General features: G+C 41.8%; 5 protein-coding genes and 5 non-coding genes across 13 annotated transcripts in view; 3 read left to right on the forward strand and 7 right to left on the reverse strand.

Annotated features, from left to right (window-relative positions):
• Window positions 1–19682: 19682 nt before the first annotated feature.
• LOC103359868 (protein FAM19A4) lies at window positions 19683–58099 on the reverse strand. Its single transcript, XM_074465724.1, is given in 7 exon segments — window positions 19683–20725; window positions 22938–23062; window positions 35454–35609; window positions 43435–43550; window positions 44442–44455; window positions 44458–44586; window positions 58035–58099. Coding segments are annotated over 6 exon segments (489 nt in total). The 5' UTR covers window positions 44524–44586; window positions 58035–58099; the 3' UTR covers window positions 19683–20713.
• A 4150-nt stretch (window positions 58100–62249) lies between these two features.
• On the reverse strand, window positions 62250–82402 carry eogt (EGF domain-specific O-linked N-acetylglucosamine (GlcNAc) transferase). 2 transcript variants are annotated; one of them, XM_008285421.1, is made up of 16 exons: window positions 82334–82402; window positions 80741–80996; window positions 79872–79972; window positions 79492–79600; window positions 79180–79274; window positions 78992–79096; window positions 76684–76790; window positions 76214–76317; window positions 75543–75635; window positions 75007–75078; window positions 73728–73814; window positions 66579–66647; window positions 66162–66223; window positions 65871–65990; window positions 65397–65499; window positions 62250–63720 (listed from the first exon to the last, which is right to left on the reverse strand). In XM_008285421.1, the coding sequence occupies exons 2-16, from the start codon at window positions 80945–80947 to the stop codon at window positions 63574–63576; spliced, it is 1581 nt and encodes a 526-aa protein (XP_008283643.1). In that variant the 5' UTR covers window positions 80948–80996; window positions 82334–82402; the 3' UTR covers window positions 62250–63573. The 2 variants fall into 2 exon arrangements, with proteins under 2 accessions (XP_008283643.1, XP_008283642.1); XM_008285420.1 differs by lacking the exon at window positions 82334–82402 and having other exon boundaries at window positions 80741–81063.
• trnae-cuc (transfer RNA glutamic acid (anticodon CUC)) lies at window positions 68959–69030 on the reverse strand. Its single transcript has one exon. It is a non-coding gene; the product is annotated as a tRNA-Glu (tRNA).
• trnar-acg (transfer RNA arginine (anticodon ACG)) lies at window positions 77524–77596 on the reverse strand. Its single transcript has one exon. It is a non-coding gene; the product is annotated as a tRNA-Arg (tRNA).
• Window positions 78539–78610, forward strand: trnae-cuc (transfer RNA glutamic acid (anticodon CUC)). The gene has a single exon. It is a non-coding gene; the product is annotated as a tRNA-Glu (tRNA).
• trnae-cuc (transfer RNA glutamic acid (anticodon CUC)) lies at window positions 78855–78926 on the forward strand. Its single transcript has one exon. It is a non-coding gene; the product is annotated as a tRNA-Glu (tRNA).
• A 1191-nt stretch (window positions 82403–83593) lies between the features above and the next one.
• tmf1 (TATA element modulatory factor 1) lies at window positions 83594–94237 on the reverse strand. The gene is made up of 17 exons (XM_008285424.1): window positions 93644–94237; window positions 92172–93538; window positions 91463–91566; window positions 90997–91123; window positions 90769–90874; window positions 89701–89843; window positions 88572–88738; window positions 87687–87843; window positions 87247–87339; window positions 86965–87121; window positions 86669–86861; window positions 85533–85602; window positions 85356–85448; window positions 85138–85260; window positions 84838–84996; window positions 84601–84726; window positions 83594–84454 (listed from the first exon to the last, which is right to left on the reverse strand). The coding sequence occupies exons 1-17, from the start codon at window positions 93777–93779 to the stop codon at window positions 84314–84316; spliced, it is 3462 nt and encodes a 1153-aa protein (XP_008283646.1). The 5' UTR covers window positions 93780–94237; the 3' UTR covers window positions 83594–84313.
• On the reverse strand, window positions 85877–85949 carry trnar-acg (transfer RNA arginine (anticodon ACG)). The gene has a single exon. It is a non-coding gene; the product is annotated as a tRNA-Arg (tRNA).
• Window positions 94238–94952: 715 nt separating the features above from the next.
• uba3 (ubiquitin-like modifier activating enzyme 3) lies at window positions 94953–100022 on the reverse strand. 2 transcript variants are annotated; one of them, XM_008285422.1, is made up of 18 exons: window positions 99981–100014; window positions 99833–99871; window positions 99065–99185; window positions 98880–98960; window positions 98703–98785; window positions 98506–98586; window positions 98262–98305; window positions 97785–97849; window positions 97446–97601; window positions 97230–97332; window positions 96944–97057; window positions 96561–96614; window positions 96361–96397; window positions 96175–96256; window positions 95983–96083; window positions 95773–95836; window positions 95597–95651; window positions 94953–95480 (listed from the first exon to the last, which is right to left on the reverse strand). In XM_008285422.1, the coding sequence occupies exons 1-18, from the start codon at window positions 99998–100000 to the stop codon at window positions 95392–95394; spliced, it is 1389 nt and encodes a 462-aa protein (XP_008283644.1). In that variant the 5' UTR covers window positions 100001–100014; the 3' UTR covers window positions 94953–95391. The 2 variants fall into 2 exon arrangements, with proteins under 2 accessions (XP_008283644.1, XP_008283645.1); XM_008285423.1 differs by lacking the exon at window positions 99833–99871 and having other exon boundaries at window positions 99981–100022.
• Window positions 100023–124946: 24924 nt separating this feature from the next.
• The window catches only part of fgd5a (FYVE, RhoGEF and PH domain containing 5a), a 41385-nt gene continuing 22152 nt past the window's right edge, over window positions 124947–144179 (forward strand). For both annotated transcript variants that reach the window (XM_008285425.1, XM_008285426.1), the window contains exons 1-7: window positions 124947–125239; window positions 127153–129958; window positions 137587–137704; window positions 139495–139553; window positions 139933–139963; window positions 142624–142775; window positions 143784–143940. In XM_008285425.1, coding sequence (XP_008283647.1) covers window positions 125230–125239; window positions 127153–129958; window positions 137587–137704; window positions 139495–139553; window positions 139933–139963; window positions 142624–142775; window positions 143784–143940 — 3333 coding nt within the window. In that variant the 5' untranslated portion in view covers window positions 124947–125229. The remainder of the gene's footprint in view (window positions 125240–127152; window positions 129959–137586; window positions 137705–139494; window positions 139554–139932; window positions 139964–142623; window positions 142776–143783; window positions 143941–144179) is intronic.

The raw sequence follows: 144179 nt of genomic DNA on the forward strand, positions 1-144179 counted from the left end.
ATGTGAAGTCATGATAGAGAGATGGACAGGGTAGGGAGACTCTACATCATTTAAAAACAGGGATAAATGTATACATTTTAAGCTGATCTCTCCATTGACAATATTGCGCCACAAATATTGTACAGTTGGCCGCACCACACACGTCTTGAGTTAAGTGTGAATGTCAGTGTTAGAGACGATGGGCAACACCGACATCCCTATTTGACGTCAGCAAGGCAATCCATTCATCCAGCGTGCAGTTCGGACACCATAAATCCTTTTGAAAAGAAGGGCCTGCCCTGTCTATTGCTATGCTGCCATGATAATATGATACAGTTCACCTCCTGCTCTCTCAATCTGATGCTGGAGATGAGCGAACAGAATGAAATTCATTTCTCAAGTGAAATCTAATTGATCGATACTATATTTGGAGGACCAGGTAGGGGGAGTGAATGTGTATTTATTGTTTGTTATTGCGTCTATCCCTGCAGAAAGTAGAAGTAATAACAGGAACATCTGTATAATACGATTCAGCCCCACAACTTTGCATTAAATTCAAATTTGAGGAAAAACAATGATTTTTTAAAATTTTAACCCCCTCTACCTCAGCGATACTGAATCGATGTCCTTATCACCATGGAGGTGCTGAGGTGGAAAGTGCCAGGGTAATGTTTGAGGCCATAGCTTAGAACTTTGGTGGTGTTTTGGATTGCATTGTGCAGTACGTATTCTACAGTTATTGTGTCGGCTGCCTGCACGCGCTCACAGAAATGAATGCAGGGTCATTTACATTTACAAGCGATGAATTATAGCATGCACCCAATATGCATCTAGCTGCATACAGGCACACACAACCACAAGGCGTGGCTGCAGTCTCCAGGGTACCGCTGTCGTTGCCAAACCCTTAGTCTCCCCCTATGTTTAATCTCACAGGTGTGTAGGCTTGACAGGGTCGGGACCTGACCTGGGAAGTGTAGAAATCACCCTCTGCAGTTGAGAGCAGCTGCGGAATAAGAAATACTCAACAGCCCTTAGAACCAAGTCCCAGTGGACTCTGACAGCTTAGGGAGTTTGTCATACATACTTAACTGCTGTAATTGAGTGCAGATGCTACTGATTAACATGTCATAAACAGGAAGCATTATGCACATGAGCACCAACTTCTCAGCCTTTTCACATATAGGATGTCATGTGCGTGCCGAGACATGCAGACAGCGTGTTGTTGTTGCATATTCATAGGTATTTATAGAAAGGACAAAGCCTTTGCTGGTGTAAAATGTATATGGTAATGATGGTGTGTACACAAATAAATAAATAAATACATATAGATGAATAAAGTGGCTGTATTTTAATCAGTTTTTGCTTCAAGATAGAAATTAATTTTCTTCCCCTTAAAAGTTTCACATTAGCTTTTTCAATATATTTCATCATCTTCCCATAAATTGTTGCTGATATGAATACATTTGGTGGCTCTATTGTAGCTGAACATGCATGTTAAGCAATGCAGACACTGGATAATATAATTCTTGCTTAACTCGAATACACTTACTCTCTTTTAAGGAGTAGAGAAATTAATTACATGCTCTTGAATTGTGCTTTTGTGTTATAATTTCTATCACCTACAGAAACATTCTACACTTGGATGTCACGACACACCGTTTCACAGAAGAATGCACAATGCGTTTGTGTAGCTTCTCAGTCACACAGGTCATGGTAATCTTCAGCGCCTCAGTAGAAAGCAACTGGACTGTTTTTTTTGTTTTGTTTCTTTTTCAGTTCTTGAAGATGTTTCACCTCTTTTTTCTGAAGCACTAACAGATGAGTTTCATACACTGGTGAGATTTATGATCTCCCTATCCACTCACTTGTAAATCTGTGTCTACAAGCGTCTTTGCATATTTCAGCGGTTAAGCTGATAAGGAAATGTTATCGTGAGCATGAATGTTGTGGCTTCACAAAGCCAGATTTTTATCTTGTGGGTTCAGTCTCCCCCACAAGGTTTCAAGTCTTCGGCACTCAAAAACTGACTGAGAAACTGCCCATGTCCTTTCCCTGCTTATTCATAAATGATGTTTGATGGACACTAGAAGTAATTTGACAATGAGAGCAGAGATACAGGGAATTTCCAGTTTGAACATCGGATACAAGAATTCATTAAAGTCTATTCATCAAACACATGTAGGAAGTGTTCGAGGTGACGCCTTTGTGAAAGTAGAAAGTGTCATTTACCTGTTATACAAATCATCTGAAATTCTATTCATCTCAAGGTAATTTATCAGTGGCCTTGCAGCATGTGGGCTGGCATTGACAGGCTAGGAATAACGGCAGAACGATGAAAAATAAGGGTGAGGTTTAAAAAAAAAAAAAAGAGATGGACATGGTTAACTGTATTGACTAGACATGATGATACATACTATAAGTCTGTTCACATATTCAACACAAGAAATTGTGAAACTGGAGGTGGAATAGGCCAAGCTGTCAGAAATACAGCATGCACAAGGTGAGTAGGTGTAAATAGCAGTCAGGCTATCCGGCTGAGTTGTGTCGTGCCCTGCCAGTTGTAATAGAGGTGTGAATGTCCTGCTGACAGCCAGCACCTACCTAGCCTGTCTTTCTCATGGGGGGACTATTTACTTTAGTTAGAGGCAGATCTACAGCATCAGTCAAGCATAGTCATAGCTCTAACATTTACCCTGAGCAAACGGAGAGATATGTCTTATGAATGAAAGTCAATATACCTGTCTGTTAGACAGACGGACTGGCAGACACACAGTCCGATCAAGTCATGACTCAGTCCACTGCCTCCAACAGCTTCCCGCAGCGATGCACAAGATGTGCCAGGAGACACTAAAAGGTCGACATAAGTAATGACGTCTACTCGTTTTAGTGCCGTGAAGAGCTCTGATGCTTCAAATAAGGCTGTGGTGGTTTGAATTATGGCCCTTCATGATTTGAGGGGCCATAATTCAAAAGGAAATCACCAGTTTGAACCCGGTTGACAGCAAGCATCTTCCGTGCTGCGATATCTCTACATTCACCGACTGTGTGCAGTCACTGTGCACAAGGCTGTATGTGACAATGCTTCTTCAGTCTATGTTTTTTCCGTCTCCCAGATGTCAGACGCCAGGGCTGCTGCTTGGGAGTGCATGCAGATGTTGTCATTGACTCTACGGTCACTGTTGCTAGCTGAGACTCTTCACCAACACAGCTGCAGATGTTGCCCTCACTGATGTGTACAGAAGTCCTCATCTTCTGCCAGACTGCGCATCATTTCGGTGTTATTCAGGATAATGTCGTCTTACTATTTAAATGTTCTCATCTGCTACACTGTCATCTTATATCTCCTTTGCTATTTTGTTCCATTCTTCACCCAGCACACATTTTTCTGAAGTGTAACTGTCTCCTCTATTTAGTTCTCATACATAAGTGTTTTCAAAAATCATTCTGACTTGTTTTTCTTCGCTTTAGTAAGAGGATTGCAATTTTGTTTCCATGTCCAATGCTCACCAGCGAAAACCTTTGAGTCGGTAACTGTGATTGAAATGAACTTGACGATGTAAGTGTCCTTGATTGAAATATTCAGTATTCACACTTCACTGTGTAGACTGGAAAAAATTCCATCACTATTCAGAGGTTACCCACAGGAGGATTCTGCTGAGACAGGCATCCTACCAAAATGGAATGATCCCTATTAAAAAAAAAGCATTATCAGGAATCATATTAGATCCCCCAAAACAATCGTGCCACTGGGGTCTGTTATTCTGAACCGACACAACAGGCACATTTCATATTCTCTTGAATGGAACCAAGTCCTTCTAATGTAGCTCAGAAAACAGCCTGGTTGCATTCACACAAACTAGTTCAAGATAAATATTCCAAACTATAATGCAATTAATTATGCAAAGCAAGAAATTTTTGCAATTTTACTTGAATGCTAGTGCGTCATTGTCATGCAAGAAAAAGCTCAATAATACTGATTAGTGTCAGATGAACATATGGTACGTCCAATACTAATAGCATACTCTAAGATATATGAGTGATGAGAGACAAAAGAAAGAAAAATCTACATAAAGTGTCTTAGCATGGTGGTTGGCCACCGCATGAGGCCAGGACAACTTTAATACACCTTGGCCCTGACTCTCCAAGTCTCCCGAACTCTACTGAAGAAATGAATCACCGTTTTTTCAAAAGATGTTCCTACATTTGCTGGTTTGATGATAGTGGAGAGTGCTGTCAAACTCAGTGGTCCAAAATCTTCCATACTGTAGGTGTTAAACTGAGTTGTCATGTGATGAGTGCGAAGGCAACTGACATCATCTTCATACTAATCAGACCATTCAGTTACCATTCATTCCTATGGACGGAGGCATCCTGGAAGAGACCCCTCCCATCAGGATAGAAATGGTTCATCATATAAAGATAGTCACTCAATGCAACTTTGAATTGATTTGTAATGACCTGTCCCTCAAACAAACCCACCCAAGCCAGCAAAATGCCCCCCACAGCAGAACAGAGCCACTGGATCCCAGATATGAAGTATATTGTAAGTCCCCCTAATTGTTAGCAAAGCCCTTCTCATCTGAGACATGGACAAGCCAAAATACCTTCGATAAAAATGGCAGCAAAATCCAGAAGAATTAAAAACTAAATGTGCCTGGCTTATGAGAAGCACCGACATGTTTTAATTTCCCTTGCATGCTAGTGTGATACTCTAAGAATGGGCAAGATACTCCTGGTCACACATGCTTTCATGCAAACTAGGCCTACTCTCCTTTAACTTGTACGATTTGATGTCCAGTGAATAGGGGCCTGAGAGTGTTGTTGCAGCCCAACAGCAAACCCAGGAAATCTTGGTTTCTATCCTGCCATGAAGATCGAAGACTTATTGGCAACCGGCCAGCACAAGACCTGCTGTGCAATGTGAATGTTTTGTCTTTAATCAGGTTATCGTGGTGCAAATTGTGTCAGATTCATTTACTGTATCTAAACATAGACAAACTTTCCATGACTCCTACTCCAAAATCGTGGCTTAAAGAACACTGAACCGATGTAGGCCAGCAAAAATCCCTGAACCACAAACTATGACAGTACCACCGCATCAATCAAAGTGGCCACACCCTTGATTATGTGTAATTTTAAGAGTTAATACAACTTAAATGGGTAAGTTGTATAAATATGTACCCCCTTACACTTTTCATGAACTGTTATGTCAGGTATAGAGGCCAAACAGCCTGTAAATATGTTTATTTCTGCTGTAAAGCTGGGCAGTTTAACATGGGGGTCTATGAGGAATGACTCACTTTTGGAGCCAGCCTCAAGTGGTCATTTAAGGAACTGCAATTGTTGGCACCTCTACATATAGCGGCTTCATTCTCTTTTCAGAGATTGTCGCTTGGTCAGATTACCTGTCTAAGAAACACCATGGAGGGAGCGTGGTAATAGTCTGACCAATGATCAGATTGTAATTCCTGTTCAATGTGCCTGGATGAATACAAAGAGGATGCAACCGCTGCAAATGAGTCAATTATTGTCAAGCGCGCTGCAAACGGTTGGTGTCAATCAACCAGTACAAGTGTTACTTGAACAGCTATAATTCATTGTCATGCAGAGTTGTTTTCTGTCAAACTGTCAAAGAACTCTTTGAGTATCTTGTATTGCAACTCTCGGTTGCTCTCTGTAAACCATTGCATGTCAGATTAATGTCTTTTCCAGCCATTCTTTCCTTACAATAAGCTGCTATGTATTGTTCTCAATAAAACTGTAAAATATGTTTCAAGATATGACAAGAATGCTGTTTGGCATTTCTTTAAAAACCTCCTTTTGTATATATATATTTTATTTATTTATTTATTTATTTTTACCTTGTTAACAAGTCCATATAGTGTTTTGTTTAAGCTGAAAGACACGTCCACGATATAAGTATTCAACGCCATGGCTGAATGGTTAGACCTTTAAGGTGCAGAGTATGGTTGACAATCTGAGATACACAGATTCAGACTTCCGAGGGCTTTCTGTATTATTTTTCTTTGGAATCAGCTTCCAGGCTGAATTACTCCAATATTAGAACTTGCCATGGTGGAACAGAGTAATTTTCCAGTGTTTGAGTAATGCTGCAGGTGAGCTGGTATGCTCAAGCAGCAGCAGCGAGTGTAGAGCAGTTTATAGAGCGACAGATAAGCACATGCTGAAGGAGGTTAAACATCTAAACCTTTTTAGGCAATTTTTATTTTCATGAAAGAAAAATTTACATACGGAATTTTGATACAGAAAGATAAAGTTTTCAGGGTTAAACCAATGACAGGAGAGGGTCTTTAAGTGGATACGTAGTAACATTTGTTTATGGGGGTGTTATTGTAGCCAAACTATTACGCATATGTACATTGAGAAATCTTTGTACACATTTACAAATTTCACTACAGATTGGGATACAGACACACAACTCTCCACATACATTTACAGGTAGTTTTGCTACAATAATACCCCCATATTTGTTTATTTTAAATATATATTTATACTTTACCGAACATTTTTGTAGTTCTATATTGCATAAAACAAAGCTATGCCAGTCCCTGTGGGCTTATAACATAATATGGATTCATAGTAGCCAGGACCAAAGTACTGTGTACACATTATTGAATCTTTTAACAGCTTTGCTACATAAACAGTCTAACATACAGGCCTGTAGAAATACCCTGTTTGTCCTATACTCAAATGATGTAAACAAATACGTCTGTGCAGCTGACCTCATCTCTGGTGAGAGTACAAATTAGCTTCTGCTGTTTATGCTGCTAATATAAATTACTGTATTAATACTGTTCCACAATCAATCTAACCTAACAATACTGACATACACATTAAAACTCTAACCTCTGTCATTTACATACATATTTTTTTCATTGTTTCTTCTTCTTAAAAAAAAGCTTTATTCTTCATCTTAGACATTGATGCTCTTTACTCTTGAATGTTCAAAACTGCACTGGAATGTGTGATCACAAGCAAACATGACAAGTTTTTTAAATAAAGCCTCGAACTCTCTCAAGGACTCTACATTTCCTGCGGTTTACATCATATAGACACGTCACCCATCCCGCTTGAGGTTTACCCAAGGACAATTGTTCACATGTTGACATCTGTCAAGGCAGCTGAGAACAGGGCAGACAGTCAGATCTCGTGGGCTTTTCCTGCACTTATTCTGCTGTGGATGACACCATTTCACACAAGCAAAGGTGTGCAAGTGTAATAATGAGGATGGTTTATGACTTTCCCTGTGGACATCTTATGCCATAACACTATTTAATGAGCAGTTATCGTTCCATTGATCATAACCCAGGCTTTTCCGTGTGATACCTGCCAAACATACAACAATAAATTAAAAAGAACCCTCCCCTCGTGGCTTTAAATTACCCACAAGATGGTCACTGCATTGTGCGATAGGAATCATGAAGATATGGCAAAAATTGTAAAAGTGTTCGTGGTGTCTGTTCTGACGTTGATGTAGCACATAAAGACACAGACACTGTATGTGATATTATAATCCTTTACATATGAAATCAATAAAAAAAATTTACTAAAGGGCCATTCAGAATGCAAGTGTTAGATACATACTGCATGTATAGTATTGTTATACAGGCTCTAAATGTTCATGGTGACCCATTCAAAACCTTGTTTTTCGTGGTTATTTAATTTTACCTTATTTACACATTTAAGCTGTAAATGTAAAAACATACTATAAGCAGAACCATTGAACTCTGAGCTCTTTTTACCACAGACTTTAGGACTGCTGCTCACTCCACTGCAATTTCCCTGCTCTCATTTTGTTAATCAGAGCAACCCCATGAAAACCCCACACACGACTGCTGCATAAACATCTGGGGTCCATGTTTTTCAGCTGAAAGAGCAGCATCTAAGATCACTTACCTGCAGTCAAGGATGACCTTGTCTCCCGTCCATGGCCTTGAATGACGTGCTCAGAATCTGATTTCACCAGTCAGGTCCCTCTGAGGTCTATTGATGAACATTTCTCCAGGCTGGTAGGGACGTCACTGACATATTTTCTAAGTTGGATGTATGTATATTCAGCTCAGGTGAGCTGTGTTCAGAGACCTGTCTGCTGCAGTTGTGTGTTGGATGACAGCGGTGGGTAAACCTTATAAATTCCATCCGTTATGCAAAACTGTTTTGCTATAGTTTGGTGCAAAATTGAATCACTACAGCACGGAGCTGATAACTCTAGCAAATTGAAGGTAAGAGAGCACTGTTTCTTTTGTGTTCATCAAAAATTCAATCCACACCTTTTATGTAAAATACAAACTAATCTCACGTAAGTATGCCAGTCATCGCTTGTATGAAAAGCTTGAATTTATTAGTATTCTCACTGACAGGGCTGCGTTTCAGACTCTTTCAGACTCTCGAGAATACATTCTGATATTAACGACAGGCCCTAGCGTTCTTCGTGTTCTGCTTTTTCCTGCTCTGTCGTCTCTCATTACAGAATGGCTGATTGTATCAACTCAGTAATAAGCTATTAGCTGATGATTGTGTTCTCAACGCTCCTTTTGTTACAGTAAGTGTATTAATTATTGCAGATGTAATTATCAGCCCATTGTTCCTCTGTAATTAGTCTGTCACTAATGAATTTTAAGAACTTTGCCCCATCCGAACCTAATTGATTCCGTTGACTCTCACTAACCTCTTTAGCTGAAAACTCTGCAATTGCCACAGCCACAAACACTCTCTGTGCTCCATCTGTTCTGCAACTGCAGCCTCCATTTTGTTATGAGCTCAGCTCTCACATTCAGTGACCCAGAAATTTTGCCAGGCAGCAACAGCATGACAGGGAGTTTTGTTAAAACCAGCCTTGCAGCTCACCATCATCACCTAAGAGGTTAATGAGGCATGTTCGTACTCACTGGAAACACACATAAGCAGCATCGTCTGGAACAACTGATGTTATGAAGCATTCTTTAAAGTAACTACCATTGGTTGTCACTTACCTGCGGTGTGATTTCCCATTTGGATTCTATGACTTCACACATGGAGGTGAGCTGTGATGCAGACTTTACAGTTCTACATCTTTAACTGGCGCTTTGCATATTTCTGTGAGAACTCCAGCTTCTGTGGAGCCTCTCTGGATGAGCATAGTTCTCGTTAATGAGTCTGGCTACGGCCAGTTAGGGAAATGAAGCAGATGCTTAATTTTCTGTTTCTCCTCTCCTCAGTGGATTGGCTGACTTTGGGATATTACACCCAAATTAGAGCTGTAAGTGACAGCTTTTTTTTCTCTCTTTAGCCCAGTGTCAAGTGTGAATCAAAGCCTCTTCAAAATCCGCTCTCATCTAGAAACGCCCTTCTACACAGACGCAAAAATCAACAGTCATTTGACCTTTGGTTGGAAGTGGGATTCAATCTGGAGTCGCTTTTTGCACATTCCTATTACCAAGCGAGCCTCTGTGTGTATACCGAGTGCGCAGCACCAGCAGTCCTAAAGGGCCATGGCTCAGATATCCTTGTCATGTAACACCTAAAGACAGTCAAAGGTCAGGTGGTGAAGGAACAGAAGGGCCACAGATGGAGCTGCACCGAGTGGCCCTGCTCTGCCCCAGTGCTGTCATATCACCCCACACCTAGCCCCAACCGTCTCACCCCCTGGGGGGCCGGGGCAAGTGTATTCACACATAAACACACAAGGACACACAGGACTGTGCACTCCAGGCTACACACATGTAAATGCACACAATGCTGCTGGCACACACACATGCTGAGTGGATTAATAAGAAGGAAAGTGCATTAGAGTCAGATTCCAAGGAGTGTGAATGGAGGTCTGCTGAGGGCGTCCACGGTGACCCCCAGGCAGGACGGCGAGTGAGGAGCGAGAGCAGGTGGTTAGGGGTCTTGGTAGCGTGGCATCTCCCTCTTCCACGATGTCAAGCCCCTGGCCTTCTGCCAGTGTTCAATGCATAGTCCATTTCTCCACCTGTCTGCAGGACATTTCTGAGAGAATAATTAAATGTATGATTTAAAGAGCTTTTGCATCAACCGAGCAGGTACAGTGTACACAGCAAAACCATTTTAACTATAACAAACAGCAAAACAACAACAGCTGTGCAACACATTTGTTATAGCCATATCATTTAGAAAAGATTAATCGCTAAGGTTTGAGGGTTTTCTGCAATATAATTCCAGCATGATTAGTCAGCTGTCGCAACTGTGGCCGATCCAAGCGTCTCTGCGGACATAGGCCTGTGTGCACGGGGTCCAGGACGTAAATGAATGATGCATTACTGATGGCTGACTAACTGACATGGAGCACGCCCCACACCCTCTTTTTGAAGTGTAGTCTGGGCTACATACGTCAAGTACATTTATCATTAGCAAAGGGCTTAAGCTGTAAACAGGCCACATCATTACCAAGTCTAATTACATCTGGGTCCAAGGTCTCAGTGCAGACAGACACAGGCACTCACATACAAGGACACACTAACAAACACAAAGCTGTCCAGTGCAGCTGAAACAGCCTTGACTGCACTAAAACAATAGTTAAAACAGTCTGGTGTTGCTGCAAATATAATCTTTCACTTTGAGATCTGATTCTAATCTTGCATTAAGCTATCAGGGATTGAGAGTGGAGTGCAGCAATATGAAGTCAGTCAGTGTAACTGCTGAACACTTCAGCGTGACGCTCACACATCCCAGTGGCAGCGCCGACTCTTCTGGCAGCAGCTATGATCTACAGTTCAAGCAGGTGACGCCAACAGAACCGGCGGTGGGTTTTGACAGGACGGCACTATATTACACCTCGGACTTGATCAGAGCGGAAGGTCTCGATAATGATCTGATGCACAATGATCCGGAGCTCGGTGCCCTGATTAGTACTGACAGCCTGATGACAAGATTGCTGTGACAGCAAAAGCTGTTGAGAGACGTGTGAAAGAAAGACAGGAGGGAGAGTGTATAGACGCACAGCGAGAGTGATGACAAAGGGAGCAGTGGAAAAATGTCTGTAACAAGTTGCGAGGATATGGTCCCATAACAAAGTCTTACACGGGAGCATCTTAATCAATGGGGAAAAAAAAAGTGAGAGAAAGGATGATTGGGAGGGATGTTTATGTGGCAAATACAAACATCCATTACAGGGGAAAACATAATCAATGTGGCCTTTCATAGAGCCAGCAAGCAAACAGTGAGGCATTCCCTGGTGTTTGATAATGCCACCAAAATTATTTTCCCCCTCCATCTCCTTCATTTTTTTTCAGCCCCTCTCCTCCTTTCCCCATCTCGTACACCCCTCGCTACGACAATATGTCATGCAATGGATATAATTGCAATAATGCAATTTGGTTTGGAGGCGGATTGAGAGAATAATTGGACTCAACCCCAACGAAGTGACAGGCTAATGATTTAGCATGGCCACTGGCTATTGTGAGAAGCGAGCGCTTTCAACGCTACTGAGCTAATTTCCTCTGATGATGGTCTTAGCGCGTTGTCTTTGTGTCGGCACAGAGGAGCGCATGGCCATGAGGCGGACAGCTAGATGATGTAACCCACCCACCCAATGCCAAACAAACACATGTCTCTTGTCTGGGAGAAGCCACCCACTGTTCTGACTTACTTCATGCAAGAAAAGGCCTTATTTGAAGTAAAGATAAAGCAAATCCTGGAGCAAGGCAAAGTCCAAAAAAAAAAGGCTACGTTTCTATTCACTTGCCCCAGACACATGAGCTCTGTGGGAAACCAAAGATAGTTGCCAAGAGCAGGGGAAGCATTAGCATAGCCATCGTAGCTAATTGTAAGGAATTACAGTGCAGCAACACCAGGACTTTAAATTATGGCAGCAATTGCAGTCGAAGCCTGTGAAGAAAAATAATGTGAATGTGTTGCTCTTTGAAGTAGAAATTATTCTGATGTTGTAGCGTACGATATTCAAGTGCAATGTTTGTGATGTATTCTGATAAAAAAAACAGGCAATATACAGTCAAAGCACCTGATAGTACAGCTGTGTGACTTTGTTCAAAGGGGAATTTGCATTTGAATAGAGCGAGTGCCCATCACTTGCACAACAATAACAAGGCAGAAGCGCTTTTACCAGTGACCAGTGTTGTGAAAATGCCACATCTTGATACCTATTCTGTTTGATGAGACAAGAATAAGACTTCAAGACATTTTCTCCTACTTCTGCAAAGTACAGACCGAGTGAAACAACCACAGATAAGCTTGTTTCTCAGTCTGCGGACATGATGTGAATGTGAATTGTGCAAAGTCAAAAGAGGCTGTGAAACAGTGTGAGCTGTGTGTCTGCGTTTGTGTGCTTGTGTGTGTGTGTATCTGCGCATTTGTGTCGTGCACATGCCTCTGTGTGTGTGTGGTGTGTGTGTGCTGGAAGACTAAGAGCACGGCTCGAAACCAAACTGGTGAATTTATTTATATCAGCTCATTTTATGAGCCCTGCAGCCCATGAGATGAAAGGGTTACCACGGCATGTAGTGCATGTATGTATGTTTTGGTACGCATGAGAGCGAATTATTAATGACTTTCATCCAGGTGAAATGGGGAAATCTCACACACTTATAGCAGCTTTTTCTGGCGTTTTGCGCTCGAGGCAGACAGAATGAAATATTTTGCAATGGCAGTGTTGCTCGTTCTCCCCTTCTACTGACATTATCACTTTTGCTCCCCTCTCATCTCTCTATCCTCTTCCTGTTTGTCTACGTTGTTTTCCCTCTTCTTTTTCTTTTGTAATTTATCCTGCATCTCTCTCTTATTCTGTCATTTCTTTCTTTTCTCTCTTTGTTTCTCTCTCTTTGCTCCCTGCAGCCATCTGCTCTTTTGTTTCTTGCTGGCTATGGTTGTTGTCAGGCATTGGCACGATGGCTCACCAACCATTTCCTATAGAAAAGCTTCACAAAAAAAGAAAGAGGCAGACAGTAAAAACTATACCTGGCAAGCATGTAATCACCGAGGCTGGGCAAGGTAAGGGCTAAGGGAAAGAGAGAAGCATTTATAAAGGTTGGCACCAGGAAAGCCTTTCACTTTCTCCCCTGCTCACTCCCTCTCAGCCACAATCAATGCTCCAAAATCCCCCAAAGCCAGATCCTCTTACATCCTATCAATTATTCAACCTGCCTCTTTTGTACAACCACTCCTGTTTACAAGGACTGCCTGGCCAATTGTAAATGTTTGCGTGCCCGCTGAGCCCCCATCACCTCCCAACCACACACGTTGATTACACAGTGTAGTTAGTTCTATTCTGCCATCCCCCACCACTTCCACGCCGCTCGCATCGGCGCTGACGGGGCATCTGTCAGGCTGGCACAGAGGCAGCCGCAGAGGCAAAAAAAAAAAAGAAAACCCTGAGCTTTGAGGGTGAACAGGGGTAGAGCAGCAATGAGAGATGCCAGTCACCGCCTGTGGAGCTTGTCGTCTGGGCTGAGGTCTGGCTGAGGGCACAGCATCTGGCTGCCAGTCCCAGCAGATGTGCAGCCACGCTCAAAGGGCTCTGAAAATATGTGTCTGAATAACAGCGTGCTCTACAGTAGCGTGTGCACTGGGGGAGCTGGTGGACAGAACGCACCAGCGCCACTTCTCAATTCATGCATTTATTTTATGACGATGTTCCATCCCGTCGACCAGCAGCTCCTACAGCTCCTATATGTCAGGGATTTTTCAAATAGAGGAGTTTTTTCAAAAGTCTTTCTAAAACAAGACAGCTATTGGATTAAATGATTGCTTCAGCTGGTGATATGCAAAACAATTAAGTTTATCCAAATTAAGCTAACAAGCAATATCAGTGCCACTGGTTTAAATTAGATTTACTTAAAAAAAAATGTATCCTTTGGGCATTTCAGGGTTTTTAATTTAATTGTGCTTCCAGCGGCTTTTATTTTAGCTGATTTATTTGTTTTTAAAACTTAAATGCACAAACTGATGTTTTTATTTCTAATAATTTTAATATTTTTATTCTTATCTGAGCTTATTAGTGTGATGATATTTTTTTTTTATTATTCTCTTACTCGGCTACACTGTAAATGAGCCGTGAAAAAAATGTATTCTGAGTTTAAATAAAGGTTGAATGAAGGAATTAATGAAATAATTTGAGTCCTCTCAAATGAACAGTGCGCTGCTACATTCTAATTTTGAACAAAGCCAACTTCAAGTTTCTAATATTTTTAACGTAAGTTTAACCCAAAAGTAAAATAGAAACATAAATTTGTCATTAGACTTGCTGTTCTTCTCTTTCCTTTTTTCTGTTTTCCTAGTGGAAGAAAATTGTAGTTGTAGCAGTCGTCCGTCATGACGGAGCAGTAAACTTAATTTTATAGAATAACGGCTTAAAGGGACAAAGTGTAATTTGATAAATCCAGAAAGGCAAACTGCCATCACCAAAGCAGGAAGAGATTCATTCAAAACACTACTTTACTGTAACAGCTCAAATGCACCTTTTTACAATGATTTTTTTTTTTTTGCCACATATCTCAATTTTATACTAAAGTGATGCAGATTCTGAGGCAAACTTGCAGTTAATGAAATCACTAAAACCCTGACCAACAGTGAACTTCTGCCTGTTGGAGCTCCTGAAGGTCTGGAGTGGCTCAATTTGCTTTAATCCAGCCATAACCCTGTCTGTCCTCACAGCTACTCACTCGACCAGCCGCAGCCTGTTTGTTAAAGGCCACAAGCACAAATATTACATTAGCATTTTTATTACATAGTTTTCTTATTTATTCATTTTGTAAATCTGCCACGACTGTCTGAGCAAATTAAATAAAAATCATGACATCATGTTTCACAATTTGTTCCAGCAATGGATTTTTAAATTAATCAGCCTTTTTTAAATATATATGATTATTATTATGTTGTTCATTGTATTACTGTTGTTATTTTGAAGCATCAAGTCTGTCCTTCCACATATCTCCAACTGCGATGTTTCTGCTCAGATTAGGTTGGAGACAGCACAACATCGGCTTTACGTTGACTCCGAAAATGGAGCTGTGGTTGTTGGAAGCTGACAATAACTACAAGAGAAACATGAGCAAACTGTTGGTTTAAGCGTAATCACAAAATGAGAAAGTTACTCGACTATCCGGCGCAGTGGAAAACACCAGTCGAGATAAATTTGGGCAGAGAACCGCAGTAACAAATTGTAGCTTCTTCGGCATAAAGATGAATGAAGGCAAAACTCAGTTAGTCACAAAAGCGAGTGGAACTGAGGCAAGCGAGCAGATGGTGCAGGCGTTTGACTTTGTATCATAATACAAGTACCGGAGCATGGTAGAACTTGTGAGGTCTCCGCATGAAATGATTTTAAAGTTGTAAAAAATCAGCAGAGGACCACAGAACCAGCGGAACTAATGGATTCTGTGTGTTTGATCCTCCCTTGTTCTGTCTCATCACTCTCTCCATACCTCACCTGCCAGGGAAATTTATGAGGATGCTGTTTTTCCTCCCAACGTACAAGACGGGAGACATTTCTCAGGAAAACAAACCATTAATTTGGCAAATAAGGAAGGAGTAGCACATTTGGATAATTAATTATGAATAATGCATGCATATTTTTGCTTTTGTTGTCATCGTTATGAACACAGTTACACTTACTAGTAGGGTGCTTCTTTACACGGGGGGCTGTTTATCTAACAGTTAATTTCATATTTATGTGTCATCTTAGTGTGGACTTGCTGTTGCTGAATAGTTACGCATCAAGCTGACAGTCATATAAAGTGACAGTAGAGTAAATGCAGTTTCTACAAATTAGAAACGGGCTTTAAATAGCATTGTTGCCCATATTCGTCTGCTAAGTGCCACAGGCCACACACTACACTATAGCCGCCGTAGTTATACACTCTGCCGAGACAGCAAACAATGCCCTTTTTTTTCCTCCCCCTGCAAGCACAGCAACTCATCGTATTGTCATGTGCATGTGTGTGTAATCTTAGAGTGTCAGTAGGCAAAATTAAATCTGTCACTTCTGTTGCATGTGCGTGCCTCGTAGCACATTATACAATGGAGATATTGTGTATCAGAACGTATATTGCTGGAGCAGCCGTGTACATTATCAGTGATATTGTGCATTCAGCCCCTTGCATTTTTTTGCTTGTTATAGCATAAAGTCGGGCAAAATCAAATTTAGTCGCAGATATGAATTGCTTCGTTTGACTGCGGTTATTCAAACCCTCCTTGTGCAAACAGCTCACACACGCACACATCCAGTGACATACGCACATGCATAAAGAGCACATAGGTGTTCGGTGCAAGAGGCACAGCAGTAGTGGCCACTTAATATGATAATGTGTATGTCGCTCCTGAAGCCTCCCAAACACACATGCACACATGCAAGTGCACACCACGGGGCCCCCCTCTTTATCTGTGCCGCTCACATTGGCAACGACACATGCATTGCCAAGACTGCCAGGCTACGGCCATGCTAATGTAACCCGTTAGTCTAACAAAGGCTCAGGTCAATGGAGCCTCCAGTGGCTAATTGCTTCAGAGAGATAAGTGAGTTTGACGACGCAGCAAGCGGCGGCTCAGCAAGAGGAAGCAGTGAGGGAGGAGATGTTAATGAATCCCCCGTTCACTCCACCGTCAATATCTGCCTGTCGCAGGCCTGCCGCAAAATGAATATTAAAGACAATTTTGATTGTTTGTCTTTTTTTTTTGCTTGGTTTCATTGAATTTTAATGGATTGTGTAAGGGTGTTTTTGTCACATATTCTATGCTGGGTAAGAGACTGGAGCTAATGCAATTAATCCCCACACCATCACCTGACGGCTAACCAGCTGTGGTAGCCAGTAAAAGCGTGCGAACGTGCTGCACTGTTCCAACGTGCTGCACCCTAATACTAAATGAAGGGCACTTACTGCATTGTCCTCTCCGGTGAGCTAAGTGATGATAAAAGGCCCCAATACAATTAGATACGGTATGAATAATATATTTTGAAGAGCTTTATGACAACACATCTGAGCACGTTTGAGTAATTATATGTCACAGTTTTTGGGAGCCTACAATGATTTCATCTCTTGAAGGAAACGTTTTGGCTTGAGTTGATTATTTCCCTCTGAAGTGACAGTGACAAGACCGGCGACTGTCATCCAGCACCGATAGTAGTGATCAGATCTTCTTCATCAGCTAATCTGCCTCTGACTTACATTAAATCAGCGTCAGTCTCAAGACAGCAGGAACCGGAGCCTGTTTCCGCTACAATGGCAAACCTCTCTTTTACTAGAGCTGACTCAAGTTGTCACACATCTCTGTGCCTCTGACAGACTCACTTCATCTGAAGATTACCATTCTCACTGAACATGAATCCTGAACCCATATTTCCTGGATATGGCTGGAGGCTAATACAAATTGGACTTGACAAAAGATGATGCATAAGCCAAGACAACAGTGTTTCATCCCCTTTATTTCTCCCTCTCTAGGTACTGATTGTGTGAATTGCCAACGAGTGTGATGATGGACTATTGGAGGCGTTTGGTTTGACGATGCAAGTGTCCTCTTGGGAGCCACCCAGGCTTAGTGCATAAACAAAGACATACTTAAAATACTCCTCACACACTCCCCCTCTCTCAAGCACTATAGCTATAGCTCTTTATCTCAGTTTTTTCTTCTAGGTACCTCATCGTTCTTCTGTTCTCCATTCTCGCTCAAACTGCCTGTTCTCTCATTAGTATGAAATTCTGCAGTCATTTCCTCCATGCTGCTTGTTTGCGTCTGTAGATGCTGCCCTCTGGGTTGCACCAGTTGCTAACCCGTGGAGATGAAAGCACCCTGTCTCGATGGGGTGTTTGAGGTTAGACCCCCACTGACACACTACAGACACATCCCCTCCCAGTTAAAAATACGATTATTTTTCACACCAGATAATGTGGTCTGTAAGCACAGTTCACACAATGAATAGGTCTCTTTCACCATTTTTGAAGCTAGTTGATAACAAGGTAGAAGTTTTTTCTCACCCAAAGAATGCACAATGTACAGACTCTTGGATAGGCACTGATGTCTGCTAAATTTGCATGCTATGTAACATCTCATTAAGGGTGAATATGGTAATTTAAATTCCTCCAAGATACCTTGAGGCCTCTTTGCAAGTTCAGTCGATTTCCTTCTTATAAATTGGCAAAGGGAGAGAAGTGTGCGTCTGCCCTGCTGCAGGGCCGGCTGGCCTGCACAGCAGTACTAAATGTATGTACTGTGCACTCTGCAGATTTTCTTGTTAAATACTGGTGACCAGAGACCAAAGTGTGAATCTTCTCTACCTTCTCTAAAAAAAAATGGTTGAAACTGAGGGGCGGAGCTGCAGCGTCAAACCCCAGCCACCAGGGAGCAGCGCGGCGCAAATAGTCCTCAAATATTGATTCTGCTGCAGAGAGCCATGTAGGACAGAGGGAGCAAGGCGCCAGGCTCATCTACAGAACATGAAATCTCTGGGGGTGAGGCAAAGGGGGGAGTGGAGAGGAGTGGAGGAAAAGGAAATAGATCCTTCAAATGGGTTGATGTTGCACACTTCTGGAGACGTTTTTTGCCTTATGTTTGTTGTAATTACGGCCTGTCTGCTGATTCCTCTTCTTGCACATCAGTGTTGTATGTGGGTGTGAAAGAGTGGGAAGCTGGTGAAAGTTTGAAAAGGCGAGTTTATGTAGGGTGTGTTTTTTTTTTCCACTTGTGCGTGAATGCGGCTGCAGAATGTCATTGTATTCCCACTCTAAATGGACTATTGTTCCTGCTCGTGGAAAGAGAGCAGCGTGGTGTGACTGGCCTAACTGCAGTGCTGCACCGTAAGCCTAAAAATATTCCATGTCAGTGGTCCCGAGAGGAGCCCAGTGCTATCCAGGCCTCTCAGTAATGAGAGAGTGAAGCTGCCTGCCACTGGTAGCCCTGCTGTCCCCAAGCTCCCTCTGGCTCAGAGCTCAGCGTTGGAGCCGCAGAGTTAGTGGCTGAGCTCCCACAGATTTATCATAGCTCACAAGGCAGCATGTCTGAAAGCAGAGGCTCTCATTCACAGAGGAGCAGCCCCCAGCAGGCTAACCCCTGGGCACACTGACCCGACACATTCACATATCAGAGAGGCAGACTGATAGAGTTTGAGAAAGACTTGCATTTGGATGTGTGTCCATAAGAGTGGAGGGAGAAAAAAATGGATTTGGAAAGCATGAAAGCACAAAAAAAAAAGAAAGAAAGCTGCATACTAGTTCAAACAGCTGAGAAATTAAGATACAGTGTGTGGGACAGATTGCGCGAAAACTATTTTAACTGTGCCATCTTTGGTATGATAAGCAATATGGCTGGAAAAAAGAGAGATAGAGGCACAAGAGGGGGACAGAAAGATTCAAAGGAAAAAGGGAGTGTGAGAGGGAGAACGGACAGAGATAATGGAGAGATGTATGTCGGTGGTTCGTGGCGCTATTCTATTGTACTCAGTGCAGTAATGATCATGGCCTGTAGGAAAAAAAAAACATGTTTGCAAAGGGTTGAACTGCCATTATCTGTGGCAATTATTTCAGTATATCTCACTGAAGCAGCGATGTGGAGGGGATTTCTGTAGACAATCAATGGGCAATGGGCGAATAGAAAAACATACATCTTCTGAAAAGAAACCTATTCATTTGTTTGTTTTGTATTTACAGTGCTTTTAAAGATTAGGAACCTGAAAATTTAGCAAACAAAGGAAGAAAAGATTTCCAATAAAGGGAAAGAACACCATAAAGACAACTTCATCCTCCTTGTTTGAACATTTATGGGCCTCCTTTTAACAGTTAACATAAGAGATGTCACAGACTGAATATAATAGATCAACGATATATAACTTTGAAGGCTGAGCTTGGAAATGTCTCTGGGCAAAAAATAAAAATAAAAAAAGAGACGAATGATGAATCACACTTTGCTAGTTCATATTGTTCCAAGCTGTATGTAAGCGAAAGCTCAATAGTCTGAGTCATTTTTAACCAATAACTACTCAGAATTACTGGATTGTGATATACATATTTATCTACTTCAAGTGTCAGACATTTTACAAAATGCTCACCTTCAATTTCATGTGACATCCACAGCAAAACATGGGAGATATCTAGAAAAACAAAACATTCCCAAATGGTTTCGACTAGTGCAAATATCTTACATGAATTTTTAATATGTTGTTATGATCCTACTGCAATTCCTAATTAGAACTGCAAAATGACTCCCGCAAAACAGTCTTCATGGTAGTGACTTGACCCACAAGAGCTATTTGATGCTAATTTGCTATTTGCTAGTTATGAGCTGCTGTTTCACTCCTCCCAAAATCATCTCCACTGTTTCCAGTGCAACTTCTACGCATCGACAACAGGTCTGGACCGTGTCCAGCAACACTCTCGGCACAGCTTTCAGTTCACACCCCACACTCATCCACAAATGCTTTGTTGAAATATATACTTTGAAATGCTTAATCAGTGTTTGGAATCAACCATTTTTGATCCATCCACACTGTCCATTATTGGAAAATAAGAGTCCCTTTGTTGTCCAGATGTACCCTGATAGAAGTCCATTGGTCTCAACAACCAGCATAGTATATATGCTGTATGTTTGGCTGCACATGGCCAAGTGTGCACAGTTTGCGATGAGTACATTTTATCCCATTGCTTTGAGATGGATATCTTGACAGCAGTCCCTTCCTTGATATTTTTCCCCATCGTACAGTAAATATGTGTGAGTCATCCATCCTTTCCACATGGAAAGTTTCAGGTTTCCTCATGGCTCAGCGGCTCTCTTGCTATCGTGTGACCTAAAAAAGAAACAATGGCACAGATAAGAAGAGAGAATCAGTATCACGGAGACATGTAATTACGTGAAGTGACTCTGTGTCCCGCTTCACGCTCACTGAATGAATGTTTCCATTTAAAAGAGACAATCAGAGGTCAGAGGAGAATATTTAAAATCAAACAATTTCCACCCTATTCCTGGCTCTGTGTCCTCTTCATTGGATTGAAAATGCTTGTTTGCAGTGTAGCCGGTTGACTGATTGCAGGGACCAACAGTGTCTCGACGGCTAGAGCTGGATTTCACATGTCTTGGAGCTGTAATGGTTTGTTTACACTTGGGCAGTAAGTTGAAGGCGTATAATTGGAGATGTAAAGAACTTGTTTTCCATCAGCAAACGCTATCCTGAGCGCATTTACAACGAACAGATATGCTCACATATTAAAACCTCCAGTTCTGCCTGTTTCACTCCTGCAAATGCTGTGAATGTTTGACTATAAAGTTAGATATATGAAATTGGACATGTGAAAATATGGATTTTATGGTGTAACACTGTTGCTGTTCCTTGTTAACAATGTTCTGATGCCTCGGTCAGGCAATCTATGCATCTTTTCTACAGCACGCCTACACTGTGTGGGAGTGAAAGAGAGATGGACAGATACAGATCATCATGGTGAATAAGATGCTGAGGTGGTGAAAGGAGGTCATGGGTAGAAAAAGAGACCCAGTATAAAGAAGAGAGACGCAGAGAAAGCGAGAGAGCATGGCCATGTGAGCAGTTGCCAGGGAATCGATGTCTCATTGCAACTATCTTCGGTGACATCTGCCACCAAGTCTCCAAGTAACTGTTCCCTGCTCCCGAAGCACCTGCAAATGCACAATTAATGTCCGCTGATGCGGTCAGCTGATCGGCCAGTCAGACGGGGTAGGAGGAACAAAACGGAAAGAAAGGGAGAAAGGAAGAAGAGACATGGCAACATGCAACAGAATGAGGATAATTGCACCTATCAGTCCCAGAGTTGGTGTTAGGCCCAGGGTCATTAATTCCAGCGCCTGTGACTGAGCCCAGCAGTGCCTCTGTTCCTCAGTCTACCCCACTCACCAATTTAATTATGACTCTTAATTGTAAAGCCTCTGTGGAAGGCCCCAGCCATAATGCATTCTAATGAATGCGACAGATGTTGTGCTGTTATGCCATCTCTCGAGCAATTACTCTTATGGCGTTTGCAGCGCTCTCCCTTCCAACTGTTTCTCTTTTTATATTTCACCTGTAAATAAACTGCACCTGCTCCGTCCCATGACACGCACTCTGGCACATACGTACACACACCCGGGTCGTCAGTCCCGCAAATTAACTTTCACACTCCAACAGCTTACAAAGGGCCATGAAGGACCCTCATTTAAATCAATTTATCTCATCTGAATGGCATCAGTTTACACGGCATCACACGGCGGTTGTGAGAAGTACAGCGCGTACAGAGGCCTTGTCTTTTTTCATTCTTTTTGTTTTTATCCTTGGCTGAAGAGATTAAGTTACAGCAGCTTCACAAATAATGCTCAGCTGAGGTCTTGCTTCCTGATTGGCTCTATATTTTCTTTGTCATTTTTATTGATGTTTTACACTGGTAATTAAATTAGACTACACTTTTTTGTGGGCGTCTTGAAGATCCGAACAACCTTTGTTTACAAGATTATCTTTAATTTCCTTGGGAAGCCCTTCTGAGGTCTTTCTTTTCATATGCAGTAATAGACGGTATAAAAAACACGAGAGTCATCAAGTTGAAAGTGTGTTTACCAGGCGTTAATTGAGGCAAGATGTTTTACAGACAAAAAAAAGTGGAAAAAAAAACAACATTTGAATTCAAGATCAAGGTTAATTCTATCTACATCAAATGTTAGTCAAGCTGGAAGACTCAAAGTAATACATTTGCTTATCATTTTTGTGTATTACATGTTTCCCATGTGGCTATTTTATGAGAGCACTGCTAACTTTACACACTTTGTTGCCATGTAAGAAGATATAATAGACTCTGTGATAATTAGAGTTGGCTAGGTGTAACCGACAGTGCAGGAAGAAAAGGGAAAAAAAAATAACCAGCAGAGGAAATGAGCAGCGTGTGCGGGGTGACGCGCATGAAAAGGTGCACACAGTTGATGAGCGTCAGACAGTGGAGAAAAAAAAGCAAGCAGGCACAAACGTGAATAGAAACATGCGTATACAGACATATACTTCTCACCTTGGTGGTTTTAACTTTGTTGCCAGTGCTGCAGGACCAGCCAGTCAGGTCAGGTAGGACTTTACACTCCTCTCCGTCCATACATGGCTGCATCTGGCACCACCACTTCTGGGCTACAATGGAGGCTGGAGCAGGAAAGGGGAGGGAAAATACAGACAGCAGGTTACTGAACGGATGATGTGAGGAGCGTACTGCAGTACTTAGAGCCAGACACAGCTCAGCTGCATCCTAAACTGTAATATTTATCACTGCAAAATACAGTAGTAATGCACTGTCAGTATCCGCTGTACATCTGCAGCTGGCACAAACTATAGTTCAGAGTAGCTGAAATAATGTCAGCAAACAACAGCATACTGTGTTTCTGTCGTGTAAAAGTCACAAGCGCTGTTTATGATGCTACTGCAGGGATTACAGCACAAAGAGGACAGCACTCGAGGTTATGCACAAAAACAAACCTTCAAGTGTTTTCTTTTTCATTTGTGCGATTAATTCTGTCATTAGCTAAAATGTGTAGCCGTCATGGTTTTTGAAATTTGAATTACATTAATGTAATCCATCAATGAGGCATCCTATAGAGTGGATGTAGTGGGTAAGTCTGACGTCCACAAGAGCAGAAGAAAAAAAAAAGGAAAACAGAAAGCATATGGGAAATATGGCGCAAATTACCACTTAGCAATGAAAAATGAGAGGGTGTTGAACTTCCGGTACTGCTGCTGTTGTTTATTGCTGTGCGTTTTTTTTACATCTGTGCGGATGCATTTTGCACGTGTGTGTTCCGGAAACATGCTCCCTACAACTCAAATGAATGAAGTGTTCCTGGTAAAAATCAGAAGAAAAAAAAACACAAGGCACATTTAGACAATGAGCCAATAAGTATTATTGCATAATAGAGAAAGAAAACAGGATTATGATGAAGAGCATGCTATCAATTAAAATTGTCTGCTCTCAGTATTTCAAACAAAACACTGCTGTTTATGATCTATTTTATGATTTTTGCAGGTATGAAAGAGCTCTCTGAAGCACTTCTCCTGTATTTCATGCAAAGCTGTGAACAACAAAATGGAAAGGGCTTTTATTTAATTGATTACACACTCAATTTTTCTTTTCGACTGACAACATCAGCTCAACAAATTGAGTGAGAAGGGAAATCTGCCAAAAATGAATTTCAGAACACGTTAGTATTTGGTAGGTCCTCACTTGATATTCACATGTTTGTGCCAAATCTGATAATGTCACATTGTCTAAAAAAATGTTCGAGAGAGCTTCTTAAAATGTCAGGAATGCTTGACTTTCTTCATCTTCAAGTGCTCTATAAGTGACAGCCAGCACTCCTCGGTCTTCTGTGACCATCGAGTTCAAACTTTGACATGTGCTCGTTATCTTGCTGCAGAATGGATCCTCTACAAAGATGCAAACAGGAGGACTGAGCATGTCTGTGGAGGACGAAGTGCGACTTCTTCTTGGTCAAGATGGAGTCAGTTGGAGACAATGGAGACAATACAACCCCAGACTAAAATATCCCCTCCACCATGTTTCACGGTTTGATCCACTGCAGGATCATTCTCTATCTCCTGTTGGTCTCCTTACATACACCCTTCTGTTACTGTTGCAAATCTCAAACTTGGATTCATCAGTAGAGTAAATAGGACTTTTTCCAGTCTTCCGTCTGAAACGCTGCTGCGTCTCAGCCCACCCTGAGCATTTAGCCTTGTTTCCCCTCCTGAGAAATGCTTTAGAGACTGCTGCTCATCCTCTGAGACCACCACTACAAAGCCTTCTTTTGACAGTTCTTTTGCTGATTGGAGACTTGTGTTCTCTGTTTAGCAAATTCTGTATCTGTGATGAAACCGCAGTTTCGGCAGAGCGATTTAAAGTGCCGTGCACAGCCCCATTAGAAACTCTCAGCGTCAAATCTAGCGATGATTTGTTGCTAAGAATGCCTCCTCTTTGCTCAGAAAAACAATATGACCTCTGACGCTTTCACATGTTTCTCACTATCACGACGCTGCATAACGAGCAATGTTCTGATGGACACTTGAAGCACAGCAATGTTTAGAGCAGGTGAACAATGGCTGCAAGTTGATTTTCCTGAACAAGCCTCTGATGAGTCGATCAAATCCATCTGCGAGCCGACTGAGCGTATGGAAGGGATACTATCTGGTTGACGGTTACCTGAAAACAGTGCAGATCTTGAGTGTTTTTAAATGTTCCTTCTAATTATCTAATAATTTCCAGGTGTACATGAAAACATGATAGATTTTTATGTGGTCTCAGACTTTTGGACCCCACTGTATCTGCAAGAAGATAAAACTTGGCCTGATCTACAGTTAATCTAGTGTTAAAACCCAAAGTTTTCTCATGTCTTAAAAGCTGACACTCAAATCTTCCAGATCATCTGATCCACTGTCTAGACAGGAGACAGCTTGTCAGCTGAGAATAACTCAATTCCTTCTCTCCTAACTCATCATCCGTCCATCCTCCTGTCTCAAATGTGGATGCAGAGAGGGATCAAAGGACACACCTATTCCTCTAACTTCATTACGTTGCTGGGCCGATGATGCCTACAAAGAAGTTCTGATCTGTGGGGACTATTGTTTCCAGCAAAGGAAGGAGATGAGGTGGGACTGTCAGGAAAATGGGCTTTCAACTGTATAATGCAAAGGAGCATAGAAAAATCCTCTCAAGCATCATGTAAGAAGAAAACACTGCGACTAAGGGAAAGAGAGCGAGGAGGGAGGAAGACAAGGCTAAATAATAGGTGTTCACTAAGAAAACATCTTTGTAGTGAGGAAATGAGCAGTGAGAGAAACTCGGAGAGGCAGAGAGATGGGTGGGAAAGAAAGAGGCTGTTTGAGGATGACTATCACTGAGTCGAGCGGTGAAAGGCGCAGATTAAACGCAGAAAACACAAAGAAGGAGAGCTACAAATCCAAGCTGCCAAGTCACCACAAAAAAAAAAAAAAAACTCTCACAGCAATAACGGGGCATAATGTTGAACACACTATTATGATGCATGAGTTCAGTGGCAGCAAGCGGTTCTAAAAACCAATGGCTGTGTAATGCTCGTTAATGTGGCCATTATAGTGCCGACGACACTGCCTTGCACTGTTAGAGTGTTATATGGAGCTAATAGGCATGGCCTTTGAGTGCTATTATGGAGTTAGCGCTCCCTGCACCTTATCTCATGCTATCATTAGGAGGGTGGGGCAGGCGTGACACTGAAGAGCCCGACTGTCAAGTCAGAAAATGGACAGAGGCAGGAGCATAGCCTGTGATGTCATGGTCTCAACTGGTCAGTGATAAAAAAAAAAAAAGATTACAAAAGTACACCACTGTGATCATCACCTTTGGGACCACATTTTTCCCTGCCCTACCAATAGTGCTGCATGGATAGCCAGCAAATTCTCATTTTGCAATAAAAGCATTTTGTTTCCTCTTTGCACAAACAGCTATAATTTCACTTTAATGTAACGGTTCATAGCTCATTTGCTGAAACCACTTCTCATGTTTGTATAGTAAACATGAAGCGACAGTTGGCCACCAACTACACTGGAAGACAACACAGACACAGAATTTAAACTTTTTATGTTTACATTTTCATACAGAAATCCATTTCCTATATACTGCTTAATCCTCACTAGGGGGCTGGAGCCTATCCCAGCCAACTCAGGGTGAAGGCAGGAGACACCCTGGACAGGTCACCAGTCTATCACAGGGCTACACTTAGAGACAGACAAGCTCACTCGCATTCACACCTATTGACAATTAAGCATCACCAATTAACCCCAACATGTTTTTGGAGCACCCAGTGAGAACCCACCCTGCACAGGGAGAACATGCAAACTCCATACAGAAAGATCCCAGGCGTCCTAAGTGGGACACAAACCGGGGATCTTCTAGCTGTGAGGCGATGGTGCTAACTACCGTTGGTTTCTCAGTTCACACAGTCACACTGTACAATTGCTTTTAAAATGATGGTGTTAATTTGACACTGACAACATCTTATACACACTGCTGTAACTTTTTCCCTGGAACATATGGCGGTGTGAAAATGAACCTCCACCAAGTTGTTGAAACACAAAAGAAGACCAACCATGAAATTAGCATTTTTAAAAGATGTTTATTACAGGAAACTGTTAAATCTACGCTTAGCATAAAGGTCAGAAACAGGGTGTAACAGATAGTGAGGCTTTATCCAGAAGTAACAAACTCCATTTACTGTAAAGCAGAAAACTCTCCAATTAACACTTAATATCTTACTGTTTCATTATAGGTTCGTTTTATTGCTGCAAAGCATAAAGTGCACAAACAATGATTCTACAGAAGACTGTCAATCGGACTACTTCTCAGCCAACACTGTGACATTTCTGGACTTAACTCCACTGTGGTAACTCCATGATTCTTAGAAAGCAGCAGACTCTGCACCCCCCTGCGACTTCTTCTTGGTCTAGATGGAGTCAATTCGGTGCAGGTGTCCAGCTCCACAGTAGACAATACAACCGCAGACTAAAATATCCCCTCCACCATGTTTCACAGTTTGATCCACTGCAGGATCAACAGTAAACACAATATTAACATGTAAGCCTCATGAGCCCAGACAGAGCTGGCCTTCACTGTGTCCCACTGTTTTTCATGTACTATATCTGTGTATATGCTAAGCTAAGCTAACCAGCTGCTCACTCTAGCTTCACTTTACTGTACAGACATGAGAGTGAAGTCGATCTTTCTCCACATGTACGTGTGTCGATTTACTGCTCCGCCTCACCAACACCTTGTGACGACTCATACGAACAAGTTGTTCTTTGATTTTCACAGTTCACACAGTCACACTGGCTTACACTTACAAAAAAATACAATTGCTAATAAAATGATGGTGCTAATTTGACATTAACAACATTTTATGCACACTGCTGTAACTGCTTCCCTGGAACATATGGTACGTCAGTGTGAAAATTAACTTCTACCAAGTCGTCGAAATACAAAAGAAGGCATATACCTTCCTCTTAAAGTGAATATAACACATGGAGTACCTGTGAGACTACCTGTACTAATTGCATCAGTCTCACTATGAGTCGAGATTCGAATTCACAAAAGGTGCCTATGTTAATTAAAAAGGTTTACAGCTCAGGCATACATTTCATCACAGTTACTCTCAGCTCATTACAATGGTATCTGCACCTCAAAATGGCTCCCTTTCAAGTTCTCTTTGCAAACTTTCGGCACGGGATCGGCTGAGGGCAAACGTCTAGACAGTGCTTTGCTTAAGGTGCAGGTGATTAGGCAACACAAGGCACTGAGGCTATGTTATTCCCCAGGTTCTCGCCTAGTCTCTGGGGTTCTCTAAATAAGGTCTGCGGAGGTTTCGCGCTACGAGGTTGCCTACAGCTCCATCTCTTCTCCCACTGATCACAACACGTCACTCTGGCACACACCTGATAAATGTCAGTCAACATTATGCCAGTTTCAGCTCTGCGCGTGTGAACAAGCGTGCCTGCAGTATGATCATTGATCCCTGCACAGCTTCTGTTCATTTCTTCCCGTACCGCCGCTTGCATTGTCATTGTAATGTTTGTGACATCAAGTGGACAAAGTTGAAACTGCAGGTCCTCTCGCCATGAAAACAAAATTGATGTATTACTCAGATTCTAGTTGCCAAATGTTACAAATGTATGCTCAATTAGTGCATGCAGTAACATGTTTCTTGCTAGTTAACACTTTGAGAGTGCATGCTGCGCCCCTCCTGCAGATATTTAGCAAATGTGTTTACCTACTAACAGGACCCCTCGTGCAAAAACTTGATATGTTGCTAATGCTGGAAGGAACTGCTGTTATTTTCACTGAAAATGAAAAGATACTGCCGGGAAGGAAGACAAAAACAAGGCATATGTAGTCAATATATATGTATGCATGCATATGTATTATATATTCTACAGTCAATCTATACTCAAACATTATTTATCATTCTCACATGATCGCGTCTTAGGAATCGCTACAAGTAGAAATTATGACATGAGATCACTCAATTTACTTCATCACTCCACGATGGAAAAATGTATTCCATGAAATGAACTATAAGTTCAAAAGGGGCTTCCTTCACCTGTAACCCTTTCATCCAAAGTCATCTAAGTCACATGACAAGGAATAATAAATTAGCCTTTGATATAACAAAACTAATTCAATCACTACACATCCCATTGTATGATTCCAGGGCAGTCTGTTTGATGTAAGTCAGAGCATGCTAATACAATATGTGCACTCAGGCTGTTGGAGTGTTTCCCCATTAATACTTTACAAAGGCACCGCCTGAACTCACTCAGTGGAGCAACTGGGAGTAGAAACTCCAACAGGGAGTTTTACTTTGTGTCTACGTGTGCATCTCTGGGTGTATTTGCATGTGTGCACATGCCTTTTGTGTGCTATAAATGTCTTTGTGTGTGTGTGTTGTTTTTTTTTATGTGCACATGTATGCAGTCCCCACCATGCAGTAAGTGCAAGAGGCATAATACAAAATCACAAGCAGGCCCGTGCCCTCGCTCCCAGGTCATTACTATTTAAAGGGAATATGATGTACCTCCACGCACACACATACAAACAAATGCACACACAGAGAGGTCGGGGATGCACCCAGAGGTATGAATACCCTCAGGCTTTGTAACTGTTCCACTCAGTGATCCCGGAGTGCCGACGCAGTTGGAGAGCGGCATCCATCTCTTTCTGCAATGATTTACTAACGCACTGTATCTCTCTCGCCCCAGCTCACGTAGCCATGCCAGCACGCCCAGGTATGCATGACGCCAAAACGCAAGTGGTAAGTGCACAGGAAAAAAAAAACTATCAAAAAAAAGATTACACATGCTGAACAGTTACGCACAGGAACAGGCTGGCGAAATGACAAACGCATGGCATTGCGAGGCAGATATTACAGCAAACAACAGCAGGTTGATGTGTGCTGAAACGCTAAACTAAATTTCTTGGTGCAGAAATGAAACACAGTTTGTCTGACAGCGTATCACACACCAAACAAAATCCACTCATCCACCGTTTTTTTTATCAGGTCACCGTGCTCCCTTTCTTTCTCCACCAGCAAACACACTTTAATGACAGCAGTTGTGGAAAGATTTAAAGTCCTGTTTTTTTGGCACCAAAAACAGTTGGAGTGTTTTACTCCACTATACTTTAGAGAGAACATGATACTTTTTACCTCATTATAATAATATGATGGTTACAGTTGCTACTCCATCAGTTCCATTTAGCTGCAGCATTAAAATGCCCCTTACGTGTTAATGAACTAGTCATTTGACACTCTGTAAGGGGTCATTCCTCATAATGAGCAGCTTTCCATTTGATTAAACCGAGTACTTCCATTCTTTTTTTAAATTTCCACAGAAATTGTGAATGCAGGGCTGCTACTTGAATGTTTTTTAGATCACACTATTGATATTGACTTTAGCAAAGGATATATGTGTGATGCTGCACAGGTGTACAACAACAACCCAGGAGGGATTACCTGCATGTTGTGTTGAAATATGACACAGCCTTGCATCGATGATGATGCAAACAACCTCAAATCGTGCAAATCATTCCCCAACTAACCCCACGAGCTTATGAGCTTAACTAAACTTGGCAGAACTTCAACTAAGATAAAAGAAAAATAACATTTTATTTATTCTGAATGTTACTCCGCATGTTGTCCCCACTTATCCACTACAGATTCTTTTTTTTTTTCTTCTCCAAAATGTAATATGGGTGAGACGCAGACAAAAAAACTGGACCCAGTGCATTTCTCTCATAGAAAACAGATGAACCTCTTGACCTCCGTTTATTGTCAGTCATCAATTCCACCTCTACAAACTCTTTAGACATTTCCAAATGACCTCCCCATTTACAGGTTAGGGTTGAAAACTCCTCATTCCCACACGCCAACACCATCAGCACCACTAATTCTAATAGAAATAAAAACAAAAACACGCAGGTCTCAGGGTTACTGTGATGAATAGAGTTCACTTAAAAAAGCGTGCCCCGCTGTGCAGCAGCCAGTAATGGGACTTCTAACCATTTACTCCTCTTTCAGTCAGCATCAATAATGTAACTCCATTTACACTATGGCTTTTCCACAAAGGCTGTCTGCTGAGAGGGGTTTACCTCTTTCCATCTGTGCTCAAGCCTAAAAAGGTGAGAGCAGCATGCATGGGTGTGTGTGTGTATGTAAGAAAACGTTGGATGAGGTGCGATCTTTTGTAACTGTGAACTCAGAGGTCAAGCATGACTCATGAGATAAGTGCTGCTAAGCGCTGGATTTGGAAGTGAGAGGTGGTGAGACTCAGAGGTGAGATGTGAATAGGAAATTAGAAACCTCATGACTGGTGTGAAGGTGGAACTGTGCTGTTCCTGTGTGTGTGGTTTTGTGGGTTCAAAAGAGAAATAAATGAATGAGACCATTTAAAAAAAAACAACAAGTTTATCACTGAATGACTTTCAGTCACACAATCAGTCTATTAGTTTCTCATCAGTCTCATTTCTTCCTTTTCTTCATTTTAGCCAGCAATAGCAAGTCTTTGATGTGAACAAATAAAAACAAGGCATCAGGGCAGTGCCTATTCCGAAAGGTTAGCAAAGTTTCACACGATTCCTTATTTATCCTGATTTCCATTACAAAGCCAATCATCTCTGCTATGGTTGCCTGATTTTATCATTATCAAGCAATAGTTCCCATCTAGGAACTCATCAAAGAGGTTAGAAAACAAATCTACTTTTTTATTGGGTGAAAATAGTGCTGAAATGAAAGAGCAGGTATGTTTGATACGGAGTCATTTCAATGGGAAAAGCACCGTCTACTGGTCACATGCAGCAACAGCAGCACGGTGGGCAGTGTGTGGACATTAAAGATGAATACATGTGGATGGACACGTACAGCTCAAGCTAGATGTAAAGCACATATGAAGAAATATGAATAAACTTGGATTTGTTTGTTGTGTTTGTTTAACCAAGGAACAAAATCACAATCTTGTAAAACTAATAAGCAAGGACAGGGAAGCAAATGAGAGTTCCAGTGAAAAACAAGAATAAACAACAGTTAATTAATCCTAATGTTTCTGTCATTTTCTTATTCTCTGATTTGTAACAGTTCATTTGTGAGAGCTTTAAGAGGGAATTAAAGCTCTCAGACAACCAGATGTGAGCAATGCTGCCGTCTCAGTCGTGTCTTTTCTTTGAGTGTGACTGAGGAAGTATATATTTATTTCTATATAACTCATATGAAGTGCACATTTTTAAATATTTATTTATTTGATGCAACAAGTTTTGGTCTTTTTTTTCCTTTCTGTATTTTGTCATCATTAGCAAATCTGTGTAGTTTGTTGCAAAAGGGATACCACTGCAGTGCATGTTCAGAATAATTTGTATTATTTTTGGTTCAGTTCTTGTACTTACTTCTGAAAGCAGTAGGTAAGATCAGCCACAATAAGGATGTAAATCCAAGGTCAACAAAAAGCAGAGGTTAAATACACAAAACACAAGAGCTGCCTTTCTGTCAGTGTACTATATGGTCCATCAAACCCCTAGTGCGGGGGAATGAGGTGTCTTTTGGCTTGTTTATTTTCCCTGCTTGATAATTCCCACATCATTCATTTACTGCAATAGAACGATAATGTGCTGATACTCTATTTTCATGGGAAATAAACAAATCAAAAACTGAAACTCTGATCTATTTCCAAGTCGGAGAAGCGCGTTTGTTTCGCACAACTCACATCAAAGTCTTTTTTTTTTTTCTGCAGATTTGTCAGTCGTTTGCGTGCGAGTGTGGATTCCAACCCCCCAGAATGACCTTAACAGTTAACCCTTGTGCTTCGGAGAGTCACTGGCTGTACTCACGTATGAGACAGCCATGTGTTTTCCTCTGGCGGAGGGCTAATACAGCGTGATTGGATCAGCTTGGCCGACACTGTGTGTGTATTTGATCTCAGCGGAGCGTCTGCGGATGATAGGGGTCAGTGACACTGCTTGTTTCTTGCTGGGTTGAAGCTCTCGGAGAGGACAAACGGGTGGAACAGAGGTCTATGAAAACAAGGGCTTTCATCTGTCTATCATCTCTACGAGAACGCATACACAGCATGGATAAACAGACGCGGCTACACATGCAAATGCTTGCTGCGCATGTATGAGCAGAATTCTATGGATTATTAATTAGCTTGATGTTTTGACTCCAAATACATCATGCGTGTGTTTCTGATTTTATTTTTAATGAGTGACTCACAGTCATGACCAACATAATGATTTATTGTCTCGATTTTAGATTTCTTCTGTTCCCAGAACTTCTCTCTCGCTAATCACCCAAATGTTATGTCAGGAACTATGAAATACATCAGAAAAAATAAAAAAACTTTCTCTATCACCATCTGTCGTATACTCAAGTGGCCTCACTAGATATAAAATGGAACGCTGTCCCAAATAATATTACAACTATAAAACTGCAAATTAAATCTACAGTCTGATGTCATGTATTTGCTTCTCCTCTCGTAAGAATAACGAGGAATCGAGATGACAAGGAGACACTGGTGACTTGGATTCCATTTCCTTATTAGTGGCTCAAACCTTTCATTTTACACAATCTCCCCGGGACGCAATGAACCACAACTGTTGGTGTAGCACAGCAGAGATATGCAGTTTTACTGAAAAACAGATTATTTAACACCACTTTAGCAGCCCTCCAGTGTATACGAAACATTATAATAACTTCCCTTAACTTTCAATTATTGGTTTCTGTAAGCAAAAGAGACTATTTTGGACATTTGTTCTTGGTTTCACTCCTTATTTTTACTTCACTGTGCGGCTTCACAAAGGAGGACAGAACGACACAATGCCAGTTTTCAATCAGCCTTTCATGCTTTCAACCACGTTTGAAAGATGTAGCTCTGTTTGTGTTAGAGGAAGAGCAGCGGCTTCAATGCAGCAGCAGTGTGCCATAAAAAAGTAATTTCCACACAGAAACCAACCTGGCGGCAATTTAAAATAAAGCGCAACCTATTAATCTTTGCTGCAACTGACTCATTTATTTATGTTCCTAATATTTCAAAATGAATCTGGTAATGATTTGTTTTAGGTGAGAAGCTTCATGTAGCAACTTTAATGATGCACGATGATTAAAAACATTTTGAGTCTCCGTGACCCTGTCAGATTCAGCGGTGCGTCAGTTATTACAAAAACATGTTGTGCAGCCAAGCACTGTCCAAACCTACAAAACCTTAATTTTGAATTCCAGTCATGTTCCCGAGGTTTCCGATAGATACCAAATAAGTCTGGCAGAAATAGCCCTGCTGCAGTGTTGTGGGGGAGATGTCTACAAAATGATGCACAAGAGAAAAAGCCATAAAAAAACTACTTCTCTGTATGTTTGGTTGAACGTTCTCTTGACTCCAGATGTCAGATAGCTCAAATGAAGCGTTGAGAATATACAACAGATTTCCATGCAGTGTAAAAAATTCTGCTTTACAGCTACTTAAGGATACATGTCAGGAGAAATTATGGCTGCAGTTTAAGAAGATGGTTAACCAGATAGTGCTTATGTGTCTTATCAAGTAACACAACCATTTGTGTTGTTTTAACCCACACAGGTGGTTTCATATAAAATCGATCAAATCTGACCCCCTCAGAATCATCAGAGCTTTTAATGCACAATGACTTTAACATACCTTGTGTGCCTTCATACTATAAAATAAAAGGAATTATTTTGTCAGAGAAGAAACTATGGCATCAAAATGTAGGTGATCTTTTATGAGCTTAGTGTGTATTTTTGATGGTGATATGATCCTTGAAAGTTGATCCAAAATGCACTTTAAAAGTTTTGCCTTTTGAATAATCACAAAAACAGACAACAGCACCAATGCTCGTCTCTATTACTCTATTAAAGTGTTGCAGTTTTGGAGTTATGATATATATATAATGTGATATTGATGCTTAAAGTGGGTTCTAAAATCATGCTGAACAAAAATGAGATTTTGGCACCTGGAGTGGATGTTAAATTGATTTGGTTGCAGTTTTGAACAGAACTCGAATGTGTTTTTCATTCCTGAAAATTAGCTGTGTTTATCTCCTGTACTAATGAAGTTATGAGGGCTTCAAAATTCTGGAAAAATAATGCAAATTAAAAAGAATAACATTTGAGCCCACCCCCGTGTGCTTTGAGGGGATGTAATTCTGAAAATATTCATAGTATTATAGTAAAATTTTGCACGGCTTCATTAAATATACTAAAGTTATTGCACATAAAAAGAATAAAGCTGACTGACCCACAGGGCTGATTTCAGTCTGCAGCTCTACAAGACTCACTGTGAAACTGATTTATCCAAATTACTTTCTTCACATAAAGCGAACCCACATGCTGCCTCTTTTTTTCCTTTTGGGGAAAATGGTGACGTCTGGTTGTGTGGATACATTTGCAGCCTTTGGAAATGAACCTTGAAGTCAAAACGGAGGATCAGATCGGCACACTCATACAAGCACGTGTTTTTTTTCTTTTACCTTCCACACAGGAGGGTCTGGCTCTGGTGGTGCCGGCAACCTGCCCCGGGAAACAGGAACACTTGACGGTTTGAGAGCGCTCCTCGATCTTATTCTTATTGCAGCAGCGATGAATAGCCACCACCTCACATGTCCCCTGCTTCACCTGGTAGGATACTGAGAGAGAGATAAAGAAAGAAAGAGGGGAATTATTTGCTGAAAAAAATCTTTAAAGGCCGTTTTATTGGTTTATTTATGATGGTTTATTGTTGCAAATAATCGAGTTTAAATTCAAATAAATTTGTGCGGCAAATAACAAATATACAGCAGCTTTCTCTGAGGATTAAACAAATCTGCTGAATAATTTACTTTTGTTTAAACTCCTCAATTTATTCCAGTCTCGCCGTCTTTGATTCATGAATAAACACTCTTTAGTGATACTTTGCTTTCATTCTCAGCCCAGTGCCCTCATTAACTTTGTCACAGAGGCGGCTCTGTTGTTGTCATTGTGCGCAGGAATAAAACTTTTTTTTTTAAAAGAGAGAGAGAGAGAGAGAGAGAGAGAGAGAGGAGGAAACATTGGGAAAAAAGTAATCGTTTCTTTTGACTCCCTTCAGACAAAATAAACCACTTGATCAAAGCTCAGACATGCACATTTCATGAGGGAGTCGTGTGACCCACTAATAGGTAAAATTATGGGTTCTGGCCATCGCTGTTACGTCTACATCTGCGTTTATGTTTATGTTTCAGTGCCTGAGAGTCATGATTTGTATGAGGATAATTGCTTTTTACCTTACACCTCCAGCACAACATCTCATCTCTCCTGATTACCTTCACACGTCCCTTGGTTTGCTTAATTGTAACATTTTCTTGGCCCATGGCAAAATGTGTCTCTAGGTGTGTGTGTGTGTGATGTTACAACATTTTTAAACAGAAATCAGTCTGTTCAGGCAGATAGTTTAGAATCTCTCCCCTGATGATACACGGGAACAGCGTTTTGTTCGGCAGATCAGCCGTCTCCACGTGTCAGAAGATCCGCATGGCTTCACTGTATACAAAAGCGCACAAGGGAAGTCACGTAAGCAGCCGTTTATGTTCTAACCTCATTACGTCTGCCACAAGTCGCTGTGTAAACAGGCTTATGTTGTATGTAAATGTTTAGAGGTGTGTTAATGTTACATTTCACTCACTACATTAAAGCATGAATCCCTCAGGAGGAGGGCTTTTGTGCCCACCTAAAGGAAAATGTGCCGACTACAACTGTTGGGTAAAATGTTTAGTGAATCTAATCTTTGCTTATGGCTTCTGAATGGATTCCAGCTGCCTTATCTTCCCTCCCAAAGCTTGTTGTGCACTCTTGAGAGTCTCTGGCACCATTTCCCGAGCACAGCAAACCCTGCTGGCGACATTACTACCTATAAGCCTCTTTACAGCCCTGGAAAAACCTTGGTTATACTGTACCATAAGCCCAGATTTCATTTATGTACGTGATTTTACCCAGACTCAAAAACTTTTCATGCTCAGCTGAATGAGCTTTGCAGGCAGACACAAAAGTGCGCACACACACACACACACACACACACACACACACAGCACACACACATTGTGTAGAGGGTTCCATTTCTGCAGGCCATGGCCCCTCTCATCCTTTCTGATTTAAAGTTTGTTTGTTCTCTTCTCCAGAGAGCCCCATCAATGATCCCTGGCTCTCTGAGGGCACCCCTCCGCTATCATCCCTCCACTTTCATTTCCCTCACTCCTCTGTCTCAGGCTCTCCTGAGGCTGGAGCAGCTGCCGGATTACCCCCGTGCACACGCACACGCTCGTGCACGCCAACACTTGCAGCCTCTATCTACTGGTAGAAATCGAGAATTTAAAAAAAAAAGAAAAAAATGAAATCGAACACAAGTGAATGGGAGGAGAACTTTCAGCGCAGCCATAATTACAACTGTAAAGATCATAATTAAAAGCACAAAGCAGCAAAGTAAAAAAAAATAATAATGAAAGTCTAATTCAGGCACAATCAAGTTCCCTTGTTTAATCCCTCATTATAATTGCTATGTACGGAAAATTAATTCCTGTGCTATTGCGGAGCTGTAACTGGGTAAGATTGTTCAATCTGCTGGCCCAATCTCAGAAAAAAGGCAGCTTGTTAGTGAGAAAGAAAGAAAGAAAGAGCGAGAGAGAGTCAAGCACGAGGAGGAAAAGTGGTGTTACAGGCAGCTGAGAGAACAAAGAGCAGCTCGCCTTCTGCTGGCATAATGAGGTCAGGAGGGGCACTGGTCTCCTCTCTTTATTTCCTATATCAGACCTGGGCAGAGGATGTTTGTATTTTAAAACTGTAAAGCTTCGAGGCTGCGTGCGAGAAGTGGATGATAAACTCACTTGAACTTCATCTACGCACCTTTTTCTTGTGTCTTTCCGTAGTTTGCACCTAATTAAAATCGAATCAAAAAAGCATATGTTAATGCAAGTGAGGCAAGTTCAGGCTGGCGTAAGGTATGAGGATCAGCCCACACACTTCTCTGAAAGTGATGTTGGTTATTTACAGAAGACAGGATAGAGAGCTTCTATTGGGTTTTCATATGAAGCTAAATAGGAAAGAAAAAAAAAAAGAGTCCAAGGTGCTCTTCAACCAAATACTTTAAAAGGCTTTCTTTCATGGCCGGTTCAAAAGGACACTTCAGTGTGTTTCAGATGTTGCCAATGTGGCCTTCATCAGGGAGACGCACAGCACGAGGCAGAAACGCTTTTTGTTTTTTGTTTTTATTTTTTCATAGTGATATTGGTTTGTTGCCTTGTAACTCACTAAAATAAAATAATGTTATATGTTACAAATATGCACTCGAAAACATATCCCCACAATACTTTATTAATCTGACTACTAACTGAAGCAAATTACTTCGTTATGATTAATACCAGCCTGGTGAGTGATAAACGATATCTTGAAGATAAAAGGTGAAAAAAGAAAGTGAGTCTATGAGGAAAAACCACATTTCTTGTGCTATATAAACATGGTATTGGTGGTCATAGCACCCTCACTTCCCTGTAATATAGTTTTTGGCTTTAATAATGGACAGCTGGCATTTTCTCCCAAGCAAAGGAAAAGTTTGTTTTTCATGCTGGCTAATAAAAATGTCTGGCAAAGGTCAAAATACGAAACTAATTTCTGAAAAATACAATAAAAGTAGGCGGACAGGTCAATACGTGCATGAATTTATGAATATTTCTGTTTGTGAGCTTGTGAGTATTTCTCCTTTTGAAGGTGTAGCTGTGATTAATACAGGTGAGCAGCCAATCAATGAACAGAGGTCAAGGAGTCATACAGAGTTTAACTCTAATGTGGGAGAAATCAACTCAAAACCACTCACTTACGTTACCTAAAGGTGTTATGTTCCTAACAAACTATCTCATTTTCACTCTCTCAGAGTCTCCTATAGTGTAATATCAAACATATGTTGGTAAAATGTTTGTGGTGAGTTACAGGAAACAAATTCACTCTAAATGTAACATGCAATGGTTGATTACGTAAAGCGCCGATACAACAATGTAAATGCAGACGCAAAAAGTCCTTCCTGAAATGGTAAAAGCACATCAGCATGAGCAGCAAAATGTGTCAAAGTAAAAGTAGTGAAGCAAAAGTACCCACTGATATAACATATGAGATCATTAGATTAATAATAGTGAGCAGCATGTTACTGCTGCAGCTGATGCAGGTTTGAACTGCTTCATATACAGTTAGAGATACAGAGATAGCAATGAAACCATCAGATATTAGATATTATAACATATACAAATCTGTTTCTCTCTTATCTTGGTGCTTTTCGTGAGATATTGGATCATTTGAACATTTAAGTGAGAGGTTTAGAGGGTAAAACCACCACTGGATGGAGCTTTTAACAACTCATAAACATCTGAAACTCCGACTACATCCTGCTTTTTGTAAAAAGTCTAAAAGGTTTGAAAACACTGGTTTAACCTTGAACAGCATATTGTATTTTCAAAGCTTGTTGTATTTTTGTGTTAAATCCTCACCTTAAAAGCAACTTAAGCTACATTTAGTATAAAGTATGTTTAGATCTGATATGTAGTGAAGTAGAAGTAGACAGTAGCATAAAGTGAAAATACTCAAAGAGAGTACAGTACTTGAGTAAATGTAACTTTCCACTACTGTTACAAGCTCACTCAGCTAACACAAACATGCTCCTGTTCAATTGGAAGTTATCCAGTTTCTGCAAATGGTATTAAATTGCTGCAAAAGTTCTATTTATTTCCTTAATTTAAGAGAGGAAAACTGTTTATACATGTTTAACATTTAGTGCAACTCTACTAACTACAAAACAAAAACAACACCGTCAGCAGCATTCCTCTAAGAAAATGTGATTCTCTGTAGTGGAAAGTCACCAAGAAGTAAATGTTCAGAGTTTCAGGAGTAAACAGAATAAAGTTGGGCCAAAACCAAGAAGTCTGAATTGGAAAAAGTACAAAACAAGTCCCTGAGATCAGAAAAGCAGCTCATCGGTGAGCCCCAACAGTTTTCCCCCTTCTTCCATCAGCTCCCGTTCACAGCTCTGTCGCCTCTCACCCTTCGTCTGCTTAAGATTCATGTGTTGAGCAGTCGGCCTCTGGCTATATACACATAATAACAGTGTATCTAATGTCTCAATGTTGACTTTTAAACCATTTCTGTTATGGCCATCTCGGTGTAATAGAGCCCAACACACGCTGAGATGAAAAGACTTCTCAAGCATGGCTAAATGCTTCTATTCCTGCGGCAGGCAAAAGGGAGGTGGTGGTGGTGGAGGAGGAGGAGGGTGGCAACAGTAGCTGGGTAGCCAACAAACCAAGATACCTTGAACTGATGGGTTAGCCAGGCGATTGATGTATTCTGACAGACACAGGCAGGCGGGAGCATTGTACAATTTATCAAAAAGCTGTGTCTTTCCCCTGTCAATACTCGACAAGCATGTCCATCGCTATGAAAGACCAGGTATCTAGCAAATCTGTCAGGGGGGGCAGCAAAGTCGCCGTAGAGGTGACTTACTGTGTATCTCCGCGGGAACACACGGGGAAGTTTCAAGAGAGTACGATTACAATTATCAGCCGTGTGAAACAAGGTGAGAACAATGTCAAACATCTTCTCGTATTCGCTCCGCCGTAAAAAATCTACTTCATATTTACATTACAGCAAATCTCCCAACGCTGTTTTTCTTCTTTTTTTTTTTATTTCTGACTCCTTTTAAAATTTCCATTTGCCCTCTTGGAGCCCTTTGATCACTCATTACTCTTCCTTGCTCCATCTCCTCCTCGCCCCGGTCCTGCACAGCCCATCAATCCTCCTGTCTTATCAGTGTTTTACAGGCCCACATCAGACCTCACCCAGATTTATGCTAATTATCATAACAGGTCTCTGGCACAGCCGAGTGCTGCTGAGCAACAAATCCATCCCCAATAAAAACTGCTCCCTTGACCTTGCCTGTTCTGTTTTTTAACGGGGACATATTACAAACAGCCGCGGAGGAAGACAGAAACTGCAGTTTTCGTAAATAGATGGACACGCAGATGTGACGCAGGCTTTTGCCAAGTCTACACAAATATGTCAGCTGCAAACTTTGCTCCCCGCGTGAACCCAGGAGGGCGAGGACATCCCGCTAACACGCCACAAATTTGTCAAAAGAAATGTTAATACAATTAAGGGGTACGAGATTAGTGATTGTTCCAAGACACCAAGAAAAAATGTTTGGTTTGCCAAGCATGCAATAACAAGCTGTGAAAAGATTGCAGTTCTGGAAGGTGTTGACTGAATTTGATTTCAAATAATCTAATTTCAAGCATTCAAACGAGAAAAGCAAAAGGGCATGTGAGAATTTCAGTTCCACATATTTCACCGTCAAAACGCAGGAGCAACTCGCTGGTAAGCAGAGCTGTGAAAGCTGTGAAAGTCGATGAGTTTTGTTTTTGTTTTTTTACCAGCAAGAGAGTTTGATGTTTCAAGAATACATAAGACTGGATTACCTTGACAGCTCCTGGAATGCAATTTATTGTACGACCTGCTTATGAATCGCTTCATGAGAAACAATACGGGACTAAATGAATAACATTAAAAAAGTCTGATGTGTGTGTAGAAATATTTGCTTCTTCATGTTTCACTACAGGTTTCATAATCTTCGATGCAGCTGTGAGAGGGCAAACAGTGAAAACGGCAGGGAGAATGATAAATACATTAGTGGGCTGAGTGTTTCAGCTAGGTCTGGCTCCTACCTGTGCCAAGGTAACGATATGCACTTTGTGCTATTAACTGCTGTTATGTGGGCAGTCGGGACTGAAAGAGATGAACATACAGGGATTATTATGTCCTGGCCAGTGGATTCCTACACTTTGCCAGTGGAACAGAAGCAGAGCAACATAACCTGACGTGAACTGGTTTTCAGACAGTTGATACAAAACCTGCCAAGTGGGCCGCTGCAGACATTACTGTAACTTTGTAGACGGAAGAACACCTTATTCCCAGGTGGGATGTGTACGGGTTAAGGGCTGCTTTCCTTTTTGGCATTCAATCCATCAATTCTCCTTATACGTTTATTTTTAAGGTGAGTTTTTGTAAAATTACAGACTGCCTCTGAGAATGACATTGGGTAAATGAAATTAGAATTTAAAAAAAAAAACACAAACACACATACTTCCAGAGCAGCATTTTTTGACCTATAGAGCCACCATGTGGCAGAAAATGGAACATCACCACAAACATGGATCAGACAACAGTCTCCCTGACCAGTCAACAAAACAGCAGTAACAGCACTTAAGAAGAAACTACTGAAAATGTATCTAGCAGTCACAACATACACCCAATTATTTTTCAGCCGCAAACTGCCGTGTGTGTGTGTGTGTTGCTGGTATTCACAGGCGACAACTCCTAAACTTCCACCAATTAGAGTAAACCCTCAAATAAAAAGCAGCAGTCAGTTTGGGAGCAAGACATCTTGTTTCAGAGTGAGTGAAATAAGAAGGGGGCAGCCAGAGATGCTGACCTTCACAATACACGGGGCCTGCAATTAGTAATGTCCCTGCCGTAAGCGGGCAGCCTCCTCTCTTCCAAAAGGAAACTAATACCATCACTCACTGAGCAGACTGGATGCTGGTAGCATTTCTGTGGCACATAAAGGTCACTTTGCAAAACATGAGCAGTGAGAGTGAAGAAACTGAGAGATAATTAAGGAAATTGTCATAATTAAGAGCGAGGAAGAGGTGGCATGGGAGGCTGCCACCGAGTTGTGGCGCGAGATGCTGTGACTCAGCACAACTGTCCCTGTGGTCAGCCGTAATGAAATATTAATAAGACTGTGTTGGTGATTTTTGGCTAGGGGTGTTTTGTCTCCATGACTTATGGAAATTAAAGACAGAGAATAGATTTTGCTTGCAGGCCTGAATTAAGTCAGATACGGTTTCTATCTTTTCACACGGATTTATTCTGGAGAATAAGCGATGTGGTGCTTTGGTTCAAAGGGGTGGCTGCAGAGCTATGCATATTAATGACAATTATGAGCCTGAGGATTAGGAGTCATGAGCCAGTGGCCTCCTCTATAGGGGGCATACACCCTATTTTACAGCGACAATAGACCACTAAGAGTCAGGCCACTTGAGAGCAACAGCATCGGCCCTGAAATTCTGGATGTCTGCACTCTGAACAGATCCGATCTCACCCACACTGATCCATTTGTGTTGACAGCTCCTGACAGCTTAAGTGCCATTTGTATCTGTACGAGCTGGATCACTCAAACAGAGGTGTGTTTGCATCCAAGCCCAAAACGAGGTCTTGTCTAGATTACATTCTGTCATACTGAGGAAGAGAGCAAATTGTCCCCCGCTCAGCCCCCTCCATGCCGTATGTGGATGGCTCAGTCAGGAGACATGCTCGGGGAACATGTGTTATACCTCTGAAGTGACAGTGTAATTAACCTCTCGTGGTGTTGGAAGGGGAGTTTCAGAGCAAGACTTGGTGTACCTGTCGGTCCCCGATGGTTACGGTTGCCGGCAGACACTGGGTCAACGCAGAGCATCACCAAGGTAACAAGGAAGGCCACCTGCCAAGGCCAAGCTGACCTCCCCCACGGTTCCATCCTGGGAGAGGGAGATAGGGGCAAGAGGGAGCAAAGGGGGGAGAGGAGCACGGAGAGGGCATGAGGAGAGGTTAGAACCTCCAGCACAAACCAGCAGCACAGAGATAAACAAAAGCCAGGACAGTACAGCAAACCAGAAAATATCGGCTTTATAACAAGCAGAAACAATGTGAGGGGTGACCACGCAAAGGTCAAAGGAAGAAAATGACAAGCTCAGGTACAAATGAGGAAACTCTACTTCTAGCACACACAGCAAAAAGTAGGTACAGTTAACTCATCAGCAGCATGACATTGGGATTAACTCCTCTAGTTATCAAATTACTAAAGAGTTACTAATAATTGCAACGTGATCCAGGAAAAAAAGCATATGGTAATGGATTGCACTGATCATTATTTTCATTGTCAGGGATTCTGCTTATTATTTCTCGATTAATTGATTCATCTTGTTAATGTCAAACAATAGTGAAAACATCCATCAGAAATCCCCAGAGCTCAAGGTGATGTTTTTAAACTGCTTGTCCAAACCGAAAACTGTCAACCGTCAAATATGACAAAGAAAAGACAAAGCTAGAAAAAGTGTCGGCAATTATTCGTTCAACCGTCAGATGAAAACTAATAGAAATGATAATCAAGTTCATTTTTGTGTGCTGGTTCAAATATGTGAATTTTCTGTTTTACATTGTTATAAATCCAAAATCTTTCAGTTCTAAACTGCTGTTTGGATAAAAACAAGCCACTTGGGGACGTCGCGTTGTCATTTTACAGATGAAGCACACACACAAGAAAACGCAGATAAAACAGTAACTAATGATGAAAATAATCATTAGTCACAGAATTAGATGGGTTTTTTTTCTCTCGCTTTCATGTGCATCTACACAGGACGTGATTGCACCTGTTGGTCGTCTCGGTCTCCTTTGGTGTCTTCTCCGATGTGCTGCTTCTTTATGGACAGGGGGCACAGGCCATGGCTGCATTCACTCACACCTCCTCTTCTTCCTTCTGCTTCTCCTCTTCCTCACCTCAAACAGAAGAAGCCTCTGGAGAAAGGAGGGTACAAAGACACTCTGTCAGAGAGGCCAGCCTGCCCTGGGGTTCCTCAGTGGCCTCCAATGGCCTTGTATGAAGGTCTACACACACACACACACACACACACACACACAGGGGTGGAGATGTGAAGGCCTAGATTCTGTCAGATCCATTGTTTACAATAGGTTCACCTACCCCCAGGCTGAATGTGATCCCCACTCTAGACATCACACACAGCTCTCCCACACAAACACTCGCACACTCTGTCATGTGCACACACACACGCAGATGGACACACTAAAACAGTGGCGCACAACAAACAAAAAAATTAAACTGACTCCAAAATGGGTGTATGTAAGAGAAACCGGCAGAATAGCCTCTTAGCTGAATCATTCACCAGAAACAAATCAGACGATCAAACAAGCCACAAACACAAGTTGCCGCTCCACACACAAACGCACACGTACGGTACATTTGCACAGTGTTTGCAAGGTAAATTCAAAGCCTATCGGAGGACAGCTGGAGAGGCTCTCCCTAATTGCAGCAGAGTGACAGCTTCTGATGCATGTGCACTTCTACACACTCTCATACACACACAGAGTAAATTACCATCCCACTGTAAGAGTGTGTCAACACACCTCTCTTTACAAAGGGACTAACTGTGCAATCTAAATGAAAGACAACAGATTCACATTAATAGCAAAATGTTCTCCCCTCCTCGAACCTCCATTATTCATCAGACCTCATTGATATGCAGCTCAGTCTGCTAATACACTGAGAAACTTCCCGGGGAAGGTTTGAGCCCGACCAAAACCTGATCCCCCTCCTCATCCATCTGTGTAGCTCCACTGCCCCCTAGTGGGGAAGCAGCCAACAGCAGGGGCCACAAATCTGTCAAAGATCGAGAGGAGATACCCCCAAGAAGGAGAACTTTTTTCTGCATAAATGAGCAGATCAATGAAAGTGAGACAAAGTTAATGAGTAATGTCTGTGACTAGTAACAGAGACAAATAATTCTTCAAGAGTGAAGAAGGCAGTGTCCAAAGGAGGGAAGAAGAGATAGTGAGAGGATAAAGAAGAGATAGTGGGTGTTAAAAAAGAAAAGAAAAAGAGAGAATTTTACATGAGGAAGTGTAATCATATACTGGATAATATATGATGTTACCAGATGTATGTGTGAAGGCCTCTCAGCTCATAATTCTGCAAAGAGGAGCGGAACGCAAACACAGAAACACTCCTGTACAGCGATTGAGTATTGCAGCCACATTAACAATATTTACATATTTGTGTATTTTGCATTTGCCTACTTGAATCCGCGCAAAGTGTAAATGAGCGTTCATGTATGTGTGAGTCAGTGTGTGTACTCCATTCCAGTACAGTATGTAAAAGTATGCATGGAAGCATGTGCTGCGCCGAGTGATTAGGCATGCTGCATGGCTGCACAGAAGCCCATTTCTTATTCCCTTTTTAAAGGCTGGGCCATGGCATGCATTTCTATCAGCTTTGTTCTCTGATACACTCATTAAAAGAGCACAATTGTGCATGCGTGTGTGTGTGTGTAGGTGTGTGTGTGTATGTGTGGTCTCCAGATGCAGCTCATTTGGACTCCGGGGACAAAATGCCCCATCAGTCACCGCAGCGTTGTCACCTTTACCGGGTCTCACACATGCCACAGATTGTGGCCGGATAACAGAGTAATAAATATGTAAAGAAAAAGAAAAAAAAAAAAGGGCAAAACAATCTGTGCTAATGTTCATAAAGACACAATCTCATACATACACATTTCGATACAAAAGATCACCAGAAAGGCACAAGTCCTCAGGGGCATTGTGTTGAGGGAAGCAGAGGTAGGTGTGTGTGTAGGCCTCAGCTGGTCATCATGGCTGTGAGGAGTCATTGGATTTGGCAGCAGTAAGGACACACACACACACACACACACACACATATTAGCAAATAGTGCACAGACATGCTCAAGATTATCTGAGAACATCAAGTCTCGCTCTTTCTAAAATTATCCCTCCTTCTATATCACCCTCTCCACCTCCTCTCTCACTTGTGTGTCTCTGTGGGCTGAAGGGCTGAGTTGTGTCATTTCTTGCAGTAATCACACAGCAGTGACACGGGGGCTCATTGACATGCAACGAGACAATCCCACCTCTGCCACAAATATATCTGTGTGCCCTGCATCCGAACAGCATCATCTGCCAGCACTCGGCGAGCGCGCACACACACACTGTGGCGAACACACACACACACACACACACGTGAATTTTGCAAAATTAGACTTGTGCAAACAGTCTCTGACCTCGTCTGCCGCATCAGGAAACATGTTTGCTGTGCGTCAGAAATAAAACAGGGAGACAGTTTTCTGCATGATGGGGCCGTTACTGACACTGTGCTGTTTGTCAGTCACAGAGATTATATCATTTGTCAGGGCAGTACAGGAAGATTCTGTTCAGTAGGACTGCGAGGAATAGAAACTCTGCTGTTACTTCATAACCTCAGTGTCAGTGGTTTTCATCAGACTTTTGTGAATATCGTTCCTCGAATGGATAAAGTGCTGACTATCAGACTTGATGTGAAAATGAAGAATGACGTTTGTATCTGTTAAAGTCAGATTATTGGACAAGATAGTCAAACTACGACCTTGATCCATTCAACACCCTCTCAAGCTCCAGGCCACATCCTCACAGTCATTCATGATCTACTGGGCTTCCTTATTGTCTAACATATTTCACTGACACACACACACACACAAAAAAAGAACACAATCAAAATGAGCGGGATGAAATTAACATAAAAATTAACTGAGCATATTTACACTCACGTTATAATGAGCTCTTTTAAATTTTTATGACCCCGGGGCCGTTCCTCTTGTGCTTCGTTTAAAACATTTGTAGTTCCAGTACTGACACAGCTCCAAGAGCACATCTTCCGCTGTTGCTCTGCCCAACACTGTGGGATGCGTCTGACGCTGTACTCCTTTGTTTCGTCTGTCTCCGGCACTCTGCTTCCGTGAAGGTGTTTAACAGTCAGGCTGATGTGTTGGCTGTATTAGGCTGATATTTAACACCGGGTCCTGACTGTGATGCTTCAGTAAACCTGCAGCTTAACTTTGGCGGGACATTTTAGTTTTTTTTGGGGGGGGGGTTGTAATCTTGTTAACAATTATAAATGAATTCCTCAAATGCAGCGCTGTGACCATTTTCTTCTACTATCAAACCAACACAGTGGCTCATCTACCCTGAACCGGAGCTAACTCTACTAACTAAATCATCTGTTTTGCGAGACTCTAAATGGCTCCCTTTTTAACTGGACAGGACCTGTTCCTCTGCTGAATACTAATAGTTTTATTTGGGATTTGGCTCATTTGCACAGGTTAACAGCAATATGCAGAACTGATTTTTAGAATTCTAGAATTTGCTTTCGAAGCCTGAAATAGTTCCAATACATCACTGATATGTTCAATTCTCTGCCTCCAGGTCACTGAGGTCAACTTTTACCTCTCTGTCTTCTACTCACACCTCAAAAACCAAAGGGCTTTTTCCTGGTTACCATACAGTCTTCCATTAAACGACAAATCCGCTCCCACCATTGATAATTTAACCCCAAATTAAAGACTCATATTTTCTTCCCTTGCTTGTGGTTCTGCCCGAGGCTCCAGTCTACTCTTCATTTCTTCTTAACAGCCCGTTTGCATTTTGCATTGATCTGTTGGTGCTTTTGCTCATTTTCTTCGTTTAATTTTTGACCATCTTTTTTACCTTTGATTTAAATGTTTAATTTGTTTTTCCATTTAATTTTTGCCAGCGCGCTTTACCTTGGCCGTGCTTTGGTGCGGCTGTCTCATTAAGTGTTTTCTTACACTCCTGTTTCTGTCTCGGTCTTTTTTACTTCATTAGTCGTGTTACATGGCAACCATATTATACGTTTTATATTCTCTTTTACTCTACATGCATTTACATGCACTATTGTATGTTGTTAATTTTATGTCGTCTCTCCCCCCTGTACCTCTCTGCATTTCTGATCTTCACTTCCTGGCCTCACTAACCTGAACGTTCTCTGTCTTGTTTGTTTTTTATCTCATTTTTTATCTCTCCGCTCACCCCGACTAGTCAAAGCAGACGACCAGCCTCCTCGAGCCTGGTTCTGCTGGAGGTTTCTTTCTTTTAATACTGAGTTTTTCCTCCCCACTGTGCTTCCTCAAAGGGAATCTTTGGGTTTCTCTCAATAATATTGCAAGATCTTAGCCTTAAAGTGCCCTGAGATGACTTATGTTGCAGTAAAAATGAACTGAACTGACTTTAATTGTCTCCAGTGTAAAGCACATTGGGTCAGCTTCTTATGTTTCAAATGCTCTACATAAAGAAAGGTAACTTCATTTGACTTGGAATGTAAAACCACCTAAATGAAATAAAGCAAAAAAACAAAAAAAGGCTTGTTTAGATCCAAGAAACATGCAAGGTTGTCTCTGGTTGAACTCCAGTGTGTATGTGTGAGAAAAAAAAAAACACAGTTGAGATTGAAGACCGCACAAGCATCACACCAGTATCTCAGTATGCTGATTTTCTCTGCCCAGACAGAGACCAAGCAGACAAAAAGCATATCAGTGTAAAACAAAGTGCATCTCCCCAAGGCGGAGAGATATTGAAAATGAAACGGGCAAAAGCACAAAGCCCAATGGAATCTTATGTGAAGCGTTTCAGATTTCTGCCGATATGCACAGTATTAACATTCAGTTAGGGTGTGTAATGTTCTGCTTCTGTATATTTGTCTGCTTCCAGCTCCAGAGCATTACAGCATGTTGCTCCTTGCCTTTTCCTTTGGGTTGCTGGGCAGACAGAGCGGGTGTGTGCCCACACACAAATGCGCTGTATTACAAACACAGAGACACAATGTACAAACGTAAATTAACACAGTGGTGTGCATTCATGAGGCGCAGCCCTTTACATTTCTCTATTCCCTTATGCTCAGTCTGCTGTTTTTCCTGGTACTTATTTGTTCTTCCGTAAGTCTCCCGTTCTTGCTCTCTATAGTTTCCACATCACCATACATCTGTGTGTGCGTTTATGTCTCTCCTCTATCAGTGTGTAGATCTCTGCTTTCTCTTCTCCTGCTGTTCTCTGTCTGCTACAAAGTCAATACCACCCAACTGCAAATTCTAATCATATCCCAACAGTTTTTCAACTTAGAAACGAAGACGACGCACTTCATGGATCCAGACTCATGACAGGCATAAAACCAAAGCACAGTTCAATATGGAAGCAGAATATCTTTTTTAAAAAAGCAGAAGATGTTACACGTAATGCATATATTCTAACACACACTGTATACATTTAATGATACCTGAATTTACATCCCTCTGTTTTAGTGTATTTTATGAACATGATTATGACTGATGATGTTCTGTTGCACTTTGGTACTTGTGATGACATGCTTGCCTTTAACATGTACTCTTCAGCTATTCTGAACTTAATTTATGTAAAAGGTTTTAGTAAAGTCTGTATGCAAACTTGCATAATTCTGTAATAAAAACTAAATCTTAATCATTTTTAATGGGACAACCCACTAGCCAAGTGTTTGGAACACATTGACGCACTTCTCTTCACTATGAAACAAAAAAAAAAAAAAACATCCAAAAATATATCATAAGGCATGAATAAAAGGTATTTGACCGGAAAAAGAGGTCAGAAGCTAAGTGAGACACATGTAGCTACACTGGACCTGTTTACCGCCGTTCATTCGGACCCTTCACACCTCCTCCACTGTAGTGTTTCCTTCGATAAACCAAATAGCAATTAAGTGGAAGACCCTCTGTTTGCTGGAATGTCCGGGTGGGGAGAAAGAGAGGAAAGAGAGTTGTGAGTGAAGGTCTGAATTCAGGACCATTACCTGTCTCTGGTATTGACTGCAGAGTTCAGAGAATGGCCTTGGCACTAAGGTACCATTACAGCTCAATTGATCGGCCTGCACTTAAGTCTAAATCCCACCTTGTTGCACAAGCCATCGTCTCAGGATCCGGTGACCAAGAAATATATGTGTGTTTTAGAGGAAGTGGGGGCGGGGGGCGGCATGTGCAGCAGCCTAGAAAATTAATCTATTTTTGTCTCTCTATTTTTTGGTGTTTTCCAAGGTTGCACTTTGTCTCTCCTCTCCTTGTCCCTCCACCAACTCCCCTCCACTGCTTTTTCTCGACACTTCTACACCCTCTATCTCTCTCTCGCTCTCTTCTCCTTTCTCACTTTCATAGATAAAAGTCAGATATGATCAGAGCTCCGATGCATGTTTCATGTGTCGAAGCAGGCGACCAGTCACTCCAGGGAGTCTGGATTCACCCCTCCAGCTGGTACACACATGCAAAACACAATAGCGGAGTCCATTTACATATATAGTTCAGTTTCATCTACCTATGAACAGGACATACACACAGACCGCCACTCACCTATACAGATCACTGTATACTGTAGGTGTTATATAGTCGACACAGGCTGAACAGGAGTGTTTGCTTCATGGCTGGGCTTCGCTGAATGTATCTGCCACATTCAGACATTGCTAGCGAGTCTTATTAAAGCGTTTTAACAACCTCTTCCACTAGAGCCGAGGAGGAAGGGGGGAAGGAGGGAGATGTAGGCCGTTTTATGAAGGGGGAGAAAACACTAACAGGCTAATAAACATTAGTTCGCTAACACAACAAGTCTGCGGCCGAGGCCAAGTCCCTGGTTTCCTCTTTACAAGTTTGTCGTTTACAACCCAGACAGCCAGCTTGGTCGGACATAGATCAGAGAAGCCCTCCTCAGAGCCGCTGACAGACAGAGGCACGGCCCGGCCCGTAAATCTGCTGCACTCTAATAAAGCAATAAAAGGCCATTAAAAGTCAGTGTCCCTCAGCAATGGAAGATGGATGGAGAGATAGAAAGAAAAAGAGACACTTTTAGATGACTGTACACACCCACACGTATTTTGACAGGTCTTCTTCTTCCCCTCTGCACTCTAGACAAACTAGGTATCTACAATATTGATGCCTTTCTCCTGTTGTTACTCCTCTTTTATTCTCGCTGACTGTAGCTTGCTTTTGTGATAAAAAAAAAAAAAAAAAAACAAGTAAACACTGTGATTTAGAATGGCGAGGCGCAATCTTTATGCACTGTTCTGCTCACTCGCTCGGCTCTCCGTCTCCACCGCTGATCTGCCTTCCCGCTAGACTGATTTCACACTATCCCGTGTGCACACCAGCCAGTGCACACATTTTATTCACACTATCATGCACAAAAACAAATGCAAAGTTGCTTTTCACATCCCGATCTTCTTTGTTACCAGCAGCAAAACACTAATCGTAGATCGTAGCGTAAGGACAAGAATAGAATAATAATGCAAAATGTGGTGTTTTTGTTATACCTTCGCAACATAAAGGACCATTTTGGAAGTAATTGGAAGCTGATTCTTTTGTCTGGAGTGTGCGTTTTCATTTCTTTCTCTGTGAGCATCGGTTCTTCTCTCCGGTTCTCATATTGTCCACAAGTTTTTTCTGGTTTTCCCAGCCTGTCAAAGGATCAAAACAAGGACATGTATGGAGGAGAGAACTGGTGAACCACAGCAGGGCAGGAGGGAGACAGCGCAACCTAGCCCAGTAATAAAACATTGTTTCTCTACAAAACCCAGCAAGTGATCTGTCTGAATTTCTGTACAAAGAAAAAGCACCAAAAAAAAAAAACAGTCAGGAACAAAGTATGTGTGTATGTGTCTATGTGTGCAGCAGTGTATCGCCAACTCTGACTGGACCCTTCTTCCGTGGCCGCTGGTATCGAATGGCGGCCTGAAGCCAAACAAAAGCAGACCAAGGCCCTGACAGAAAGTCTCCCGAGAGCAGCAGCCATTCATTTTGTTTTGTGCCCAAATTATGATTAATGGAAAATAAACAACCTTGATGTGAAGCCTGCTTTGATTTTCTATGAGCTCTCTGTAGTCGTAGCTACTCCTTTGACCCGGACGAAAGCGGTGGACAAACACTCGCTGAAGCCCAACTCTGGGGCCTCATGACACCTTCGCACAGCTGCTTTAGTTTAATACACACACACAGGTAAAAACGCACACTCACTTCTTCACTCTCACAGACACGCACGTTCTCTCTCTTTTGCTGTCTCTGCACATCCACAGAAACTCATATATGCAGACAAACTGACGTCTTGATTATATCAGTCCCCTCTGCTGCTAATGACCAGCTTGCGCGTAATTATATTAATTACCGTACGTGCCACGCCTGTCAATTGGCTACTCAAATGAAAATGAGAGCTTGATGCCAGCAGAAAAGGGGAAAAAAAAGCGGTAGGGAAAGGAGGAAACCTACGGATGAAAAGAGTTGGAGGTGGAGGACGGAGAGGGAAAAGAAGAAGGAGGGAAAGGAGAAAGAAATGAAAGAAAGAAGTCAGGAAAATAGAGTGTGAGAGAGCAAGAGAGAGACAAAGACAGAGAGTGGGGAGAGAAGGGAAGCCTGATCAATTGTTCATTTTACAAAGTCACTGAGACGTGTCAGCAGTGTCAATAAGTGAATTAATTTGTCTGTGAGTCTCCGGAGCATGACACCATATCACTCCGCTCCCCTGAGACAAGCAGGGCCTCTAACCTTCCAGCACACACCACAAAGCAGCTCCATACAGGGATCATACACAGATATCAGGAAACGGATCTGCTGACACGGAAACGTTTTTATACAATTACACCAGGGCTTGTAGATGCATAGGCTTGCCATACACACAAATCAGTTCTTTATCATCGAGGAGGAGGACGTCAGATCAACTCTCGCTCACACACATTGACGGAATTAGTGGAAGGCATTGCTCTACTTTTACAAATCTTGTCTATTGGGAAGAGGATTTGTACTGTGGTGTTTATTTTGTGCACTTACTTGGTACTGACCAAAAGAAAATGAATTCACCTGTATGGCCAATAAAGAACATCTATCTGCTCGCTTCCTAGAGACTTATCCTAACTCGACTAAAATCTCCTAAACACAAGCAAGAAACAACAAAAATTAATGGTTTTCTTTAAGCTGTTTTTGTTCTCAATTTGGAGATGAGTCCACAAAATGTGCGCGACTGACGCATGAATATCTTAAGTTTGATTGAAATGTAAATAGCTGCTTCATAGCCGTACTCATAATATGCAATTTGTGCAACAGAAAGTCCAATCCACTTTGTGGATGATTTACTGTAAATTACAGTTAAGGTGAATCGATTTGGGCGGTTGTACTCGCTCACACGCATACAGATAACAATCATTCATCCTCATCAGAGCAGCCATCCCCGAGGGAGGCTATTGTCTGCTGGTGACTGACATCATTCAGCCACCAAGAGGGACCCTTGACCGCTGGCTGCCTGCTGTTTTCATTACAAAGCCATCACCTCCAGCACACACACATAAACCGTGCACACATTTACACTCGTTCGCTCCTCTGACAGATTCCACCTCAGCCCTGAACACTGCTCTCCTGCCGAAGCCTTTTCCCCACACTGGGCCCTGGCTTCCTCTCCTGCCACTCTCTGTTATGTCGTTTTTTTTTTTGTTATTCCTCTCCTCCCCTATCTGTCCACAAGCGTCCCTTCTTTTATGCTCTGCACCCCGCGGGGTTAAACCCCCTCCCTCATGAGCTGCAGCATTGTTTGAGGGCTGCTGTGATGACCGCCCCAGGCTCCGCCACCACTGCACCGCGGCTTCACAGTGGACCCGCACAGCAGAGCACGGTGGGAGCTTTTCATAATCCCACAAACACACTCACACTGTCACTCACGGGTACCGGCACATCTGCCAGCTGCCAGAGGGGCGTGAACGGGGGACGCACGGTCTGTTGAAGAGTCACACACACACACTGGAAAAAAAAAAAAGGAAAAAAAGGCACACACACACACACACACACACAAGTGGAAGCGGCAGATTGCGTCCAAGGTGATAGATAGAGCACTGTGGGAAGGAACTGTGCCTGTTCAATTACAATCATTACTATCACTTAGGGAGATTTGTCATGGTCAAAGTGAGTCGGAGCTGCGGAGAAAATCACCTTGAGGCCTGTGAAGTGGTGTTATTTTCAGTTTTCGCAAAAGGATTACGACATCCTCAAAACTCCCCTCCGATTGAAAATGACTCAAATTGAACGTAAATTAATTACTCTAAGACTCCAGCAGATGTTTAAAAAAAAATAATCCCTCAATGGTACACGACTGATCCTTTAAAAGCACTTGACACATAATGAACAATAATCCACTAACCCTCAATCTGTTGACTGCTTTCAAGACATGGGAGCAGCGTGATACGTGCTGCTGTGTCTTCCACCGTGTCTTCTGTGGACGGGTGGATGGACCAGGAGGAGGCCATGTGGCGGTGTGAGCCGTCAGTCAAAGACGGACCTGTTAGATGGAGTTAGAGGGAGGTTTGGACGGTGTTATGGGAATCTGACGCCTCACTGTCGCTGACTGAATGACTGACTGACAAAGGAGAGAGGGGAGGACGAGGCACACAGGTGTGGAGCTCCAACATAAGAGCTCCAATTTCAGGACCAGCTGGAACCTGAAATGTTGCTTGAAGGTAAACGTGAGAATCACCTCAGATAGATAGATAGATAGATAGATAGATAGATAGATAGATAGATAGATAGATAGATAGATAGATAGATAGATAGATAGATAGATAGATAGATAGANTAGATAGATAGATAGATAGATAGATAGATAGATAGATAGATAGATAGATAGATAGATAGATAGATAGATAGATAGATAGATAGATAGATAGATGTTATCCACAGAGGCCTAAACTCAGTGTATGTAGTGTAAGCCATCCCACACAATTAATAAGGTATCATATGGTACCACTCTGGCCTGTCAGCAACCACTGAACTTTACCCTCAGTCACCACAGGTCGTGACCTCTGTCCAATTGTGGTTTTGTGGTTGAGTCTAGAGAGAGATACACACCATACTCTCACTCCCTGATCTAATATCTCCCCTTCCTCCATTAGTGTCACGGATCTCCAGTTTGAGAAGACCCATCAGCCCCAGCGTGGGTTGTCTCTCAGCCTGGTTTCACGAGGATGAGTGAAGGTGTTATTTTCCACTGCTGCTGCATGACGCCCATTCATGCTCTCTGACTCAATACACCCAGAAGCTCCCCGAGATGAAAAGCTGTCCAGGACACTGTCATTTACAAATGAGAGAGGCCTTTCTCCATCTCTTCTGCCCATGACATGAAAGAATGCTTCTCCTCTCATTCCTCTCTGGTCTTTTTTTTTATTTTTATTTTTGATCTCCTCCTCCTCTCAGATGGGAAGTATCCACTCATCACAGTCAGTCTGTTAATACCAGTGTGTGTGGAGGTGATTTCCAATCTGTCACGCAGCTGTCACCTCACTGGTCCTACAGGCCCTAATTCCTACTTATTCACATCACCCAGAAAGCCTTTCGCACGCACACACGTTATCATCATCATCATCATCAGCTCACATGTGCACTGTTTTTTCAAACAAGCACACACAGAGTCAAAAGATTCCATTGTGCAGAGTTCCTGCTATTACTTACACAGACACACACCTCATTTCACATATAGGCTGTCGGTTTCTCACACACCTCTTTCCTTCGCCTCATCTCTCAAATATTCTGTCTCTCCAGCTCATTTCTCTCGCCTCCCTTGCTCTCCCCTTTTTCCTCCTGACTGCCGGTCCGTCGCCTCTCTGCTTGGCTGTGTCCTCATGCACAATCGCAAATGCACACACGATCCCCCCCACCTCCTCCTGCTCCTCCTCATTCCCAGCCAGTCATCCCGAACAGCCCTCTGTGGGGTAAGTAGATAGGAGGCTGTTGAGACATGTAGAGCCGAATAGCCTTCTGAGGATACCGGCTGTCCCACCGCTGGGAGTTGCTATAGGAGGATTGGGGGCTGAAAAAGGAAGGGTCCAGATGAGAGAGAAAGCCTGGAGTGAAGAGTAATTGCCAAGTGTGTGTGTGTGTGTGTGGATCTGTGAAAAAAAGTGAGGTGGGGGCTGAGGAGGGAGGGTGGGGGCTATGGAGGAGAAAAAAAAAGGGGTGACAAAGACAGAGGAGAAGCCATCCACTGCAGACAGGAGGCGCAGCACAGATATCAGAGTGCCACCCTCATACAGGTGTTTGTCACAGTGTGTGAGGGAGTGTGAGGAGGACGGCTGGGTGACAGGGGGTCAGGCTGGAGAGAGTAATCTCCCCAGGATTAAGAGTGCTGCTCCTGTGTTAATGTGACTGTCAATGAGAATTAAGTCCCCTGGACCGATCCCCTCCGCCGGGCTCTCCCCTCCCCTCCTCTCTCCTCTCCTGTCCGCCCTGTCACACTAATGACACCACTTTCTGTGGAGTGCCGGCGCCGCGCGCGCTAAAAAACAATGGGGAAATAATTACACTCTCTCAATACAGTACAAATTGCAGAGCCGAGCTGCGGGACGGCGAGGAGATATAAGCGAGGAGGGAGAGGAAGAGGAGAGGTGAGGGGAGAGGGAGAGGGAGGGGTGGAGACAAGGATGACTAACAATTACAACACGATAGGGGTTGGGTCTCATTACTGCGCCCATTAACATGCACCAAGTAATTTTTCCCCCCACCTCCTCCTCTCAGTTTGTGTGTGTGCGTGCGCGCATTGGAGAGAGAGAGAAAGAGAGAGAGAGAGAGAGAGAGAGAGAGAGAGAGAGAGAGAGAGAGAAAGTGTGTGCGTGTGCTCCTGTGCGTGCAAGTGCCCAATAGAGTGTGGCCATTAGGTTCTGCAACACACCTCCCTGCCTCCGTGCGCAATCTGCCCGGAGAACCCGGCGGCGGCACCTCATCTCTCTCCCATCTGTCTGCGCTCTGCTCCTCGCCGTATTTCCCCGCCGATCGCAATCCATGCAAAGCGATTAGAAAGGTGCGTGAAAAGAGCCCGGTCAGCGCATCAGATCACTCAATAGGTGCTAAGCAGCGGCGAGCTCCGACCGATCGCTTATTTAACCTCACAGTGATGAAACACTGCATCAATCTCACCTCAATCTTCCGCGGTCTTAGCGGCGGCACGCGCTGCACACGGTCAGCGGAACCGATGGCCGTTTCAGTCGGCTCATCATGTGTTCCTTTTTTTACGCAAAGCAATCACGCAGGGAGAGGAGTCACTTGGAGATCAGTAGTGTTTTCTCTGGAAATCCTCACTGCATGAAAAAAACACACACAAATGTGTGCGCTGCGCTCTGAGCCAAGAACATCAAAGTTGCTTTCAGTTCGCCAGTCATTTAGTGAGTCAGTCAGCCAGTCACCACCCCTTCTCTCCCTGCAGCCCGTGGAAAAATGTTCCACATACCCACAAAGTCCCCCTCTGACCCCGTCCTATTTTATTAGCCTATTGACCGCGCTCCACGAAAAGACATGAAGAATGGAAACGTGCATTTATACTAATAGAATCTGAAGAACAAAACAGCACCTTACCCAAATCTATAACATCGATGGCATGATCACTGGCAACTGTAAAGGATCCAGGTGAGATAGTAGAGCGCTTTTGCCACACTCTGTTCCAACTCCACAGATTTTTGTTTCCCCCAGACTAAACGGGGCAATCCTTTAGAGCCTCTCGTCCAGGTCCCGGAGCCAGCGCACCACCACCACCACCACCACCAGGAGTGAGGAGGGCTACTGCCACGCCGAAGAAGCAGCCCTCCGAAACCGGGTGAGAAAACAGGGTTCGCGCAATTGCGCCGTGGTCCCATTTGCCATGATCTCGCCGAGTCCCATCTGAAAATCAGACTGAGGAGAAAGTCATCACAAGTGCGTAATTCCCCCAAAGCGGCTGCGGGCTGATGTTTTTGGCGAACACTCCACACAAGTTCATCCCCCCCTTTACGTGAGTCTGTCACACGGAGGCGTTACGGTCGCCGGAGAGATGCTGATGAGAGTGATGGTATAGTGATGCAGGAGTGATAGTTGCTCTCCCGTCGCTCCTCCCGAGCAGGGATCGATTGGACATGATGCGATGCGAGTCCGTCTTCCCCATTCAGAACACGTGCACCAGCGCCCGCCCAGTTCACCAGCTCCTCTCGTACACCCCCTTCTTCTTCCTCACTGATGTCATGTAGTTTACAAGTAGCCAGAACTACACCTATAGATCCAAGGAGAGATGAAATGCATGGCAGTCTTTTTTTAATAGACTGCAAAGAGTTCATCTTAACAAGTTTTTTGTCACATTTTTAATTCCCTCAGTCCTCTGCAAATTGATAATAAAAGTTCAAAAGGGTACAAAATAACCATATACATAACGAGAAATTTGTATTATAGACCCAGTAAAGGGAGGCTTTTTAAAAAAAAAACCTGCTACTGTCTGAAAGTATTGATTCGCAGGAGTTTGCCTAATAGTGCTGGAGGTCATAGCTGGCAGTTCAATCATCACCACTTCATTATTTGTGTTGCCTGTGTGTGTGTGTTTTGGGGAGGGGGGGGTCTGATCTCTAGGTTGCCATTGTCCCTGACTGACAGACTGACAGGTGCATGAGTCGATGGCCCCCTCCTCATCAAATAATAGCCTACCTCGCCTCTCCACTTCGGTCACGTTACAGATGCTGTCGTGGATATCAATACTTTGGGTTCTGAGCTCGGCTTTACGCGCGGATGGTGTAAATCTAACCCTCCTCCTCCTCCTCCTCCTTTCTCCTCCTACCCCCCCACACCCCCACCCTCAACCCACCAAGATGTTAAACAGAATTTAATCACCGCAGCCTCTCCGTTACGCACCAGGAGACAGCCTATCAATTATTCCATCCCTAGAATATTCTAGTGTGTTGATGGCGATTGATTGCTTTGCGCTGTATTTGCAGTCGTTAAGACTTAGGGGAGGTCGATGTCTGCTAACGACCCAAGGTGAGGGGTATCCGATTCATTCAGATGTCTTCCTTGCGTTCCTGTTGCCAGCGTTGCCGGCCGATGGACTCTGTGTCAGTGGAGGCATTTTCTGCTGGGAGCGTTATGAAGATCTTTAACTCCAAAAAGAGTCATGCAACGTCATGAAATCCAGCATCTCAGCATGGAGTCATCTCAAGCATCCTTGCCTGTCACTGTCCTCAACGCCTTTGGACCCTTTTGTTTTTGCCACCTGTGCACGGAGTGAGAAAGTGCAGTATGTTGTTTTCAGCCGATTAATCTTTGCTTGAATCTATTACAAATCGATCTGTCTGGCTTTGAACTGAGAACAGATTAGACATTGATGTAGGTTCGCCGGGAGTGAGGTACATGCAGCCCTTTAGTTGCGAGATCCAGATAAAAAAAACACGAAGTAAAGATCCTGGTTTCAGCACCACGGACAGCGCCAGACGCTGCATGGGCTTTTCTTCCCCTTTAATCTGCTGTCAGGCAGCTGAGCCGGTTTGCAGACAGAATAGACTAAAGAAATTTGACTGTGGAAACTGGACGTGAACACCAGAAAGTTCCTACAACATAATTTATCCTGTCTGCGCGGGCAAGTGTTCGCATCTACAGTAGTGAACCTGCGTGTCCCAATGGAGATCGGAGGCCTTTTATCTTAAAGTGAGGCAACTAATGGATGCAACAGCCCATTGCACTCAGCCTATCTCATCCATCCTTCGTCAGAGGGGCCAGATAGTATCAGAGCACACCACATCATGTGACGCAAACGCTTTTCAGAACGCAGCTAAACGGTGTGAAATTTAATTTACCTGCCTTATAGCTCCCATTACGTTTCTAGTTGTTTTCACAGAGCCATCTGTTTAAAAACACACACACACACAAGAAAACATTCCACTATATTTCCATTCCTCCTAAGAGCAAATGGCATGTTAAAGGTTGCACAATCGTCCTTATATATTGTGATATTGTGGGAAAGGTATAGGATAAAGGCCTCCTGGCGTGTCATGTAACAGGGACAGGGGTTATAGGATCTCATCTGGAATTATTCCCCCCAATAACCGTCACCCATGGGAGAAAAACATTAGGGAAATATCTGTTCATAACCTGAGGAATATTTCTTCCTCATAGATCGATATTCCTGCATTAATCCCCCCTTGAAAGGCACCGTTTTTTTTTCTGGTGTGGGGACGCCTGGAAAAGTGGCCAAGGTAAGATGAGCGGATTGTAATTGATTTGTCTGACTTCAGCGGTGAGAAATGTTTGTCTTATGAGATAAATTAGATTATGCTAATGATCATGTAAAGCACAAAGAGAAATGACTGTAAGATCAGCCTTGGGTAATAATGAAATACATCGACCCAGTATCTGGGAGACTTCGCGGTGTAAATAATGACACAGAAAGCTCAGGGTTTTACTGCCAATATGGCAAAACCAGTGAAGATGCCAGAGGAGGGGAAAAAAAATTAAATAATACACTGGCAGTCAGACAAAACAGCTGGTGGGGTAACTCACGCGTAAAAACTGAGGCGTGTAAAGTCCTAATTTTGAAGTGTGAATGACGGCTCAGACGTGATCCAGTGACTTGGCTCACAGCTTCTGCCATCAGTGAATGAACCTCAGGACTTCGTTTGGAATCAGCCTTTCTGTTCTGACGACCTAAAGGCATAATCAAAAGGAAGTTCAGAAATTCCACATTTCTGAGGGAACAAAATCATCATTAGGCCTGCATATGACACAATAGGGCAATCCAAGAAAACCTGTTGGAAAAAGTCTGGATGGCAAACTTCCACAGATCCTGAGGCAGAAAATGCAAGGCCTGTTTGCTAATGATAGGAGAAAGGACGCCTGAAACAGCACTAATTACTGAGGCGACCTTACGCTGCGCCCTGGCGGCCAGTGAAGCCAGTTTTCTAGTGTGCGCACAAGGACCAAACCACACTCAGGTAAGGTTTTAGGTACTTTGTGCACCGTTTGCTTCACGCTTCATACCTAAAGGTGTGATCCAATGCGCGTCTCACCTTCTCTTCTGCTCAAACGTACCATTTTGGATGCGCCCAGCAGCTCGGCTGTGCGGTAAAACATGACGGTGGTCATCGATTGTGAGCGGCCATGAAGGTTAATGAGAACAGACATCTTGGTTCCTCTGCTTTTGATCCCCTCCTACATAGAGATTCTTCATTTCTTTACGAGGTCACTGGCAGTAACTCGAGCAGAGCCATAAATAGTGTCCATCCCAGACAGGCCCGGTGTCTGTCAATACTCAGAAAGTTCAGACACAACATCCGCAAAGAGCGCACAGGAGCACGACTGCTGACATCAAACTTGTGATATTGGAGCGAACGCTTTTTAACAAATATTATCCTCTTATGACCCATCGGATATATTTGTGTATAAATTATTCTCACTGTTCATACCGTTGATGTAATTCTGTCAGGGACGATCACACAGCGCAGGGTGAAGATTTGGCCTCATGTGTGGTGTCGTACTGCCCCCATGTGGCTACGACGCGTCACTGTCAACTCAGGTACTTTTTGAGGTCATCCAGATTTATTATGGTGACAGTAAAAACTGAACAAGTGCCCTTTTGCGAAAAGCCCTTTCCCTCCTTAGACCTGAACCCACTAAAATAATGAAACCCACAGCAAAGAGCTGTCTGGCATCAGCAAGAACTGGCAAGACAGAGGCTTCAGTTTTTCCCCTCCAAGGTCAGACTTCAAAAGATGATTGATTAAATTAAGATGAATTAAATCTCTGACGCCTAATATGGCCTGCACAGACAAGATGCTTCAGCATTTTTTAGAATTATTTATTTCAAAATATTACACAGCTCTTGAATATGAAATCGCCTACAAGTTGCGCAAAGTCCTGACCAAGAAGGTCCGACTCAGTTCAACACGGTTTCACCGATAAATAAAACATCAAGCTCACAGAGAGTCCAAGAAATACGAAAATGATCTTCTCATTGCTGATAATACTCCTGTGCATTGCATTATCCTGTATGCAACTTGTGCTCATTCCCTTTCAGCCAAATTTATTGTCAAGTGTTACACAAACAGCATTAGAAAGGTTCCAGGAAAGGTAATAGATAATAGCAGCACCCTCGTTGTTTCACCATACTGACGCCGAAAGGAATTCATAATAAAACAGGCATCTGTATCAAAAGGTATTCCATCAAACCAGCAAAAAACATGTTTAAATATTAAAGGTGACAAATGGAAGAAAACCATGTAAACATTAAATAAGAATGCAACAGTAAAAGATATAAAAAGCCTATTAAATATTTCTGATATTCAGTTAAGTAAAAATATTGTCCTTGTGTCTGGAGTGCATGTTTCACAGTACTTACTAACAATGCGTCTAAAGGTATTACTATATTTGAAAACATAATAACACTAATACTGATAAAAGAAAATCCCACTTGGGAGTAGGGGAGACTTACTTACCTTCTGTCTCTTTTGCTTTAAAGTTCTACATGTTTGAGATGGGTATAACTTCAAACCACATGATTTCTATTCATCAGACTAAGTGCGAGGAAAGCTTGCAAATACATGTGTGAATCCAGCATGTGTCCACTGCCCATCAAACCCGACTGATTTATGCTGGCTTTGCTCAGAAACTCTAGTGTGATTGTCAACAACTCTAAAGAGGCTCACATCAACGTGACACTGATCAAATGGGACAAGATGTCGCATGTGAAGGAACGGCGTAACAGCTGCTCATTTGCTCGCTTTGTCGACATGGAATGAAGTAGACGCAGTGGAGGTAATGAAGAAACATAGGATCCATCTTATTACTCTCCAGATGCTTCAACTTGCGCACGCCTAGTCCTTCAACTGATTTGACACTAATAGAGCTAGTGAAAGCTATTCAAACTGGAGCCGTCCGCCATGCTGCTTTCACTCATCCAGACCTAACAAAGTAGCGGACAGGAGGTGACAAATAACCCCCCGGGTGACAGAGATTCACTGGTGAATGAGGTAACTTTTTTAAAAAATACCTTAAAAATGACTCTGCCAGTGTGAAGAGGTCTTGTTCATCATAACAAAAGGCAGGTTCGAGTTAAAAGTTTTCCAGCAGCCAGATGTCTGTGTCAGCGCCGCCACTCACAGAGACTTTAGAGTTCATCGTGAAGGACGCGGCGCTGCCATTTTGGATGGTGTGTGACGTAATTGGCTGCTTCCAATACAAGGCGCATGAACTCCTTCACATCAAAGGAGTAGTTGGTAAACTTGGGATGGTCTCCAAGGGTGGGATGGTGACCCTGAGAAAAGCATGAGAGCAAAAGGTACACAGTGAAAAGGCATATAAAAGCATGAGAGGAAAAACAACATGAAAGCACAGGAGTGTGTGTTTGTGTAGGCTGCTAGATGATAGTGCAATAATATGAATACAAATGCTAAACAAAGTCTGTGCATTTGTCCTGCTGTCCCTATAACTGCGCATAATTAAATGTGTGCATGTGAGTCTAACTGTGTACAGTCCACAACAGACGGAAGTACATTCATGTGCACTTAAACAAAAAGGATTTAAATTTGATCACCTCTCAATAATGACAGTATCTCCTAAGTTGACAAGTAGATTATTTCCTCTTATGAACGATCAAAAACAGATATATTGGAAAGACTATATTTTTAAAAAAACAGGCCTCAATGTAGAAACTCAATGCAAGAAAAGTGAATACACCTGTGATACCTGACACACAAGTTACCAGGAAATTAAACTGATTACACCTGAGATTTACACGACAACTTTCTCTATTTTAGACCTATGGGCTGTGTCTATCTGCATGTCTGCAAATCTGATTGTGTGACTTCTCACAGGACACAGAAAGATCAACTTAAAATCAGTTGAAAAACACTTGCGGCAGTAATCAAGAGGTGTAAAATGAGACATGGTACCAATTATCAGAGCTGCGGTGGTCTTCCTCCCAAAACGACATTGCAGAGAGTGGACTACCTGCATAATCTAACTCTGAAAACAGAATGAAAGATGCCTCACACTTGAAATCAGAGTATCTGTGCCAACTCAGAGAATGAGTGTATAACATTAGCCTTTGTGTACAGCATCCAGAAGAAAAAAACCTTTGCTTGCTGTTCAGCACAAAACTGCATGATGAGACTTTGTTAAAGGCCATGATAAGAAGCCTGGTGAATACTGAGAGCAGAGTATTTGGTCAGATAAGACCAAGATAAAAGAGTTGTTTGGCTTAGATGAAGTCCAGCATGTTTGGCTTGAAAGAAATGAAAACATAGCCCTGACAGTAAAGAACGGAGGTGTGTGTGTGTGGTGATACGGGGCCACATGAGTGCAAAAGGTGTTGGTGAGATGACACTTACAAATGGAATCATGAATGTCTGTGGATATGCCAAAATACTGGCTGACAAGATGACTACCAATCTGCAGAAGCTTGTCAATATTCAAGCATGATAACGATCCCAAACACACTGCCTGTATCTCACAAGAGCTTCCAAACAAGAAAAACACTCTGACCTGGCCAAGTCTGTCCCCTGATATAAATCCAACAGAACATTTTAAAGATACAGGTAGATCAGCACGCCAAAGAGCAACTGAAATAAAATCTCTTAAGAATGGCAGAACATCTTTCAAGAAATAAGAATTGAAAAAATGAAAGATTTGAATGTCAGCAATGAAAGGTGTATTCACTTTTATTATATTAAGTTCCTACTGTGGGGCCTGTATTTTCAATATATTAAATCCAAATGTTGGTTTTTAACTTTAAAAGAAAATACACTACCGTTCAACTTGGGAATAATGCAGTTACAGTAAGGTGATACAGTTTTAAATCATTTCACATTAAAGTGATGTTGTGTAGTCACTTTGGTTGTATACTGTATATGGGTGATAGGTGAGATGAACTGAGAAAGCTCCCACCGAGATACTGGGGAGCTAATGGCTTGTACGGGAGTTTCCCCCTACCTTGTCCTGTGGGAGCACTTTGTCCATTTTCTGCCAAGTCACGTATCGAATGCCCCGCAGCCGAGCCAAATCTCGATAGCAGCTCTCATCCTGACAGTTATATCTGGGAGGGACAGATGCAGACACTTTATCTCTTGCTCTTCTCAGTCTGCCTCTCTTTCCCTCATTCTTGCCCCATTTTTTTCCCCTCTCTCTCTCTCACTGTATGGTTCTCCCTCTGTGTCACTCACCAAAATCCGACAAAACTCTCCCACACAAGCTCCTAGACACACTCGAACACACAGGCATTTGAAATCAGTTGTCTAGCCCGGGATTACCAGGTATAATGAACTCCTCGTTAATTAAGCAGCATTTGACAGTTATACACTGAGTGGATGAGGGGTACTTTGGACAGAGCACGCTGCCAATCGCATCCCTGCTCCTCTTGACTTCCACTTTCATGAACGTACTCGGACAAAAAAAAGCGTCACTCACAGCTCAAATATGACAGCCCAGTCGGGGAGAAAGAGGAGGTGTGTGAGACCAGCCCCGTGCATCCCTATAAATATGTCAGAGTTGTGGGTGATCTTTAGCTGCTCCAGGAAGGGAACATCCCTGAAAGACACACAGGGAGTTACACATCAGTCATCTTCACTGTGTAGACACTGTCACTATTAGACAATGTAAAAAAGATAAACACATTCTTTTATTGCTATGCAGCCCCAACCAGTACTAAGCAGCTCTGAATAGCTCCAGCAGTTATGTGGCGAGCACTCTATAACTCACTTGTATTTGTAGTCCACCAGACTGACCTCCAGTAAAGACACAGTCTTGAGGGCATTCACCAGCTGTAACAACAACATGGGGACATGTTCTGTGATCAATGAGAGGGCAAACAAATATGGGCTGTGACAATATAAATCACAAGCCTTTTTTTTAAAACTCGTACTGTTTATAGCAAATAAGATTTTAAATAGCCAGTTAACAGAGGTGGGCAGTAAATCAATGGTGGAAGGAGGAGGAGGGGCTGAGGGAGCAGGAGAGTTGTATAAAGTAAAAAAAAAAAAGAAATAAAAACAGGAAAAGACAGATAACAAAGGGAAAGGAGGACATGTGGCAGAGAACAGTACGGAGAGAGAAGAAGTGTAGAGAAAGGAGGAAAAAGAGGCAGAAGTAGAGAGAGATGGTCGTGTGGAAACTTACCTCCACTTGGTTTAGTATCCTTCTGTATTCTGTGCTGCGTGCCAGCAGGGTGACACGAACACGCCCCTCCTGAAAACAGCAATGCACCCAATAATCAATCAGCCAAGGACAGAAAAGATAGGCGGCTGGGAAAACATGGTGCTCATTCAAAGTAACTTAAAGCATTCTACGTCAAACGTCTCCTATATACGGCACAGAGGGCAGGATAGATTGTCTGAAATCACGTTAAAAGTTTCTTCTAATGTACTTTTATTGGTTTATACAGTCAGTACAGAGGCACTTTTATTTCCCATAGTCTTCTACTGCCACCCTGTGTTTAGAAAGAGTATTTGTACTTTTTTTCAGGCATGGAATATGTAGCATATAGAATTAAAGAATAAAGACCATCATTATTGTTGAATCAAAATAATTGCAATAACTTTCAACCTGTGTCAATAAACCTAACTACAACACTAGTAGAAGCAGTGGGTATATAAGCATTCAGTACAGACCTAATTTCTTCACTTTCTACTTAAAAATTATTTGAAAAAAAAACGACAGAAAAAGATGCCATTCTGAGCAAAACCAGACTACAGCAAATTATGATGAGGGGCGATAGGAGGAGAGGGCTAGTAGAGACGAATGAATAAGACACAATAGAGGAGAGCAGCAGCGTGAGTTTCTGGCTGATGCCATTAATCTAGGGATGAAAGGAAAAGCTGGGGAGAGGGTCAGGGCCGAGAAGGCCTCTCTTTCAGTCGCTGGTCTACTATCGCCAACAGCCCCATGTCTTGCTGAAAAGCCTCTTAGCATATTTCAAGTGAAGGATATGAATACCCAATGAGCTGCTCCACAGGAAGGAAGAAGTTATCTGGCTTTACTGGTCATAAAGATACAGTCAATCACTAAACCTGGCACCATAAAGCACCTGTGAGGAGTTCTGGAGAGTTATAGATGAAGGAGATGAATAAGGAGATGAGTGCATGGCCGTGACGGTGTAAGAGTACATGCACACACAGTACTTATGCATGTAGTCTTTCAGACGCTAGTATATCAGTGGGGGGATCTTTCATCATGGTAATGAGATCACCTACAGAGAAGCCTGAAAGTAGTGAGTCATAGCTCTCCATTGCATTTGGTTGCTGCTATTTTTCACACACAGTACATGCTTATGGATTATTGTAACAACATGAGCTTTCCTTTAAAAAAAAAAAAAAAAAGCCTAATCAGTAAGACACAAGCTCCAGCCTAAGAAAACGTTAATTCTGGCTTTCTTTTTTTTCATCTGCAACCCTTATGAAATCAGTCCCTAAATGTTTGGCACAGAAAAGCTATTGAAATATACTATACTCCCAGGTAGACACATTCCTGCTGTGAAATGCATCACTGATCCATAGCAGTATAGCATCCAGGTAGTCTTGCAGTTTTGAGCCAGAACAATCTGTCTATTGATCCATGCCAAAACCCAGAAAATGTACATATTTACATATGCTCAATACGAGTGACTTTATCATTTGTGCTGTCTATGTCCAACAACCAACTGTACAAGTATGTAAGTCACTGCCCAGGTTATCTGTCAGATTTGCAGTATATGGTAAGCAACTGAGGCATCCCTTGGTTTCTCACACTGCAGGACAGAAAGCAAACACCTTTAAGTGTAGTTGGATTTGAGGTTCACAGGAGGGGAAAAAATATATAGCTGGCATTCATCATAAATGTGAAATTCAGAGGTGCAGGACAGAAACATAGAGCAACATGACACCAAACATATGCCAGTAGGGTACCACACAGATGCACATATTTAACTCAGTTTCACAAGAAACATCATGTCCTTCGCTTGTTTTCACTCACACAACAGAAATATATGCATGAATTTAGTGGCTATATAACTGGCAGAATTGGATACTTGGGAACTTACATAGTAACTTTGAAAAGTTAAATACATCAATTTGTAATAAACAAGAATCATAATGATTGGCTGGGCACTGCCCTGTCAGAAAACAACAGCATCATTTGGCTTAACTGTAACAGTGTGAAATATCTGAGGAAAAGGCACTGACATTGTTACTATGGCGTCAAGCCCTACAAATCTGGGTGTACACAGGCCTAGGGCTTAAGACACTGATCATGAAACGTGTAATAGTGTCTGGATAGTTCTGCATATTCTTTTCTACCATTTCCCTGATTAAAGCACAAAGGTTAGAAAACAGAAGCCAAACAAAATATAAAAGGAAAAGAGTGGACAAAGTCTGCTCCATCATACATTCACTAAGGGGAATCAATAAGTATAAGTTAAAGGAAGTATTTGAATTTACACAATACACTCTAAACCAACCTCACAAATTGGCTGCATCAGTAGATGTGAAACAACCACACAGACAAGAATGTGAAAAAGTTGATGTTCCCTGACCGGGAATCGAACCCGGGCCGCGGCGGTGAGAGCGCCGAATCCTAACCACTAGACCACCAGGGAGCTGTGTGAGGCATTCAAAGACACACTGCTGTGTCGGGAAAGAGTGGCACTGCTCTGTTCTCTCTGCCAGTTGCTCCTTTCACTCATGTTATTTTGGTACGTGCAGTAAAGGACACCAAACCAGGAAACTTGTACGCTGTGTCTGCTGGTCTTGTGCTTAGATTTTGGTGCTTTCACATGACATAAAAAACAATTCTTGGTATTCAGTAATACAGGTGGAGAATGTGAGGATAAGCAAGACGTCTGTTGGTAAAATCTATCATCCGTACAGAGGGACATACAATCTAAACAGAGACACGTTTGTTATTTTATCCATTAATTTTTGGCCTTTCTATTCGTTGAGGTCTGCTTATGAATCTGTGGTAGAAAACACTGTGTCTTCTCTCCATTAGAAACTGCGCTTGTAACACACAATGTTAGACAATGACAGGCAAGACAAAAGACATAAAGACAAATCATGTAAAGACAGGAAAGAGAAGTAAGACAGTTAAGTATAGTCAACACCTTCAGCTTTAATAGCAGTATCCACTGATGAATTTCTCTTTAATAAGTTTCGTCGTTCTGGCCTTAATAAGCATTCCTACAAGTGTACAACAGGGCTATGTGCTGTATGCTAAAACTACCCCAGTTCAACACAGCTGAGGGTCTCAAACACATACCCACAACTTGTTAAATGAATACTACTCCAGGTTACTACGTCGTGAAGCTGGTTAAGACAAGAGGTGTGATCAAAAAGTTCTAATTCTGTTCTTGTTGCAAATGAACGATGTGCAGCACAATCATGTACATGCAGCAGGTGCGAGCTGTAACTCTTGTGAGTCAGGACTGAGTCGTGCGATCAACATTGGGACCTGATCTACACAAGTTTTTGTGACCACTTGCAGGTGCACATTTGCCATTTCACCACCAACCTGCAGAAGCCGCATGTGTCAAAGTCTGTGGGGATCTCTGGCTCGAGTTGACCCAAGCTTCATGTCAATTATGACCACTGGAGACGAGAGGCGGTGGGTCTACAGCTATGAACAAACAGCAGTCTTCACATTGAAAGAGGACACAGTCTGGCTGACAATAACTGGTGCATCAGGCGTATTGAAAAAGTAGAGGAAATCCAGCACACATTACAGATGGTGCTTGATGAGCTTAGAGAGCAGTACCTCCAGGGCTACATCCCAAGCATGGCAGGAGCCGAGGAATGATGTACTGCTGCACAGCGTGACTACTTCTAAAGGGAATCGTAAATATAACAAATTAAAATCCTTGAATGAATAGTTGTGTTCAAACCTTTGACTGGTACTGAATGTACGGTTTTCTTTGACCAACTGACAGAACTGAGAGTGACAAATCTTAGCAACAAGACCACTAGAAAGGCACGACAGCACTAATATCACCCTCTTTCTGAAGTAAAATAGAATATATAGCCATTCATTGATGAACATATATGAGGGGCCATATCAGTGGTTTTACACGTTTAAAACAGAGCCTTTACTGCAGAACACTTTCCAGTCCCGTGTGTCTTCCCTTCCTGGCAGTCAGTGTTTCCATTCATAACAGCACTATGACATTCAACTTGCAGACACTTGAATCCTGAGATATGTTATCTCTCACAGTGAACAACTCACAGCCTTGATTTGTTTGTCCAAGTCCTGTTATCACTCTGTGCCAGTTGCTCCTTTCACCTGTGCTATTTGGGTACACGCTTTAGAGGACACTAAATCAACAAATGTACGCACAGTTTGTGCTAAGTTGTTGCTTAGCATTCTGTACTTGACTGTGGCCTGGGTTTGAATCTCCATCGGAGAAGACGTCATGCTGTGTGCATAGCTCAAAGCCTCATAAAGACTACCTGTCTGTCTAACAGCATACATGCAGTGAACATTCTAAAATCAAAGAACCACTGGGGTGCTTTGACAAGTAGGTTACTGTTAGCACATCCATCCATCTATCCATTATCTATACACCGCTCACTAAGGTCGCAGGGGGGCTGGAGTCTATCCCAGCTGACTTAGGGTGAAGGCAGGGGACACCCTGGACAGGTCACCAGTCTATTGCAGGGCTACACTTAGAGAGAGACAACCAAGCACACTCACATTCACACCTACGGACAATTTAGAATCACCAATTAACCTCAACATGTTTTGGACTGTGTGGGAGGAAGCCGGAGAACCCAGAGAGAACCCACGCTGCACGGGGAAAACTTGCAAACTCCATGCGAAAAGATTCCAGTGCCCTCACCGGGACACGAACCGGTAACCTTCTAGCTGTGAGGCAGCAGTGCTAACCAACTGCGCCACCTTGCAGCCGTACTGTTAGCACAGAAAAGTAAAAAAGTGAATTAATTAAACAGAGGTAAATATTATTTTTAACTATTAATACTATTTAAAATGACTACATTGCTGATGGGAGTGTTAGGTGGGTGGTATCTCTTCCCAATCCTTACAAAGTTTGGAATGAAAGTTTCTCTACACAATACTTAATAATACTTATTCCCACTGTTTGCTCAGAGAGGAACTAAAAAAGCTATGTATTTTCTCCTCTGCAATAACACTTATTACTACCTCTTAATTAAAAACTTGTGGTTGTATGCATGGATTCTCACAACACAAGGGGAAAACGTAATCTTAAAGTGGCACAGGAATAAAAGGTCAGCATGTCAGACAAGACAACATCATTTATGTTCTGACAAATACATCCAAATAACTACACCAAATCTCACAGCACCGTGTCTTCCATATGTCCTATGCTGCCAGCAGGGCCTAAACTTTGAAGTATATTTAAAATGTTTCTGTTAAAAAATATCAGCCCCTGCTGATTGTATGGCAATTAGCAGAATTCAATCATTTTGTGAAACTAATTAATTAATTCATACCCCGATCACTGGTCCCCTCAGAGTAGAAGGGCTTATTCTTCCATGCACTGGGCAGAAGGCAGGGAAACACCTTGGCAAGATTGCTAATCTATTGTAGTCAGTTTCAACATATTGTGGCGCCCCAGGCCCACTCTGCTTTAGTGCTGTGTGTGTGGTTTGTGTTGCAGGGTTTCCACTGATTGGCTCTGAGTGGGACTGGCCGTCATCCAAAACGCCTGGACGGAATCCCACAAGGTTGTTTCAGCTCCGCCTGCCCACAGCCCGGTGTCTCTGTGCCTGTCTCGATGCCATGAGCCCAGCATCATTCTTTTGTTTGTGTTATCCTTTGGTTTTGTTTTGTACTTACAACACACGTCTTATTGCGCCAACATGTCCATACATTTTGACACTGCTAGCACTGATCTCTACATTTCATGCTGAATTATTTTTTCAATTATTTATTTGTTTCTTCCTTTGATTTAGCACAGCTTGATTTGGTACGTTTGGATTAAGCATTGTGTTTGATTTTGTTGTGCTTGGGCGTTTTTGGGTTGCAAAAGAAAATGTGTCTTTCCAGTTTAACTGACAGCGTTGGAAAAGGCCTTTGATAGGAACCGTGGTTTTACGTGCATTATTGATGAGCTGATGAATTTGTCTTGTGAGGGATTCCCTCTCATTATGTAGTGAACCTTAAATGATAAGGTGATCTCTTGGGGGAGCACTGGAGTTTGGCCAGTTTAGCATTGTAAACACATTGTTTTGGCATTCTTACAGGAGGCTAGGTTAGCTCTGCAGCTGAATTTTTTTTCAAGGTAAATTACAGCAGAGACATGAGAGGTGAGTGTTGGTTCACCTATGCTTAGAGGACTGGCTCCCCTGACAGGTTGTGTCTCTCCGTTCGGTAATCGTCTGGCATGGTTGTGGTGTTGGAGTGCAATGGTTAGAGCGTCCCTTTCCCCTCTTTTTACTACTGCTCGAGAGCACTGTCATGGTTTCGGGTGGTTGCCAGTATATTCCCAGAACTTGACCTTTCTCTGGCTCCAGGTTTCATTGGATAACGAGACCTTCTGCGGCTCACAAAGACTGTGGTTGAGTTCTGCAGATAGTTTTGGTTAGGAAGCTGACTAGAAGGTAAGCTCCACATAGAGGCTGTGTCTGCCTTTTGTGCACACTAGTGAGTTTTGACACATTGTCTTCTTGTTTTCTCACTTCTTTTCTCTCTCTTGCACTGCTCTCCTCAACACTCATGTGTTTGGTTAGTATTGCTGAGATGATTTTTCTTAACTGATACAGAGTGAATAGACTGGCCAAATTAAATGTTGAAGATTAGGGTAGATACATGCTTATGTGCCAACTATTCTTCCTGTGGCTTCTATTGAACAGATACAGGCCAATTATTCCAGTCAATCAAACATACACTCCTGTACAGGAGACTTTATTCTTGAGGAAAACAGTGACTTTACAAAAGTGAGTGCATACAAGCTGCTAGCTGGCAGAAGAAAGTATGTCTGGCTGGTTTCAGTACCAGTATGATCAGCGTACAAGAAATTTCTTGGGCTCATTTTATTCCATGTCTGCATTGCTTTTGAGCAGTTACTGCACTAACAATGGTAACACTGTTTGTTCAGTAAATGTCAGGAATGTCTTGATGTCAACAACAGAAAATGCATCTCCACTGTGATGAATCATCCCCTATAATGCAAGCTTCTAAAGACGTATTTTGTTACTGCCGTTGCTGCTCTATTTAACTGTATTGGATTTTAGAGTCTTTTGACACTCTGTGTCTTTACAATATAAGCGTGATTAAAATATGAATGTAACTAATATGTTTCCTATAAGATGTTGCTCCTACCTTTGGCCCATCTTGTAGGATGTTCAGCCGATGGAGGACATGCTGGGAGAACGCCCTAAACATACCTTCACTGTAGCAATCAGAGATCTGCCATCAACACACCATAAAAAGAGTTCATTACACTCAGAATTGCAAAATATTTTTCCTTCATTAAATACAAAATATTGTAATTATTGTCAAAATTTGTGTAGAGTCAAGCAAGAAGACACTTTTCTACTCTCTAATTTTAAATAAATCGGAGGCTAATTGAATCTCGCTACACCAGCACACTGTTGCATTGGACTGTGATGAAAGATATGGTACACACTGGGAATCTGACAATTGTAAACATATTTCCTAATCTCACAGGGCGAATATCATATGAGCCTATGCATTTATCAAGTCAGAGAAATTCACATACACACTCCTGCACTGCAGCTGTAAATGAATGCACATGAATATAAACATGACATGTGCTGCAGGGGCAATCAAAAGCATCAGCTTGAACCTGACCTATCAATATTTCACACCTCAAGGCTGGAACCACAGGAGAACACATATTTACATGGTATCATTTTATTGTAATCTCCTTGGAATTATCATTTAAATAACATAAGCACTTGCTGAGCTTTGAATACATCACATAAATATTTGACCTAAACCGCATGTTTACGACTGCACTGAATATCGTTGTGGTTGTGGCGAGAAAAGACCAATGAATGACAAAAGAATTCTACCACAGAATGTGATATTAAAAACATGCACTGAACAGCCACAACATTAAAACTGCTGACAGGTGGCATTAATGGCATCGGTCAGCTCATAACAGTGCAATGTTTTGCTGGGAATCTTTGGTCCTGGCATTCATGTGGATGTTATATTGACACATATGACCCACCTACACATTGTCACGTTCATGGATATCCACACCTTTATAATTCACTATTACTAAAGTTGTAATTGAAGAAGCTGCTGCTGTACTTTGGAGGTGTTCTGGTTTGTACATGCTTTACATCGAAAGTGCCCAAACACACTAGGCAGTCCTAAATTCTCAAGAAATCCGTCCACTGTGCTCAATACAGCCAGCCATTCAGAAATCTTGACTGGAGCCCTGCGAGTTTTTCTGTGTCCAGTATAAGTGCCAATGCAGCCGTCTGTTGTGCAATGAATAGAACTGCGTGCGTGTCTGCTGTCCAATTTCATTAATACAAAAAAATGACCTTAACGTTATGGCTGATCAGTGTATAAATCAAGACACAAACAAAGCAGTACAGACACACATACAGAAGGTGTAACTTACAAGAGGTGTGTTGTAAAAAAGGCCATATCTCATTCTTGGGAGAAGGGAGAAGAAGGCATCTTTGAAACACACCTATGGATAAGTGGATAAGGAAGTGTATAAGGAATCAGAGCATAGGTTATGATGTACTACACACATACATACTTATTCGTAATCTTTGAGTACCTTCAAAAATAATGAAATGATGGTTTTGGTGTACAGGATCAACATAAAATATTAATATAAAACTTACTCATTGCTGTGGTGTTAGTGTCAGAGATCACTCAAGTGCTAGAAAAGGTTATTTCTTATCTGTTTAATCATGTTTGGATTAATTTACTTTCTTACGTACCACGCAGTACATCAAAGCTAATGTTGACATTTGTGGATGAGCCAAACAATATTTCCTGTGTGCCAGAGGAACCTGACCTAATAATGGATGCTCTGTAATAACACTCTAATGAACCTTTGTAGATCACCACCGAATAAGTGATAAGGTCAACACCCGTACATTAAAGGAGCACATAACAAGCACTTAGAGGTGACATTACACCTACTCTTTTCGAGTCATATGTCTTCAGATGGATGATGTCATGCTCTGAGAAGGCCCTCCATGTTTCACTGAACAGATCTCCATAACCATAAAAACTCTGGGAGAAGACATCCAAAAGAGGGAACAAATGTTGATTCAATTAACGTCACAACAGAAATGAAAAACAAAGCCATAAAATTAAAACTAACTACATTACGCCTTTAGCGCAGCCAGAGTCAGTCACCTGTTTTCAACCTTAGTTGGTTGTATTTTTCTGAAGTTTTGGCTTTATACAAAATCCATTATCACAACATTATCTGACAGCCTGAAGCACCATGATTTGTGATGAAAGGTCACCGCTTTCCTTCTCCCTGTCAGTTTATCTATCTCTAGAAGAGGCACTTACAAAGTCACTGGAAAAATACACTTGGAAAAGCATGCCTTATTTCAGATAAATAAAAGTATGACATGAGAATGTAAAATGTTTATTTTATGTTGCCTCAGTTAGTAAGAATTGCTTAAAAATTGTTGCCATCAGTGGTGATCGTGGACATGTTCAGCACAATTTGAGCATCTATGTTTCACTAGCTGCACCGTATGTACTTGTTAACCTTAAACAGAATGAATTATAAAATCCCTATATAGATTACACCCTCTGCTGCACTGAAAAGGCAGTGAGATGTATGAAGTACCCACCGTGTCCCACATGATGATGTTTATATCAGAACTGAAGGAGTTGTTTATGTGCTGGGAGATATAGAGGTTGACAAAGTCACAGAAATGGTGGTACATGTTCACCCCTATTTAAAAAAAAAAAAAAAAAAAAAAAACACGATTATTTTTGCCAATATGACAGAAACTGAACAAGAGGAGACTTGTGAACATTTGTTTGTTTTAGACATGATAACAAAAAGAAGAAAACGACTCTGAACTCTCAGTCTCTTAGAGCAATATTCCATCAGGTCATTAAAAACATGTCGGTTATAGGGAAGTCATTGTTGTTACAATCTGAGAACATGAACTGGGAACATTGTCTTCATGCAGTGTCTAACCTCAAACAAACTGCACAGACACAAGAAAGAGCAGTTTCTCCTTAAGGTGTAATAAGAGGAAGGAGTTTTGACTGAATTGCTTTAAATTAAGTCAAGCAAATCTTTCTTACTTACCAGCATCTAGTTTCATGAAAACAGTGGGTTTTTCAATTACGATATCACAGTGTCCATCTTCTATAGGATCGAAGTCCAGCTCCTTGTATGTCTGTAGCTCAGCATACCTACAACAACATCATTGCAATACTGTAAATTAAAAATGACATATATGTGGAAGAAATGGGACATCATATGAACAGGAGGCACTACAAACGAAACACAACCTCTTATATTGAAATAGTGAGTGCAGGCTATCCCATTTCAGTGCTGGAGACAGGTCTAATTCAGAGGACTCTTTGATTGTTCTAGTCTGTTGTAGTCACTGCAGCATCTCTCTTTCTCCACAAATGAGACAAATGTGACAGAGCCAGCAGGAGGACACAGACAGAATCTTCTGATCTGTAGTCAGACATGTTTTCCACTGAGCCACTGGCCCACACCCAGGTATGTGCTTTACTGAGATCATTTCAAATAGAGGTTGGTTAAAAAATGTTTTTAAAAAAATTCTGAATATGCTAACACTGAATTCCAACGTGCCTTTCAATAAAGTTAAAGGTGTGAGAAATGTGATTAAATTCCTCCAACCAAAAATTAATTAAAACTGTCTTCACAAGGACAACATGCACGATAGAGAAACATCACTGGCTAAACAATACAAGAGCCTTCATTTCAAATTACATAAACCTGGCACGCTTTGCTGTCAAAAAGCTCAACATTCATCTGAGATCATTTTTTGAACTGCTGACGATTAGTGGCATGATAAAATGCTACACCAGCTGCATATTATGAGCAAGATCACTCTGTACGAGTCACAGCAGCATCTCTCTGTCCACAGAAAGAGTTAAAAATAAAAAGGAACGAGCCAGCCAGGAGTCGAACCTAGAATCTTCTGATCCGTAGTCAGACGCGTTATCCATTGCGCCACTGGCCCTGTAGAGTGCTGCATTCCTCTAACGGAACACGAGCATGGCCGGCAAACCCCACCCCCGCATTCCTAACAAGTTTGGCTTCTGCTGCTTTCAGAAGGAGCTATGTGGTTTTCACTGCTTTCAGAAGTTAAACAGGCTTGAGATGCAACAGCAGCAAGTAAAGCCTCTTCCTCTCAGTAACCGAAGGACATCAAATGCATATGATGGTCTATGACTCACATTTTATTAATGCTTTTAACAGCAAGGTGAGGAATGGCTCTGTTAATTCCCTAAACGTTTCAAAGCAAGGTCACTGCTCGAGCGGTCTGACTGGTCTTTGAAAATGATACAGAGTAGTGATTTCTTTAATTAACGAAGTCAACAAGACTTTGTTAGAAGGTGAGGGAGAGCTACCCGAGTTGGCAGCCTCTTTTTTCTTATGGATCATTCCACATGACTTTGTGCCTTAAGCAGTGATGTGCAGAGGTTTGCATCTTTCAGTATTGGCCTGGCCTAACTGTAGCTGGTCTGACTAAAAAGTAAACAGCACCCATCCTGTAATTACTAATAGACCAAGCAGGAAGGAAGCCACTGAGTCATACAAGACATTATTACCTGCAGATGCAACTAAAATCTGGCAATGCAGTGCACAGTGAAGTGTGGAAGAAAAACACAGACTAGTGACAGTCTGTGTTAGTACATGCAAAAGTCAGATCTGGCCATATGTCAGACATGCCATAAAAGCCCTAAATAACATCTCCAAATAGTTGGAACACTTTCCACAGCACGTGTTTGATTCCGGGAATGAAATAAAAACTACTGTAAAAGTACACAAAGACCTGCAATGTCACAAAATCTGTTGATTTTTTTTATCTGGAAGCATGTCTAAGTATGTGCTGTTTTCAACACACCTAACAAGAATGCCTCTTGATGTCATTTCACTGCCTTAAACTCCATTTGCCAGCTCCCTGGTGGTCTAGTGGCTAGGATTCGGCGCTCTCACCGCCGCGGCCCGGGTTCGATTCCCGGTCAGGGAACATTTAACTTTGGGTTTTAACCAAGATAATATCAGAAAGTACCAAAGCTATGCAACTCTTGCCATTCTAACTCGTATTCACAAATAAAGGAACACAGAGGGGTAAAGGTGCAGATCAGCAGTGCTGCCACATGACATCATTAACATTCAGTTTATAAATCATTAGAATGCATGAAGAACAAATATTAGCCCTATGGCTGCATGCCATACGTCACAAAATCTGTGCTGAAAATAACATCACCAGCTCCCTGGTGGTCTAGTGGCTAGGATTCGGCGCTCTCACCGCCGCGGCCCGGGTTCGATTCCCGGTCAGGGAAAATACCTTTAATTATGATTAAATAACCATAAGCCCGTGTTCATGAATGCATGTGTCCTGTCTCACCAAGACTGCAATGGGCTCTTGTGTTCTCCCTCAGCAGCAAGTGCTCGCTTGTTCAGTCGACAATGTCCTCCAATCTCACCCTCCTGAATGAAGTCCTCTTTGTACCTGAAGCATAAAGATGGCTGAATTTCAAGTCACTTCCATCAGCATAATGACGCTTTTAAAATGGAACTTTCAATTGCACTTACCTCTCGTGACTTCTGCGTGGTTTCCGCAAGTCCAGGTAAAGATTTGTTGCTTTACAAAATCTAGTGTGACTACTGCACCTTAATGTTGAATCTCCCTGGAAAAGAGTATTATTAGAAAAACGTAGCATTTAAGTAATAATAATAATAAACTCTGGACCTTGGGAGGCTCTCTGTATTATATTCTTACTACCACTGCTTTTAAACCGCAAATTATTCAGGGCCCATTGTCTGAACACTGTGTCTATTTCTACCTGTTGTTTCTTCCTGTTGGCTCAATGGGCCCGTGGGAACTAAGGAAATGAGCAGACTTACCGGCTTGCTGGCCTTGCAGAGTGTTTTGAGCTCAGAGAGTCGCTCTTTGACATAGCCAAAATCAGCCTGCTTCCAGAAAAGCTCCTGGGCTGCATCCAGTGAACGAGCCCTGACAGATCAGAGATTTAGACGGATCAGCAAATCTACAACCATAATGGCTCATCAATCATGCACACTATGCATGAGCACACAGGTACTTTGGCAATAATAACGGAGACTGTGGTTCAGTAAATCCAGTATCTATAAATAAAAGAATTCTATTACTATTAGGACTAGTGAGCATCTGGCACATTCTGGAGGGGCCTGATAGCAAAATGGGAAAAGCACATTGCATAAACTGTTTTAAGTGTTGTAAATGAATGTGATGTGAGGAAAAGTACCATCCCGAGTCAGCTTTGGTACAGACAGGGTAGCTAAAGCGTTTCCTTGGATCACAGTTCTTCTCATAACCCCAACAGACGGACAGATCCTGCAGAGCATCCTGTTGTAAAAAAAAAAAAACAAGTGTTAAGATATAAGTGTGTATGCTTGTGCTTCCATAAGACAAAGAGACAATGTTGTTTACAATTAAGTTTTATCTTTTAGAAAAATAATTTAAAAACTAAGGAGAAAAATGTGGGAGGTACAACAATGGGGATGGATCATTCACCAGTATATTAAATGAATTAACCAAGCTGATGGGGTTATTTCATAGCATAAAACTAACTATTTAAACTCTACAGTCAGAATCTAAAGCCTTCTTTTCTTATCTCCTGACTGTACTTCCTGCATCCATTGCTGGGGTAATTAATGACATCATTTTGTTTAAGCAAGGACCAAAAGAGCAAAAATACTGCTGTTTAAAAAACATCTCTTTGTGGGAAATGCTCATTCTAAACTTTACAAAACACTCAAAGCACACAAGTGAAAATTAAAATGTTTTGTGCTTTCTTCCTGGCTAAAGGAGGGCAGTGTCCATTAACAAGAACATCAGTGTACAGAAGTTAGCTGTTACGGCTACTGAGTGAAATCTCCTGTTCCAGTGAACGTGCTCCCTGCACTGACAAGGCTAATGCTAATAGGTAATACAATTCAACAGCAAGTTTTTGATTTTTTTAGTCATAAGCTGAAGTTTAAGGTACTGGACAGTCAATTAACAACTTGTTTTTCCTTACAAAGGTCAGCAAAATTTAAACTACCCTACATGCTACCACTGTACATAGTGATAATATTTGCACACTGATAATTACACTGAAAGTCCATATCTTACTTTAAAAGGGCAGAGTGGGTCCAGACGGCATTGCTTGGCGACCCTCTTGTTGTTGGAGAGGAAGCAGGGTACGTGTTCTGGCGGCAGGGAGATCCTGCTGTAGTTGAGCAGCGGTGCTGGTGGTGGTTTGTGGTTGGTGTTCTCAGGCTTCTCAATGGTGACCACAAAAGGGGAGAAAACTATGCCAAGTGCTACCAAGAGCAGCATAGTCAGAATTACACAGAGATGTGAAACAGTCGCCTCTCTTCACAGCACTCTGCGAGAAGGGGAGAGACACAGACACAGACTCAGACTTGCACCCTGTAATCTTGGTTGAAAGCCTAACACCACAGTACACAAGCATGTGGGCGCAAGCAAGTGTGTGGGAACGTAACTCCAGGCGGATCCTGAGCTCCACATAAGGAAAAGCCCCGTTGCAGGAAATTCTTCTGACCTTTTTCCGACTGTTGTCTGGGCAATCATAACTTGAGACTGGAGGGGCAAATGAGAACTGCTGGCTGGTAATAATGTGACCTATGCAGGTGGCCAGGGCGGTATCAGTATTTACACAACAGCCATATTTCCATGATTCAAGCTGTTTTGTTAAAAGTCTCAGGCATGCATGTGCTTACACAGCCTACAGCCAATGACATTTTTCTCTCCTAATATCAGTGAGTGATGATTGAACATTACAGTGTGACCTTTGATAACACAGTAGCCACATTGAAGAATAACAATGGCTCACATCTCCTGAAGAAAAACTGTCTATTCTGCAGGTTTGTTCACAATAGGCGGTGAGGATAAAGCATCACGAGTCATATATTGCATAACTCTGCAGTGCTAACTTTATTGGAGTTAAGAAATTGTAATGTTAACACCATTTGCTAAGGGGAAAAAGGCGTGCAATAAATCACTGTTAGATTAAAACAAAGGCTTCAGATCGGAAATTTAATGAATTACTTTTGGAGGGAAGCTACATGTAAACACACACTGCTAGCAAGCTTAACAATGTTTTAAGCTAAGAAAATTAGCTACAGCTAATTATCGTTACTTTTACTGTAACTTCTGACAGTAGACGGGGATGCTGTTTTTTTTCACCAGCCGTCGTAAGATTTGTCCCTCAACGCCACATCCTTGACTTATTGTTGCTCACAGGAAAACTTACATTTACACTGATAATCAACTGACATGTTGGATCAAACTTTAAGCTAGCTGCGCGTCTTTTAGCTAATTTTTTTTTAACTTAACTTTACGATAACTTTGGAACCCGCCGTGAACACCCGGTGATTTAACTGGCATGAAAGATAAACCTTCACATTGGGGAGATGCGGAGATAATAACGTATTACTAACACCTTTCTTCGTCAGGGGCTAACAAGCGAAAAACACTTTATTAAAGGCTAACTCGTGTCTGACATGTATTCTGCGGTAGCTAACGTTTGACAAAGCCGGGGGATCCTTAATTCAAGCTGTGTCGGTGTGGCAGCACCAGAACTGGACAGGGGGGGAAACATGCCGGTGTGTCCACGGTACAAAAACTACCAACAGACAGAGAAACTCGCGTTAATTGTGCTCTAAATAAGTCTGGCTCGAGTTTGAGTGAGAGGTAGTTTACCTGAATGCACAGGCTGCTTTTCCCAGACTGAGGAGAAGATGTTGCCGGTGGTCGCCATAACACCGGAAACCTTACACCAGTGTGTAGTACGGACCTTCCGCCACAACGTGGCGCTGTGCACCACACTTTGTGTTCCTCCGCTTTCGTTTACGGGTCATTTTACATGACATATCCAGTAATTATATTAGAGTCTGGGTTCATAGTCTGAAAAAAAACACTTTCGAGAAGTTTTAGCAGCCTTTGTTTATTGTTTTTATGGGATTTTATTATCCAGAATGTGTGCTGGCTGTGATTCAGGTGAGAGAGAAGGTTGTCCGACAAGTGGGAGGTCGCGGGTTCGATCCCAGCCTAATCTTGTCCGGAAACTTCTTCAGGAGCTGCTCAATTACAGTCGTCCTCAAATGTATTCATACCCTTCCATTAAAGAAAAGGCACGTTTACAATAGTCACTCAAATAACTACAGACTGAAATAGTAAATAAACGACTGCTAATTTATAATTTAGTGAAATAAGACATTGATTTTGAATTGCAGATGAAAAGAATAATTAAAAAAAAAAAAAAAAACTGTCCCAGACAAATTAGAGCACTTTGCTGATGAGCAGTGGGCCAAAATCAAAATACCTGTCAGCAGGTGCAGAAGTCTGATTGAGAGTTACGGAAAACATTTGATTGCAGTTTTTGCCTCACAGGGTTGTTCAACAAAATATTAGTTTATGGGTCCCAGCATGCTTGTTTTTTTTTTATTTATGTTGAACTGTAATTGAAAAGCAATGTCATGATTTTTATAAAATTTTTATTTTTTTGTTACTTTTGTCAATTTCAACTCATTTCAGTGACAGCAGTTTTTTTTCCTTCTTTTATGGGAGGGAAAAATAAATTTGAGGACATGTTTGATGCTCCCCCCCAGAGACTCTCACAGTCCAACGACATGCATGGTAGATTAAGTGGTTGCTCTAAACTGGCTGTGAGCATGCATGTCTTTTTATGTTGTCCCTGTCATGGACTGGTGACTTGTTCAGTGTCACTTCTCTCCCGGCATCTACTGGGATGGGCTCAAGCACCCCTTAAACTTCCACTGAATGGATGATTAAAATGTGATTAATTTCACCGAATCATCACAACACCCATTACACTCAATTTTGGAAACACAAGAGATTATGTAGTATATCTTTCACATATATTTTTAAATTTGAATAAACTGAATGAGTGAAGATTTATAGGTGTGGTTTGCAAAAAAAACCAAACATTTGAAAACTGTATGAAAATTGTTCACAAGATGAAATTTATTTGAAGTCGCGTGTAGCTTTCAGTAAACGTGGTATTTTGTGTGAATGCAACGGAAATGAAAACTTTTCTAGTGTAACTTCACACCGTTTAAATTATTTTGCCACCACCCAAATAAATGTTTATTCATTTACATATGTATACAGTTTACAATCCAGTCTTTAGGATTTTTAATCACAGACTACTCTCGGGTGTACACCACATTTTGTGATTTGAACAATACATACATTTCTCTGTACAGTGTTTTATATATTCCTTAAATCAGTCTGATTATGCATTAGGAAATAATGGGTAAATTTGTATAGTGCAAAAAAAAAAACCCTTACCATCTCATACAGTTAAAAAAAACTGTCTATACAATACTATGTCAAAGATTCAATTAAGACAAATGTCTAAAGTAAAGTTTGTACAAATTTCCAAATGTATCAAATAGATGAGCGAATCAAACTGTGGCTATCCTTCATACTGATTCCGTAATATGCATTGGACAATTTGCATATTCCCATCATCCCCCCACTTAAATAAGAGTATATAATCATTAATTAAAATAAAACAATAGAGAAAGACGAATGAATTTCCTTCTTACACAGTGACTAAACTTATACTCTTTGCCCTATTTATTCCTGTGAATGCATTTGTGGCTAAGATGATCAATGGATTTGTGCCCCAGAAGTAACACAGTGAGTAAAAGCGCTTTATTTCTGGTTCTGCAGCAACTCGTCAATCTGGGTTTTATACATATTCTTTACATCTTCGAGGTCCAGTCTCAGTTCCTCTGCTTCTTCAGCCTTTTCTCCGTACATCTGCAGGATGGTGTTGTGCCTCTGCTCCAGATCCTGAAATGCACAGCCACGCAAATTAGAAAGAACCTTTGGAAATTTGCACAACTTAATATTTACAATTCATGTTATGTATCGGAGACTACGCTAAAGATGTATCGTGTATTTTTCAATTAATTTCCTCATACTGTGTGGCCCTGTACCTTGAGTAGAACTTTCAGCTTGGGAATCTCCTTCACCTTCTCCTCCATCTCATCATTTTGATTTGTGAGTCGAACCAGCTCCTCTGCCATCACAGAGCGGCTTCTCTCCAAACCGGCGATCTCAAGCTGAAAAGGCGGAATGAAAAAAACGTTGGTGCACAACTGCTGACATGTAGCAGAAGCATCAAGCTTATCCTTAAAATCGGAAATCTTGTCATTAAGTAGCTTGAACAGTACCTGCAGCTGTGCAATCTCTCCTTCCCTCAGTTTGAGTTGAGACTGGAGGTTCTCTATAATACTGGAGCCTCCAGACAGTCTGGCGGCCTCGTACAGGTTGGTCCCACTCATTGACACAGACATGGTCATAGTTCCCAGCGAGTGGTCTAAAGAGTCGTCCTATTGAAAAATAGCAAACAAGGTAGAAACCCAGTCGAGCTACCCAAGCACAAAAAATCCCATCTACAATTTCTAGATTTAACAATATTTCCATTCTAAGATACACATCTTAACTAGCTTTATGTGGAAAGCACCGTGTACCTGCGACAGAAGGGAGGTGTGCAGCCCGGCATTGTCTGCTCCGCTGATGGAGCTGGAGCGGGAGAGGGAGGGTGTGGAAGACGCTGGCGGCTCTCCAACAGAGTGGATCATAGCCTTCCGCTCCTAAAAGGTCAGAATTGAAATGGAGAGGTTTTGGTTTGAATGAAACAGACTCACAATAAAACTTGGTGTTGTTAAAGTCTGTAACTTTCCCAAACCTTTTCCTTGAGTGCTTCTTGTGCTAAGTAGCATTTCTTCTTCTCTTGCTCCACCTTCATTTTCTCCATCTCTAGCTGATTTGTCAGCAGCAGCTGATAGAAGGAGCAAAAAAGATGCACATCAGAACGTTGTTTCAAACATGAGAACAACATTAGTAGAAAATAATATTATGGTACCTTTTCTTTCTTTGCCTCTTCTTGCATTCGACTGTGCTCTCCTCTCAGATTTTCCAATTCGATGTGTTCCCTACGTTGGGATGACAGCAGGAAGTCGTTAAAGAAAACTGTATTAAAAACTAAAAATCAGTGAAGTATCTTACTGAGATGTTAAAAATGAAAGCCTGACTGTGAAATTAAAAAATCCTTTTTCTTTTTTTTTGTGTTTCCCCGAAGCTGCACAAGGTTCCTCAAGCAGCCAAGAGTTTTATGGCTTACAAAGTCATGTTTTTAGCAAGCTGTTTATGACTATATGTAAATGAGACCTAAATATAATGATAAATCTGTATGAGATGAAAATGAATCGAGCCAGCCAGGAGTCGAACCTAGAATCTTCTGATCCGTAGTCAGACGCGTTATCCATTGCGCCACTGGCCCTGTAACGGCAACTGGCTTTCTAACAAAAGATAAACCCGAGGCACAAAAGCCACAAGCTTACGCATGAGTGCTTTCACAGGAGGGGGGGTTCCCGAGGCCTCAGCTTCACACTCAGACTCGCAAATGGGTTTGTTGTAAAACAAAAACACTCCAGGAAGCATTAGCACTACAAAGGAAGCTGTGGTGACTACATTTTCCTGAATCATTCTGCAAGTTTTATCCTTACCAGAAAATCTATGCTATTGATTTCCTTCACATATTCCAGTCAAGACAATACTATATTACAATTTCCAACCGAAGCTTAACGGAGACTACAATACAGTTTGGTAGCAATGGTCTTCACGCCGATATAGTCTCTTCACACAGAACTTTTTTTTTGTTTTTTTTTCCTGCCACTTCACAACAAGCAACCACATGACAGAAACATCAGACCAGCAAGATGAAATGAAATGCTGCATTTCATCCTGCTGTGGAAACTCTTTGATTTCTTGAATCAGTGAAAAACTGTGACCACACGAAGACAAGTTTGGTTCCTAGTCTGGGTGGCGTGCTACTTAAAGCCTCTCTGACAAAGGTAAGACAAAAACCATACACGTGTTTACTCTCATACTCACATGTCATCTCCATCTATTAACCCCATACACATTTCATTTGTATAAAGATACACAACAAGATGAAGCCAAAATATGGTAGTCGAGCTGTAAATTTGAAATTTGTACCTGCTGCTCTCATCCTCCACTTTCTCTCTCCTGCTTTTCTCAGTCTCCAGCTGTGCCAGGTGTCTGGCTTTTTCCTGGCGGAGCAAGGAATTCTGGGATTCCAGAGAGGCCAGCTGGGACTTGATGGACAACAGTTCTTCTGTTGCTGATCGCTCCTTCTCCACAGCAACGGCCAGCTGCGCCTGGGCATCCGCTGTTGAGAGGGAGAGCAAAAGGACGTCAAACTTTGTGTCCACTTTGACCAACACGGTGATTTGGTGATTTTACACATACACGGTTAAACTCCTGCCTCTTACCTAGCCTGTCAGAAATGCTCTTCTCAAGTTTTTCCCACGATGCGGTTTGTCCACCCAATGAGGCCTGCAAGTTCTCAATTTGTCTCAGCAAGGGTCGTGTGGCTGAGGTAACACTCTGGCTGAGCTCTTGGTTCCTAGTCTCTGCCTCCTGGAGTCTCTGTAGGAAGACGACAAATGATGGCATTAAATCAATCCTGTTCCCATCAAAATTATAGCTATTTTTGCCTCTTATTAAACAAAGCTAGCTTAGTTGGATCAGTTATGTCAAGCATAATGTGTTACCTGTTGAAGCTCACTGATCTCCTCTCTCAAATAATCTTCTTTCCTTGCCTGCTGTTGCTCAGCCCTTTGCAGAGCCAGCCTCAGGTCAGCCACCTGGACGCAGTTTTACAAAGAGTTAATGATGTTAGTGTTTAAAAGAATGTCAAATTTAGAAAACTGAGCAAGCGTGAAACAGTACATCAGAAAATGTTAATTTTATCTGTGTAAAATGAAATAAACTGCCAAATAACTTTGCATAAAAACATTAAAACCTGCCCATCTTGAGCACCATAACTGCATCACTAACTTATATTGACGGAGGCTGCACCAAAAAGCCTTCTGAAGCGTACACTTTACATCAATAAATGCATAAAGATGTGCTGACGTCTGGTGAGCATTTAATGCTTTCTTTAGCAAAAAGTGCTCCATGGTGTGTGTCTACAGCATGAATCTGTAGTTACCTGGTTGGCCAGTGCCTCCTGTTGCATCCTGGCCTCCTCCTGGGCCTTCTCCAGAGCCAGACTCAGCTGCTCTCTGGCCTGTGTGTCCCTGCTCAGAGCTGCTTCTTCAGCCTCACTGGCTCTGCTGGCATTTGCCTTGTGAAGTTCTGCCAGCTCCCTGACAACAGAGATGTAGAAGAAAACCATCAGCACTCCACTGAGCCTAATATAGCGCGATGAGATGCCCTTAAGTATAATTACTGTAGCCATTCATCCTGCCTAGTCTGGCCATGAGGTGATCTTCTACAGCGATGGAAATGTGACAAAATCCACAGTCCTGCTTGTTCTGTGAAAGAACATGTACATTTCACAGTTCAACTAAAGCTAGCAAGAGAAAACACTGTCCCAAGAAGTCTCATATTAGCTTTAGCTCAACTATACAAACATGTTTGCACACTACATGGATTATTTATTTTGTTCCGGATCACTTTAACTTCATTATTTGACAGATAAAATATAAATTTTGTGTAAAAATACACTTTAATAAGGGAACATTTTGTTTAATAAACCTCAGTATTTTTTGTACCCTTTCAAATGGGGCACTGTGTAAAGAAATAGAGACCTTGCCATTTAGCTAGTGTGGAAGTGAACATCGTCAAATCAACAGCAGAAGTCAACACTTCAATTTCAGTTTCATTGCTGAATTAAAAACCTGAAAACCAGAGTACCAAACAATGAAAGCGTCTCTTTTAAAAATATAGTTTGCACTGCATGAGCTGTAACCTGAGCTGTAAAACAATACGACACGTGACGGACAATCAGCATAATAACTGGTTTATGAGGTTATGTTTACAGTAAGAGCTCTGGTCCTTAGTATTCAGTATAGCAGGCTGTGATAATATTTACTTATATGAGCTGTCGAGAGCAGCTTGGACGCTCCTGTTTTTCTCCTGCAGCTCCTCAGAGTCTGACTGCAACCGGCTCAGCTCCTTCTCCTGACGCTCCACCACGGCATTCAGCTTCTTGATGTTCTCCCTGTGCTGTTTCTCCACCTCCTCCTTCCCATCAAGTACCTAAACGACATAAAACAGGCAGCCACGGTTATAATACATACAGTTTAAGTCGACAAGAGCTGGCGTTATATTTACACATGAAAGGTTGCGGAGGAACAAAAGTCAAGTCTATGTGCAAAAAAAATAAAATAAAATAAAATCATGGACCTCAAAAGAAACAGTCCTATGTGCTAGAATGCAAAGAGTAAAGAAAATAAATAAATAAACGCTCAGATGCAGAAAATTTAAATTCCCTACACATCTAAATCCCCAAGAGAGAAAAAAAAAGTGTTTCATCAGGTTTCTGCCAACAAATGTAGTACTGTTGTGAGATTCAGAGAGTAGTTGTAGAGAGTAGTTGTGTGTTGAATCAAGCCTTTAACATTAATAAACTTTCAACCAAAAAAATGAACTTGACCTAAATCAGCTGACTCCATCCATCCTCATGTTAAACCCAAGCTACCCTAATCCCTCAGAGAAGTACTGCCGGCAACATTACCAGTCTTCTGAGATGTGTGTTTGGCCATCGTTTTTGGAAACCACTGTTTAATTGTCAGTATCTTAAGTAGAATTAAAATGATATAGTAATGTCAAAGAGGGCAGAGTACATATTAACTTGCGTGGAATAACAAAATTAGCCATTTTATTGCACCTTCTAACAGCAACAAAACCCAGCCGGTCAATCCTAATTTCTCTACTATAAGCAAAGTAATTCTCCAGGGTTACGAGTTGAAGACTTAAATGCTGTTATACGCTGGAACTGAATACAGCATAAATGTGAGTATATTAAAAAAAACAAAAAAACACACACATTAAAAAAAAACAAATCAAAGAATATTCTCTACAGTGCCATAGTAACGGAAGGTTTATTTACACTAAATTGATATGGGCCGCATTGCTTCCAACTGCAGTGCTTAAACCAGTCATTTGTCAAAGCGCGGTGAAAAATCTATTATGACATTAACATTAAACTAAGTCCTGACCTGCTGCAGGTGCTTCAGCTCTTCCTCTTGCTCCTTGATTTTCTTCTGTTGTTTGGCGATCTTTGTGTCACTCTCCTTCTCCTTCACACGCAGTTTCTTGATGATGTTGCTGTGCTGCAGCTGCTGCTTGGACAACTTTTCACCTAAAAGGTGACAGAAATAAACACCTACTCAGGCACTTTGATACAGCGGAAAACTGATGCTGAGGCAACATCCGCTACATCAGACCAGCATTTCATTTAGCAACAAGGTTAAATAAAAGTCATGAAGTGCTTTACAATTCCTGAGTGCATACAGAGTCCCCAAAGAGTCATGGCGAGAATTTTTTCGTTCAACTGGTTGGTACAGTCAAAGCCATAAATATAACAACTAAAGCATAGCGACAATGAAAGTGACAGGTTTGGCAGTCGCATGCGGCCAGAGTCTGCTCGTTTTCTTTTTATTTGCATTAGTGCAGACTTGTATTTGAGCAGCCACAGCTTCAGGTGTACGTCCTGACTGTAGTCACCATCAGGTCTACTATAATACATTATGCAGTATCATGATGCAGCTCTGCCTTTCTCTATGGGTTGGAGGAAATGCAAACATGATCACGAGGTAACTCAAAACATTTTGAGATAATGCAAGAAGGTTCTTCAAAAAATGTTGCAGTTAACTTTCGGAGGCACCACAGTTTTAATAAATCATTTTCTGTTTTGCAATTTACCAGTTCCTCTTCCGTGTCCATTTTTGAATATTCCTTTTTATTTTGAATTTATGGTGAGAACTTTTTTGACCCGCCCATTCACCTTCAAATATTAAACAGATGTGCAAAACCAAGAGCTATAGTAAGTTATTTTAACAGAGGACTATTACATTTAAATTTCTCATGGCTTACTCTTCATCAATGCTAATCTGAGCAGGTTGTGAAAACATCTCAGAAGCTAAATGAGAAGCTTTTGTGAAGCTGGAAATAATAAAAGCAGCTATAGTAGTAATCAAGATCCAGTATACAACCAAGTCTTGACTGTGCCGCCTGTTTAGAGCGGAGTGGAGATGAAGAAACTCTGCTCCATACGTGAGTCTTACCCTCTTCCAGCAGACCTCTGATCTGCTCCTCCTTCTCTCTGATGATCTCCATTGTATCACTGGAGTTTAGTCTTGTAGAAAGCTCCTCTCGCAAGCCCTTTATCTCCTGCAGCACAGAAAAATACAACTGTTGACACAGAAACTTTGTCGCACAGCTTTTGGAGAACATTCTCAACTTATCTGATGAGACAAAGAACAACAGACTAATATCACCAACACGTGAGTTACCTTCTTGGCTATGTCTCTCTCTTTGCAGGCAAGCTGAGCCTTCCTTTCTGCATCTGCTATGCGTTGGGTGAACTCATCTTTCAGCGACTGAACAGTGGAGCTCTCCTCCTTCAGGCTTATCACTTCACTGGAAGAACAAACTCATTAGTGTAAGAGCTCATTATCAAAATCTATGCAGCCTCAAGGCTAAGATGGCTTTTAAAAATCTGCACAAGTAGATTATTTTAAGCATTCAACAGTCACAGTGACCTAATAAGAAGCATGCTTTGAAATGTTTAATATTTTTTATAGCATACTGTAGTGAAATATAGAAATCAAGTTCAAATCAGTGTCTTCTTACTTCTTTTCTCTAAAGTTTTCTGGATGTGTTTGTGGTGATATTATGTTGGCAAAGTAAGAACAACTCTCTTGTATAATAGAAATCTACAGCGCCTTTGTGAACCAGGTGTGTGTGCCACATACTCACTCTTTCAGATTGTCACACTCCTCCTCCAGCCTTGCCTTGTCTTTGCTAACTGCCAGCAGCTGAGACTCTCTCTTCTCAAGGCGGCCTGACAGATCATCAATAACCTACAGCCAGTCCACAAAATGTTTTTGTATTTACAGAAATGCTTTAGGAAACTAGTGCGGTAGTGTTGACATATGATCTGTGATTTCTTCATATAAAATATCTGTGGCTTGAGGGGTAAATACAGACATCCGACTGAACACCAGCATTCCAAACATTGCTGCTACATCACTCTGGGCTTTGAAAGCTAAAGCTGTTATACCGGAAAAAATTTTAGGCATCCAAAGCTACACTGACCAGACAATGAGATGAATTTATGGCATGACAGTCGAACAAAGCTATTTACTTCTGTTTCACATGCTAGAGAAAGAAATGCAAATGCACTGAGTTGCTTTAAAGGTGTTTTTTGTTCATTTGTAAATGTGTGTGTTTTGCTTTGTGGTTCAAGCATTTATACTTGGACTTCTCAGAGCAGTTTCAGATTCTTGCATGTTACTGTGCTGTATATACACACACACACAATAATATCAGACGAATTATACCTCGACATTTGTTTTGAGGTAAAGTTGTGTATTGGGGCTAATGTTTAATAATTAGCCCTCGTGTATTAGACAGGATCCATAAGGCTACATGGATTTAATGATATGTCATATGTTTGTCACGTTACCTTTTGAAGCTCCAGTATCTGAACAGTTGAGACACTTTTCATCTCCTCTGTGATTGGTAAAGCATCCAGTTCGTCAGCAGGATCAGACGGTGTGACAGGAGCCTCAGATTCCTGCTCCGTTAATTCTTCAGGCTGCTCACTATTCACAGGTGTTGCACTCCGTCCACTCTCCTCCATCTCATCCAGCGACTGCTCCCTCGTCGTTTCAGTGAACCCCTCTTCTTCATCCTCCTCCTCCTCCTCCTCCTCCTCCTCCTCGCCAACCTTTTCCGAACCTCCATCTTCCTGCTTCTGACACGACACTGTTAAAGGAGCAGGTCCTGCAGTGACAGACGCAAGAGTCCGACTGCCGGGGATTTCGTCATCTGAGTTGACCTCGCTGACACTCCGGCTGTCCAGTGACTGCACGCTAAATGAATCGATGCGCTCAAATGCATCTGAGGAGGAACCGCAGCTCTCTGTGAGTTTAGGGTAGTCCTCTAGTCGGGGAAAATCTCCACAGGTGGAGGCAGTGAGAAGCTGGAAGGAGCCCTGCATTAAGTGAAGGCCGGCCTTGCCCTCACCAGTTTCTTGCCTGGAGCTGGCTGAGCTCTCGCTCAACACACTCTCATGGTCGAGCACTTCAATGTCACTGGTTGTAGAGGTTCCTGAGGAGAAAGCGCTGACCGGAGGGGAAGGTGTATCATTTTGACGATCCTCCACCTTTGTGTCTTTATGCTCCAGGAGTACTTCCTTAGAGGATGTGGAGGGCGAAGGATCAGAGGGGGTAGAGGTCTTAGGTTCAGAAGTGGAAGGTTCAGGGGAATCTGTGACATCCTGTTCTACCTGGTGTTCTGATGGAGTCGGTGGCTCTTCTGCTTTAGTCTCTGTCGAGCTAACATCTGTTTTTACACTGCTTGTTTTACTGTCAGGGTTACAAGAAACATCACTCGAGGAAGAAACAGGAGAAAGTGGCTGCAGGAGGATAGTGTCTGCATAAGGTGCTGCTGGTGAGGTTTTGGGCTCGACTGGCTGACTCTCAGCATCTGTCTCATCGTCATGACTCTCATCAGCAGCTCCTAATTTCTGACTTTCCACATCTTGCTGGACCACCCCCTCTTTGACTTTCTTCTCCTTCTCTTGAGGCCGCCTTTGAGACTTCGTAGGGGGCACAGATACTACTTGGGTTTTGGCGACAGCTTGTACATCTCCGGGTGACAGGAAGGCACTGAAAAAGTTTTCGGACTCATCCACAACAGTACGAGTGACAGGAGTAGTGATGGCCTCTGAGGAAGGAGGAGGAGTGGTGGTCTTTTCTTCTGCAGGTGCTTCCCACTGGGCCATGCCCCAACCTCCACTTAACGAGAGCTTTCCAGGTAATGTAACATCTGACAAGGAAAAAGGCGATCAGTGTTGATACTGGTACAGCTGTTAGCCTACAATTTGCATGTAGCAACATTAGCTGCTAACAAACTCTGTGTAACATTACTTACCGTCGTAGGGCATTACAGTTGTGTCACCCCACTGGTCCTCTTCTTTGATGTCCAGAACTCGGTCTATTGACTTCTGAGCTGTTGTTAAAGCTTGTTTAGCGAAGCTAGACAGGTGAGACGCGTTGAACCAACTCATTCTGGTTATTAGGCTAACCAGCTAGCAAGTTCAGAATTTGTTCCTCGAATCCTAGAGTGAATTTAGCGTTTCCACCCAAACACTGTCACTTCATCCGTCTCTGCATCTTCCGATAGTCAACGCTAACCTACTGCGATATTTCGCAACGTCCAAATTGGTGAGCTCTGCTGACAGCTAGCTAAAACATAGCTAGTTAGCAAAGCTGTAAGTTAACGCTAGCCAGCGCTGGTGTAACCCGGACAGCATCGATGCCAGATAGTTTCAGCTCGAAAACCGGTAAGTTGGTACTAAAAGTCGCATATTCGCTCCAAGTCAGTCATGTAGAACAACAGGTATCCTTTGTACCACATCCAGAAGTGTCAAATCAAATAAATTCCCGTGGTAAATCGGATCTTTTTCCGGCTCCTTTGCTCGGCCGTCATCGTTTGTTTTGGTCGCTCTCAACTTGTAGCACAGCTAGCATTAGCCTGCTGGGTACTTCCTTTACACGTAGCACCATGACATCATGAGCCGTGTGTCCGGGCAGCACACAGACATCCTCCAAAGTCACCAAACTCACATTTTTAAGTAACAGCTTTATCTTACAACCACAGGACTGATGGGTTATATGTTATTGTAACAGACATATTCGTTGCTCAATACTTACATCTTAAAATCTGTGATTGTTGTTCAGATTTCTTTACATTTAAATGCTGTACCACAAAAAGCTTTTAAAGTGGATCTTATACAATAATGCTTTCTAATACTATGTAAATAAAATTATATAAAACAAAATATTACAAATAAAAACAAAGCTTGCTCATAAGGAATCCAGACAACCCTTGAATTTATTGGGTTTTCATTTATATTTCTGAAGGGGTAACTACGTTAATCCCCAATTTTATTGATGGTCTTAACCTTAATATTGATTGTATTTAGGCAAAGTTTTATTTTCTATAAATCTGAAGGGTTTAAACCCTTAATAATAACATTGCTCTGGTCAATTCACATTACAAATAAGTCTTAATTGTTATACTAATTCATTAAGTCAATCTTTTTTCTACAGGAAAGCACTTTGGCTCAACAGCTTTAATTGTGTTTTATAAATAAAAATGACTTAATCTGACTTCACATTAAATTTGCTGTGTTAATATTATGTCACCCTCACAAACACAAGTACATGAAGCAAACACATACTTTGTAAGAAAAACATTTTTATTCCAGTTTGCACATCAACATTGTCAGTGTCTGATGATTACCACTGCAGTGGCTAAGACAACTAAAAAAAAAAAAAAAAAACTGTGCTGAAATAAATAAATATTACAAACCAGAACGGGTACAGTACAATCTTTTAAAAAGTAACTCTTGCTTTGTCCCATTGTTTGCACAGAATACGCTCTAGGCTGTAGTGAACGTAACACATTTAATGCAGAAATCCTTAACGTTTGCAGACAATGTTTCACCAAAACATGACGAAAGGTGTAAATGTTTTGGCTTTTCAGTGCAAAACATCAACTTTAGTCGATAAGTACATTGAAACGATTAAATTAGTCGTAATCACCGATAATGTGACTGAAGCTGTTGTAAACTGTTCTAGTTTCTAGATGGGGTTGTGGGAGTGCTTGAGTTTGTTCTATGAGGTAAAGCAAAGTCTGAACAACATGGTCTGGGGCGTGGTGACATCAGCCACAGCCAGCTCTTGTCCGTCAGTCAGCCTCAGCTCTGGAAAAAACATGTTCACAGCATGACTGAGTCAGCGTATCCACAGTGTGTTCATGTGATCTAAGCATATGCGGTGACATTTCTGGGAAATATATTCAGTACATAAAGCAGCTCACCCTTCAGGGTTTTGGACAGATTTGGCCGCGTTCTCTGTTCAATCGAAGCAACCGACTGTAAAACAAAATACTCAAGTCAAAACTTGTATGACTGCCTCTTTTCATAAAGACACACCTCACAGTATCACAAGGCTGAACTTAAAACAGAAAACCAAACTACACTAGAGGTTAATTACCTGTAAATATAAAGTTTTGTTCTTTCCGTCCACTGTTGCCGTCACAGCAGGTGATTTCATTTGTCTGAAAAAATATGTAATAGCTGGTTGTTAAAACGTTGAACGATGCATGAATAAAAATTGAAATAGAAGTAAATGAAGTATGACAATAAGCAGAACTTAAGTAGGGTGAAAATTCATGTTCAATCATCACAAGGCAGGCAAACTTACAGAGAGGCACTCTCAGTCAGGTAGTCCAACACCTCCTGAAGTTTAGAGGATGAAGAAAAGTGCAGATCCAGAGGTATTTGGCTGCAAGCTGAACAGTTTTCCTGAAATGAGAATATTCACAAACAGAATTTATCCAAACAAGTTATTTAATCATTGCAGCAAACAACTGAAGAATGCAATTCAGGGACAAACCTTCCGTTCTGCTTCGAAGGTGTAGGTGTACAGGCCGTCGACATCATTAAACACCATGTAGTTATTGAGAGGCGTATAGGCACTGCGTATAAAAAAGGTAATCACATGAGAAATTATGAAGGAAATGCTCTGTTTTTAAATCCATTTTGCTTTGTGGATGTGGCTTCCAAAACTCTGCAAACTCACCTTGTTGCTATTTTAAAGACTTCAGTTGCGCAAGCGGCTGCATTAAACGAAGCAGAAATAAACGATTAGATCCGGGTGCACGTTTCTGTTTACTCTGTACTATTTGGAAATGATTAACTCTCATAATCTTTCATTCGAGGCATCAGGTCCAGAGGTCTCCATTTAAACACGCTCACATTTATCCAGTTCTGGCTACTTACCAGCAATGACAGCATTCGTAGATGCTACAGCTGGGATTACCCTCTTAACAACACCTGCAACATTTAAAGCAGATACAAAAAAAAAAATGTGTTTTTGCTTAGTGTTAATTAGCAAATCAGAAGTAACAGAAAAAAGAAAGTTGTCCTGGCAAAAGAAATAAAAAGCTGAACAAATCTGCTGATCAGGGTAAACATCAAGAAGACATGTTTGTTGGATTGTTTTTTGCTTAACAAGAAATCGTGTTCTACAGAATAAGATATGAGATTCCAAAACAAACCAGACAACAGCTTGCTCTGTTTTATGTACTTTGGCTCATCTCCCAGAGGAGCTGCAAGAAAAGTAACTGCGTTCTGCTGGCAGCAGATATGCTTTGTCTGCTCACCCTGTGTGAGTCTATATGTGACTCCTGTTATATTGAACTCCGCTGCCCTCTCCAGGGATTTCTCAAACACCCACTGGATGTGTGCTGGGTCATCTCCGTCCAGGGTCACATCGTCTAATCCACGTTCACCCAAATGCACAGACATAAACAAACAAAAAGTTAATTTAGTTTTATGTTAACAGGTTTTGTAAGTCAGGAGGAATGGTTTGATGATATCAAATGATCATTCTAAACATTACAAAGACAGCAAAGCACGAACAGTAGTAAATGCAGAGTGACTTCCTACCTCCAAATGGTTTCTCTTTGGGCCACAGTAGTACTCGTACATACTCAACGCAATGTTCTGGCAAACGAGGCATTGAGGCTATTGTGCACATGGGAAAGTTGATCTACAAAGACAGGTGTGTTTTAGCAAAAAAAACAAAATGACTGAGATCCAGTTCTGAATGAGAATTAGGTCATAGCTGTAAACATGATTTTGTACAAAAATATGCTACATTACCTGGGGAGGGTAAAGCTCAAGGGTGCAGTCAATGCAGGCTGACATGCCAGGGAAAATGACTCTGGCACTACCTTTAAAGCCTTCAGTCCCACCATCGATAAGAGGAATAACAGACAATTGATCTAGGACACCATCCTCATACACCAGCAAAGACAGCTGCACAGAGAGGTTGCACATGATTACATAAAACACACTCCTTTTAACCAATATGTTACAGCTTTACTAATATAAATGCAAGAAGTACACATAGAAAACGCAGCAAAAACAATTGGCCCCAGTGCTGAGAAAAGCTGTCTGTGTTTCTGTGATAAAAGATTTTAGTGAAGAGAGATAACTTACCAACATACCATTCATCCACCTCCTGGCAAGTACAGAGTCAAGTCCACACACAATTATATGGAATTCTAAATGGAGACAGAAAGAAGAATGAATTCAGAACATTCACATTTTAATTTAAATTGCATCAGATAGTGAAAAAGTCCAAACAGCAGAGGTGTAACACAATCTGAAGACACAAAAGTGTAGAACTTAAAACAGACCTCAGTTATTGTTTAAATCTTATCCACTGCGTGAAAGTGGGATCACTGTAAAGATCTTTTTAAGCGAATGCAGCAGTGTACAAGAGAAGGAAATGTCACTCTCTCCTTTGATTTTAAAATGGCCGATCAATTTGACTTGGTGGCAAGAAATTTATTTTAGTGAGAAGCATTATAGAACATCAAACCTCGAGCCCTGTGGCATGCATTAAACCAAACCATAAACTGAGTGAATCAGCCTCAAGGATTGTTGGGAATGAATCATCAAAAAGACACTTACGTCTGTAAAATGTTTCATCTAAGTCTTGAATTTTCTTAAAGTGTCTGTGCAAAACATTAAGGAAAGATGAATGTTTAGACAGAATGTTCGTTTTCTTGCACACATCAAAATAAGGTATGGTGTCTAGTCATTAGCAGCTTGTAACATTTTTCACAATTTTAACCATGTGGATTGTGACTTGGACATTTTAAGAATTGGACAAAGCGTCAATACTCTCACAATAGCTGTTCAATCTAAAGGATACGGGACTACACGGCATCCAGGTATGCGGCTGTTGATGAAGTCAGCTGCCACGTCCGCCTTGGGCCGGCCTACGTCTTTTGGCCTGGTAATAAAAAATGACACACACATTAATAGAACATATCTACTTGCGACAAACTTGACACAACTGATAACATCAGTCAGAAATGTACAGAGAATTTAATAAATTACTCTACTGACCTGAAGAGGAACTGACGGTTCAGATTGGAAACATCAATGGTGTCCATGTCAACGACATGAATGTTGCGAAAGCCCGATAAAGCCTAAAGAGCAAAAAGGGGGGAAAAAAGTATGTGCTGACCATTCGTTACAGATTAAATTACACCTTTAAAAATGTCATAATAACAGTGATTATACCAAGTCTTTCAGAAGCTCACATCCCAGTCCACCAGCACCGATGACCAGGACTTTGCATGTTTCTGACATAAACTGCAGGGACTGTGAGGAGAGATGATGAAGATGTGACATGTCAGAGAAACACAAGGTGGTAAAGGACAGATAACATGACACATGTGCATCACATCCCTCTCTAAAAGTGTTACCTCTGGGCCGGGCTCGAATTCAGGATGTGTAAACGGCCCCGATCTTTCCACAAACTTTTTGATGTGGTTCCACCGACCCTCCCACTCACAGGTGCTTCCATTGCCTCCATCCACGACCATCCTGAAAACAACACGCACATTTAGGATGGATCAGCTGCAGCAAAAGTAGTAAATGGTGAATTAAAGCTTGGAAGTGTACGGTTTGATATCGCGCTAAACTACTTGCAGAGATCATGCAAAAATGTAATCAACCAAACAACCCTCAATGCTGTGATTAACTTCCACACAGGAAGGGTGCTGTTTACAGTTCACAGCAACACATGCAATGATTTAAGTTTCAGGAAATCAAATGAGTGTGCTGTACGAACATTGTTGTGTCCCTGCTCTAAGTCAGCGTCTGTTTTTTTTGTTTTATTGTTGACTATCCTCATGAAAATGTTATGAAATTGCATACGAGCGTCTAGATTTGGGGTTAACTTGTCTCCTTCCTGAACAGCTCCCGGGTAGCTCGGCTAGGTGAGTAGCTAACATGTCAACAGTGAGGAGGCACAGCAGACCTCCAGCTTAGCTTAGAGGTGAATGATACCACTTAATATTCACTGTCTTTACGCGTTAGCTACCTACAGTCAGCTACCCGGGGTGTTTCTCCGTAAACTAGCTGCTCGTGTGTTTTCTTCACAACCAGTATTTGGTTAGCTTTGACGTCTAGCTAACGTTAACCTTCCTCTTGTCTGACAACCTCAAACCTTCTATCAATTGACCACTAACTTCTCAGTCAGCTCCACTACCCGCCTTCTTTTCTTCTCCCTAAAAAGAGAGAATAAAAGAAGGTTGATTCATGCTGTGCTCTCGTAGGTTAATTAGATTTGAAAGCATCTGTCGGGGTTTCTTCCTTCTTTCTTCGGCAGCTACTTACGGCTCATCCGTCTCCGCCATGTTTGAGTAACGTTCAATGTCGACGTTAGCAGTAGTAAACTTAATAAACCCTCAGAAAACTCAATCATATCTCTGGTTAAAAATTGGTGTAGAAGCATTTTAAATTTAAGATTGGCCGAGCACGTTTGTAGGTCTTTGTAGGCTGTAGGGGAAGGAAGGCGCATATATTCGCTAACCTTGCTGTAGGTATATTACTTAAGTCGAAATTCAAAAGTCCTATAGTTGTGAAAGCAGCACTGTCAACAGTCAGACTGCATTTACACAGAAGGTCCAACAGATGGTAGTATTTACCTTATGTGGCTGTAATACAGACACCAAGCTTCTTTAAAAGTGTTGAAATTATGCTCTTATGTTAAGCACTTTGTTTGGCATACAAAGAAACAAACAATCTTTAAGCTGAAATGTTGCTTATTGCACATAGATCTTGAGAATTTTAGTGCTGTTTTAGGCACACTTGTCTTTACTGGGTATCATATTTCTCTTGAATGTTGTAATTTGTCATTCAGTCTGTTATTTAAATAGAGAAAAGTATTGCTGAGCTGTTTATGTGCACCACACTCAATATGAACAAAAGAAAGAAAAGAGGAGACGCGTTTTTTGTTTTTTTTGGGGGTTTTTTTGCAGATGAAGAAGATAATTGCAGACCATCTCCAAGCACCTCATGTTGTGACTTGAGGTCCACCAGGTCATGGCAAACTTCCCTGGTCACCAGAGAGAAACTGGTCTGAAGGAAAGCTTGATTTGTAGAAACAGAACCAAGGACAACTTCAGACAAGATACAAAGGGAACTTTACGATCAGTGCACCGCAACATCTTACCACACATACCCCGCTTTCTGACCCAGGGCACCTCAGTTTTGAAAATGAAACACTAAAAAGTCTGACTAGTGTTTGCTCAGTGTAATTACTGATGAGGATCTACAGTTGTGAACAAAAGTTTCCTCCGCCTTGTAAAGACCACGTATATCATTGCAATCTTGAGTTTCCAATGGCTCCTATAACTCTTCATTTTCTACGGTAGAATCATTGAAACATATGTGGCTGTCACAGAAATAACAAACAGGCACTTTGGCTCTTTCATGGATTCATTAAAAGTCTTCTGGGAATATGGGAAAGTCTGCTGGGTCAAAAATATACATACAGCAATTCTGATATTTGGTTAAACTTCCCTTGGCCATTTTCACCTTAACTGAGGGTTTCTGTTAGCTATTCACAAGCTTCCGGTTGTGTTTTTAATCACTCTTCTAGGTGCAGTTCAACTAAATTTGGTGTTTTTTTGACACAAACTTGTCTCTTTATCATAGTCCACAGGTTCAAAGTCAAGACTTTGGGAAAACCAGTCTAAAACTTTAATTCTAGCCTGATTTAACCAATTCTTTACCACTTTTGATGTGTGTTTGGGGTGACTGTTTTGTTGTAAAACCCAATTACATCCAGGACCCAACATTCTAGCTGATGATTTTAGATTTTTCTGAAAAATGTGGAGATAATCCTCTTTTGTCATTATCCCATTCACTGGCAGCAGAACAGCTCCAGAGTATAATGCTATCACCACCACTTTCACTACCATCCACAGTAGGTGGATGGTGTGGGTGTAGTTACCTTGGCATTAAAGGCCTCACCTTCTCTCTTCCAAACATATTTCTGGGCATTGTGGCCACATAGCTCAAATTTTGTTTCATCTGACAACAGAAATTTCCTCCAAAAGGTATTTTTTTGGACCAAGCTTTAAGGTGCCATTTCTGTCGAAAGCGCTTCCTTCTTGCACGGCAGCTTCTCAGGTTATGGCGATGTAAAACAATCTTGACTGTGGACACTGAAACCTGTGTTCCAGCAGTTTCTAATTCATTGCAGACTTGCTTTATCGTGATTGTTGGTTGACTCCTGACCATCCTGACCAATTGTTTCTCGGCAGCAGGTGATGACTTGTGTTTTCTTCCTAATCGTGGCAGTGACACAACTGTGCCATGTACTTCCTACTTACAAACAATGGTTTGCACAGATGATTTTGGAATCTGTAGCTACTTTGAAAAGGCTCCAAGTGAATTTCTTGGCATCAAGTCAGTGATTTGCTTTTTTAGATCTTTGATGAGCTACTCGGATTTTCCCACTGTAGTGTTTGTGCCAGATTCTAATGAGTATATCAGATGAGCCCTTTTTAAATTGGCTCAGAGGAGTCAGCAGCTGTAGTCAATCGTAATCACTAATGAGAAGTTAAGAGGTCACGTCACTAAGAAATTTTGATTAACAATTTCTACATCTCTAAAACGGATAATTCAGGTTGCTGTGTGTATTCTTATTCCAAAAGCCCTTTTTAAAAAAAATCTGTGAAAAAAAAAACAAAATGCATGGTTGACATTTCTGAAAAAGACCCAAGTGTTTTAACAATTCCATTATAGAAAATTATGAGTTGCATAAGTGGATGAGTAACTGTATGTGGAGTAAGTGCCACGTCAAAGCTATAACTACATCCCCATTTCTTGAGAACATGGCATAACTGGGAAATTTTGTGTCCAAGCAATATTTCGGAAAGCTCATTCATGGTTTTATTATTTGTAGTAGACTGTTTTAACATACTCCTTACTGGCCTCCCAAAAAAGACCATTAGACATTTGTAACTCCTTCAAAATGCTGGTACTAGAATACGGACAAACACAACATCCTACGTGTTGCTTCCATGCTTGCTAAAAGGTATATTGAGAAGCCACAGTGTTACTGGAGTACATTTGTTTGAACAGATGAAACCACAGACTGTTGTCTGTGGATGAAATAAGTTTTTTGGTGAGTCATAAAATAAAAATAAAAAAAAAAGACCATCTACTCTGAAACACGGCAGAGCATCAGTTGTGTTGCTTTGCTGAATGTGGCAAAAAAGGTGCCTTGAATCTGTACAGGACACAATGAAATCAAGATTATCCAGGCATTCTGAAGAAAAACGTACCACCCACTATCACAGAGATCTGTCTCAGTCGCAGGTCATTGCTCCTCCAACAGGATAATGAGCCAAAACAGATGTACAAAAGCACAGGACAGGAAGAAAACACTGTGCCGTTCTGAAACAACCTACAGTGACCTTTAAAACTGATGAAAGGAGCTGAAACTGGGAGGTGGTAGAAGGTACCCATCAGACCTGACAACACTGGAGGAGTTTGAAAGAGAAGAGCAAAACTACCAGTTGAGACGAGTAGAACTACAAAAGGCGCTTGATGAATGTGATTGCTTTAAAATGCTGCACTACAAAATCAAAGGTATTTTTGTCCATGCCATTTTCATTTGTTGGATTACTTAGAATATTAGGTTGCGCTAAAAATGTAAAGCAAAATGTCTGTTCTAGTAGATATGGAGAATAGTGGTGCATTACTTTTGATAGTATTTAATGTATTTTGGAGTAGAATAATGTTGGCCATGTGTATAGCTACCTCTGTGTATATGTGCTGTCAAAGAACGTATTTAGTACAGTTGCCCAACTGTTATACCTTTTCATGCAAGTTGAATTTCTGAACCAATTTAGAACACTGGAGTTTAACAATGGCAAAGAGAGCTAAATGATGGGTTATACTAGTAATTACTTGATAATTGCTTCGCTCTATGTGCTTCAGCATTATAACTTTAGCAATTATCTTTAAAGCCAGCCAGTGAAAGTCAGAGAGACAGATATGGCCCATTTGAGTTAAATAAACCTGTTTGATGAGTTAATCGGGTTGTCTTGACTGTCCTGAACTATCAAAAAAATGAAATCCTACAACGTAAATACAGCATTTCTCCTTCTGCTACTATCATATTATTATGGTACTTGTAACATCAGAACAAAACAATCACGTAAAACTGTGTAAAACTACATCGATTTATGGTTTTGAGTTGCTTTCACTGTGAATTGCTGCACGGGGCACTTAGCACGAATAAGACATGAAACTGAGAACCTGTTATTATGTTTAATGACTTTACCAGTAAGGACATCTCCCTCAAGTATCTGATTCACTGTGTCCACATTGTGTTAATGAATCTCTGTGTTTAATCTCCCATTATAGGATGATTAATAAACCTTGGACGGTCTTCCATGCATTTTAAGAGGCGTGCCTGTGGGCATATGAACATAATTAATCCATCTATCCACACCTTCTCTAATATTACAGGAAATATGGAGTAGGTATCTTCTGCAGAGGTCACCAGAAATCCATTAATGTATGCATTGATAGCTGTTAGCCTTGTGAGCTCCAATGATATGATACTGTGTCTATGTGTGCAGGACATGGAGCTTTTTTTTTTTCTTCTCTGTGTTTCTGTGATTTCAGTTCAGTTTTTTTTTGCAGATTTTTAATGAGATGTTCCGAATGACAGCCTCTGAAAACTGATAACTAAAAATAACTAACTGCTGTGGCCACGTCCTTCATAGATGACTGCCTGCCGTCTCGGCCCTCCTCTCTCTCTATTTGCGCTGTCTGTCTTGTCCTCTTTCATTTAACCTCAGCTGTGCTCTCATGTTAAACAGCAGAACGATGTGATGAAATTTCATCCAAAAAAAATGGAAAATGGAATCCCAGAAGACACATTGATACAAGTTATGTTATATATGAAACCCATTGCTGTGGTAGTTTTGCCCACTGGCACTACTACAGGGACTGGACAGATCAGATCCGGTCTTCACTTTCCAGGTTTTAACCAATTCCAGGTAGATTTAAAATGCAGTATTTTGGTTCTGATGCAGCCACTTCTCTCTGTCTGTAGTTACTCTGATTGGTGACACATCACAAGTAACAATCAATCAGCACTGATGGAGAAATGAGAAAAGTTCTCTTTTAATTTAACACATGTAAAACACAGTTGAACAAAGCTTGATCTAGGTTTGGAGTTTTTTTTTTTTTTTTTTGACACCAAGATTTTCATTTTAAGTACAAATATATATTAATTAAATATCACTTCTCACTCAGCTTGAATACTAATAATCCGTAGTGGTTTCAGCCATGAAACAATGATATCCTCTAATTCCTACATTGTACCCAAATGTTGAGAAGTGATGATTTTTTTCTGCAATATTCCTTAGATTTTTTTTATTAAAGCTGTTGAACATACACTGGTTGCAAAGTAGGTCAGTGGAGGACTAGAAGTCAAAATCTTCCAGTGCTGACACATTTTTATAGATTCCATTGAAATGCCATCTGTCATTCCCCCACCTTAAGCTGGGGCATTCTGAATGTCACTCCAGTGCCTTAGAGGTGACCCAGCTCTTTGCCATCCATCACAGCCAACTGCGGTTAACGCGCATGCAAAGATTGAAGAGTGCAGACTTTAAACAGAACATTACTAGATGATGGCAGGCTATCAAAAGAATGACAGGGAGAACTTCAGAGGAACTGCTTTGCCATCAAGTTTCGCAGAAAAAAACGCAGCGAGAGAGAGCCTTGCTTTCTCCTTCACATCCACTGACATGGGAATCGGGGTTTGTCAGCTTTACGGCCCCATATATCTCGATATCTATTTGCCGTTTGACGGCTTTCTGTCAGGACGTCCAAAGTGGTGTTGATTGTGCTAATGATAATGTGTCACAGCGTTGTGGCGCTATGTTATAGGCAAAGAGCAGGGCTGCCAGCCAGGAGACAAGGAGAAGCTACAGGCTGATGTTGTGTTGTGCTGTAGTAAGTGATTGATGACTCTCTCTGTTGTAGTGCTTTGATTAGGACTCCATGATTTATCGCCACTGCTCACAATGTAATTAGACTCTATATATACACTCAACAAAACAGTGTTGTCCTGCTATACGACGCCAGCACGTGCGGGTGTGTTGCTGTGCGTGCACCTACCAGATATCTTCATACTTTATTACATTATATTGTGTTGATGTACATGTAAATGCTTCCTGTGTCTGAATTGCTTCCAAGGAAGACACGCTCCTTCTTTTCACTTTTTTTTTTTTTGTTTGTTTGTTTTAAAGGTTGAAATGCAACCAGGAAATGTGTTGCACGTAATTCAGTTATTTAATATGTGATGGATGTGTTTACCGTTGACTGAAATTGCCTAGAGTGTACTCACTTTACTGTTACCATGAAGCTCTATAAATAGATGTTATTTTGCAATGAAAATGCGTTCATGCTGTTTTGATGGGTGGTTTGATGGGATTTGGTTTGTCTGGATTTCTTTAGTGAGGCAGGACAAGAGGCAAGATCGATGCCACGAGAGCTACAAGTCTAAACTCTTCTTTCCTGACAATGAGTAAAAAATCTGTTTGTTTGGAACCATTAAAACCCAATTAAACACATGCAGTATTTAAATATTTAGCAGTTCTGTCATGCTAAATCTAAAATACATCATTGTTTTTTAGAACGCAGGTTACCAGTGTTGACGTCACCATTGTTCAAAAGCGTTGTGGCCAGACCAGGGTGGTTGTAACATCACCAAGGTGCTCAACAACACAATCCATCTTGCTAATGTGAGGGGTGTGGCATCATTGCTGGTTTGCACTTTGTTCTTCCTGTTGCCGATGGCCAGAGCCTGCAGACGATTTGTGCTTGGCTCTTCCTGCCTACAGGGGTGGGGGACTCGCCACGACCTTGCAGCACATAGTTATTTTTCCCACTGTTTGGCCCCCAAGAGTTATTTCTGTGATGGAGGAAAAACGGAGGATTTTGAGCAATACATGGATGGTGACTTACTTTAAAGCAAATTGGACCACCATTCTATACTCGTGTCAGTGTTTATTAAGTAGCCTGTTCGTTATGAAGTTCTACAGAGAATAAATGATATTGGAAGATACTGCTAATAATTGACCATGTACAGTAGCTTTAGTGTTCAGTATGAAGTCATCACGTCAGAATGCCCTTCGTTCCTTGTATTCCCAGCCCCGACCTCCCAGGGGCCCGAAGCAAAAATCTGCTAAGTGGCCTTTCTGCCTGACCTGTGAGCCATGTAAACCATTTGCTTTTGCCACAGAGTCACACCTGACACCCCAGTGCTCCCACAACAACCCTCCCTCCATTACAACAGTTTGAGGTATAAACAATGTTTTTTGGATAGAGTATTTCCTTATCTCAAGATGAGTAAATACTAACCTTTTCATACTTCAAAAATGCAGAAAATACTCAATAAAATGTAGAAAATAATAAATTACAACACTGAGCTGTGGCTCTGCTGCCTTTTAATGAGTCCATTCCTCACAATATTAATAAGAGTTGTACTTAAACCTCGTGAGTCTACATAATCATTGTGTTGTTTAGAAATTAAATGCTCCTAAATGAGAAGTGCCATCGCACACATACATTGCCTGCAATGGTTCCTACAGAGGTTGCTGGTGAAGAATGCGATCTTCATGTCACGGATGCGCATATTAATGCATGCTTGCTACACTGTTGCCTACTGGCATTTTTTTAAATGTGATGAATAGTTGTGTTATAACTGACTGTGGTTTCATTTAGCTTTAGAGGAACCATACCTTTTACCACATACATAGCTCTTATGTCTGTACAGTCAGTAGAACACTGCAGATAATGCAGTTAGCTTTCTAACACAAACTATAGGAAGACAGAAACCGGAAATCTATCTATCTATCTATCTATCTATCTATCTATCTATCTATCTATCTATCTAACTATCTATCTATCTATCTATCTATCTATCTATCTATCTATCTATCTATCTATCTATCTATCTATCTAACTATCTATCTATCTATCTATCTATCTATAATTTCATTGTTTTTACACATCCATCCATTATCTATACACCTACGGACAATTTAGAATCACCATTTAACCTCAACATGTGTTTTTAGACTGTGTGGGAGGAAGCCGGAGAACCCGGAGAGAACCCACGCTGCATGGAGAGAACATGCAAACTCCACGCAGAAAGATCCCAGGTGTCCTCACTGGGATGCAAACCAGCGACCTTCTAGCTGCGAGGCAACGTGTTTTTGCACATGTAATATACAAAAAATTAAAAGACAAAATCTACACATGACCTCATGTTATTTTTAAAAAAATGTATTGTAATTATGGAAAATGTAATTTTTAAAAGCCTTTCAATTACTTTACTGTGTTATTCTGGCACACCAGTTGCCAAAATATCACCTGTTTTTTTTTTATTTATTTATTTTTTATTTATTTTATTTTTTTATTTTTCCAGTGAACTGGTGTAAAAACCTGAGTGTGATATATCCCTTCTCATCATACAATTACGTTGATTAGTATAATTTCAGTTCAGCTGATTTGTTGACAGCTACACCTCTATGTGATTGGTTCTTGAATCCATTAGTTCATAAGTGCAGTTACCTACAGGTCTTGGTAAACAGTCTACAGATTTTCAATAGACTGTTTGCATGTTTCGCCAAAGCCGGTCAAATGTCACAAGAAGCATGTCAGCAGCATGTCATCGCCTGCCTCCACTGTGTGTCAGCGCAGTGGTAATATCAGCAGTGATATGTTCCTTCTATCAGATCTTTGGGAGAAGCTCAATCTCTGTGTCTTTCAAGGACAGCAGAGGAATTACTTAAGAGACTAGCTTAAGACAGCGGAACGGAAATTTCCTTCTGGCTATTTCAACAGAGTTTATTCCTGCTTGTGCTTCCTATTTCCTGTCCTCCTCAGCGTGCTTCCTGCTCTGCCATCTCTGCTGTTCCTCCGTCACTATTGTCCCCCTTCATGCTGAAAAGACACATTGTGCATTGAGGAGAAAACATCCAGTGTTTCAGCAGTGGCCCAAGAATTTCCTCACAGGATTCAACAATACCTATGAATGAAGAGGTGAACAACAAATACTTAAAGGTTCAGATTTTCTATTCAAGGATGCAGAACCTGACAGAGAGCGGTACATATCAAAAAGATGGATCTCTTTTACTTAGAACGTATTGCTTTAGTCTGTTTTATTCAGGAGTATCAGTATAAGTACAAAGTAGAGGTGCACGTGGCCAGCAGCAGTATAAAAGTCCAAACACCCCTATGGTCACGTCAGGTGTCTCTTTGATGTCACCTCAAGGGAGAACTTTTCAAAACCCTCACCCTGAAGATGTGATTCATTCCTGCTCCTGCCCATGTCCTGTTCCTTTTACCTCAAAACCTAAATCCTCTCATTGATCACCAGTAAATTCTAGTGTGACAAGGTGGAGCACTTAGACATTTCCTCTGACCTTTATATTTGTGACAGGTTTTGCGAAACTAAATCAACAGATTTGATCAAAGGTACAAAACCCAGCTCAAAGCCACGTGTGTTAAGGTGTGACACGTTCCAACTAGCCATAAAAACAGCCCTGATTTATTATGAAGAGGCTCCCGTGTTTTGTCTGGACTGTTCCCACCCAAAGGTTTAACCCCTAAAAGTCCTTCATTTTTTTTGTTCTCCTTTTTCCTCTGCAGAGCATGGGCCAGGGTGGAGCTTTAGGAAGTGGGGTATATCCTTCCTCTCCACTGAGAACATGACTGAGGAGAGAGGCTGGAGGCTTGGATGGCTGCGACTCTGCACCAGTGATAAGGCTGCAGATACAGCAAAGCAACTTACAGCTGATCCCCTCTGTCGCTGCGCCGAGAGGTTTGCAGGTAATATCCACGTAAAGCAGTCACATGAGATCCTGAAATATTTCACTGTCTACATTTAAGCTACACGCCGCAGCTCGCTCAGCATCGTGGCAGCCCCCGGAGTGAAATAGCTTGTGAGATTTGCATAGTAAAAGTGACAGCTAACAGAAAACATGCTCCTCTATCATACCCGCTTCATTGCAAATGTGCCTTAAAATATGCTTTAGCGTTGTAGTATTGTAGTTTTCTCAGGCTGGATCAGTGCGGTTCAGATGTTCAATTCGCTGCAACAATAATTCATTTTTATATGCACCCATAATGCTGTGTGAGATGGACTGTATCACCTCATGAAGAGACTAGTAACGCTTTATTCCTTTTTCATTGAGATTTACAGGAGGTGTCTGCCTATAATGATAACTGCAGAGACGGCCAGCTGAGTAATACACACAATATTACTCATGTGGACAAATCACACGATGATAATATATTAATATGCAACCTGCATTGCAAAGAGTCATAATTTAACCCATGAATACATGTAGAAATGTGTCATTATCAATCACACTTATAATCAGATGTTACTCATACTTGTTAAACATAATCACCACAAAAAGAGTATTACAGTATTTTTCTGTGTAAATGATGATTCCACTATTACACTTTATGTTCATAACACTTTCTTTTTTTTGGTTCATGTGGCTAAATCTGACTTGTGTAGTCATCTGGCTGCTTGTGTTTCTGACCTCGCGGAACGACAACAACACCCAGCATTTATTTTGCAATGACACTTAATCTACAGCTCTTACAGCTTGTAGCTACACAGGAAATAGAAAGAAAAAGAGGTGACCAAGGGACAATTTCATTTTACAGTCCACAAACTGTGACTTGTAAATACTACCTATATAAAGTGCAATGTGATTACAGTGTATGAGGGGAGAACAGCAGTGTAAAGTACACTGGACTTACATTGAACACCAGCGTGTCCTGTCGCATCCAAAGTTACTCATGCATGCTTTCTAGGGAAAAAAAAACATTTAAGAAAATTAATTAAACTGACTTTCTTTTTTGAGGACTGCAAATTTACTCTGAACAAAGATATAAACGCAGCATACAATGTTTTTTTCTTTGGAATCACAGAAAAAGTGGAAAAAATCTGTTTTCTATTCTTATGTTGAGAAAATGGTTAACTTTCATCAACTGTGCAACAAAAAGTTTTTGAGCTGTTCAACAAATTTTCCACAATTGACTTAATCCACAGATCAGTCAGGTGTGGCTTTAAAGGGCACACAGACACTCCTTTAACCAGTGGCTATGAAAGACCACCTTAAAATGCAGCTTTGTTCAAAGAGAAAGACAAGGACGGGATGTTGGCCAGCTGGCGTGTCAGTTAAGGTCACAGCCAGACAGTTTGATTTCATCTAAGAAATCGTCTCAGACACCATGATAGGACAGACAATCTACCACATGATGCTCTGGATGGAAGGTGTGTATGAATGTGTCATTATGGGACCTTTTCCCCCATACGTCCGCCAACTTCTCCAATCCACCAACAGCATCAGCAACCTCATTAACTCCATGTGTCACGCATTACTGACTTCTGATTGCTGACCTTTGACCCCACTCTTGATCTGCCCATTATTATTTCCAGTGTAGTGCATGCTTAGCTGTTTAATGACTTCCATTCTGTTGTAGAGATGCCATGTTGGACACACAAAAACTTTTTCTTAAAAACAGGATAGAATTTAACAAAAATATTCCCACCTCCTCTTATATTCTTGTAATGTATAATTAAAGCCAAATTGTACCTGCAGATACCACTTGCACCAGTGATTCAGCTCTGCTGGATGACCTAACAGTGGATGCAGACACAAGCAACTTCTCGAGCCAGTGTTGGGCTCAGTGTTCTCCCCGGACTGCCGTAATGAGTGCATTAGCACAGCTAAAATTACATCTTGATTAAAAACACTTTGGATACTAACTTATTTATTAAGGTGGGGGCTGAGTAGCGTTTAGCAGCTCCATGTGGGCCACTCAGTGAAGTAATGGCAGTCGCTTGTCCCAGCACCAAAAGTAAATACACATAGAAACACAGAGATGCCCCCGCAGCCATATTTAACACTCACAAGTATACGTTGCACACATCCCATTTCTCGGGCCACACCAGCTGGGGCTTCATCCTACCAAACAAAGGATTACTCTCTCTCTCTCTCTCCCTCTCTCTCTCTCTCTCTCTCTCTCTCTCTCTCTCTCCCTCTCTCTCTCTTGCAGTATGTCACTGTCTCCCAGCATCACCCTGAGTGATTGCCAGTCCTGACACCCGCCTGCTTGTACCACTAACCCACCCAAATGCCCAGGAAATTAAATGCTCAGCCGAGGTAATAAAGAGAGTAAATCCTGGTTGTGTTCTCTGCCGACGGCCAGCGGGGGTTGTGGGGGCAGGTATTACCATATTAAGCCCAGGCAGAAGGGATCACAGCCTAACACTCCCTCATTACACCTCATCTGGTGGGGATTTACTGCTTTTCCAAAAACAGCTTCCCTACAGCTGTCTTAACCGGGCACGTGCCAGGCAGTTCATGCTCTCATGTCAGGATTTTTGGGAACATTTTCATGCATTTCATTGTAACTTGTTGAATAGAAGTCCTGATCAAACTTGATTTGTGCATGCGAATGCTCTCTTATATCAGTAGATTCTAATTTCCCCCATTGGGAATTTATATCTTTGACTAAAAGACTCAAAGTAAAAGTATAGTTTTCCTAGTTTTTCTTTTTTTTGTCCATATACAGAGATCATTTTCGATAATGGTAATCATACCTACGTGCGTTCAGAAGGAGACAGCACGAACGGCTTGTACACTGACTGCAACAAACATGATGAAACCTCTCATTTTGAAGAGATTTCCCGTCCTGATAACAGCTGCCGAGGAACAGATTAATAATGAAGTAGAAAATGAGATTATGCTGAGTCATTAAGTTTATATCTCTCTGTAGAAGTAGATAATGGTTCTGCAAGTGATCATAAATGTCGGCGCAAAGTCACAAGAATGCTTGATTATAAATGAAGTCCTTGAAATCTTCCACCACTGGGGGCTGGGTAACTTCTTCTTTTTTCTTTTCTTTTTTTCTTCATTTTTTTATTGAAAATGCAGTTTATGAGTAACCAACAGTTGTTTGTCTTTTTAAAAGAGTAAGTAGTAAACAACACAAATGAAATTTAATGGCTGAAACATAATTCAGTACTACCCTAAAGATAAGACAGGAAGGCAATAAGAAATTTGATCTTTTGTTGCTATCATGTCCTGTTTTGTGCATTTCAAGAACATTGTCTCTCCATAAAATGCATGTTTAGGCTCACTAAGTCAGATACTGTAAAAGTCTCCTGCCAGGTGTTTACCCCATTTCCACAGCAAACTGCTTGTGCATGCAGGTATGTAGAACAAAACTGCCACATACAACTGCAACTTAATGTCACAGTAAACATTCCTAGGGCGGGCCCTCAGCTGGTTTGTTGCTATATCTATTTGCATTTTACGCTTTCGTCTTCCTACAGTCGATCTAAAAGGCTGTTTTCAGACTGAAGTAATCTTTTGGCACAGTCGGGGTCAAACAGTTGTCATAAGCATTGTGTTATATTTTGAAGATGTAGATTCAGTCGTCATTTTTTTCAACAAATAATGTACATATATTCAAGAATGTACTTTTTTTTTACCTTGCTTGTTCTTAACTTTTTAGCTCCTTATTCAGATGTTACCCTGGAGGGAACAAAATCATGGTCTATCTTGACAACAAACAGGTGCTTTTTCTTATTTTAATGCATCACATCTGCACTGCAGTACACATTTTTCTGTGGTATATAACTGAACTGCACTTGCATTTTACATATACCTGATAGCATACGTTCTTGCAAGTATAGGTGTTTTGGAGAAAGTAAATCAAACAACCAATTTACCTCAAAGTGCTTTACTACCCAGCATGCAGCAGCCCTCATCCCTCAGGAAGAGCAATAGAAAATGGATCCCTCTTCTAGGACTGACAGACATGCAATAGAAGTCGTATGTACAGAGTAAACAAGCACAACACAAGTCAATTTACACAATGGAGAATCCGAATGACAATATCGGGTTATAAGAGTGCAAACATATACTGCATGAGCAATACGGATCCAACCGAACACAGGGCAACACGACCATCTCTCCACCACCAAGTCCCGGAAAGAGGACAGACGACAAACACAGGAGCACAGCTGACGGTTTCTTCATGAACTGTCACGCACAGCCCACAGGCAAATATCTATAAAGTGTTCAATCACGGGTGTCGAGATGAGGATTTAGCATGTGGGATGTTGATGGAGGATCAATACAGCTCCATCAGGACTAAGCCGTCCTCTCATTTCTAATAAACGCAAAGCATTCACCGCTTTATGATGTTCATGAACAAATCAAATCCAACACTCCCTGATAATCCAGGGAGTATTTCAGTTTTGTGTCGTTCCCAACACGCATCACTGTTGCCCATCTTGAATTTTCTGCCCAAAACTATCTCCAGCATCTGACATCTTGCTTGCAGCTACTATCAGCTCAGTATCACTGCCTTGAAGTCAGGGCGTGCTCAGCTAATGCAACCTCCGCTGTCCTATGAGAACAACAGCGTGCCTTTATATGAATGATGAGAAATCAAATAAGAGCAGGTGTTCTCGTGCTCTATTTTTTGTGTGTGTGATAATGCAATGTGTATATCAGTGAGTGCAGGCCCTCACTGAAAAACAGGGAGCCTTAAGCTACTGGTTGATAAGAGCCATATATTTGTCTTGGTTATATACTTCCCTCGACGGTACTGAGGTTGAAAAATCACAGCGGTGTTACAGGGAAAGCGATAAAAACATAAATGGGCGTAAAAAGAAAAAGATCATTGTTTATTGTGGTCTCGGAATTTTCATACAACCTGAAACCAGTAACATAAACAGAGATATCCCTTGGGCATTATAAGGGTAGTTTTATGAAAAATACATTAAGTTTTAGATGCGAGGTCAGTTTTGCCCATGGGTCCAACTTCAGGTAGATCAGTGCAAGGTAGACTCTGCCCTGATTCAAAGCTCATAGCCACAAACGAACACAGCTTCACAGCAACCACACAAATCAGGAGCACCTTCTCTTATCGTTTCCCACCTGAAAGCCTTTGTGTGTGGAGAGGAAGAGGTGAGAGACATAAAAAAGATTGTAGCAATTAAAAGAAGAAAAGTTGCTAATGGAGGGAGACCATAAATCACAGGCATGTATTTTTTGAAAAGAAGGGGAAGGGGAGGTGATGCGAGAGGGAGGAGGCACCATCTGTCTCTGCAGTCAGAAGTACTACTGAACACTTGCATTTAAGAGCGCACGCTCAACTGATCACACATACGCCAGATCACTGAGCGTATGTGCTGAGGTGGGATGTTCCTGTGAAAGGCTGGTGGCTCACAGGAGGTGTTGGTATTTACACCCTGCGTAGGTAACTGCTGCTCCCCTGAGCGGTGGAAGATCCAATCAGGGGGATGTCAAGAAGATAAAGCATTGTTATACGCTTTAAGACCTCACACTGACTCTGATAAGCCCAGGAATTAGCATAGACTCCTCGGGTATTGGATATTTTCCCTCCATGCTAGTTGCATGCTCTCATGATGCAGTTTCCATCTGCTGTTGGTCAGTCTGATTCATATTTTAGTGAAATATCTCAAAACATATTGGATGAGTTGCCATGAAACTTGGCGCAGGCCTTCATGAGCAGTGACTGAAAAGGCATCCCCATCTCCTCAGCTGTGTTTCAGTAAATGTTAGAGTCCTACCATGCTAAACTATGTCTAGGCTATATCTGTTAGCTTTGCCATTCTTCACAGTCACACTTCTCTCTGCCCCCCCTCCCCTCCAGTTTGTATAATTAAAAGCATTGTTTTCCATCAAGTTCATTATCATTCCAGAGGAAAATCGTTGTTTTGTTCCTACGAGTTTGTCATCCCAGCAGGATCCCCTTGGGTTGGCTAAATCTGAAATACAACCAGCCATTTTACATGTCAGACACCTGAAAAACTGTGATTCTGGCTAATTACATTTGCTGACAAAGTGTAAACTAAATGTTCACATGATGCATTGTAGCCTGCCAAATTCCCCCACCTCCAACCCCATGCATCACAGTGATTGAATACCTTTAGAGCTATCAACAATATTTACCAATCACTTGTCTGCCAGGAGTGAAAGTCAATGACATTATGTCTATTTATGTGTTTTGATTAATTGTTAGGAACTGCCTTTTCGGTGCCATCTCTCTGGCGCTTAGAGGAGTAGCTGTTGGCAGTCATTACCATAATCATGTTAGTGTTTGGCTCTGCCCTTGTAGTGACTCTGTCCCATTATAATTCCACACAGTAATGGATGCACATCGGAGATGAGATTGTGACAGCCTTGTCCTCTGCAGGTTAGGACGCTGGTCACAGCTGCACAAAACAAAATCTCTTTTAGAAACGTGCTTTAATCTCATCAAATTTAATATCTCAAACGCCATACTGATGAAAATGTCTGTTTTTGTGGTCCTGTTTAGCACAAAGTTGCTGAGGCATGTAGCCTACAAGTGCAAATGTGTCTTGTGATTTACGCTGTGCTCCGGTGACAGTCTCTGCAGGGAGCTCTGCTGTTTGATAGCTTGCTGTTATCCATCTGACTGAGACATCTCTTGTTCCATCTCAGCCGCCACCTAAAGCTTCATTTCCCTGCCTGTCACCATCCGCTTCGCTCACTGTCTGCCACAAGGACGCACGGTTTTATAAAAGCCACTCCGCCACATATTACATCTCATTTCACTGACAATAGTTGTGCACCTTCGCTGTAAGACCTGAGCAGACCTCACCTCTTGACCTTACCTTATGAGAGTAATGAAAAGTGCAGCTGTGGATAAATGTAGGCCACCTCCCTGTGTGTACACACACACACACACTCACACCTCCTAAAGGCAGGAAGGGGAAAACGCTGAAAGGTGTTAAAGGGAGAAGGGGTTTGTTTAGCACAATAAGCATGTGTCCATCCTGAGGAGAACAGGAATCCAATAGCTAGCTTTGCCCCAAGGATGATATCGCACATTTTATGGCCGGTTTATGTCTGTGTTAGCACAAACTTTGTAATGGAGCCCATAAAATGTGCATACTGCTTGAAGGTACAGATTTTGTCACAGTGGGGACCTATGGCTGCAACAATGGAAAGACCACTGATGCTTGTACTTGCTCAATGTTATTTTCATTGCTTTCGCCTGAATATATTCTGCAACACAATTGACAAGTAGAATGATTCGTGATTGTGATGCTCTCGTAGCTACATTTTGAAATTACACAATAAAAACGTTCAAACATTGTGCCTGACAACACCGACATCCCATACAACTTATGCCAAGGTTAAATCACTTTAATGTTGGACACAGACACAATAATGTCAGTTTTCCTTCATGGCAACCTGCTGGACTAACTCAGCTCACTGACAGCAACGCCATTTGAATACATCTAGTTAATGTGATCAGCCACATTTCATTAGTTTAGTCTGAGTTGTTGCTTCTATTGCAACATGTATTTCTCAGTTACAGATATTTTTGCCACGACTCAGTAGTTTAGGTTTAATCCGGCTTCTCTGCAAAAGAGTCAATTGAATAAAACACAAAAAAAATGTCTGGTTGTCTGGCTATGGCCTCAGCTGAACTGCAGGTGCTACTTAACCTCATTAGAGAAAGCTAAAAAAAAAAAAAAAGCCAAAATATCTATTTGCCACACATATAAACACACATAAACACATATTTCAGCCTTTACGCACTTAACGCTTTCTCTCCAATAATATATCTTTATTACCTACTTAAGCTTAAAGTGGCTCCATCACCTGACATTTAAATCTTGACTATTGCGCTGGCGCCACAGTTCTGAATTCATAAAGCAATACAACACAGCAGAGCCGCGCTAAAGAAAATGAGTGAGGGCATTACAGACAATGACCACTGGGTCAATGAGGGGTGAGGAGAGAAGTGAGTCCCAGGAGGGGGAGCAAGAGGGATTTTCATTGCTCCAAATAATGACAACACAATATCACCCTGCCAATGTGTTGCGACGGCGTTGGCGATTGATTGCGGTTCATTGTATCAAAGCTGACCCCTTTGACCTCCATGCTGCCATGGAAACGCATCATCTCTACAGGAGTGATGGCTGCTGATTGACATCCGCTGACACAGTGTTGAAATGACACCCATCACCTGGGGCTGATAGTACCTATAGATAATGTTATCTTAAGTGTTCTCACCTTCTTCTGTTTGCCCTTAAGAGCAACCCTGCGTTCTAGAAGTGACATTTTTGTATTACTAAATTGTTTTCCAATCAGGTTTAGGTGACAGCATAATCACTGGCAAGAATCTGCAATCAGCAAAGGCACTTTGGTGAAGGTTAATGCAAATAAACGTGTAGTTTTTCAAGTCACTGCAGACTTTTTCCCGTATTAAATTGAACCAAGATTGCTCCACATGATTAATTATTAAAGCTGAATAATGCTTTCGCCTGTCCAAGTGCATATTGTACTGCAGGATCAGATGTTTTTTCAGAAAATAATACAGTCCAATATCAACATGCTCTTAACTTTCCAAATGCATAAGTTAAAAGCATTTCCTACATAAATTAGTAGAAATTGTAATCTGGTTATAATTATGCATCTTTCAAAAGCAATTTGCCATCGCAAATTAGTTATCAACATAATTTCTAGAAGACAGGGTCTCCACAGGTCAGTGTCTTTTTCATTATCACCGGTTTAACAACACCACCAGACTTTAGTGATGTTGCGACCTTTGCATTGTTGTCATTATTTTTCACATGATTGGATAGACATGCTGAGGCATATTCCACACTTTAGTGGTTTTGCAGCTTCCATAAATGAAAATTGACCGCGCTTTGTTTGTGCTGATGTCGTAGAAAGCCCTCCAGTTTGTATATGAAGCATCCTCCTCCCCCCTCCGCCACACCCTTCATCCCCCGGGGCTCACTGTGCATGAGAATACACAAGAGCCCCGGCTGAAACCACCTCAGCAAAATTTCTGACCAGAGACAGGACAGCTAGATCGCTCGTGTCCCTTGGGGTGTACGTCCATGAGAAAGAGATAAAAAGAGGAGCAAAGGAAAAGAAAACAAGAGCACAGAAGAGAATGTTACTGAAGATGAAATGAAAAGAAAAGAAGGGAATGAAGATGTAAGAAAAGTCAAATATATTCAAATAACATTCTACATCCAAGCATGACGGTCTCCAATGTGGTCACCTTGTGCTTACTGAATGGACATCAATGATCTCCAGGGAACAAGTGTCCTACCAAAGGAAAAGTCACAATGACTTGAAGTGAAGTTAGCATGCAGAAAGGACACAATAACACACATGCAATGCATGTTGACAGCAAAATAAAGTCGCCTGCAGTGAAAAGATGTGTGGAAGTAGAAGTAAGGTAATTGTTAAAGCTGATGAAGAATATGTCTAGTGATGTTTTTAATGTTATTGTTGTTGTCAAATCCCATGGAAAGAATACTAAAAATTAATCTATGCTCATAAGTATTTAAGAAGCAAATGTGCAGTTAAAACATGTTTCTAATTCCTCACTTTTGAATAATTCCCATTTTACGCTGTCAAAAGGCTGTAAAAACTTACAAGAGTACAAGAGTTACAGTGCCCACCTGTTATGATGTTTTTTTAGAATCTTAAAAATGAAATGAAACAACTAGAGGGCCATTTTTAGGGATGCAAATCTTCCGTATGACTTTATGTACAAAAAACAGGCGAGATAAATTGTAACAGACTGAGAGATGAAATAGCACACTGTTGGATTAGCAAAGATATAAAATCCTTTAAATAACTCTTTGGATGGGTTATTCTCTAGTCTAAAAATACATTTATTTGCATACATAATGTCAACCACGCAGAAAAAACCATCTGCAACTGTTTTTGCACAGTTGACGTTCAGGACATAGATGCATCGTGTAAATATAATATGCTCATGTCTTCTGTGGGGTCCCCCAGGGGTCTGTGTTGGGTCCCTTCCTGTTCACTACATATGCTATCCCTGGGACTTATCATGGATCAACATGGCATTAACGTCCATTGCTACACAGATGACACCCAGTTGTATGTCTCTAAAATTAAAAACTTGTTGTCCAAGAGTTTACTGCTGCTGAAGTGTTTCAAAGTTGTCTTTTGATAATCGAGTGACCAAAGTGGTAAAATCTTGCTTTGCCCAATTGAGACATCTAACCACCATCAGGTCTTCTCTGCTGCAGACTTAGAAAAGGTCATCCATACTTTAGTAGTAGTAGTAGTAGTAGTAGTAGTCATAGTAGTAGTGTTGTGATTATTAAAAATCAAATGTGAAAGAGCACAAACACACCAGTACAATTTTTCTTCATGTAAATTTCAGGTATTCAAACCTATAATTTTAATATGACTTTGACATACAGCTCAATTAGAACCATGTGTCTCATCGGTGTACAAAATACATCGAAGAGCAGTTAGTTTAAATGAATGTTATATCACAGCACAGGCTACCAAACACCTAATCTTATTTTAACGTAGATCTCTAATTTCCTTTCTGTGAGCCCGTCCTGATTAGAAAGAACTTAATTATTCCAAAACAAAAGCTTACTGGAGACACAAAAGGACGGTTGTGGCGCTCGCTGTTGATATTGTTCTATCAGACAGCTCGAAGGGAGGAAGTCCTCTGTCTGAGCTGCCAGGCCTGGCTGTTTTTTGGGCGGGGGGTCCTGGGGATAAGAGACCGCCCTGTTATCTTTGTGTAAAAGGTCACACAGGTCTGGCGGAAGAAGCAAAAGCAACAACCATCTGTGTTTTCCACACGATCTGGTGCAGCTATCTAGACTACGGAGGGCCAGGCCGAGTGAAAACACACAGACATCGCATTGTTCACTCATATCTGCGCACGTGGCCAATACGATGAAACATGCATTGTCAGAAGAAGTCGGAAAGCCCCTCGATATGTTAGTTGTTGGATGCGTGCGTATAAGTATTGTTGTTTTTTTTTGCAACACAGACAATTTATGTACACGCTACTGCTCGGAATGAATAGCACCCATTTATCAGTGATTTGACTTACGGTTAGAGCTGGCATTGTGCAAAATGTCAAGTGCATTTTTATTTATGTGACAAACCTTCAAGGGCAATATTTCCCTTTGCAACGCTGACATCTCACAAAAAGAAAATTTGTTTAGCTCTACAGCGAATGCACCCAAGCTAGCAGCAGGCATTTAAAAACATTTGATGCTTGTCTAAGGGTTTATATTACATGCTTTCTTCTGTTACACATTGGTTGCATAAGTCATACAGTGATCTTACACCTTCATCTCAACATGCGTGAGATTAAATGAAAGCTCTGCCAAAGACGTGTGTTTCACTAGCTGGAGTATCTGCATCCTCCCAGTCTCCTTTGGCTGAGAAATGTGAAAACACTCACAGGAAGAGTAAATTCTGGCTCGCTTTTTTTTTCTTTCTTCTTCTCATGATCCTATTGTTTTCACTCCAGCGGTATACACAACCCGAATGGTTGTAGTGGATGGCACGCACATTTTGCATGTACAGCACGCATCTGCACAAACACACACACACACAGCAACCACTTCAAATGCAGGCAATTCATGTTCTATTGTCACATGGGACTTGAGTGTTCAAGGCTATTAAAATGATAAGCAAAAGCATACGGCACAGATTGAGGAAGTATATAATGCAGCGAAATCCTGCAGAGATACAGACAACGGCCACTCATCAGTCTCTCACAATGAAAGGCCTCCACGGACATAAACGCTTCTTTCTTTTTTTTTTTTTTCTTCTTTTTTTTTGCAGAGCTCCTTGAGATTTGTATTTTTATCCGTAGATCATTGTTTTTACAGTGCAGCTTGGATGCTTGTCCCTGCTGCAATAGAGAACAAGAATAACAAATTCATCCGTTATCAGAGTCTGGCCTCGTCAGTCTCTGGACTTCAGGGTAATTAAAAACAATGTGACAGCTATTGTGCCACAGCCGTGGCCTTTTACTGCGCAGCAATATTACTTTGTTTTTTTGGGAATGGAGCAAAGGTGCGACTTTATCTTAGCGTAGGCTAGACGTAACACAAACAGCGTTTTCTGAAAGTCTAACCTAACGAGACACTGACACACCACTCAGTCATTATTTGGAAAAGTTTCTTGTTTTTTTAAAAAAAGTGCTTACGTGTGCATTAAAACCACACTACGGTGACTACAGCACTGAAACAATAACCATACCTTGAGCCTTTTATTTAATTCAATATAATGTTGGTTATGACAGCAATGATACAGGGCAGTTTGATTTGCTGTGGAGTTCCAAAGGCCCTTTGGGGAATAAAACCCATATTTGCTGCTTTTTGATAAAGTGCTGACTTCCGTGGTCCCCCTGTTTACTGTAAAGCTCTGCTGTGTGTGTATATGTGTGTGTGTGTGCATGCAAAGGGCAGTCACTGGGGGGGTGTTGGGATGGCGTCCTACCTCTGCATTGTTGAGAGAATGGACTACACACTGCTGACAAGGAGGTTTTTTTTCTCACTAAGCTTACAGAAAAGAATTTTTAACCATAAAGACACTCGAGTTTCTTGGACACGAGTGGTAAATGTGTCTATCTTGTCGTAATCAAAAACAACTAAAGTCTTATATTTCTAAAATAATATCTGCTCTCTTTAGTTTTCTGGTATTTTAATGATGTGTGAAGTTCTTTTCTATTCTTATCATTCTGCTCTGGAGTCTCTTAATCAGAATCTAAAGCTTGGGGGCAAACACACAAGTCTCAGAAGAGCGCTGTGGTCCTTACTGGTGGCGAGCAGCTGGTAATCAATAAAACATGTCAATAATGATTCGATCCATTACAGCAGTCAAACGCGTTGCCATCCAATTACAAAGGTGTTTGAGGTCACTTTAAGGAGTGAAAGACCTCTGCCTGATTGTTGTTGATTATCGCATGAATCAATATCTGATCTTAATACACTGCAGCTAGTTTTGCCACATGATCCAGTGGTTTCTTCTCTTAGGAATGAATTCTGTACCCGACTTTCCACTGACATACATCGTTGTATGACACACCAAGCATGTGCTTTCCAGTAATCAGCTGCGGTAAAGTGTGAAGTCACTCAGCACATCCATGGAGCCCAGTCACTGTGTAAAGCAGGTGTTATGGATTGTCTCAGCTCTGGGAACAAGTTGCTGACCCCTTTCCCTGATCCCTTTCCTGTTTGGCGTTGTGTGTGCAGCCGAGTGGAGATGAGATAGAGTCGGTTTGTTCTCTGCTACTACAGCATGTTTTTCTTAATATCTCCATTCCTCTTTTCTCTTCCAGTCAAGTCGTGTTCCAGGTGGGGTGACAGAGCACAGCGCACAGCTACAGGCTGTCCAGGAAATTCGTATCCTCTGTCCAAAAACATGTTTTGACCGTCTGTGCCACATCTGGAGGGATATTTACTCGTAAAGCCATTCTTTTCTGTAGCAACATGACACAATACTCTTGACAGCTTCTATTTGCACACCCTGCAAAAGCAAAACATATTTTGCTCAAATGAAAGCAAAAAAAAAAAAGGTCATATGCACCAATTGTGAGTAAAATACTCTTGAGAGCGACACATTTGGCACTGCCAAAAGACCAGAGCGGAGCTATCTTTAGTCATCCGATTCAAAAACAAAGGTTACTTTATGGCAGCTATAAATGTGCTACTACTGACACATAAAAAAACTGTCTTGGCTTCAACACTCCACAATGGCTATTACAGTATCACACTGTAACAAGTGGCAGCAAAACAACTGAGTCACAGTGATTGAATTGTTTTCCTGTAGCATATTGCAAAATACATTAGTCAGCACCCTACGCAAATAAAAAGTTTAATTACTGCAGCAACACAGAGGTCACATCTTCACATTTAATACCCTGTTTAGTGGTATATTTAATTATGCAGAACCTGTATCATACACCAAAACATTTATTCTTTAATGAGATGACCCTCGTGCAAGTGTAAAGACAACACGAGGTAATTATGATATGAACACCCTCTAATCACATTTTGGAGTCTGATAGCGCTTAACCTGCCGCAAAGCCTAATCCTTCCTGCACCAAACCATCTGGAATGGGAATTTTGCAGTGTGTGTAATGGATGAGTCTGTATGCCGCTGCAGCAGTCAGGACCAGAGCCCCGTGGCGATTCAGCACAGCTGATTCTTTTATTGTGCTTCTCTACTCGATCACTATCCACTTCAACTCTGCTGTAAAAAAAAAAAAATCCCTGAGGTCTGCTGCATTGTTTGACCTTCAAGTGTGCAGAAGAGAAGGAAAAAGGAGGCGAGGTAGTCCCTTCCCCATGTGTGGGCATTTAACCAACATTGGGAGCTGTCAAATCAAAGACCCCAAGTGGGCGACGATCCCAGCCTCCCCGTGTTGCACAAGGTGTCTCTGTCCTTGGGATCCCACCACGAGCCCCCTGCCTTAAGCTGTTCAAAGTTTGTCTGTTCCTCAAACCATCGTACTCTGCACAGCACCAGTCAATCAGCTCCGTTAGAGGTTGCCTAAGGGGTTAACATTACCAACCTTTCCCATCTGTTGCTAAGGAAGTGTTGCCTGTTGTGCAGGAAACAGGGAGAGCAGTTTCCTGTTATGAAGAGAGGTTTTTAAAGGGTTGCATTCATTCAATCATGCAACAGATGCCGGGCCAGGAAGCCCAGCCAATAGCAAAAGCTTTGGTGTCCTAGAGAAACTGTTTTTGGAAGCTGCTTTTAGGAACCTTTCTATGCACTGTTCTGGGTCAGGAAATAGTGCATGAGCAAAACATGCTGGAAAACAGTGGAAGAAGAGCTTGGTTTCTGCCTATGTGATATATAGGGTTTCATTCCAACCATGCTCCAGTCTTTCCAAGCATCACAAGCATGCAGTGACACAGCTGAACAGCACATGTAAGTGCAATAGGTCTAAACTGTCCAACTGTTATCAATTGTGTGTCAGTGAGGGGACAGATGCCATGCACCCAAACAGGAGCAGATGTTATTTGAGAAAATAATATTCTGTGGGCAAAAAAAAGAAGAGGAGCTGCAGATTTAAAGCTTTGGCACAATTAAGTTTTAAAAATGATTCCTGGCTTAAAGTTTCATATTTATTTGTCTAAAATCTCTTTGAGTAGATTCAGCTCTGGTCGACCTTTCTATCCTGATTTGCACGCATGTTCTGAAACAAAACATGAGTGGTGAATTTAATAGTCCACTAATAGCTTCAATGCAAAAAGCAAAAACAAAAACGTTAGTTAGAGATTTAATTGATTGAATTGCAAAAATAAAAAACAAAAAAATGAGACATAGGTTATTTTGTTTGAGCGTTTCGCGCTCTGTGCCCGCGCCGTGCTGAAGTCCTGCCTCAGGAAGCGCCCAGCAGCACCTCCCGTTTGCACACAGGAGCGCACCACTTCACTGTAGCACCAGCACTGGAGATGCACGCGTGCTGAAAGCTCAGCTGCCCATTCTGCGTGAAGACGCACCTTGCACAAGTCGACAACCACTGGAGAAGAGCAAGATGACATGTTCTGCAAACTCTTCCTCCTGTGCTTGATTTTCGCGCGATGTGGTTGCATTTGGATTAAGATTCCGCGTCATTTGGAGCGACACCGGAGGAGAAAATGAGGATAAGAGTCGGATGCCGTGGATGATGATGTCCCACAATGAACACAGGTTAGTTGAACATGTGTAATATTCGTGTCAGGAATTTAAAAACAACAACTAACTTTTAATGTTTTACATCAAACAAAGTGGTGCGCGACAGCCGTGCGTTAATGCGAGAGGGCGGAGTTCATCTGTAAAATTGGTTAATTGTGTCTTTCACCTAATCTATTCCCAAACTGATATCCAGTGGAAGTGTGGTGCTAGAAATCAGCTATAAAATAAAGAACGATCACACAACTACTGACATGTTCATGAGGTGATCCTGCTGTATTTTTTGCAACAGCGATTCCAGTGAGATGAATTACATATAGGCACAGTTTTGGAGAGGTTTAAATCCATAGCTGTGGATTAGAATGAGAGCAATTGAGCTTCCTCCCAGTGGAAGAAAAACAGAAAAAACGTCCTCTTCTAGGATTAGAGTTAGAGTTTGAATTAGAATATAATCCATGTATTAAAATAAAGCTATTGTTCTATATGAAAGGTTACCTGTCTTGCAAGTGCAGTGTCTCTGCGTAAAAAGTTGTTGAAGTAGTTTTCCTGTAAGCCATTTTGTGCTTAGTAACATCTTTCAAGCAAAATCTTTACAATGAAAAACAATTTCACTGGCCAGCCTTGTCACTGTGGATTTCAGACAGGCTGTTTTGGTTTGATTTGTGACATTCACACTGAGGATACAGTCTGAAATCATATCCTGTGAGTTTGGCACATTCAAGGTCCCAGTGTCTATCTCTTCCTTTGTTTTTTAAACATTTGTTTTAATTGAATTCTTGTTGCATAATTCATATCCTGTTGTTTGCAGTTGGGTGCTTTGTCAGACTGGGGCCCTTGTTTTCTCTCCCTCTTTTATTGTTCTTTGACGCACTCAAAGGACCTTTTTCAGCAAAAAAAAAAAAAAAAAGAAAAGAGGGTGTGTACTTACACGCGTGTGTGTGTTTGTGTGTCTTTGTGCATGTTTTGTGAGAATCGCCAAAGAATGACGAGAAGGAAGTCCATTTGTGTTGTGAAAATGTGTACTCCTAGAGAGGTTTATGGAGGACTGACGGGGGGCCACGTTGTTAATGTCCTTCCCCTGTGGAAATCCTGTGTGGACTCCTTCACAGGGACTCTGCTGGGCTCGTTAATGTACCTGGAGCAAGCACGGCGTGGCAATGATATAACACAAACATGTAAAAGTTTGTGGAAGAAAGTGATGTGCAGCAGTGGAGTACAGTTTGTCACAAAACTGATGTCTAGAGACAGAGTTGGGCAGAAACACTGGCAGAAAAAGAGAGAGAGCGAACACAAGGAGATAACCAGAGTGCACACAGGGTTTAATAGGATGTGCGTCAGGGCAGGTACTAAATAACAGGAAGAGACCAGGGGTGTATACACACTTTGTTAAGTACGGGTGTGTTTCATGACAGTTCTAAATTTCATAGTCCTTTCACTTCACAGTTTTCAACACTAATAGTCAAAATCAAAATTAGGGCGATTATCCACTTAGGATCCTTAATCATCCCTTATGTTGTGACTTCAATGCACTCGTGGCATTTTCTTGAATTGTTGTAAAGTCATTTTTAAAGTTTTATCACAACAAGTCAGTTATTTATCTAATCCTGCTATATGTAACCAATCTGCATGTGTCATTTCCCAGACGGGAGATGTTATTGTTCCTTCTCTAAGTACCCTGTGGCTCTGTTGTTTTTCCTGCTGATAATGTCCCCTGCAGTTTTCTGCATGTCACTGACTACTGGACTGGACGTGGCTTCCTCTTAGCATTCTATACAGAGGCACGAGCCTCATTTCTATCCTTATGTAAGGTTAGGTAGAAGATAAACAGTAAAAAAAAGTGCCAAAGTAGTTGAGAAATATTATTTGTGTGACTTCAACAGCTTTTAATTTTCTCTCTCCCTCTTTCTTGCTCTCTGTCTTTATTTGTACAGATTTTCAAAATCCGCCTCAAGTCCCTCGACCAAAGGTCCGCAGTCACCTCACCATCAAAGTGCAGTCCAAGCTGATGTCAAGACCCTCTCCTTCTGTCCATGGTCCGAAGCCTCCTGTCGCCCCCAAGCCCCTATACAGGCCTCACCCACAGGGGGAGCCCTGCCCTCAGCAGAGCCTCAGTAACGGAGACTTGGTTCATTCTGATGGAGAGACTGAGGATCTTCATGAAATGGCTGAGGAGAATCAGGACAAAGAGGAGAAAAGTGAGGCAGAGGAGGGGGTTAATGATGGCGGCACAGGAGACGATGCCAGAGAGGACATAGTGGAAGGAGAAACCGTGGTGAGAACAGAAAAAGAAGCAGAAACATTAGATCATGATTGTGACATAGACAGTATTGGCTCTGATGACACAGTCAAAGCAGATGATGGTTCTACTATTGACACTACTGAGGATGAAAATACTGACAATGACTTGAACCACCGGAAAAGTGGCTATCGCACTGATGATGAGAATACATCAGTGTCTTCATTTCCTCCAACTGAGACAGAGGATGAAGCAGGAGAAGAGGAAGAAGGGGAGGAAGAGAGTTTTACTGAAAAGACTGAAATTGTTTGTGGCCCTACAGGACACTCAGATGGACATTTAGAGAAACAAAACCATGATAAAACACAGTCACTCAGACATGCCGGTAAAGGCATTGATTGTGGAGCTAATGAAGCAGACAGTGAGCAAAGTGAAGACTGTCTGCACAGTGACTCACTTACAACTGAGACTGAGCTGGAAGCTGGAGGATTTGCATTTGGATTCAGCGTGCTTCCAACTGTGTCCGAGGAGTATCCCTATGATGTGATTGGCCCCACAGATGATGCTAGTGATACATGTGAGTCATGTGACCCGACTGAAACAGGGGATACAGAGGTCTGGCAACCAGAACGAGCCACCAAGGACCTCTCAGGCTGTTTTAGATTCACGTCCAGTACTGAGGATGTGTTTGGGCCCTATGCGGTAATAGAAGCTGTTCCGGGAGATGGAAGTGGCACTGCTGACCCTGAATGGAGTCTGGATGACACTGATGATAAACCTTCAACTGAACATGAAGTGCAAACACCAGGTGCCTCTAACCAGGAACCTTACTATGTGTCATCAGATGACGTGGACAAATTAGAGGACAAGCAGGCCCTCTCAGAACAGGATCATACTGAAGAGGGCACAAAGGAGTCAAATCAGCACAAAGACAAAGCAAAGGATATTGAGTCAGCAGATGAGTACGCAGACATCGACGATACACTCTACCCTAAAGACGATGACTCTGAGCAAATAGAGTGTGTCTCATCGGAGGATTACGTCGAGATAGGTGACGAGGACGAAGAGGAAGAAACAGAGAAGAAACATATCAGAATAAGAAGTGCAAAAGAGAGAAGTGCGAAACGAGAGCAGGCTTTCCACAGCCAAAGAAAAAGCTGCCAGCCACGCCTCCGGTTGTGCAACATCACAGTACCAACAGACCTGGACCTGGGCCGCACCCCGGAGCTCACCAACAGGGTGGTGTTCGCTCACACCACCGAGGCCTTTGAAGAAGACATCGAGGAACTGGACTGCCACATTGTGCCTTACTATGAAGACACAGACTCAGACAGCGAAGAGCATATATATGAAGAGGCCGGTTTTGACTCAGAAGGGGAGAACTTTGTGGCACTTGATCGAAAGACAATTGTCACACGATCACGATCATATTCTGGGAAAGTTCCAGGCTATGTTCCAGAAACTGTCCCAGAGGAGACGGGGACAGAATACCAGACTCATGACTACTGCACAGTGGCCTTGGATAAGAACAGTGAACCTCTCAGCACCTCACCCCCAACTGGAGTCAACTGTCTGATGCCATCTGTGAAGTCACGCCGCTTCTTGTTATACTCCCGATCAGCAGAGGGCCCAGAATTGACCTTGACTACCCCAACAGAGATCGACAGATCTCTGAAGGATGAGATCAGGATTAGGAGAAAGGATGACAACCTTTCCCTGCCATGTGTCATAACCTCGTCTGGTAGCTTCTCCCAGCGCAGCCATCAATCTTCCAGTGGTGTTTCTACTCCAACTTCTCTAGTGGACATCCCTCCACCATTTGAGCTGGCATACATTACTAAAAGGCCAGTCACCAAGAGTTCCCCATCGCTCCTGATCCACCATGAACCCAGTGACTTACCTAAGAAGAAGAAGTCCTCCTTCAAGCGCTTTCTGGCACTCAAGTTTAAGAAGAAGACAGACTCGAAAGGATTCAGTGACGGAAGTGTCCGTTCTTCACGTTCTTCTTCAGAGTCCAGCCACCACGGCCCAGCGAGAGTCATTGAGCTCGATCGTAGAAGCACTGGCAGCTCTCCTCAACTCCAGTCCCGTTTGGTGAACCCCCAGCAGCGGCATTCAGAACTGCCATCTGCCTTTGTTCTCTACAAAGACCACCAGAGGAGAAAGGGAGACCCCAAAGCTTACGGCAGGAGTATCTCCAGAGTGGAGTCCTTTGAGGAGCGATCTCGCCGCTCCATCATGTCGCTGCCTTTGACCAAACCCCGCTCCATCTCCTTCCCCAGTGCAGATACTTCAGACTATGAAAACATCCCAGCCATGAGCTCAGACTACGAGAACATTCAGATCCCAGGCAGACCCACCAGATCTCACACTGTCACTGAGTTCTTTGAGGATCACAACCGCGCAACGATTACCTGCAACGAAAATGACGGCTATGTGGATATGAACAGCTTCCCTGGGATTGACAGTAAACCTCAGCCATCAAAAGTGGACAATGAAAGGTAAAGTAGAAAGTTTTAATGATTTTGTTTCACCTCAAACCTCAAGGTGTTGAATAATCCAAGTTCTTATAACGTGTGCACCTTGTCTTTCACCTTATCTGTCGTGGCATCTAGACACATATAGATTTTATTTGACCAACTTTTGAAATCTGTCTGAGAAATATAAGCAGAGAAATTATATTGGTGGACACAAAACACCTACTGCATACAGACTCACATCTGCTACAATGAATGTAATTATTTTTAATTCTATAAACACCACAAATAAAATATCGTTCACCTGCATTGTGTTGGGGTTGAAGCAGAAATTTGAAACATCTGGGAAAATAAAATTAAAGCATGTTCATATTTCAAATCAAGGTATTTGGGCTTTTAATACAGTGCTAAAGTAAGAAGCAAATTACCAAACATGACAAATGATCAGTGTTTATGCAATAAGTCAAATATCCAATTTGTTGATTGACATTTATTCAGTGTAATATCTTTTGATAATCATTTTTCAGCAAATGTTCCAGATGTTCACCATTTCTGACTCATGCAAATTCAAATGTGAATGATTTTCATATCTTTTGTTGGACTGTTGGATGAACAAAAACAGCTATTTGAAGATCTCCACCACCATCAATTGATTAAACAAGAAAATTAATAAGGTTTAAAGTTACAGTCTTATATTAGATGTCTTTAACATAATAAGCCTATAAAGTGTTTTTATTTCTGGTCACATCTGGTGTTGTAGCTACTCTTCTTATATATACTTGTATTTCAGAAACTAAGCACTACCTGTATGTTCACTTTGTAGTCCGCAGAGTAGGTGAAGGTTTTTGCCACCGGGCGGGATCACTTTTAAAGTAGTTGGCTGAGATGTTAGGGCCAGACCTCTCCACTCCGGAGGTGCAATTGACCCTTGAGCAGCTGACAGATATTCTCACACTGTATCTCTGATGAGCAGAAGGCACCTGGCTGAGTAGAGTTGGGTCTTGTAACAAAGTGTTCTTTGTGAGAGATGAGCAGCCTGCTATGTCAGGCATCGCTGGCTTCGAGAAGATGGACAATGCTTGTGGGAGAGCTTACTCCTGTTTCTCATTTGGTGGATTTAGAGGTCACATCTGGTGCCGCTGCTTCCTCTGCAAGTCTGAGGTGATAGAACAGGTAATGGCAGTTGGGTAGCTCGCTGAGCGCAGGTTATTCACATTAGAGAGAGTCATTATGGATGCAATTAAAAGTGCAAAAATGTGGGGGAGTTTCTTTCACACGTGGAAGTGGAGAAGAAAAGGTGAGAGTGCGATGGGAGGGGAGGTGAGAGCGGATCAGTAGGAAAACAAAGAGTATAGCGATAAAGTGAGTTCGAAGTGGGGGTAGGAGGGGTAGTAAGAACAGGAGAAAGAGAGCCAGAGCAGTTCTGGTGTAATTGCTCTCCTGTACCTGACACTGATGGTTAAGTTTAGGAGAGCTTTTATTAAAGTAGCTCTCTCCCGAGTGCTTCTTTTTCATTGGACCCTTGAGGGGCCGTAGGATTTACTGCAGTCTGTGATAGAGTGAGGAATCACCGCGATCAGACTGGACCAAATTACCCCGGCCTGTGCCACAGCTTCAGCCACTGCAGGCCACAGTGTTCCCCCAGTCTTAATAAAATAGTTACATTTGATGACCTCTGTGTAGTCAAAGAGAAGGGCTATTACCAAGAGCTCCCTGAAAGGCTTAAGATAATCTTGGGACAGAATGCTTCTGCCTCAATTTGCTTTTATTTCCTGTGGTTCCCTTGGTTTATAATTCATGTGTGGCTAGCTGTTGTTATTTCACCAGTTTGTTTTTCAGGGTCTATCTAATAACTATTCATCTATGCAGAAAAGTTTATCTAATTCATAAAACTTTTCACACATATTAAGTTCATCCTTACTTCTCCTCCAGACATTCTGTGCTGCAGAAAGCATGCCATGATTCCCCCACAGTTTATTTCCAGTGTCCTAGTAAACTTTATACATATCACAGCCTTTGAAATCCTTCCATTTCCCAGACAACGGTCAGTCTGTGAGGGGTTTTTTTGTCTCCCAGTGATGCTATCGATGCGGCTCATTGTGTTCTGGAGGTCTCACAGCGCTCACAATGATGCAAAGAACCTATCTGCCCTGTCACCTTGCCTTCATTGCATTCCCCCCCAGAGATGCTTCTGTTCCCAGGGTCGCTCTTTGGTGTGCCTATACAGGCGTGGTTTGTGTTTATGTGTGCTTGAGTGTATATATATGTGTGCATGGGTGTGTCTACAGTAATAAAATCCTGTGTAGTTCAGTCTAAGGCTTTTTTGTCCCCCTTTGTGTGCACGTCTTACACAAAACTCTGTTCAAATCTTGACACTGCCGCCGTCCCAGGCCTGCTGGCCGATGATGGCAGTGATTTATTGAGAACACATTCAAGAGTCAACGTGGTTGTAGAGCCACAGAGGAAAAAGTGGATTTTTGTGGTGAGGAAAATGACCAAATGGCCCCAGAGCACTGCACACAAAAGGACTGTGCCTGCAGTAGCAGACATGCATTTTAAGAAGAATTTACAAAGCTGCTGTCCCACAGGCTTGGCTTGTTTCCACCTGTGTGATTAATGTATAGCAGCATTCAGACGCTACTTCTACACAAGCATTCAGGCTAAGCAAAGAGACATGTTCATTAGCAAGGCTCCATAGTGTACAAAGGATAAAGAAAAGCACACTAATGATTCATCCCCAGCCTAACCAAGGTGTTTATTTGTAGGCGTGTGTGTGTGCATATATGTGCGAGCTACAGCTCTGTGCTGCTTTATCAAAAATGAGGCTCCTGCTGAGGATGCAGTCTCAGCAGAACCGCTCTTGCCAAGTAGCCATGCAGCAACAAATGAGAGCTGGTGAAAAAGCATTTTAGCACTGAAAGTCCAGGATCTTTGATTGTGTTCAACTTAGTGACCATTAAGTGTCCTTTATGTCCATTTTAAGCAGTTCTAGGCAGACTTACAGTAATAATGCGGATATGTTGTCGTCCCGGGGCACACAGTAAAAATGTCCTACGGCGTTGTGTGTGGTAATGTACTGCTAATGTTTGCAAAACTGTACATCTCGAGCTTACCGTTTGGCATCATTTTCACTTCAAACAGTTCAACGTGAACCTCAGAGTGATGACAATGCCCTGGCTGGCCTCTAAAACAGCTCCTCCACCCACTGTTATGTTAATGTTAGTAGTGATGAGGGAGACATCTTAAGTACATTGTTGCGCTGGGTGGTGGCTATGTGCTGTGTGGCGAGGTGGTGGACAGGGCGTGTCACTGGCTCGCCATTCCTGGTGCCAGTCGCTCTGAGGTCATTGCCAGGTCATCCCCGGGGAGGAAGTGTCCAGCCTAGGAGCTTCCCACCAGCCTGTTTACAGGAAATGCAGGATGAGGGCAGGGCTCTGGTGGGAGGTTGGGAGGTGGAGAAAGGGGAGGACAGATAGGATGAAGCGGGAAGAAGGGGGTCACCGTGGTGGGGTGGAGGTTCACAGACTTTCCCTTGAACAAACAAAATGAGGTGTGGTCCAGCCAGGAATGCCAGGTCTGCTGTTAACGTTGCTCCACTTTGTCAAGAATGTTTCCAGCCTCTCACTGCGTGTACCCATCATGCCCCAAAGTAAATGTCTGGCTCTCAACCGGAACAGGTGAAGAGAGATTATGACTCTGTTGCATATGCAGCCTATCATAAGGTGGAATTGATATCGTCGTCCAAAGCCCATCTATCACGTCAGAGTCATGGCAGCAGCAGTTAGAGAGACAGTACTTTCGCAAATTGCCTCAGACGACAGCAGCTACACAACAGCCACAAGCCACATATAATCATCTCCACTAAAAGCAGCAAACAATTTAACACCGCTCCCCTGCTCTGAAACCCCCCATTAGCGTCCCAATCTTCTATAGTTAGCAAGTTAATGAACCTATCGAGTCGGTCCTATTTCCTATAATAGCGCCATTACAAGTGGGGAAAAGCCTGTCTGATTGGTCCTAATATATATTTTAATACTCAATGTTTAGCTCAATTGAATTACATATTACAAGCATCATCAAATTCACAGAAGATTGGTGGAATATTGGTCTGTTACCAGAGAGTCATTGTGTTCGCCTCTGGATTTGACACAGTAGATTTAACTTTGTCATGTTATCAGAGAGATGGCAGTTTGCAGGCATAATGGCATCGCTTTAATGATCCCGTGAAAGGGTGTGTTACCATATCACAAAACTCATATTTGCAGGTTAAAATACGGTAATGTAAGATGACTGGAGGTCAAATTTGGGCTTTTGCTGTGGAGTAAAATGGACTTAGCTATGGTTTTTTTTGATAAAAGCAATTTCAGAATTCTTGTATTTTCAACAAATTATTACCAAAAATGAAACATTATGTAGCCGTATGTGTGTGTCTGTGACTGGGAAACATGAAAAATTGGTCACATATCTCCAGGGTGTGTCTTCGAGAGATTGTGGTTGAAGGTGAAAAGGTGAAGGTGAGAACCCTCTCTCGGACGTACAAAGGAATCCCTCTCACTCGTACAATAAATCAGAGCTTAGGAATGAGTTTAAAGAAGAACCATCCCTCCAGGTTCACTGCATCACCCAGGAGCCCAGACCAGGCTGACCTGTCTCTGAGGTCAACCATGAGTAATGGGCCGTACATGCTTTGACCAGCCCACCCAATAAGGCTCATAGGCATCTGTGTGTGTGTGTGTGTGAACCTCATGAAGTACGAGTTTGCCTGAATGGAGATGAAGTCCAGCAGGGAACTCTGTTAACCTTTGGTCTTTTAAAAGCTGTCTGCTCTCCGTTCGCACAGTGAGCTGTTTAATAAGACATCAGGAGAAAATAATTACCAGGCAAGCAGGCGTGTGTGTGAATTTATCTGCAACAGCGTGCATTTCATCATGAGTCACATTGCTTAATATAAAAAGTTCTTATAACAAAGTCGTCATTTCTGATGCGGCTTTTGAGCAATAAAATACATTAGTGCTGCAGAATCAAATCATTTTTTTGTTTGTTTTTTGTTTTTAGACAAACATCTTTTTGCAAAGAGGTAGACATTTAATATCATAATGGTTTCTCTTAACCCTCCTATTATGATGCATAATGCATGATGTGCAATTAAATGACTGAAATGAAATTATAATTGGCTTGGCAAGGTAAAAAAAAAAAAAAAAAACTGTCCCTTATTTCACAGTGTAACAAAACATTATGCTAAAAACAGTCACCACCATAGCAGCTCTTGAAAGGCTGAAGGCAGACACAGGCTTGTGTTCACTGATGCACCTTTAAAAAGGTTCATTCAGATAGTCCAGCTGTCTCTTTTACACCTGTATGCTGTCTAACATGCAACTTGTATCCATTCAGTAGTTTTCGTCATGTTAGTGGTGTGACTCTGTGGATGTTAGCGTTGTGGTCTGTCCTGAAAAATGTCAGCAACTTTATTACATGAATCGGCCTTAAATTTGGTTAAACAATGTGTTGTACCCAGTAGATGAATACTGGTGAATCTGTTGATCCCCTGAATTTTTTTTATCTGGCACTACCAGCATTTCGAAGCTTTCACTTTGCACCAATGTACCACAACAATAAAATCTCCTGGATCTTTGGGGTACTCTGGGTTGCAAGGTGGGGCCTTTTGTGGACTGGGCTTCTTCTGGTGCATCTGGTTTATTATGTTAAGAATTGGATTTGAGGAGTTTGGTAATTGGGCCAACAGGGCTCTTGGTCATGTTTCTCGAACCGTTCCTGGTTGTTTATGCAGGGTACATTGTCCTGCTTGTGGCGAGTGCCGTTGCCGTATGGAGATGTGTTTGGTCTGCAACAGCGTCTAGGTGGGTCATACATGTCAAAACGACACCCACATGGATGCCAGAACCCGGGGTTTGCCCAGCAGAACCTTACATTGTGAGGAGATGATCAATGGGATTCATTTCATCTGTCTGTGGTTTTAGTATTTGCAGCACATAGGGAACTTTCACAACTTCTACCTGATGGACAACATTTCGTGCAGACATTTGTGCTTTCTAGATGCTAAAAATGAATTACTTTTCATTAAGTCCACTAAAAAGTTTTGAGAGAAGAACAACTGTCGGAGTTATTGCTTTTCCCCTCAATTACTGTGGTTGTTCTCTGACTATTCTTTTAGCATTACCATCAGGCATCCAATACTTGTTGGTAAATACCTAAACTAATGACATTTCTCTCAGCTGTGACTACACTTTGTGTGCAGTACTTATAATGTTAATGTTGTAATGCCTAATTTACGCCAACTCAGTTTTATTTCAATAGCACCAAATCATAACATACCTTATGCCATCTCAGAGCACTTTTCATAAGATCAAGGCCTTACAGTATTCTACCATATACCTGTTTGGCATCACTGCTGACATTGGCTTTGCTTTCTTTTGTGTTTCAAAGTCGTCCCTTAAATAGATTTGGATCAAATAAGCAGGCTACTGGACAGTTAACTCCTGTGTGCAGTGAGTGCACAGAAAGCTATCACTTAACTTTTAGAAATGATAAGACAGGACAAGGGAAAGTCCCCAAATATATTTTTATAAATCTTGTTTTTTGTATAAAGGAAAGTTTTTTTTTTTTAATAGTTAATTAAATACGTTGTAAATGTGATGTACACATCAAATGAGGTTTTTCTTTCTCGAGTTTTCTGTTTGTGACCCAAAACACAAGGAATGTATGTTTTGTAATGTTGTATGTTTTGTAAGTCTGAAAGGACTGAACGGACCAGAATGCAAAGTAGCTCCTGGATGTATCCCATCTTGAATAAGGAGCGGAAAGATTAAAGATTCCAAATAGCACTTTAAAGAAGTTAGTTTATCCTAATATTATCAGCCATATCAGTTTTTTCATTGTAGTACCAGCAGTACTCTCGATACCGTACAGGAGAACGTGATGGATGTCAAATCTAAGTGTCGTTGGAGTGGTGCATTTCTACACATTTTGCTGTTCTGCTGAACTCTGCAATCCATATACTATGAAACTTTCTATCTGGGGTAAAAACCTGTGAACAGTCTCCGTGCTGTCCTAGTATTGTCATATTGCCATTTTCCAGTAGCTGTTACCAAGTTATCCTCCTGCGATGCTCTCAGACATTCTGAATGGGTCTTAATGGGCCAGAGGACATTAATAGTTAGCACAGGTTGTATTTAAAGGGATTACATGAGAAATGACCTACAGTGTGCCCTCAGGTGTAGCAGCACACAAAAGGATTACCAGTGTACGAACACAACCGTGCCATCTGCAAGAGGAACATATCAGGAAAGGGATTACAGTGTGCCACTGGAGGGCTCCATGTGAGGACTGAAATGCTTTGAGACACACTCAGGAAAAAGAAAAGCATACATTAATGGGGAACTGGGAATATTACTCAGTGTTTTGTCCTGCTAGAATACAGTGGCTCTTAGCTGTAAATGTGCTAATTGTTGGTAATTTGTGTCCTCTGTGCTGCCTTTTATACCCAGCTGAAAATATTTAGCGTCTTTATTTATGCTTACTGCAATGCCATTTAAAGGCCTGCTATCATATAGATGCTGTTATAGTATTAAATATTCATATTTCAGCACCAGTGCTGTTTGCTGTCTTTATAATGTGTTTTCCTCCATCGGCAGTGCCTACACAGAGCCTTTCCCGATGAACTCCGTCTCTGCTGGGCTGTCAGCAGATGAGGACCACGGGCGAACCTCAGAGGAGGAAGAGGGGATTGCAGAGCAAAGTTACGACAGACAGGTGAATTATGGGATACAGAGACAAGATTAAGTCTTTTGGGTACCAACAGGTCCCGCAAGAATCAACTTGATGAGCAAAAAGTTATGGAAGTTTTGTTTTATCCTATTAACTCTTTGAGCCTCAAGCAATTTCTGGAAGATTTTTGCTCCTTCTTTTTTTGCGTTTTTGTATTTTCTTTTACTGCAGCGTATAGCCCCGCCCCCTTTGGAAACAGCACAACCATGGCTAGAAGTAGAGAGAACTCACATTTCTTTTTACAGTTATAATGTCATAGAACATAAAACAAAGATGTTGTGCTTACAAGTGTGAGCACTAATGGAATAATCGTCACTCTACACACTAGAGATATTTTACTACTTACATTTTTGTGACACAGCCTGCAGTTCAGCTGAAAAAATCGCTCAAGTTTTTTTGTCATGTGACTGCTGGTCACAGCTGATTCACTAATGACTTCTCAGGTTTATTTTTTACAGGATGCTACAAATGGTTTATTTTTTTGCTCATTTTTAAAATGTGACGTGTAGCATCAAGGAATTTTTGATTAAATATCACAATTCAAAGCTTAAATTTAGGTTAAGTTTCACAACAAGACTAAAAGTCAGACATAATAAGATTAAAGATTGTTGGCAAGTTTAGAATCTCACAAGTCTTTCTGTTTTTAAGGTTGTGGTTCTGATAAATGGTGTAAATTGATTGTTTTTTTTTCAAGATAACATGCATTTCAAACCCAGCTGGCGGGTTTTGGGATTCAAAGAGTTAATAGACCCTAGATTTTAATTTTTTAATTATCTTATACATGTGGATTTACATAAAAGTGACACCACAATATAAGAAGTAAACAACAGACCCTGATGACAATTACTTTATACTTTTTTTAATGGTAGGATTCATTATAAACAGCTTAAATCAAGCATTATACAGGATATACACAGGTCCACAGAGACTCATTTCTCAGATGGGAGTTCATATATGCCTGAACTTTTCCCTCTGACTCTCTGTGGAGTCGCTGGTTGAGACGTATCACCTTAAATTCCTCACATTTCCACTGAGCAAAAAGCAGCCATTTTACAGTAGCGTGGAGATGGACCCCACCCCGTCCTGCTGCTCTCACAATAATATCATCACACACACACACACACACACCCCACCGCTCTCATCATGTGACATGCATTTCCTTGTTTTCTCCTTCTTCAAAGAAAAGTTACACAAAAATTTGGGAACAAAAAAGGAAAGAGGAAGGGGGACCAGGGACTTCAGTTGCTCCCCCCCCCAGTTTTGTTTTCATTTCAAGGAAACAAGGATCAGCGTGCTTTTAATGCAGTATTTGTGAAATGCCACACATAGGAAAAAATAACAGTGACAAAGCACAGGAGCCTTGCCGGTAAACCCCTAAATGGCTGCAATGTTATGTTTTGGCTCGGATGTTTTGAGACCCTGTGATTAGCCTCTAAATCAATGGGCAGCATTGTTGCCACACACACACACACACACACACACACACATGCACGCACACACACAGCCTCTCATACATAATGCATCTGAATTTAAAAGTCCCGTACTTGAGAAAGCCTTCATGTCGGTGCTGCACTGTAATGAAATAATCAGTCTTATTTTGACAACAGGAATCTGAAAAAAAAAAAAAAAAAAAAAGTGCATTTTTTTTCGTCAGTCTCCTTGGCTGCCGCATAGCTGTTCCTATTAATGTTTGAGAGGAGTAAGTGCCCACAGAGAGCCTTTAAACATTAACTGTGTTCATTCATCTCCCACTGTTCTGCCTCCCTGTCACGCAGATTGATGGCCGATCCCGAGCGTTCTACATTGCCAAAGAGCTCGTCGACTCAGAGAGACAGTGAGTGTTTGTGGATTTCCCCCCCATTCGAGTCGGTTCTCCTGCGTGTCATCGCAAACGTCATGCCACATCAAAATCCAGCGTTTTTTTTTTGTTTTTTTTTTTTATTCCCGGTGCTGCTGCCCAATTTCTTTCCCACTGTATCTTCCCTGCTTCTACGCTAATTCATCAAGCTGCATGCAGAGTTACTGACAGCCAATTACACGAGTGTCTTACACCAGTCTAGCTCCTGCCTCTTCTCCACACTTAACCATTCTTCTGATGCAGTTTCCTCATCATGCATAATTTAAATAATTTAATGAGCCTTGTGTGAAAATTAACATAGTTGTGCAGTTTAATTAAATCTAATGATTCTCTCTTCTTGTTTTTTTTTTTGCAGACACGTCAGTGCCCTCAAATACCTTCAGGAGGTAAGGAAACCTTCACTACCACGCCACTAATATGTCATATTAGTTTTTGAATGTCTCCACCATAAAGGCCGATTAAACTTTCTTGGAAAACCTTCTGATAACATCCAGTGTGTCTGCTCCACAGTCTCTGTCTCCTTCTTCTCCTCCTCCTCCCTTCTTGTAAGGCTCTGCTCAGGTTTATCAGTGTTGTTGCAGCCAGATCTACTTCCTGGTCTTGACAAAGTTGACACATACTCTGGTGTGGTCAGCTGTAAGATGACGCAGCGTAACCAGGCGCTCTTACCGATGCTGTTCTTGTATCATTACTCAACTGATTACGCGTATGCTCCCTCATCGGTCACTTAAAGGTCGCGTAAAGGATATGGAAGCCTGTTATGCTGGCTATATTGGACACATGGTGTGCGCTCCTTACGTCCTGGTTGGCCATCAAATGGAGAATTTCCCTCTCAGGAGAGTAACAAGTAGAGCTAATGCAGGGCAGAGGATTTAAAGGTGAGCTGTAGGAAGCCTCTAGAGGTCGGCCATGCATCACATCGTGTCCGTCCATCATTTCTCACTGATTGCCTGTCAAAACAAGACCACATCACTGCAGAGGTGCCAACATAGAAGGACATTGACTACATAAAATGACCTTGGATACTGGAACAGTCATAACAATTATTTAATTTAGATTTTTTTTTCTTCACAAACGAGACCTTTTCAAGAATGGTGTGGAAGAGTGGCTATTAGGGTGATGGTTGCCAGTACAAATCTGACAGGTAGAGTCATTGAAGCCAGAGAAGCCCATCAGTCAGCCTGTACCTTATAACCTTGAATAAGGTCATAACCTGAATTTCTTATGCGTGCCCCTTCACCGTGATTTATGAAAGCCTGCTGTGGGTACAAAGCAGCTGCTTTGTGTAATGCCTAATTTGATGCCATTTAATAGCAACTAATGTAAATATTATACAACGGACCCACTAATGACCGTAAATCTGCAATCTCATCATGACGTTCAATTACACTAATTAGCTGACGCATTCCAAAGTTCAGACAGAAACATATGCTGCAAGTCAATGTGGACATTTTGGTAATAATTATGTGCACTATTTATTAGTGTTAATTGTTTATTTTCAGAAATTGTCACTTTAAGAGATAGCGAGAAACACTGGCTTGCATTCCACCTAATTGAATCTTTTTGCCACCTTTCGAAGGTGACATTGAAGGCTTTTTCATCACGCTGTTGCATTATGCATCGTGTTGTTATTGCTCAAACTTTAAGCGGTGATCTTTTTAGGTATTAGTTACCGTTTGATGCGGGTTTATGTCATAATTCGATTGAAACCCAACAACTCAGCTGGGAAAGCGGCACAACATGCACAAACACACAGTCTGGGAAAAAAAACAAGGAGCAGCGTTAAGTGAGAGGCACACATGAGCTATTGTTCCATTGTTTGATAAGGAATAACAAGAATACAAAGAATTTCCAGACCCTGTCTCCACATAGGAAGGGAGGCCGTGCTCCTCTTCTAAACGACTTTCCCTATAACGGCTTCAACATATGAGCCTCGGACTTGTTATTTTTTCTCGTTTGTGACCCGTGACCTCTGGACAGATCCTCTCCGCTGAGTTATGACTGAGCATGACTGGCTGCTCAACCGAGTGCTTATTGTAGCTTCTTGACCGGCCTTACGTGAGGAAAATGGGGATAAGGTGGCGAGTAGACGGCCAGAAAGGAGGGTGAAGCTCCTCTCATTCATGGATCGGACAGAACGTGTGTGTGTGTTTGTTTGCGTGTAACCAGGGAGACAGCCAGAGCTGTAAAAAGTAGCGGTTCTTTTCTCTCCGGCAGACGTGATGAATGCTAACTCATACGCGATCGATTGTGCATGATAAACGGTGTGTTCTGAAGCGCCCAGTGTCACCACATTATCTCACGGCCGACTGGGACATCTCTATTTGTTTTATGTCTGTTCTTTACCCGGAACTGGAATTGATGGACCCCAGACACTTATCCATTACAGACACAGCATGGCTTTATACACAGTATGACATTAGTTTGCTACACAACTTTGCTCACAGAGAAAGCCGATATCTTTTAAAGCAGGGCTGACACCCGGTTGCTTTTTTTTGTTCATTTGCCGAGTAGATAAATAACGTTTCGACTGGTTTTTCACTCCCATGTACCATAACTCCTCATATTAGTCTCTTTAGTCACTGACACCGCAGCTATTAATGCCTGTTGCACATGTTTTATGTGTGCTGAATGGGCTTCAATGGACCCAGATTCGCTGTATATCAGTGTCGAACGAGAAATAAAAAGGCGGGCTACAGAACAGCATTGTGTCATTGAATAAGGTCATTATGCAACAACACCTGGTGTGTAGCTCTTGTGCAAGCAGAGCCACCTTTTCCTGAATGCCTGGACAGAGCCCAAAGCGCCGAGATGATATGAAGGCAGGGTGGCAGGAAGGATGTTTAGGAGGATCTGACCTTCCTTCCATTTTTTTTCCTTCTTTCCTCATTCCTCTGTGCCTTTCATTTCTCCTGCTCTCCCTCCCTTCCTCCTTCCATCCTCACAACATTCCTCTTTTCCTCCCTTTCTGCCCCACACCTTTGTCTTCTTAAAAAAAAAAAAAAAATCTCCTGATTTCTCCTTAAATCCTGTTTTCCCTCTGCAGGACTTTAGGACGGCGGTGACTGAGGCGGTGGATGAGGATGGGGAACCGGTGCTGGAGGAGCAGAGGTTGGAGGAGATACTGGGTGTGCTGCCTCAGGTTTACAGCCTCCAAAGCAGCATCTTTACTGAGCTGGAGGAGCGCATTAGTCAGTGGTAAGACACATAATGGTGGCTACTGTTAGTTGTGCTAGTTGCTGGGATGATCAGTTGATCCTTATTTTTCAAAGAATTGACTGTCGCAAATATTTCCACAGTAGAACAAAGAGACTTTCTCAGTGCTGAGGCCTGAATAATTGCACCACACTGTCCTAACTCTGCTTTAAAATGCACAGCAGCAGAGGGAAATAATAAGAGGGGTCCAAAGGTCTTGCAGAGCAGCAGGCGCCCACTTAACTGAATTGCCTTTGCTTCGCCGTGGTTGATCCTTCCACAACAAAATTGTGGTAGTTTTGAACAAATTTAGTGAATTGGGTGCTGAACTCTTGAAGGAATTGTTTGACACTTATTCACTCTCATGCTGAGTGAAATATGAGATTAATAACAGATAAAGGGACACATGATAATCCCTTAGGCCATTCTGGACAACATACTGGTCTTGCTGCACCTCGCTATCATTCTGCTATAGGGGTGGGGAATAAAAGCTCGGTTGTATTACTTTAAATCCATTCATTGTGGGTGGGATGCGATTTCGGTGTTTCCTCAAAATAGCGACAAGTAGAACTGCTGTGGTGGAACATTTGCATACAGGGAGACTGTGATTACATTAAATTATCCACTGCAAAAAACTAGCAGAGCTGCCTTACTGTACAGCTCTAATCTTAGGTTGCTGCTCACAGGTTGTATCTTGAAGAAAATGGTAACAAAAAGCTGATTGAAATGATCGGTGGTTTATGCCAGCATCCTACATCTGGAGATTCAGATTAATTCCTTGGAGATGTTAGACATTAATGCAGGGCAGTTATAATAAATATAGCATTTTTTATAAACAGCTTGTTGAACATCTCTGAGGAACATAACTAGGACATAAGTAACCGAAGCAGAAGTAGGATTTTTGAGAGTTTACAACTAAAGCTTTGGATTTTTGACTTCTTCTTTAAAAATGTTCACTGTACTTTAGGTGATTGAAGGGAATGTACCTCATCGTTTTTCTTCTTTGTAAAGGGAGGAAAGCCAGAAAGTGGTGGATGTGATCTTGTCTCGCCGGGACGACTTCGGGGTGTTCGACACCTACATCTCTGAGTATGATCGCAGCATGTCTATACTGGAGGAGAGCTGCAGGAACAACCCGGCTTTTGCCAGCATTGTCAAGAAATTCGAGGTAAAACACCGAACAGACAGACTAAACCCGACCAGAGAAATGCGACTCTTGTGCTGCTGAGTCTCCTGCCAAGTCTTTCTTTGTGGTTTTGCTTTTCTTTGTTTTTGTTGTGTCTTATTATTTCACTGAGCCCAGCAAGTGTGGATTCAAAGCAGTGCGTGATTATAAGGATTCTCCTTAAAGGGCAAAGGGAGGAAGTATTTTGACAGTCGCGTATTCAGATCTCAGGTTCACTTTCC

Source organism: Stegastes partitus, unplaced genomic scaffold (assembly GCF_000690725.1).
Source record: "Stegastes partitus isolate 25-593 unplaced genomic scaffold, Stegastes_partitus-1.0.2 Scaffold402, whole genome shotgun sequence".
Classification (NCBI taxonomy): domain Eukaryota; kingdom Metazoa; phylum Chordata; class Actinopteri; family Pomacentridae; genus Stegastes; species Stegastes partitus.

Coding starts and splice junctions, on each gene's coding strand:
- eogt (XM_008285421.1), bottom strand. CDS start 80,947: ATGCTGCTCTTGGTAGCACTTGGCATAGTTTTCTCCCCTTTTGTGGTC. Junction 79,973..80,740: donor ACCCACTCTGCCCTTTTAAA/GTAAGATATGGA, acceptor TTTTTACAACAG/GATGCTCTGCAGGATCTGTC. Junction 75,079..75,542: donor AGACATATGACTCGAAAAGA/GTAGGTGTAATG, acceptor ACTTATCCATAG/GTGTGTTTCAAAGATGCCTT.
- tmf1 (XM_008285424.1), bottom strand. CDS start 93,779: ATGAGTTGGTTCAACGCGTCTCACCTGTCTAGCTTCGCTAAACAAGCT. Junction 93,539..93,643: donor AACTGTAATGCCCTACGACG/GTAAGTAATGTT, acceptor TTTCCTTGTCAG/ATGTTACATTACCTGGAAAG. Junction 86,862..86,964: donor GAGCATTTCTGACAGGCTAG/GTAAGAGGCAGG, acceptor CCCTCTCAACAG/CGGATGCCCAGGCGCAGCTG.
- uba3 (XM_008285422.1), bottom strand. CDS start 100,000: ATGGCGGAGACGGATGAGCC. Junction 99,872..99,980: donor ATGGCGGAGACGGATGAGCC/GTAAGTAGCTGC, acceptor CTCTCTTTTTAG/GGAGAAGAAAAGAAGGCGGG. Junction 99,186..99,832: donor GTAGTGGAGCTGACTGAGAA/GTTAGTGGTCAA, acceptor TGTTGTTTTCAG/GATGGTCGTGGATGGAGGCA.